The sequence below is a fragment of the Ochlerotatus camptorhynchus genome, unplaced genomic scaffold, assembly GCF_037179485.1.
Source record: "Ochlerotatus camptorhynchus isolate MF236.1 unplaced genomic scaffold, CSIRO-AGI_Acam_v1.1 ptg000434l, whole genome shotgun sequence".
NCBI classification, from domain to species: Eukaryota; Metazoa; Arthropoda; class Insecta; order Diptera; family Culicidae; genus Ochlerotatus; species Ochlerotatus camptorhynchus.
This window is the reverse complement of record NW_027040920.1, coordinates 103,036-225,726: the sequence shown is the minus strand read 5'-3', so window position 1 is coordinate 225,726 and position 122,691 is coordinate 103,036. Positions and strand designations below refer to the sequence as shown.

At 41.7% G+C, this 122,691-nt stretch overlaps 4 protein-coding genes and 1 long non-coding RNA gene across 6 annotated transcripts; 3 read left to right on the top strand and 2 right to left on the bottom strand.

Moving 5' to 3' along the window:
* Nucleotides 1-8,358: 8,358 nt before the first annotated feature.
* Nucleotides 8,359-28,973, top strand: LOC135711737 (uncharacterized). Its single transcript, XR_010518503.1, has 2 exons — nucleotides 8,359-8,685; nucleotides 28,840-28,973. It is a non-coding gene; the product is annotated as an uncharacterized LOC135711737 (long non-coding RNA).
* Nucleotides 28,974-29,070: 97 nt separating this feature from the next.
* On the top strand, nucleotides 29,071-55,566 carry bsd (back seat driver). 2 transcript variants are annotated; one of them, XM_065234583.1, is made up of 6 exons: nucleotides 29,071-29,266; nucleotides 29,333-29,488; nucleotides 29,558-30,512; nucleotides 41,025-42,271; nucleotides 43,366-44,283; nucleotides 55,066-55,566. In XM_065234583.1, the coding sequence occupies exons 1-6, from the start codon at nucleotides 29,071-29,073 to the stop codon at nucleotides 55,197-55,199; spliced, it is 3,606 nt and encodes a 1,201-aa protein (XP_065090655.1). In that variant the 3' UTR covers nucleotides 55,200-55,566. The 2 variants fall into 2 exon arrangements, with proteins under 2 accessions (XP_065090655.1, XP_065090656.1); XM_065234584.1 differs by lacking the exon at nucleotides 55,066-55,566 and adding an exon at nucleotides 44,573-44,607.
* A 6,562-nt stretch (nucleotides 55,567-62,128) lies between these two features.
* Nucleotides 62,129-115,211, top strand: LOC135711726 (ADP-ribose glycohydrolase OARD1-like). The gene is made up of 3 exons (XM_065234695.1): nucleotides 62,129-62,239; nucleotides 114,640-114,942; nucleotides 115,002-115,211. Exons 1-3 carry the CDS (start codon nucleotides 62,165-62,167, stop codon nucleotides 115,149-115,151), a joined length of 528 nt encoding a protein of 175 aa, XP_065090767.1. The 5' UTR covers nucleotides 62,129-62,164; the 3' UTR covers nucleotides 115,152-115,211.
* Nucleotides 62,298-77,249, bottom strand: LOC135711709 (uncharacterized oxidoreductase YjmC). Its single transcript, XM_065234668.1, has 5 exons — nucleotides 76,934-77,249; nucleotides 63,345-63,761; nucleotides 63,069-63,283; nucleotides 62,648-63,004; nucleotides 62,298-62,586 (listed from the first exon to the last, which is right to left on the bottom strand). Exons 1-5 carry the CDS (start codon nucleotides 77,196-77,198, stop codon nucleotides 62,425-62,427), a joined length of 1,416 nt encoding a protein of 471 aa, XP_065090740.1. The 5' UTR covers nucleotides 77,199-77,249; the 3' UTR covers nucleotides 62,298-62,424.
* A 125-nt stretch (nucleotides 115,212-115,336) lies between the features above and the next one.
* Nucleotides 115,337-116,451, bottom strand: LOC135711614 (dnaJ homolog subfamily B member 13-like). Its single transcript, XM_065234482.1, has 4 exons — nucleotides 116,381-116,451; nucleotides 116,193-116,317; nucleotides 116,008-116,131; nucleotides 115,337-115,952 (listed from the first exon to the last, which is right to left on the bottom strand). Exons 1-4 carry the CDS (start codon nucleotides 116,446-116,448, stop codon nucleotides 115,337-115,339), a joined length of 933 nt encoding a protein of 310 aa, XP_065090554.1. The 5' UTR covers nucleotides 116,449-116,451.
* Between the last annotated feature and the right edge of the window lie 6,240 nt (nucleotides 116,452-122,691).

Here is a 122,691-nt window from a genome sequence, read left to right as displayed (position 1 = left end):
GCTCATGAAATAAAGAATGGTGAATTCTGTGATTTTTCATTCAATAACAAAAAAACAGCCAAGGTTGAATAAAATATGATGCCAAAGAACAGCTCATGAAATCAAGAATGGTTAATTCTGTGGTTTTTCATTCAATAACAAAAAAACATACCTGCTGCTTCCAGGATTTTCTGCCATACTTTTCGATACAACGATTCTGATTTTGTTGTCATCAGAAAATAGCAAAAAAATAATTTTGATATCACGTCAAAGTGGATGCACTACAATCATGTCGAAAATATGGTGTAATATTACTTGCTAAAAAGGACAAAATTATCATTAATACAATGCATGAACTAACATTACGCTGCTTTTACTGCATTTGTTTATTTATGTGGTCATAAAAATTACATGAAATTTTCGACATGATTGTAGTGCACTTTGAAGTGATATCAAAATTATTTTTTTGCTGTGAATGAAAACTAGCGGAACAGTGACGAGTTGCCGAAACAAACAAGGAACTGTGGCAAACGTACCATCTGTAACCCAATACTTTGCCTGTCCAAGACGTCGTTCATGAGTTCCAAACATTAAGGCTCTTTCATTATTGTCACCGAAGTCAGCAATCAATAGACGGTCTCCATTATCATCCTTCTGAAATTCATCCGTCCATTATGCCTAACGTCCTTTATGCCCAACGTCCATTATGCCTATCGTACATTATGCCTAACGTCCGTATGCCTAACGACCGTATGCCTAACGTCGTGCACCCGTTCTCTACCCTATTACAGATTCACCAACACTCGTTCTAATCATAAGAATGTGACAGTTGGCATCAGGGCGTCACAATATCAGCTTCAATCGACCAAATCGATGCGACGAAGAGACTGCTGGGTTTCTTTTTTTGTTAAAGTCGAACAGCTTCGCAGCATTCTAGAGCCTCAGTCGGCGTGCACAAACAAATGTTCAATCGCTTGTCTCTCTTTCTCCCGTCGCTCCATTGGTCTTCCTTTCAAGCTTCGTCGAAACGGATGAGCGAAAGAGCGCTCGACTTTGATAGTTTTCTCTTTCATGAAACACATCAACAGAGGTTTCATGACGTATGTGACGGAAAATGAAATAACACATTTAAAGCATTTCTCACGTGAAAACACTTGAAGATTACATGTAATATTTTTAATTTATCTTCCATCCTTATATTTATCTAAAAAAAAAGGTCGAAAACGGGACATAACGCATTTTAAACAAATTGAAAGAGTGGCGATAGAGTGTTCGTGAAAGGGGATTGAAAGCCATAATGAAGTTCGTTTAACTAGAAAATCGACGTTATTTACATTGAAAGCGATGAGCAAAGCAACGACGAGAAGTTCCACAGCCAGCCTTTCCTTCTAAGCGTCCTGCTTTTTTATTTTCGTTTCTTGCTGATAGTCTAGCTAGGCGTTATAGAAATGAAGCGTCGAACACGTATGTACGAGAGCAACAAAACACGAGTTCATTTTAGAGCTTCGAAATTGTAGAGCCCTGGTTGGCATACTGTTACCTTTGAGTGACTTCAGTGGTGAAAAGTGAACATACTAGAGCCGTCCGTCTGAGTGATAGTAGAAGCTGCTTGTATATTATGAACGGGACATTTTGTCCATGCATCCGACATGGCGGCTATCTATGACCATCTGTGACCACCAAACTCTAGTTGATTAAAAGACGCGCAATACTCACTTGCGTTTCAAAAGGGTGTTTACTCAGTGACTGAGGAAGTTCCCTTATGAACTGTAACTGAGTAAAATTTTCGTGAGAGGAAAAGAGTTTTCAGCAATCAACCCAGTACTTTTATATTTAACTGAATTCCCAACTAACAATTTTCAAAATGTAAAAGCTTTACTCATTTCATTTATACAGTCTCAATTGAGCTTTATTCAAATGTTATACCACAGACAAACAAACAACACATTGAATATTTCTCACTGTAAAACATAGTCGCTAAAACATTACCGTCATCTGTTGAGTACACTGTGGTGGGCACTACGCTGAACAGATGGCTGTAGTGTGTAAACGTCAAGCACAAGGGAATTGACTATGCACGCCACAGGTGGTGATATTACCAAACTACGATACTTTTAAATTGTCCGGTAAATGCTTGTTCGATGAACAACTTTCGAGAGCTATATCTGTTTGTCTGTGGTTATACCGAGGGGGACGACTCTATCTACGATGCAGGAAATATTTTGTTTTGCTGTGGCTAGCTGCGCATACGCTGAGTAGATATAAAGAAGATTTATCACGATTTTGAAGATTTCCTGCAAAAAGATGATGCGCGATGCAAGTAAATGCGAGGTAAATGCGAGAAATTAAAGAAGATTTTTCGAAGATTTATTCGCTAGTGTGAGATTTTTTGACCATCTAGAATTGAGATTTAGATGTGTCGCCCCCCTCGGGTTATACTATGTGGGGCAACCTTTGCTCAGTCTCAAAATAAGTAAATCTGGTGAACTTAGGCAGCTTTATGACTGTTGGGATAAGCTCTTATGGCATATATGCATGATATATCCATGTTCGATTCTAAACAGCTGTTATCCTGCTGTTTAGTTGTATGCGAACTTGAAGCGCTTATTCAACCTTATCCCGGTTTTCCATTAGTCACTACACAGTTTTCTCTTGAAGCCGGAGTAAAAGCTGTAAAACTGCATAAGGCTAAAAACAAACCTAGTTGACTGCGGGGCGACACTTCTAAATCTCAATACTAGATGCTCGAAATATCTTACTCTAGCAAATCAATCTACGAAAAATCTTCTTTCTTTTCTCGCATCTACTTGCTTCATGTATCATCGTTCTGTAGGATGTATTCAGAATTTTCATCTGTCTTAACGCATCCAACCACAGCAAAACCATTTTTTCCTGCTTCATTGGTAGAGTCGCCCCCGTTGATTATACCATTGTATTGTAGACGCCCGTGAAGCATCATCCAACAATTGTCAACATATTCCATTGGTTCGAAAACGACAAGTTCTTCCAGGTTGTGATGGAAATCCATGGCTCTGGGATCCCTAATAAAAAATAACCATAAACGAACGATAACCCAAATCATTGAACTATTCCACAAATGGTTTGGATGATACCCAGAACACGTCGTTAAGCAAATTAACCATACAATTTTTATTAGGGATGGATCTGTTCCGAATTTATCGATCGGGTTGTTGGATCTTTCAACAGATTGCTAATGCGGTTGCTTTTCTGCACTCGTTGAACCTTCTGCACCGGGACATCAAAGACGAGAACGTTATCATCGGTAACAATTTCCATATCAAGCTGATTGTCTTCGGATCAGCGACGATCGTACAGGAAGGAAAACTTTTTCTACCTTCTACGGCACGACCGAGTACTGCAGTCCGAAAGTGTTGGTAAGCAACCGCTACTCCATCCCGGAACTGGAAATGTGGGCTCTCGGTGTGACACTGTACGTTAGACTGATGCAAAATTTGACTTTTTCGCTCCACAATACTTAAACGATTCCAAATCGGATCCTGACTAACCTCTCAAAATTTGAACCCATTTGGTGAGAAACTGAGATGGCACAAACCATTTGAAGTTTGTATGGGAATTACTATGGTAAAACCAAGATTTTTGTTCATGTCTATCTAATAATTCACAATATCGGTCTGCTTCCAAAGTTTTCAACTGTAGTTGTAGGAAATTTTCCCAGCTACAACTTTGCTCAATACCACTTTTTGATTAAATGCAAGGATCGAAAGTTATCAATGGTTCAATGCGCTGATGTCTTATGATCATGCAGGCAACATTGGTGTTTCTAAGGCGTTGAATAGTACACAAAAATCATGGCTACTATGTCACACTGCAAAATACAGTGTTGCCTACAGAGCAGCTGCTTGATCATGTCATAAGTTTACCAATCTCTTAAATAATTAATAACTTTTTCCTGTCTTGTTTTACATAGAAACAATCTTGAGCAAAGTTGTAGCTGAGAAAATTTTCTTTAAGAATGGCTATCGAACAGTTTCGCAGCTCAATATGGAAAAAGACTAGAAGGCAATGAACAAAAAGTTGAGATTTCCCATAGTAATTTATATGTAAACTTCAGATGGCTTGTGCGAAGTCTATTTCTAACCAAATGAGTTGTTACTTTGGGAGGTTAATCAGGACCTGATTTGAAACCATTTAAGCACTGTGGAGCAAAAAAGTCAAATTTTGCATCAGTCTACTGTACGTGTTGATGTTCTTCAAGAACCCATTCGTGGACGTTGAGGAAATACTGCAATCCGAACTGATCATTCCGCACGAAATTAGCGAAGAATTGGAGTACGTGTTGCTTTCGCAGTTGGACAAGAATACCAAAACTCGGATCACCATCCAGGAGCTACTGGAGACGGAATAGATGACGCAAGAAATTAATTCGTCACAATCCTGATGAATGTGGGCATCTTAGCGTATCCAGCATTTTACGATCGCTTATGGCCGCCACAATCTGGCTGAGTTTCTGGTAGGGAGCACAAGATTTGAAGTTTGGCTTGTGTCGTTTGACGTGTAAACGATCAAATTTGAACGTTTACCAGTCAAACGACACAACCCAAACGTCAAATCATATGTTCCCTACGAAAAACTTAGCCAGATTGTGGCGGCCATAAGCGCTCGTAAAATGCTGGATAACGAGAGTGAGAGAAGGATTAGTATTTTTTTCATTTAGTTCCACTATCTTATTTGCTTATCCTTGACAGATACGCGTATTTCGTCTACAATGTACAGACTTATTCAATGTCTTGTAGTCGAGTATTAGTACAAAACACTGAAGATGTCTGCACATTGTAGACGAAAAACGCGTATCTGTCAAGGATAAGCAAATAAAGTACAGTTGAAATTTGCTGGTTGGGCCACCACCTCGGCCCAACTAACGAATTCGATTCGTTTGTTGGGCCAACTGACAGAAGGGTGAAATTTCTTGAGGGGTGCACGTGCAGGGGTGCAAATTTATCTGAGGGAAATGTGCTGTGTGGAACGAGTCAGGTATACACCGACGTTGAGATTGTAACTGGTTTCGATGAATCAGTCTGCATGCAAGAAGAGTGGCTAAACGACACCGACGAGAGTGCTTCAGGCAACGTATCTGGATCTGGGCTAATGACAGTCGATGAGGAAACGACATCAAAGCGATGTTTCGGAGGTTACGCGACTCAAATCCTTGAGAACCGAAGCTGAGTGGCATAAGCGAAACCTGTAATGTGTGCAATTTTTATTATTTTTGTATGAATTTCAAATAAACATTCATTAAACACAATACGCAATGTAAAATGCATTTGCTCACCCCTAGAAATAATTGACGTTTGGTTGTCAACTTAAATTTGACAAGAGATTTTGACATCCAGTTGCTTTTTAATTGAGTCACCGCCCAACTAGCGGAGGCCCAACTAAAAAGCAGCCCAAGTATTGAGAAATCCAATTTAAACTCATGCGTGCCTGGTGGCAAGAATAAGCACTAACCGACGGTGATAAAGGGTGATACGGTCAAAATGTGGTCAAGGGAAAACGCGTGTAAATCGGTGAAATCGTTTATTTAAAAAATCAAATTAAATTTCTTTTTCAAGTTCAATTAGTATAAAATTCAGGAAAAATATTCAGTTAGGCTTCCGCTTTTCCAAATCCGAATTGCCGGGCCTTACGCTTGACCCCTGCCATCAGATTTTGTACAGCCACCTTGTCCACCTTCTTCGCCGCAGAAAGCCAGTTTGCCTTGAACTGCTGCTCGCCCTTAGCAGTTTTTTTGGTCTTCTTTAGGTTCCGCTTGACAATAGCCCAGTATTTCTCAATTGGGCGGAGCTCTGGCGTGTTGGGAGGGTTCTTGTCCTTGGGAACCACCTGCTCGTTGTTGGCGGCGTACCACTCCATGGCCTTTTTACCGTAATGGCAAGATGCCAAATCCGGCCAAAACAGTACGGAACAATCGTGTTTCTTCAGGAAAGGCAGCAGACGTTTATTCAAACACTCTTTCACGTAAATTTCTTGGTTGACAGTCCCGGAAGCTATGAAAATGCTGCTTTTCAAGCCACAGGTACAGATGGCTTGCCAAACCAGATATTTTTTTGCGAACTTTGACAGTTTCATGTGCTTAAAAACATCTGCTACCTTTCCCCTTCCTTTTGCCGTATAAAACTCCTGTCCCGGAAGCTGCTTGTAGTCGGCTTTGACGTAGGTTTCGTCGTCCATTACCACACAGTTAAACTTCGTCAGCATCGTCGTGTACAGCCTCCGGGATCGCGCTTTGGCCGTCGTATTTTGTTTATCATCGCGATTTGGAGTCACTACCTTCTTGTAAGTCGATAGTCCGGCTCGTTTTTTGGCTCGATGCACGGTTGTAGACGATACACCCAGCTTATTTGCGGCATCTCGGAGAGAGAGGTTAGGGTTTCGCTTGAAACTACCGGCAACTCTCTTTGTCGTCTCAGCGGCTTCCGGTTTTCGATTTCCCCCCGATCCAGACTTCCTGGCTGTCGACAAACGTTCCCCAAACACTTTAATTACATTTGTAACGGTTGATTTGGCAACTTTTAGCGATTTTGCCAACTTTGCGTGCGAGTAGCTCGGATTTTCGCGATGCGCGAGCAAAATTTTGATACGCTGCTCTTCTTGCTTGGACGGCATTTTGACAACTGAAGATTGAATTCCAAAATCAAAATAGGAGCAACATTCTACACACACACACCTTCAAAATGAGGGGTGTTCAGGTTTTTTAAATGCAAAATTGAAAGAAATACGTCAAGTTGATATTGACCAAATTTTGACCGTATCACCTTTTAAGTCTGTGACAGCCCTTGAAAATTTCATTGATTGTTTGCAAAATTATTTAATTTCAATGTAATTTCATGAAAATTTCTTGTCAGCATGGATGAATCTTGTACAAAATGCATAAAACTATTTTGTAATGCATTGTCCTTAAATAAAAAGCTACTTCAAGACTTATAAATTACTGAAAACATGTTAAGGTTTGAAATCATCTGCCGATTAAACAACAGACAAAGTTGGCCGACTAAATCAATCGACGAAAAACTATTAAATAGGCCGATTGCTCGGTGTAGCACCAGACGAAAAACGATTTAATCTGCTGATTAATACGCCGACTGAAATTAATTACAAGTGGCAATAGATTTAGTCGGTTGACGAATCGGGTGATTTGGATGATGTTTGTTTATTTGGAAGATATTTTCGAAATAAAACACTTTAAAATCCAGCATTTCATACCATTATTAAGAGCACTACTTTTTTGCTCGGATCATGCTTTGACTTCCACAGAAACTCGCTAGAATAAATAGAAAATAATAGTTTTTTGGTTGAAATTTCAAAAATGTATTCAGTTTGACACATTATTTCGAACTTATCACCGCTGCGATTGCAGCGTCACGGTGGTCGATTGAAACATGGATTTGTCAATTAAAAGCCCAGCGAGTGAATTCCGACTGTAGTGCAATTAAATGGAAATTACTAATCCTTCTCTTTCTCTTTATAATTCGTCACAATTCAGTTTTGCCTAAATCCTCGCTGAAATCGTCCCTGCGAACCGTACGAAACCAATCCCTGCTTAGTCAATAATGTCAAACTCGTGCAGCTTCTGGTATTTCTCAACAAATTTCCAACATACGCTTGGTCTTGTATTTTTGCGGTTTAAACTGACAGGTGAGAAAGGTCAGTTTGAAATCTTGTGAGTCTGGACCAATGAGCTGGATTACCGAGGTGAAGCAATCGGTTAAGTTGTGTGAGTAAAACCCCTGTACGATACAAGCAATTAGTGACGTCACTACTTGCGTTTACGTTGATTTTTTGGTTTGCTAAACAACCATATTTCACGATCTGCTTCACCTCTCTCTGTACCTCATTGAGTCTGGACGACAAAGGAACCAGTCAAAACCACAGGAAAGGGGATGAGCCTTCGCTCTACTGACATAACTACTAATTACTGACGAAAATTTTGACTTCCCCTGCCGGTAATGTTTGCATTTTGTATGAGAGACAAATGTCAACATCGCCCGCCAATTTTTTCTTCTTCAGGCAGTGACGTCACCGTGGATTTGTTGTGGGATATTTTTGATATCATTGTCGAAGTCCAAACGTGTCTTTGTACCAACGCTGGGCATCCACTGCAGTCAAACTGCATTTTGAATTCGAAAATTTCCCTTCTCTCGCTTTGAATTCACCACTGCCGGAGAGGTGCCAAACCAGAACCAGGTGAGATCGATAGCAAAACCTCACGGGATAAAAAGAGATGGCAGATTAGTGGTGAATGCCATTTCTGGTTCTCTGCTCACCACCGCCATCGCACGAGAAGAGACGAAAAGGGAACAGAAAAATCCCGTCGATTCGATTCACACCATCCATAATCGTGAAAAAACGAATCACCTTCTCCATCACGGTTCTCGAAGGCAGTGAAATGAAGTGCAATTTTTACGCTGAAAAACGGCGAGAAATTTGTTAAAAGTGTTGTAAGTGTAAAGTTACGGTCGTGCTGAATCGATTGGTGATATTTTTCGGTCCGGTCGCGACGTAATAGCAGTGGAAAAAGTGCTTTGAAAAAAGTGTCCATTCTTGGGTCTGCTGTCTGGTCGTCGTTCGTTCAAAACGAACGGCATGAATGGCTGCTGCTGCTTGCATCGAACCATCGCTACGTTCGAAAAAGAAAATTGACGGAGCATAATCTGAGCGGAAATCAAGGTACGGATCGATGGCACTGGGTGGAATGGGCTGGGAAAATTCTGCTCTTTCGATTGGACCGAATGATTTTCCGTTTCGATAGGGTTATCGGAGATGGTGCTCCTGAAGGAAAATCGAATCTCTCGTACCCAGTCAGGGTACATGGCAGAGGGATTTTAATCGATTTGCGTGAGCAGTGAGAGTGTGAGTGAGTTTGGTGCGGTCAGTCCGGTACGTACACAATCGAAGTGTTTTCATTTTCTGCTTTCCACAGATGGAAGGCTGTTCGATTGTGTGCGTGTGAAATCTTTCGGGAAGCAAAACTGACAGAAGAACCATCGAGCAAAAGAAAAACGGTTTTCGAACCTGATTTGCCGCGCGCGGTAGTGTTGGTGTGGGATTCCATTTTGTAAACAGAACGGTGTATTTGTGAATGAAACACTGTCGCAGACGTCGCAGAGTGCTACTGAACGTCTTGACAGATAGGGCAATGGAGTTTTTTTTTCGTAGTACCTTTCCAAAATATCCGCGAAAACCGTGAGTACACAATCGTAAACAGGCACAAGCAGAAGAGTAGAGTGGTGGGCTGATTGCTGCATACCAAGCAGTCAACGGAAAACGTCAGAGAGCCCACGGATAAGGCAATTTGGTTGGTCGTATACGCAATGTTCGCACGAAAGCAGAAAATGGGGGAGATAGAGCCACTTTACTTCTTGACTGAGCTTACGGTGGTGCTTCTTATATTTTTACTTTATTCCCCTGCTGCATGGCTACCATTTTCCTTCATGCCATCGTGTCGCCACCGTCGTCATCATCATCGTGTGATGGGTCGCGATAATATTTTCAGCGTTTGTGGCAGGTTTGTGGATTTCTAGCAAAAGTAACGGATGTGCGTTGTTTTCGGGAACGACCGTCTTAGCGTGGGACCCACATCAGATGATGTTGTTTACTGCATTTGGTTGGATAAACAATGTACGTACGGACTGACCTTGGCGGTTTTGTGCGTTTCGTTTATCGTGAAAACTAGGTAGGGCCACCAGCCAAGCGAACCCGTTAGATATTGCTTACATTTGGCGCTGATATTGCATCGAAAAGTGAAGTGATGAGATAAGCGAGCACACAAACTTCGGTTTCAACTTTTATACGTTTCGAGATACGAGGTATTCACCTACGGGTTTTAAAGGTTTAATGTCTGTATGGCACTGATAAATGATTAGAGAAAAACAATGCCGTTGTTATTAGTATGTGCAGACGTTGGTAACAGCCGACGGAAATAGGTCATTCAGAATTCGGTTTAAATTACCGAAACGATAAGAACAAAAAAAAAAAAAATATGAGAAAGGAAGAATATTTTCTAGAGCAATTTTGGAATGCGCTGTTCATAAACTACGTAGACACTCCTCTTGCGTAAAGAAGTATACCTTTTTCCGAGACCTAATTTTCCTTGGTTATAATGTACCACTTGCTGAGGACTATGATCCGAAAATTCCACTGTAGTGAAACTTGGCGGTTCAAAGTTGCGACACTGTTATTCAGGGAGAGTTCGTGGAACGGATGCCTGGAAGAAAGGTGATGGCAATCATCAGGCTACGATTGCTCTTCTTGTGAACGATGGCCAAAATCAATTAATTCGATGCTACAAGATGACGAAAGATATGTGGAATGAATTCAAGAATCATCATCAGAAGCTGACGATGACGACCAAGGTATTGCTCTTGAAGAAGTGTATAACGAAAACGGCGACACTGAAGGTCATGTGTTCCAAATGGATGAAAAACTGGATGCAAATCTGAAGGCAAGAATTCAGAAATCATTCGTCAATCTTACAACGACATTGGAGAGCCAGACTTAATGCCCATGGCGAAAGCAGAAGGTGAATTCCTCAGACAGACGAGAGAAAGGGAAGGGTCTCACCGAAACTAAATAAATTCTCCGACATCTCATCACTTAAACCTCGAACTGGAAAGGAAGACAATCAAACTTGGATTTTCACATAAAAGCAGACTGTGCAAATTATACGAAAAACCGTAAGTCCAGATTCGTATACCTTTACCTATTTGGCAGAGGTCCACTATGCTCGGGGGTTCTGTAAGTCCATTCTGGAAGCAATCTGCCAGTTCAGATCGGCCATATCACGTTTTTTGCCCAGGTCTCCAGTCCTCTGAAACTGGCGTCTACGCACATTTCTCAACCGAATCAATAATTGGGTGTCGAACGCATGTCACATCAGCCACGGATATGGCCTGTTGGAGTCCTTCCAACACCCGGTCGATGTCATCTATGGTGTCGAGCAGTGGATTTTCATCGATGTTGCTGTCCACCATTCGTCCGTACTGCACCCAGTTGACATGGTAGTAGTCTTTACGCAGGCAGCTTCTAGCAGGAACCACGTTGACACCGACTTCAGTCATCACCGGTTGATGGTCGGAGCTGAAATCGTTGTGCGCCTCCGGCTTTGATAGTCCGATGTTCGACAGGAAAAAATCCAGGCTGGAGGGATTTCCCGCCGGAGTGATAAAAGTTGGTTCGTCTGGAAACTGCACAGTGTACAGTCCATGTTGTGCGTGGTCGAACAACAGACATCCGTTCCGGTTCCTCTGGTAGTTCCTCCAAGCTGCATGGCGGGCATTCAGGTCGCCCCCAACGATGAATCGGGAGCTAGTACGGGTGATGGCGGTCAGGTCATTTTTGAATTGGATTCCTAGTCCGTTGCTTGCGGTACACTGGCGTGGGCAGTAAACAGCGATAAACCGGACATTGCCAATTGGTGATTCCACCTCCACACTAACGGCCTCGATGATAGAAGTGCGGATGTGGGTCAGAGTGCAGAAATTGATTCCCTTTCTGCCGATACACCCCCCCCTGGAGCTGGTGCGATCAAGCCGGATAATGTTGTGGTCAGGCAACCAGAAGCTGTCACCGGACTTTAGATGGGTCTCGGTTAGAAGACCCACGTCGATGCTGTGCTTGCGGAGGAAGTCGGCAAGCTCAATCTATCTTGCTTTTACAGAGCAAGCGTTCCAGGTAGCGATGGTTAGCGGTTTATACATCATACTGGATGATGAACTTACCGAGCAGTTGGATCTGTTTGGGCTTATTGCGGCACTTACGAAGAGCACCGGTCATGTTGATGAAAATCTCCATCAGTTCATCTGCTGAGAACAGATCGGGATTATTTGTTTGAGCTGTTGCTTGTCCCCAGAATCCAGTAAGGGGGGGGGGGGGGGCGGATAGCACCCATGAATTCGCTTGTCCATAAAGAGACGGAAAGTCCTCCGCCCTGAAAGCTGGGGCCTTATCCATCCTTCGTCCTGATTGATTGTTGGTGGACACCTGTTTTCGGATGCGCTTGAAATCCTCACGTTTAGGGTTAACTTAATCACGCTCCGGCGGGGATTTTTTATAGAACAGCACCGACCGTTTACTCGTTGCTGATAGGTCGACGTTTTCTTCTCCCTTTCGGCGGTAGGCGGAACAGATTCAACAGTGTAAAAGTTTGCTCTCATTTTTGCTGTGTTAACCGTGAGGTCAATCAAAATGAGATCAACTGGAGTATTCAAAATAAGTTACATCATAACAGGAAATTTTGTTTTCAATTTGATCTCCAGCTTTGCTCGGGATTCAGGGTCAGATAGAGAGCTATTGATCCTTCCGACGTTCTGAGAATACAGTAGCAAGTCTGCTGGAGCAGGTACAGTTTCAATTCGCCCTAGAGTCTAAGCAACTTGCGAAGTATGCCTAGATGGTGCAATAGAATATTGGCTGAAAACAATGAACGGATCAGGAGTCCTTGAATCGATAACAGAACTTGATTTGCCTATGGTGTCGAGTTGGAAGACTCCTTTTTCTTATTCTTTCTCGCATAACAAGCTTTTTGCATGCTCTCAACTTAGTGTTCTAGATGCACTTCCACAGTTATTAATTGAGGGCTTTCGATGCCTGTACCATTTTTGCATTAGTATAATTGTGTGGCAAGCACAATTATACTCTATGCCCAGGGAAGTCGAGAAATTTTCCAACCCTAAAAATTCCTAGACCGGACCGGGAATCGAACCCAGTCACCTCCAGCATGGTCTTGCTTTGTAGCTGTGCCTTTACCGACTGAGCTAAAGGAGGTGCAGGGAAGACTCCTGCACTACACCACACGCAAAATGGCTCGACTGCAATGGGAGGCACAAGGGCTTCTATGAGGCCAGTGTCCGGTTGACTTGTGATGGTTGATGAGGTAAGGCTGGCGGGAATTGGTTGCAACGAATCAGGAGTAATCGAGTACACTAAATCATCATACTTGCCTTCGACGTCGAGTTGCAAGACCCCTGTACCACCCCCACTGCGCTGAGAGGTACAAGGCTTCCATGACGGGTCACTGGCAGTTCTACAAAATACTGGTGGAAACAGCAACCAAGGATAGTAATCTTCTCCGATTCCGCCAGTTGCCTTACTTACTTTACTTTTCCTGGTCCGACGTCCATCAGGATTGCCCCTGCGTCACAATGTTACGCCAACTAACTCAGTTCGTGCTCCACTTGGTCTAACCACCTTCCTCGCTGTGTTCCTCTGCGTCTTTTACCGGCCGGATTCGAGGCAGAGACCATTTTTGCGGGATTGTTGTCCGGCAATCTTACAACGTGTCCCGCCCATCGTACCCGTCCAGCCTTCGCGACTTTCTGGATATTGAGTTCGCCATAGAGTTGCGCCAGCTCGTGGTTCATCCTTCTCCTCCATACACCGTTCTCACATACCCCGCCAAAGATGGTCGTCGTTCGAAAACACCCAGTGCTTGCAGGTCCTCCTCGAGCATCGTGCCCGTACATAACTACCGGTCTTATCAGCGTCTTGTACATGGTACATTTTAGTACGGAGGTGAAGTTTACCCGACCTCAGGGTCTTGTGGAGCCCGTAGTAAGCACGACTTCCGGCAATTATGCGTCTACGAATTTTTCGCCAATGATCCGAGGTACACAAATTCATCCACCACCTCGAACTCATCTCCGTCGATTGTCACGCTTCTGCCTATGCGAGCCCTATCGCGCTCGGTTCCTCCAGCTAACAGATACTTTGTCTTCGACGTATTCACCTTTAATTCAACCTTCTCTGCTTCACGTTTCAGCCCGGTGTATTGCTCCGCCACGGCTCGAAACTTCTTCCGACTATGTCCACGACGTCAACGAAGCAAATGAACTGGCTGGACTTATTGAAGATCGTGCCTCGCATGTTAAAGCTCGCACGTTTCATAATACCTTCTAGCGCAATGTTGTTCAGGAGGCAGGAAAGACCATCGCGTTGTTAAAGTCCTTTGCGAGTTTCCATAAATATATCAACGTTTGTCGCGTGAGCGTTTGTTGTTTACACTCTGTTTATTGTGTCTGACAATTGGACAAGTAAAAAAGTTTTAATTTTAAAATTTTCATAGTTTTTCTAATTCTGACATAATCAATGTGCCTTATAGTCACCTCGCCATCAAACATACGAAATCATAAATTGCTGCGAAGAATATATCCTCAACATTCGATTGAATCCCTGATTCCGGTATTTAATGGTATTATTCACCATAACCAATTTAAACACACATCTGAATTGACAGGGTGACTTTATTGTTTATTGTTTATCGTTGTTTTGCATCAACAGGCTGGATGAAGCCCCAATGATGTTAACCTTATCAACTATGGTAAAAAAAAACATTCAAGCATGGCCATAACATAAAAAACATTAAAAACATATATCTTATAGCCAGTTACTCCTGCCGGCGAAAAACAGAAGAAAACTTTCGACGAAGCGCATCACGGAAGAGATGAAAGTCGAAAACAGATGCAACTCTGTTGACCGTATGCTCCATAATTTGTGCGACGTAGAGACAGTCTTAGCATAAAGTTATTACGAAGCGGTCGGGGTTGAACATTCAGGTCAATTTGCCTCAGGATAGCCTCGCAATCTATCCTTCCTTGCAGGATATCGGACACGGTTAGGGCTCTGCTTGTGTCTTTTCTAGTCCGGAGAAGTTCTAGGTCGATAAGTTGACAACGGCTTTCGTAACTGGGTAATCGAAACGGATCATTCCAAGGTAATCTACGCAACGCAGTTGTAGTTTGGGTTCCAAACCGTTGAACAATACTTAAGCGTCGATCGAACAAGCGAACAATAGAGAGATTTTAGACAGTAGATATCAGTGAAGTTTTTACAGGGTGTCGACTACCTGGAAAAACCTGGAAAGTCAGGGAATGTCAGGGAATTCTATTTATGATCTGGAAAGTCAGGGAATGTCAGGGAATTTTAGTGTAGGTCAGGGAAAAAAATTATGTTGATCACATTGCAAAAAATCATGTGTGGAACTCATAAAAACAATCTTTGAAATTTTATCAATGCATGACGTCAATGTCCCGGGCATCAGATATACTCGCTGCGTTTATGGACGCCCTTGCCAGTTACTGCAAGTATCCATGGATGGGCCCAATGTGAATTGAAGCTAGAGGTAAAAAAATGTGGCGAGAAGCTGATAGATCTGAGAAGCTGTGGGCTGTTTATTTTGCATAATGCATTCAAGGATAGTGTTCGCAGTATCAGTTGGGATGTTGTCCAATATTTGCGTGGTATCTACAATATCTTCAAAGCTGTACCAGCAAGACGAGCGTTTATCACGATGTATTCTGGATCTACCATTTTCCAGTTAAAGTTTTGCGGTCACCGATGGTTGGAAAATAGTGCTGCTGTTCAGAGGCAGGGCTGGTAGCGAGTCACTTTTTAGTGACTTGGTCACTTTTTTCAAGACAGTAACTAAAAAGTCTCTTTTTTTAAGGCCAAGTCACTAAAGTCACCTTTTCTTGTAATAAGTAACTATTTTCAACTTTTTTAGCGTTAACGGTGCCGGTGGTGTAGTGGTAAGCGTGATTACGTCTCACCCCAGCAGGCCTGGGTTCAATCCCAGTCGGCGCCGCCGGGATGTTCTGAGGCATAACATCTCTGATCACGCCTTCCTTCGGATGGGAAGTAAAGCCGTTGGTCCCCGGTTCATGAGTTGATGGGTCGATAGGTAGGGTCCAGTTGTGGGAGCTGCCTTCCTGGCACGTCGGTAGCATTGGTGCTCAGCACGGAAAACAAGATCGACGGAAAAAACAAATCAAAGGAAAAAAAAAAATCAAGCTTCGAGAACATCAAGACAGATCAGAGAATCAAAGGGCCGTTCAAATAATTTCAAGGAAATATTAGAAACCTTAAAAAAGTTTCGAGAAGCTCAGTGAATTTCCGAAAACTTCAGCAAGGCTTCGAGAGAATTCCTGGGAATTTTATGAACATCCGGAAAACGTGAGAATATTTTAAGGGTGTTATATCATGGAGATTTCAAGAACTTAAAAAATGTGAAAATTTAGCTTAGTTGGTTAGAGAACATAAACGAAGTTCCATTAATGAAAAAGCGAGAACTTTTAGCAAGCAGTGATATATTCTAGAAATTCCAGAGAACTAAATTTAGATATTTCTAGATATTTAAATGATATTCAGCGAAGTTCCGAGTACTTCGAGGATGATCAGATAGCTTCAGAATAATCCCATTAACTTCAGCAAATTTGCAGCAACTTACAAGGAGTTCCGTGGAATTATAGGGTATTCCAAGAATTCTATGATTGATCCTAAAACGTCAGGGAATTATGAATATGTATCAGAAAATTTGGTGGATTATTAAACGAATTTAGAGAACTTCAGGCAAGCATCGATAAGTTCAGCGAAAAGCGAGTGTTAATAATGGTTATAATACTTAAGGAACATTGTCGAAACTACAAGGCACATTAATTAATTTCAGTAAAGTTGCGGGTTCTTAAAAAATACTGATAAATTCAGGGTAGTCTAGATAACTTTAAAGAAATTCAATAATCGTTTAGACACCAAGAAAGTCTAGACTATTGAAGAAGTTTTAAATTAGTGCCGATAATTTAAGGGAAGTTTTATGAACTTCAGAAAAATCTTGAGAACTTCAGTGAAAATCATAGAAATATATTAATTATTTCGTTCTAATTCCATGAAAATTTCGGGAGCACAAAAGTTCCATAAATTTAGAAAAATTTCGGAAACGTTACAGAAAGACAGTGATCTTCAGAAACCAAAAAAAAAATATATTTATTTTTTTTAATTTATTTTATACTGAAGATTAATCCACTGTGAATCTTAAAAGTTCAAAGTGTGAATGAAAATATCGAGAAAAAATAAATGGTTGTATTTTAAAATTTATTATTTTCATTAAATTTTCCTTAGCAAGAAATTTTTTAAATTCTTTGAGACTTCCAGGTATTTTAGGGAAACAAAAAATGTCTTGAAGATTCCCGGTTTTCCAGATTTTTGAAATTAATAGACACCGTGACTAATACTGTGGGTTTGGTTATAAAGTTTCTATTGAATATGTCGCTTTAAAGGTTCATATCGTACATAAGTGTTTATGAGATAATAATTTAATAAGTCTAAAACATCAAACATTTATTTGATGTATCTTCTCTTAGGTCACTTTTTAGTCACTATTTTTACAACTTTAAGTCACTATTTGGTCACTTATTTATTCGACATGGTTACTAAAATCACTATTTCTGACAGCAGTGATCGCAATCAAAATTACTCCGCAAATACGAAAATTTATTCAAGGCGTCCAGAAAGACAAAACGTCAGCTCCTAACAAGATGTTAAAAACGGTTTGAATGACTCGCTGCTGATGGCTAATAGTAAGTTCAGATTACAGATTTATAACATGTTATAGCACTATCTTGATGGTGGTTTCTGTGTTGCAATTATTTGACAACCGTTATAACATGTTATAACTCTGTAGTTGTCTGAACGTGGTAGGTTTCTTCAAATCAGTTGGTGTCGAAGTTGAGCCATTTCAATGCGAATTTCAGACGGACAACCCTATGGTGTCTTTTTTGTGCAACGCGATGTCTCAAATGGTTAGAGGCATTATGGAAAGGTTCATTAATATTGATCATCTGAACAATATTGCACAGGTAAATGCACATTTGATCAATAAGATCGCAAAAAGCAACGACTGGACGTTTTTTGGCACAGGTTATTGGTCGGCGTATTCAGAACTATTGTTGGTTGTGAAAATGATTTGCTGCTTATCGCATGGCAACGCCAATGCAGAGAGAGGTTTTTCGGTAAATGCAGAATATCTTTTTGAAAACATGAGGGAAGAGTCAAGGCCCAAGCGCAATGACAGCGTAAGCCTATTTGTCGGATTGAAAACTAGTTAGAATCAAATCGAATGCGGTTAGGCAACTTGATGTCATTTGTGACAATTGTCAAACTTTCCGTTTCCGTTCCGCTTCCGCCCACATTGCGTTTGGACCTTCAGTCGTAGCGCGACGTCAGATCTATGATGGTGTTACTCATGCAGGCGGGTTGGAAAACTTACAAATTTTGAGTAAACTTATTCAGCGAGTTCGAAAAATCGCACTCGCTTTCCATGTAGACAAGGATCGTCGTATGAAAGAAGCTCTCGATTCCGAAAACTCAAGATGCTCAAAAAGAAGCCGAGAGTTTGCAGGAGAAAATTGTTCTGCTCAAATGATAAACATTTTTAAAAGTAATCCGACAATGAAAATCAACACATATTCAACTTGCAATTTCTCGTTGTAATGTGAACTCACTGAGAGAAAAAAATGTTAATGATAATTAAACTTAAATTATTTTGCCATGTCTGTGGTTGTCATATGGAGTTCCAGAGAGTACGAAACTGACTAATGCATGAGCAGTGCATCCTCAGGTTCGGTTGCCAAAGCAAGAATAATCACTGCTCTGCTATTTTACTATAATTCATATGTTAAGAGAAAGGATCGTCTACGGGTTGATTTTTATTTGGCTGTGAAATTATGAACACAAATTGAGAGCTTGGTGACATTGATTAAATATTCCTATTATTACTTAGTAATGCATAGTGAGCCTAGTTGTGAGCAGTAGTTATTTATTATTATATTATAATATGTATTTACAGCCCTAGGCCGATTCACATCCTTCGTAGGTAGTCGGTCATATGTTCTGTAAAAATTGTATCAAGTTCTGTAGTACGTGCCATGAGTATGCTATTCTTGATATCTTCGAAAACTTACTTGTAGCTTCTTAGGTTAAAATAACGAAGTTATGATGACTGGAATATTTCTGTAAACCGACTGGAAAGTCAGGGAATGTCAGGGAATTTTATTTTCGACTTTGAGTCGACACCCTGTTTTAGCTATCCTAAAAATGAACCCTAAAGTTCTTGACGCCTTATCAACAACATATGCAATGTTGTGCTTGAATGAAAGCTGCGAATCCAAGATCACACCCAAGTCTTTCACCTGATTTACGCGTTCGATTGTCGAGCCAAGCAGGTCATAGCTAAATGTTATCGGTTGTTGTTTTCGTGAGAACGTAATAGTGGAGCATTTGGCTGGGTTCACTACCATTCTGTTTAACCTGCACCAACTAGCGAATACATTCAGCTGACGTTGAAGAAAGTGACAGTCAGCAATGGAACAGATTCGTAGGAAGATTTTGAGGTCATCTGCATATGATAACCGAGGAGCTTCGATGACCAGATGCACGTCGTTGAAGTATAGTATAAAAATTAACGATCCCCATGTGGCTTCCCTGAGGTATACCTGATGTGGCGAAGAAGCTAGCTGATCTGCAATCTCCTATGGCAACCTTTAGTTGCCGATCGGTAAGATATGATCGAAATCAACTCAGAAGATTACCGCACACACCGAGCCTGCCGAGTTTAGCAATCGCAATACACTGGAGTCGCTTTTTACGCGGTTTTTTTTTACACGGCTTTTTTTACGCGGATTTCGGAATTTACGCGGTTTTTTTTACGCGGATTCCGGAATTTACGCGGTTTTTTTTACGCGGATTCCGGAATTTACGCGGTTTTTTTTTACGCGGATTTTGGTTTTTTTTTTACGCGGATTTCAGAATTTACGCGGTATATCGCTTTTAACGGGGTTTTTTCTTACACGGTTTTTTTTTTACTCGGTTTTTTTTTACGCGGATTTCGGAATTTACTCGGTTTTTTTTTTACGCGGATTCCGGAATTTACGCGGTTTTTTTTTTACGCGGGACGTATCACCCGCGTAAAAAGCGACTCCAGTGTAGTATGGTTCAACTTGTCGAATGCTGCGGATAGGTCTGACTAAATAACGTCCGTTTGAACCCGATCCGACATGCTTTCGGTTATATACGATGTGAGACACAGCAGATTGGTGGTTGTAGAGCGGCCGACAGTAAACCCATGTTGATCAGTACTCAAATACTGCTTGCAATGGGACAGCAACGGTAATTCCTTGAAAGTTATCTACAGCTCATTTCCAGCAAGATGCAAATATGCCACTGGAGACTGGAGAGAGACATTCAGAACAGGCGGAGAAGCGGAGTTAACAATCTAGCAATATGTCTCTTCAAAAATACAGATGGAACTCCATCAGGTCCAGGAATGAAGGATGACTTGAGCAGAGTCGCGGCCTTAGAAATCATCTCAGCATTAACATCAATTGCACCCAGCGTTTGATCATTTACTGGAACGTTCCTGGCAGCCAGGGTAATATGGTCGTTAGTTAGTATCTCATTAGTGAATACACTGGCAAACTTTTCGGAAAAAGGTGGCATATATCCTGAACGGTGGCAGCAACTTCTCCGTTGAATTCCATAGACGACGTAGCTCCAAAAGGATTTCGGGTGTAGCTTAAGTTTGCGCTGGATGCCTCGTTGGAAACTTGAAGAGCATTCACGACTGACTCGCTGGTACATGTGATTCAGGCTCACATAATGTAGTTTCAGAGGAAGCGTGCGATACTTCGTAAATCTTCTCAATGCTGCTCTCTTGATTGACTTCAACCTACGTAGCTCTCTCGTCTGCCAGGGAGGGTGAGACACTTTGTGGTGAGTTCTTTTCGCGCCGTGTCTGTCAATGACATATGCCAAGACATGTGCAAAGGTTTGCACTGCAGCCTCAACGTCATCTGGATCAAGGATGTTCTCCCATACCATGCTAGACAATACATCTATGATGCTACGGTGGTCAGCTTTACGGAAGTCATAAGAAACCGTAGCATGATAGTCGTCGAAATCACGCACGAGTTTGTCCTCAACAGTGACAATTAGAGGAGGGTGATGTGGAACTAACTTAGTTAGTGCACAAGAAACCGAGGAAATTAATGGAGCCCTGTCCTGTGTGCTCACGAAGCAGAGGTCCAAACTACGATCATTTTCGTTAACTACATGGTTAATTTGAGAAAGCGTCGCTGCGCTGTAGTTGTCGAGAAGGCTAATAGCTCCTGCGTGAAATGTAGAGCTATCAGGATCTGGGTACAGGAATCCGCTATGAGATGGACTCCACGAAACGCCTGGCAGATTGAAGTCACCAAAAATGAATATCTCATCAACTGGAGTGGCACTTTCGATAACTGTGAAAACTGACCGACAGTGAGTATTGATGAGTTCATTGTCCCGGACTCGATCAGGTGGAATGTACAGAGCGCATAGAAATAGTGTGCGATCACCCAGATTGATGGCTCTCCAAACCTACTCCACATAGTTCCATGAATCGTTCTCGATGGCCTTTGCCTCCAACCCGCCACGGACAGCTACATCAGAATTCATTCCACCGGCGTTTTGGAAGAAGATCACGACGTCCTGCTTGCGGCAAGGAATCGAACGACTGCTCTCCCTGGAAATCACAGATACATCAGGCAATAACTGACCATCATCAAGTCTCATTGGATACTCGCCATAGTGAGTGGGTTGGAAGACCCCCTCTCCACATCCGACAGCAGGTCCGGAACGACTATGATGAACGAAGGCTGCTGTTGGCAGGACTGAGACGGAGGGATTGGGGGCTTCCATGGGAATTTCTACGGTGCGTTCCGGGTTTCCAGGATTGGGAGTTACAGAGGCATCATCACAAGGACTAACATAGTGCTGAAAATTTGATCGGCATCAGGCAGTGAATAGTCAATATATTGATTGTACTTGCTTGTAGAGGCAAGGTGGAAGACTCCTGATTCATATCCAGCCACAGGTCCAAGACGACTATGCTGAACGCTGGCAGGAATCGGCACGACTGGGCTGGAGGAACCAAGAGCTTCCAAAGAGCGGTCTATTGTGCGTCCCGGAGATGAATTAGGATTGTTCGAACAGTAAAGCGGATGTTGTGAATGAGCAGTATCAGTAGTGCTTCTCAACTGGAAATAGCCGGCACATGCTTGAGGCGTTGCACTGGAACACTGGGAGCAGAGTTGAAAAAATCATGAAAAAATCACCAGCATTCACTATGAAATGATTTTTTCATCCATAGTGAACTTTGATGAATTTTAGTGATTTTTTCAGCCCTGACTGGGAGACTCCACCACCGAGCTCGACCGCAGGTCCAGAACGACGCTGATGGCAGGAAATAGAACGACTTTGATGGCGGGAAACAGCGCCACTGGATCGAGTGGTTCGAGGTCTCCCATAATGCGACAGGCAGTGCGTTCTGGTTTACAGCGTTCTAATTCATAACGCGGCATCCAATTCTGAATCAGCATACTGGGTCTAGTCCGGAGAGTGGAGTTTAGAACTCGGAAGGTCCCGGAACAGGAGAGGTCGTGATGGTTGGCGTGTTCAAACGAGACATCAACATGTTTTTTGAACCGTCTTCAAATTCGCGGAACAAAATTCCTTTCGGCCATGTATCCGATATAAGAGCAACTTCACGTAGTTTGGGAGCTAATCCGACTTTGTACGATATGTAACTCATACGGCTTATGTAGGATCCTTTTTTAACTAGCGGCACAACATTTGACCAGCTTCTCGATTGATCCCGATTTCACGCTAGGATGTATTTGTGTATTTGTTATGTTTGCATCAACAGACTAGAAATAGTCCCAATGATGTGTTGTAAAAAAAGTACAGATTATACAGACTACATATACTACAGTTACAAACGAAAATAACTAGGAAAGCATTGTCAAGTTACTAAAAATGTATAAGTCTTAAATTTTACACTTAGCTGTTGGGCGTCAAGCGTCTTCGGTCAGCAAAAAAGGCAGATAATCTTCGGCGAAGCATATTCAGTATCAAGTGGAAATCGAACATCGACGCTACTCGGTTGAACACTCGATGCAAGCCGTAAATAGCGCTCCCTAAGCTATAATTAGTTCGAAGAAGTGGAAGTCTCAGCATAAGACTGTTGCGTAGTGATGTTGAACATTAATGTTCACTTGTTGCAGAATTGCTTCGCAGTCGATTCTTCCTTGCAGAGTATCGGCGACGGTTAAGGCTCTGAAAAGATCTCTTCGGATACGTAACGGCTCGACATTGATCAATTGGCAGCGATTCTCGTAGCTTGGAAGACGAAGTGGGTATCTCCAAGGCAGCTTACGGTGTGCGAAGCGAAGAAAACGTCGTTGCACAGATTCAATTCGCTCGGCCCCATTATTGTAGTTCGGGCTCCAGACTGCAGAGCAGTATTGCATCGTAGATCGTACGAGAGAACAAAAGAGCGATTTCAAGCAGTAAATGTCTGTGAAGTTCGTAGAAATCTTGAAGACAAAGCCAATGGTTCTGGACGCTTTGTCGACGACATACGATATATGGTGTGAGTATGTCAGCTTTGAGTCCAGAAAAAAGTCTTTCACGCAATGCACCCGTTCGATAGTCGTGCCAAGAAGTTTGTAGTTGAAAATAATTCGGTTGTTTCTTGCGTGAGAAAGTAATGGTTGTACACTTAGCTGGGTTGACCACCAGTCGGTTTAGACTACACCAGTCAGCAAAGATGTCAATCTGATTTTGGAGAGAACGGCAGTCGGCGAGTGAACGGATGCGCAGAAAAACTTTCAGATCGTCTGCAAACGATAATCGTGGCCCTGTGATAACATGGTGAACATCGTCGAAGTAAAGGAGAAATACCAACGGTCCCAGATGGCTACCCTGAGGTATACCGGACTTTACACAGAAGCTTGCTGAGCGACAAGTACCCAAAGTTACTGTCCATCAAGTTACGAAACCATCTCAAAAGATTTTCACCGATCCCTAGCCTATCAAGCTATACGAGAAAGGTACAGCCAAAACAGCTCGGTGGGTTCAGGGACAGTAAGGACCTCGGTAAAGACATTGTCACCCGTTACTACTTTAGTACCACCAACAAGTGGTTTGCTGGTGAGCAAGCCTTCATCGCGGCGCCGTTTTCATGGCGTATGGTTGACGCATACGATCGCCTGATCTCAAGTGTGTTGGAGTTGTCAATGCGATTCGTTTCGATAGTTGAGCGATCTGCTGTCCTTGTTTAGTCATTTCCTTCTCAAGCTCAGCGTGTGCGATTTCCAGTTTCTCGGTGATAGAATTAATCCAGGCCAGTGACAAGGCCTATACCATCAGCAGCGTTTGACAGTAGGCAGCATGTCCCGGGCTCAAATCGTTTATTTTGCAGTTCTGGGCCCGCTGTCACGGTATAACATGTTGCCTACGCGCCTGCCACTGGGCTGAATTAATCGCACTACCAAACGACGAAACAGCAGTTTTGAACCGGGCACATTTCATCAGCTTCGCGCACTCGTTGCACATCCAAAACAAGTTCGGGCTAGTGTGGACAATGTTCAGAAAAGCCTTGTTCAACTTTGTGCCGCCGCATTTCAGGTGAATCATCCAGTCGCAAAAAGCCATGCAGGAGACGGATTCTTCATTGCCCTTAACTGGTTTAGAGCATTGGTCACAGGCGCATGGGTCAGTTTCCAAATCTAATTTAGAAACAGCGGTGAAGATGCTCTAATACGCAAGGAGAAGTTGGATTCTGCAGAGCGTCTGTTATCGACAATAACAATAGTAAACACTTCAAGATGACCGATTAGATAACTTTTTCAATGTTTTCACAACACGGAATATCAAGCTGAACATTGCATTAGGTCCTAAGTAACATTGATCGATTCTCTTCGTCGACTTTCTCTTTCGTTAACTGCCGTTATATGCATAACTGTCCCATGTTCTATGCAATCCTTATGCACCGTGGGACTCTTATGCGTATAACGGCAGTTAATAACATGAACACATAACCGTTTCTTGTTGTTTGTCGTATTAGATGCTAGATGAAAGCTTCTTTTATCGATATGTGTGCTGAAAATACCTGAGAATGACTTAAGATGGCCGTGGGGATACAAAGAGAAAGTCGACGAAGAGAATCGGTCAATGTTACTTAGGACCTAATGCAATGTTCAGCTTGATATGCTCCAAATAGACGATTATCACAACGAACTGCACTTTCCACTAACAACCGGTAAAATTTTGCAAGTGTACAGAACGGGAAAAACAAAGAACGATAGCTTGTGTGATAAAAAAATCATCAAATTTAACAGCGCAAAATCACGACGATGTGAATAACAACTACGATTGTCAACGAGAAAATTGACTTGCAACAGATATGTGATATTCCAAGAATAATGTCTCTTAAGTTTTCAATTGCCATGTCTTCTCTTACAACTGAATTGTTTTCATAATGTTACGAAAAATTGCCATATGCATGTTCATGATTTCTCGCGAAACATTTGAAAAGGGCCTATGTCCAAAATGTAAACAATCCAGAAAATGAATTGTAAATTTTTCCGCCAGTATTTAATTCCTATATAATTAAATTGAAGTATTTTAAACATTTATATTGTTCACAATAACAATAGTAACTATATCTCAGTACACAGCATCCAAAACATGCGAAACGTTTTCAAAAATACATGAAAATCGATAAAAATTTAATATCACAGTAATAAGCCTTTTTGTGGATCTTTAAATGGTTAGGCCCTTTTTGTTAAGCCGTTGTGCTTGTCATCATAAATTGTAGGCCCTTTGCTAAGCCTTTTCTTAACGCCTAGCTTTGATTTGAAATTTTTCAATCATCGGCCCTTCTACGTCGCTAGGCTTATGAATGGAACCTCATCGAACGAAAAAAATATATGTTAGGCCCGAGGTTAGGCCGTTTTAGCATGAATGATTGGAAAAATTTCGTGGATCGGCCGTTTTTAAAATCAAGTTATTTTTAATGATTTTTATTGATAATGCGGAACATTCCTATACGACTGGTAGCTAATTACCAGTGCTACAGAATGGTATCAAAAATCGGTTTGTTTACATTTTGATCATAGGCCCTATTCAAATGTTACGCGAGATTTGTGGTGACCCCTCTCACATCATGGAAAACAATCTGCTTTGATATGGTACAAGGAAGGAATTAAATGGGAAAAGATAGCTACGGCTATGACTACAGCAGCACAATCTCACTTGAGTTGTCCCACATCTCTTATGACTCCAAGGCGTGAGAAAGCTTATAAACGGTACGATCAAATTCATCACAAACTTATTTTGGATCGGTCGAACCCAGTTTTGAAGAAAAGCTGCGCGGAAGCCAGACGCGATAAAGCAAATGCTTTTAAACAACATTTCGAAGACAAAATCAACAGGTTTCTTGAAGAAACAGAACATGATAATGGATTAGATAAAATGGTGAAAACATTCAGGTATATTAGAGACTGGGAGATGAGGCTACGAGAACAAGGAGCGGGGACAGATATTCAGCTAACTGATGAAACTGACGAGCGCTCTCCGGGACCAGACCCTACAAAGGACGAGGTGATAAGAATAATAATAGAAATGCGTAACAATTCCGCACCTGGCCTGGATGGAATAGCAGCTGAATTGCTGAAACACGGATCTGAAAACCTACTGGATCAATTAGTGGAACTACTAGTCGACGTTTTTCGGAGCAACGAAGTCCCGGTGTCATGGGCAACAACAATACAGATACCAATCCCAAAAATACCCAGCCCACAATCGACAAATGACTACAGGCGAATTACATTATGCTCAGTAGCATATAAACTGTATGCAAAAATATTGCTGAACAGAGTACAACAGCAACTTCCGCAGATTCCCGATTACCAGATGGCCTTCATGCGAAAAAGAAGCGCTACGGACCAGATTTTTGTACTTCGACGGATACTGGATGAAAAATGGCGTAAAGGCAAACCCGTCATTATAGTATCTGTGGACCTTCGGCAAGCATTTGATAAAATCGATGTGTCAAAGCTTTCCCCAATATTGCGGGAAATGGGCGTGTCCGAATCATTGGTTAACAGGATTCTTAAGGCGTGTTTGAGTGAAGAGACATCCTTGCAGTGGTATGGCCAACGCACGCAAATAACACGAAAGAAAAGAGGAATCAAACAAGGTTGCCCCATCAGCCCAATCTTGTTTGTTATCATGTTGCATCACGTACTTGTCACGATGAAGGAATTTATTCCAGAACTAAATATGGAGCATATAGAGAGTATCGTACTACCGCTCATTCTGGCATATGCTGTTTTTGTGTGAAAATATTGACGAAGTCGAACATCTGCTATCTGTATTGGAACCATTATTAGCATCGATTGGTTTGGAAATAAATACCTCCAAAACCAAAGTATTTTTTAGGGACCCGTACAATATAAGGAACGTTAACCCAGACCAGACATATGATTTTGGAAAATACAAACTAACCCTAGTAACGAAACTGGCATACCTGGGAGCAACGATTACCAGCAGTCTAACCCGGAAACAGACAACATCAGATCGAATAAAGAAAGCATACAAAGCCTTCCATACACTATGCGGTTTTTTGCGGCAACACCCAGTAAGATGGCCTGTGGTAAAGAAACTGTATCACGCTTTGATAACGCCGGTAGTGACGTATTCAATGGAAGTGGCAACGGTACTCAAAAGTAATAGGAACTCCCTCCGTAGAATGGAGAGCACGATGTTGTCTACACTAAAAAGATTGAGCAGGAGTAATGCAGGGTCTCGTGAAGGAGAAGAATCTGAAAACATGGAACAGTCACAGCAGCAACAACCACAAGAACAACAATTAGTCAATGTAGAGACTTCACCGAACAATGAACAGTCTGATTCACAGTATATAGCTGTACGGGAGTTGGAAGGAAGAACCATAAACAATAAAATCAGGGTTTCTCGTCTAAACTTTTATGGACACGTCGTTAGAAACGCACCTCAGGGGATTATCAGGAAAGCCCTAGAGTATAGGATCCCGGAGAAGAAAAAAGTTGGAAGACCCTGCTTCTCTTGGAAAACCAGCGCAAGGCAGGATGTAGAAAGAAGCGGTCGATCGGTGGATTATTGGCAAGAGGTGGCTAATAACAGAAGTGAGTTCAAATCAGCCACGACAAGATTGTTCACTGAAATGGTGGAATCAGAATACGAAGACTCGGAAGTTACTCTCAGCGATTCAAGTAGCGATGAGCAACTGAACATCCTGGATTTCAGAGGTTTCTCTGAAGACGGGGATGATGGTTTCCAAGGATTCGACTAACTATGTGATGGTAAAATCTACTAACAACTTCCCATACTTTTCACCAACCTCGATCATTATTAACAGGTAAATATTCATTTTATTAAATTACTATATTATACTGTCATTACTGTTAACACTATCATTGCAACTAATTCAATTAGGCATATTCAATTGACCTGCATCGGGTTATTATTTTGCATGTAATGATATGGGAAAAGGGGGGACTCACGATTCAGCATGGAGAGTGTATGGGAGCCGTTCTAGGGGTTGGTTGGGGCATGTGGTTCATTTTAGACATTATAGTCTGACGTGAGAACCATGTTCCACTCAAGTTCTGGAATTTGGCCTTGAGACTTGAGATCTGGCCTTCATAAGACCCCCTTTTGTCTCGCAAAATCAAAATCAAAAATCAAAGATATGGTACAAGGAAGGAATTATGGCGTACAATAAGTTATTAGTTTCTTTGATGTATTCGCAAAATAGTGGAGCTACTTCCACTCGTAATGAATTACTATGGAATTTCTTCTAAATTCCATGAATATTGTTCTGGTTGAAATACAAATATATATGTGTTGATCCTTCACGTGGCATTTCTGCTTTTAAATTTTAAATTATGACGTTATAATTAGAGTTGATACCTAAAATACAATAATCGACGGCTCGAGAATCACTAAGTGATGTTTTCACCACCAACCGTTTCGTCCATTTCTCAAGAGGAGCATGTATATTTCTTTCCACCACAGAGCAAAACTCTTGCCAAGCAGAGTATAAAAACAAAACACACACCGACACCACCCAGCGCATACAACATAGGCAACATGTTTCCTCACTTTTGCATGTTTTTTTCTTTCTTATTTTTACAGCCATCTCCAACGGCAGCAATTCGAACAAAACAAACACACTGACGATCCGACGGTCTGATTTTAAGTGAACGCGTTCCACACCGTTGCTGCTTAGTGCTCATACACACGACTTGCAAAGCCATAAAAAAAACAAATCACGACGACCAAGGGAAAAGATCAAAAACCTCTCTTCTTGGTCGCCAACAGGGCGAAAAACGACAACAGTACACAAATTCGCAATCGCAGAATAATATGGGCAAGCGACATGCTGTGGACAGCGAAACTCACCAGTACGAAACTCCCCAGAAACGGCAGAAGGTGGCCTTCGAAACGCCCACCAGCTGCAGTCCGGCGTTGAATGTTAGCTTCACCCTCACCAGGGAGTTTGTCGATGGCACCATTCTGACGGATTTGACGCTCAAGGACTGGCGCATCGGGAAGCCGATTGGTTAGTAACAACTTCGATTATGTCTATAGAAAAAGCAAGTAAATTTTTCTTCCATTCGAAACATAGGTAAAGGCAGCTTTGGGGAGATCTTTCTCGCGTCGGATGACGTCTTCAAGCCGGTCACTAGTGAAAATGCCAAGTACGTGGTTAAAATCGAACCCCACTCCAATGGGCCACTGTTTGTGGAGATTCACGCGCTGCTCAATACGGCTAAGCGATCAGGTTTGTATGGTTATTCGTCATCTGAAAGTACCGGAAGTAATGAATCTCCTGTCGCTTGTTTCAAACCAGAAACCAATCCCATTCCACCGGGCATGCCGGAGTACATCGCCTCCGGTTCGCACTACTTCAAGAACGAACGCTATCGTTTCCTGATCCTGAAACGCTACCAACGGGATCTGCACTCGCTGATCAAGAACAAACGGGTCGATCCGAAAAGTATTCCCATCGTCGCTTGCCAGATTTTGGATGTCCTGGAGCACCTGCACGACAAGGGCTACGTCCATTCGGACATCAAAGCGGAGAATTTGATGATCGGGAAGGTTCCCGTTTCGGAGCTGGCCAATGTCATGAGTGCAAAGCTGACCAACAGCTACTGTGCAAACAACAGTGAAAAATCGCCAAATAAAAAGAAGACTGCAGCTGCCGGCGCGGATTACTCTGGGTTTCTTTCGACACCGACGGTTATGGTGAAGAAATCTGTAGAATTTAGCGGATCGAATCCGGTTCGATCCTGTCGGGGCAGCGGGGCGGCCGATTCCGAAACCTACCAGAACATGGTCAAGTCCCATTATCTACGACCGTTGAAGAACATTGTCTACCGGGACGATAGCGACGATGAGGATTTGAAGAATAGCAAGAAAAAGCGCAAGTGGAAGACGGATGGGGACAGCAGCAAATCGTTCTTCTATCACATTACGACCAAGAATATGGGCGAAAATTTCAAGCAGATCGATGTGCAGATCAGTCGTAAAGGGACGGCATTTAAGGTGGAAGCCAAGGTGGCGGCGTGCGATAGGGAGGAGGACCACAAGAAGAAACGCAGCAAGCAGGGCGGTGTTGGTCCCTTGGAGGAACGGATCCACCTGATTGATTTTGGCCTGGCGTCGAAGTTCATCGACAGTGCCGGTCAGCATAGGCCGTTCTGCATGGACCAACGTCGGGCCCACGATGGAACACTGGAGTTCACTTCGAGGGATGCGCACATGGGTGCGCATGCGAGGCGAAGTGATTTGGAGTGTTTAGGGTAAGTGCCTGTATTCAAGTATTTCAATGTTAGTTCCGGTGAAAATATTGTTTATTTGGTTGTATATTGAAGAAAGTCAACTCAACTTTCGGTCTTTGGGCTAGCCCCATAGCCCAATTAGTGAAAGGCTTTCGAGCTGTCAAGTTGAAAACTGGTTGAGGGATTCACAATTATTTGTTTCTATTTCCCCAGTGAGCCCCAGGTCTGGCTTCAAGTCTACAGTCGATATCACTATCTGAAGAATATTCAAGATGGATCCAGTTGACTTGGAGGATGAACCTGGTTTACAGGGAACATCAGGGTTAAGTTCAGAGAACTATTGCAAATGACGAAGACTTATTCAAGCTTGGTGTACTTCTGAGATTTCTAGTGCAATTGAATTGTACGCATGTTCAACAAACTTTCGGAATTTGTTTTAGAGACACCACTAAAGTTCCAAGGTGGATCCAAAACGTACTCAAAATGGAACAGTTTGCAGTTCTGTCGTTGAAAATTCATATTTTAACAGGTGAAACAAGTCAGAAGGGCCCATCTTGAAACTGAAACAAATAAAAACTCACCCTCCCAAACTATTGTCGTTTTCGTTTTTGCGGCGTAGGTATTCGGTGCAGCTAAAATTAAGAACCCTACTGAATTTGGAACTCGCTCAATGTCAAACTCAACATGTTTCATGAAATTTAATACCCATGTCAGGTTTCATTAAGTGCCCTCAAAGTGAAAAATGCATACTGTTGTATTTAATGCAATGCACGAGTGAAATGTTACACAAGTTTGCGCGTGCTCTGAAAGGTTAATAAAGAATAATAAAACATTTTCAATTGGGTTCTTTAAGGGTATTGAGGTAAATGAATATTCGTAATTTGCATTAAAAATGGAACCTAAACCCTAAAGTTCATCAATTTTGGTACACTGGAACTATTTTAAATAAGTACGATTACATTTGCAAAAATCACCTTATTAGCACTCCTCGGGGTCACTTTGTATGGGAGCAAGCTGTCAGTTTGTCAGTTTATTATCAAACAGTGAAGTTATTATTTTGCTTTAAATCTTGATTTAAAAATCGAGATGAAAGTGTGTGGGTTCGAAAAAAATATCGCTATGCTCAGAAAACGAAGCTCTTTCAGACCTGTCTGTCTGTCTGTCTGTCTGTCTGTCTGTCTGTCTGTCTGTCTGTCTGTCTGTCTGTCTGTCTGTCTGTCTGTCTGTCTGTCTGTCTGTCTGTCTGTCTGTCTGTCTGTCTGTCTGTCTGTCTGTCTGTCTGTCTGTCTGTCTGTCTGTCTGTCTGTCTGTCTGTCTGTCTGTCTGTCTGTCTGTCTGTCTGTCTGTCTGTCTGTCTGTCTGTCTGTCTGTCTGTCTGTCTGTCTGTCTGTCTGTCTGTCTGTCTGTCTGTCTGTCTGTCTGTCTGTCTGTCTGTCTGTCTGTCTGTCTGTCTGTCTGTCTGTCTGTCTGTCTGTCTGTCTGTCTGTCTGTCTGTCTGTCTGTCTGTCTGTCTGTCTGTCTGTCTGTCTGTCTGTCTGTCTGTCTGTCTGTCTGTCTGTCTGTCTGTCTGTCTGTCTGTCATACAAATGAAACAGAAATTTCTGCATAACTCGAGAACTAATCAAGCAAATGGAACCAAATTAGGCATGTGGGGGCGAGTGTGGGGGTATAAGGAGATAATCATAGGGGGTAGCCCCTTAGATAATAGGGGGGGGGGGCTACGTACAATATAGCATGCTTTTTTTTAAATCGGCGCATAAACTCAAGCTAATATTGAATCCCGAGCAAGACCGGGCACACTCAGCTAGTGATATATAAAAACCGATTTATTTATCAAAATTAAAGAACCCAATAAGTGGAGAATTTACGTATTCTCGTCAATCTAAGCTGCGTCTGCACTTCTATTAGCAATTTTTTAGCACACACACACACACACGCGCACATACACACACGCACACTCACACACACACACACACACACACACACACGCACACACACACACGCGCACATACACACACGCACACACACACACACGCACACACACACACACACACACACGCGCGCGCACACACACACACAATATGATATCAGACTTATGTCGCAACATTTGAAATCAAAATGAGTTTTCATTATGATAGGAACTGCACACTTTAATATCGATTTGCTTTCATTTTGTTAACCACTTTGCTCGGGTTGCTATTCTATTCATTCCAATCACCAACACTGTCCAAAACGGTTTGAAAACGTTTTTACAACGCTCCAAAGGGGCTGTTCATAAACTACGTAGACACATTTTTAGAGGTTTTAGAATTGTTTAGAAATTTGTATGAACCGTAGATATTTGTCAGCCCCCCCTAAAGAGTCTACGTAGTTCATGAACAACCCCAAACTTCTCAAGTGAGTGAGACTATTGTCGGCCGCCTCCTTTTCTTTGGCAACAACCTTTCAATTTAAACTGCGTGTTAACCAGCTATTCTATTATCGGCATCTCGAAATCAGCCGTATTTTACATTGCGTACATTTCAGGTTTGCTCAGTCATGAAAATGTAATCAGATTGAAGTTGAAAGACTGAGTAATCGTTTGAATCCGAACCGTTTGGCAAGGATGCCCAAGTAACCATCAAGCCCGCTAATCGCTCTTTTTGCAATATTAAGCTAATATATGGCTAATAAAAAGTATGGAAGCCCTAATATTAACCTTATATTGCACATAAGGCGATTATCGGGCTATTAGCGGACTTGGTGATTACTTGGGTGGTGACGAACTCATGGAACTTAAATAAGCGAACAGACCAGTTGTTGTGTATGGGGAGATTTTGTAAAAATGACGAATGGGAATACATTTTCGCTAATTCAATCTAATCACCAAAAACTGCGTTTCCCAATTCTAGGGAAACTAGTTCGTTTCCTGCTAGACAGCTTAAAAAGGTATGCTAAATAGACATTTTTTTTAAAGTTAGGCCACACATACTCTGTCAAGAACTATCAATAAATTAAGAAAAATTTCCAGTGGAAGCTGATGGATACTTTTTGGAGATGTTAGAAGAACTTCCAGTGAAGTTAGAGAAAATCCGAGAGAATGTTGGAAGAAACTTCCAGAGGAAGATGACCCACTCTGTCGGAAGATAAACTTCAGGAAAAGTCGGAAGAAATTTCCGGGTCAAGACGGAAGAAACTTTCATGGAAAGTTTAGAGAAAATCCCAGAGGAAGTCGACAGACACTTTCGGGTCAGGTCAGCAGAACTTCTGGGGGAACTCGGAAGGAGCTTCCAGGAGAAATTGAATGAATTGTCAAATGTCAGTCAGAAGAAACTTTCAGAGCAAGTCTGAAAGAGAAAAACTCCCAGATGAAGTCATTAAAAACTACAGGAGGAAGTCAGAACACCTTCTGGGGAAAATCGGAATAAACTTCCAGGAGTAGCAGTAGCATGAATGGAATAATCCGGTGAAAGTCAGAAGAACCTTCCAGAGGAATTCGTAAAATAAAACGCCACCTGGCGGCCTCTGGCAGGCAGGCCACGGCATACACCGATACAGTACTAGCTGCAGACCTGAAAAAGTGGGTCGACAAAGCTTTGAACGACTCGTGGGCCTCCGCATGGAACGACGCTAGGTTAGGTTATCTTTATTAGCGCGACTTTCAGCCAGAGGCTGGTTCATCTCTTAACGAATATTGGGGAATAAAGAAGTGGTCCCCCCTAGTGACAGAGTTTGAAATAGCGGTGGGGAGTCATAAGGGACCGACTAGTTATAGAGTTAATGAGGTGGGGTATCCAGAAGGGACCCACTAATTAAGAGAAGTGGACCGTCCAGAAGAGACCTCCCTAGTAACAGAGTATTTGTTTATCAGAGTTGACTGTCGAGGTGCTGTCGTAGTCAGTAGATGTTCCTGGTTTGGTTAATTGTTATGGTGGTGTATTCAGAGTCCGTTATAGCGGTTGGTCCTGGTTCGATGCAGTGGGTCGGTTATGGTTGGTTCTTGTCAGTGAGGTCAGATGTTCTTATACATGTTGGCGTCCTTGATGAAACATATAACAGCTGCTTCGGTTGAAGGGCCATAGGCCAAGGCGCTTCTAATGTTCGTCGGTATCCCATAACGATCCTTAATTCCCTGGAAAGCTGGGCAATTCTCTAAGAGGTGCTCTACCGTCATCTTTGTGTTGCAAATATCACAGTGTTTTCGGAACGAAGTCGCACTTCCCATATGGTGGGTCGTCCGAGTATGTCCTGAGCGGAGACGAGAAAGAATCAGTTGGTCATGACGGTTCGGGGAATCTTGCCACTTGGTGGTAAGCATTCCGAAGTTTGAACTTCATCCAAGTCTAGATATCAAGTCCTGGAACGGTTTTAGTAGCCAGCCCGCAATGCCCGGGGATCCATAGGAAGGTAGTGTACGACGGAGCTTCCAGTTGGATCCCTTGGATCCAAGGATGTCTGGATGTCTGGGATTCCAAAGCTGTTAGAACACTTGCAGAGTCCGAAAGGATACAGAACGGTTTGCTGGCGTGCATGGTAATGGCGTGGAAGATTGCCGCACTTTCGGCAGAGAACACAGAGCACTGGTCCAGGAGTCGGAAGAAAAAACTGGCAGCGGGATCTGCAATTCCAAGGCCGACTCTTCCCAAGGTCTTAGAGCCATCCGTATATCTGTGGTGGTGGTCGGAGTATTTCGTACGAAGCAGTTCAGTCACGTATGCGTGCATTCATCGCGAGTTGTTACCAGCCTGGAATCGTCTAGCAACCGAGAGGTCAACGTGAAGGCTTGGTTCTGTTCATCCTCTGGTTCCGGTCCAATGTAGTCTCGACACTGGTTCCTTAGAGCTCTGTTCTCCTCTCTGAGGAGACAGACTTCTTCGTTTCCTGCAGTCTTCTCCAAATATCTTATTGTTCTGCTTACCAGGGTCTCGGCAACTTGGTACCGGCAAGGCAGGGCACCGAATTCAACACATGCCGAGTCCGCAGGAGTGGACGGTAGGAGCCCAATTGCAATACGAATTGCTTGATTATAAGTGGGACCTAGCCGCGTAATGTAGAGGTCACTAGCCGTACAGAAAATCTCAATTCCGTAGAAGATTTTACTATTGACGATGGCTGTTGCTATCCTTAGAATAATGTTCCTGTTGTTACTACGATGAGGGCTGGAAAGTGTCCGCAACGAGCTAAGTCTTGTGCGGCAGCTGTTCCGTACATTGTTCAAATGAGGAGCGAAGCTTAACGTCCGGTCCAAGAGCACCCTAAGTATTGTGACTGTCTTCCGGAAAGGTATTGTGGTACCATCACACTTAATGGTTGATTGTAATGGACGGTGTGAGTATCGGCAGATGTGAGAGACTACGCTTTTGTCGGCTGAGAGCACGAATCCCACCTGGGACGCCCACCTTTGTGTGGTTGATACAGCTGCCTGAAGTTTCCTATGTAGGGCTAAGAGGGTACGGCCAATTGCCAAGACAATTACGTCGTCTGCATAAACGAAAATATAAATCTCCTTTGGAAAAGGAGCCTCAAAGATCCCGTTCATTGCGACCAGGAAAATAGTGACCACAATGACGGAACCCTGTGGGACTCCTGTCTCTTCCGCTCGCATTGAGGAGTGGTGGTTGGAACGACGCCAGAAAGTCTTTCATCCGGAAGGTTAAAGAAGACATCGTCCGATGGGAGGATCCTAATAACCATTAAATGCAAGTGAACGGGCCACACCCGCATATCGTACACCGGCCCTTTTCTAAAGATAAGCGAGGCGTGCCAAATATATCACTCCGTCGAACATGCCATCCACTGTCCTCAATACGAGGGCCCACGCATGTAATACGACATTGCTGGAAGCATCCGGGATGACCCGGCCAGAATTGCGGCCCTCGAAGGTTTTCTCCGAGAAGCCGGCCTCTTCGATGCAATTTAATCGGACAGAACACGACACTACTTTCGACAGTGCACCCCTTCACAAAGTCTGCTGTCCACAAACCAGGACCACTTCTACCCCCACAAGGACAACGAACTAAACATTCAAATATATCACGACCAGACAAGAACTCGTTCAACCGACCAACGCAACGAAAACAACACCCCAAGGTAAACGACCCGACAATATCGACAAATACCAAACGACTATCGACAGCAAAGACAGCTTACGGCACTCCCTTCTGAAGGGCCACCAATCCTTGGGGGGAGGCCCCAAATAACAGTGGAAGTCCCTTCCGGGTTCCCAAAATCCCCTTTAATAAAAAAACAAACTCTGCTTCTTGGGGGGTCCTTGAAAGTCTCTGGGTCTGTTCATAAACTACGTAGACAGTTTTTTGGGATTCTTGACCACCCCCCTCCCCCTGCGTAAACAATTGTCCATACAATAATTTTAAAATTTGTATGAGCCGTGGATAATTGTCGACCCCTCCCCCCCCATAAACTGTCTACGTAGTTTATGGACAGCCCCTCTTCAATGAAGAAAACCATCCTAATAAAACAAATTCCAAGAAAAATTAAAGACAGAAAAGGCCGCTATCATAGTTGATTTTACAAGGCAAATCAGCCATAACAACGGGCATTTGTGGATTCTATCAACCTTGTCCTTAAGTTACTTTCAGGGGAATACAGAAAAAATGTTCTAGATAAGTTGAAAGAATATCTTCTTAAACAAAATTTCTGGAGAATAAACCAATGAAGTCAGAGGAAGTTGGAATCATCTTCGGGAACGTCTGATGCCTCCGTCGGCCTTGAAGTCAAAAAACCTGGATTCCAAGTCGAGAACATTTGATATCCTATCTTTAATAAAGAAAGATAAGAAAGATAAGATTTGATATTCTTTTCGGAAACGTCCGGAGCTTCCGTCAGGGTCGTCTGAAATCGTCTTCGGGAACTTCTGGAATCTCCGTCTTGAAAGTCTGAAATCGTCTTCGAGAACATCTGGAATCTCCGTATGGAGCGCCTGGAATCATCTTCGGGAACGTCTGAAATCCAAGTCGCGGACGTCTAGAATTATATTCAGGACCGTCATTCTGAACCACCGAGAACGTTTGGAATCATCTTCACGAGCGTCTTGAATCTCCGTCGGGATCGTCTGGAATCATTTTCTGGATCGTCTGAAGCCTAAGTTGGGAATTTCTCAAATCTAAGTATGGAATGTGTGGAATCTTCTTCGCAAACATCGGAATCATCTCAAGGAACGTCTGGGCCCTTCGTCGGGATCGTTTGGAATCTCCTTCGGGATTGTCTTGAATCACTTTCGAGAACGATATGAAGCCTAAGTCGAGAACGTCTCGAATCTAAGTCTGGAAAGTCGGGAATCATCTTCTGGAGCGTCTAGAATCTCCTTCGGGATCATCTGGAATCATTTTCGGGAACGTCTGGCATCATCTTCGGGAACGTTTCGAATGACGTTCGGGAACGGCTGGAATGATCTTCAGGATCATATGGAATCGCCGGCGGGAACGCCTGGAAACTTCGTCGGGAACATCTCGAATCTAAGTTTGGAACGTCTGGAATCCAAGTCGAGAACGCTTGGAATCATCTTCGGGATCATTTTAAATATCCGCCTGGATCGTTTGGAATCTCCATATGGAGTGTCTGGAATCAACTTCGGGAACGTCTCGAATATTTGTCAAGAACTTCGGGAACGTCTGGTGTCTAAGTAGGGAACGTCTGGCATCTTCGTTGAAAACGTTCGGAATCTTCATTGGGAACGTCTCCAATGATGTTCGGGAATGGCTGGAATCCAAGTTCGGGAAAAGTCAAATTTCCATCGGGAAAGTCGGGATTCTGTCAGAAACGTGTGGAATCATGTTCTGGAACGTCTGGAATCATCAACCGGATCATCTGGAATCGCCGTCGAGAACGTTTCGAATTTAAGGCTGGAACGTCTGGAATCCAAGTGTGCTGGAGTGTCTGGAATCTACTTCGGGAACGTCTGGAAACCTCCGTCGGGAACGTTTGGAATCTGTCGGAAACGTTTTGAATCATGTTCGGGAACGTCTGGAAACCTCCGCCGGGAACGTTTCCAATCGTAGCCTAGAACGTCTGGAGTCGAGAAGGTCTAGAATCATCTTCTGGATCATCTGGAATCTCCATCGGGAACGTTCGGAATTCTCGTCAAGAACGTCTAAAATCATCTTCGGGAACGTCTGGAATCTCCGTAGAAAATGTTTGAAATCTTCTTCGGAAATGTCTGGAATCTCCGTCGTAAAGATCTGTAATCATGTTCGGGAAAGACTGGAGTCCAAATTCGGAAAGTGTCAGAATTTCGTCGCGAAAGTCTGTAATCTGTCGGAAACGTGTGGAATCATGTCCGTCAGGAACGCCTGGAAACTCCGTCGGGAACGTTTCGAATGTAAGTCTGTAACGTCTTGCATCCAAGTCGAGAACGTCTGGAATCTTCTTCGGGAACAGCTGGAATCATTTTAAATCTCCGTCTAGAACGTTTGTAATCTCCATCTGGAGTGTCTGGAATCAAATTCGGGAACATCTGAAACCTCCGTCGGGTGCGTCTTGAATCTTTATCAAGAACTTCGGGATGGTCTAGTATCTAAGTAGCGAACGCCTGGCATCTTCGTTGAAATCGTTCGGAATCTTCATCGGAAATGTCTGGAATTTTCGTCGGGAACGACTTGAATGATGTTCGGGAGCGACTGCAAGCCAAGTTAGGAAAGTTTTAAATTTCTATCGGAAACGTTGTGAATCATGTTCGGGAACGTCTGGAAGCATCTTCTGGAACGTCTCGAATCATAGCCTAGAACGTCTGGAATCCAAGTCGAGAAGGTCTAGGAATATCTGGAATCTCCATTGGGAACCGTCTGGAATCACGGAGATGAACTAGCGAAAGGCTTAAAATCTCCTTAATAAAGATTAAACAAAGAAGTCTGGAATCTCCCTCTGGAGTGTCTGGAATAATCTTCGGAAACGTCTGGAATCTTCGTTGAAATTGTTTGGAAGTTTCGTTGGTTATGTCTGGAATCTCCGTCGTGAACAACTGTAATCATGTATGGGAACGCCTGGAACGCCGTCGGGAAAGTCTGGAATCTTTGTCGGAAACGAGTGGAATCATGATCCGAAACGTCTCGAATCTAGGTTGAGAATTTTTATCCCCGTCTGGAATCTGTCGTGAAGTGCTGGAATTCTGGTCGGAAATATCCGAAATTATCTGATGTTCTGCAAACTTCAGCGTAGTTTTTTTGAAAAATCTGCGAGCTTCAGGGACATCAAGCGAAATTCTAAACTTCAGTTCTAGTTCTGCAAACTTTAGGGCGGTCTACAAACTTCAGGATACGTTTGGCGAATTATAAGTAAATTCTGCGAACTTGAGAGAACGTCTGTGAACACATGTAAGTTCTACAAACTCCAGGAAAGTTCTACGAACTTCAATGAAGATTTCCGAACTCGGGGACAATTTTATGAAATTCAATAAAGTTCTGCGAACATTCTTGCAAACTCTCGAGTAACAGAGATATTCAACCAAATTCAAAGAAGTTGATTGAACTTCAGAGAAAGAAGTTCTACAATCTTCAGAGAAGTTCTACAAACTTCAGGAAAATTCCGCAAATTTCAGGGACGTTTTACGAGCTTTAGGGAAGTTCAATGTCCTTCCGGTATTCTCTACGAACTTTAAGAGAGTTCTGAGAACTCTTAGCCATGATAAGAACTTTATTGTAGCTCTGCAGACTCCATGAAAGCTCTACAGCAATAAAAAAACTTCTTCGAACGTCTTGAAAGTTCTGCAAACTTTGAAGACGTTCTGCGAACCGCAGGGAACATTTAATAACATCTGGAAAGTACTGTGACCTTTAAGAAAAATCTGCTAATTCCAGCAAAATATTGCCAAATTCAGAGACGTTCTGCGAACATCAAAGAAGTTCTAAGAACAGCAGGAAAGTTTCAAGAACCCAGAAAAAATTATGAACTTGGATTTTAAGGTGATTCCTTGTAGAGTCCACAAATGGCCGCCAAATGCACTTCCACTTCGAATTTTCAATTACACAAATCTCGGAAATTAGAGTTCCATTTCACCTGAAATTGCTACTGCATGTATGCTGCAGCGCAGCAAACGTGGAGTAACAATTTAATTATAGTACATGTCGTGGAAGCTAATATTTGTGCACTTTAAGTTTTGAAATGGTAGCGAGAATAAGGATCTCACAGCGAACCACCTCAATTTGAATGTAGCTTCTATGAGTTGTCTTGTCGGGGCGTTGGTGGAACAACTTCTACTCCTTGATAGATAAAACAGGTATTTGTTGCGATATATCTTACTCTATTACGCTACCCTAATGGAATGTGATAAGAGTTCGCCACTTAAATAAATATCCTGAGTACGGCGCTGGCAATACCATGGCGAAAGGTTGAGACGAAGTGAACAACTTCACTTTTCGCATGGTACCTAAATCATTTCCATTTAAACATCAATGCTATTCCAGTGCAATCATAAAATGAGCTAAAATTCTGAGATTATAATCGGGACGTGATTTGGAGTGTGAGCAAAATCGAAAATTTGAAATCACCAACCCGTGTCTTCTGTTTAATCTTATCCAATTTTTCCCGTTTTTCCCCCAGTTACAATCTCATCTTCTGGAGCCGCGGGTTCCTCCCATGGAAGGACGAAAAGATGCTCAACCAACCGGAGCAGGTGCACCGTATGAAGGAGTACTTTATGACCGACGTCCGCGAGATGCTGAAAACCATCTACGGCGAGGACTGTCCCAAATACCTGGGCGAATTCCTGCACTACGTCGGTGGTCTAACGTACGACGAGCGGCCGGACTACGACTACCTTAGGTCGCTCTTCTTCCAGGAACTGCAACGGATCGGCTACAAACCGAAAGCCCATCTCAAGCTGATCGTGGAGGACATCGCCAAACTCAGCCAAAGGTTGACCGGACAGGACGAAGCGGAAATCACCAACAAAATCAATCACGTCAAATCGTTAATGAAGCTGGGCGTCCTCCCGTATCGCGAAAGTACGTTGCACAACAAGACAACTTCGCCGAAAAATCTCCGCTCCAAGCGGGACAGCACCCGAACGCCCGCCAATGGGAAAACGAACGGCACCACGGCGAAGAAGGAGAAGAAGTTTTGCTGGTCCGAGATCCTCAGCACCGACCCGGACCAGATTGCGCGGGAGCGGGCGGAGAAGGAATTCGAGCGGGCTGATCAGATGGAAGAGGTTGTGATTAGGTACAGCGGCAATCCGACGTACGCGATACGGGAGCTGGAGAACAAGAAGGAGAACCCTATGGAATACATGGAGAGCGAAGACTACATCAAAGGGTACACCAAACCGATGATGGATATCCTGAGGAAGCGGCAATCGCAACTCATGAAGGATATCAACGGCGCGAGCGGGTTGACCAACGAAGTGAAGGAACCGCCCGATGACAAAGAGGACGAGGAAGATGAGCAACAGGAAGAAGATGATGAGGAGGAAGTAGAAGAAAATGGTAGTGAGAGTGAAGAAGAAGACGAAGATGAGGAAGAAGTGACATTGCAAGAAGATGAGGATGAGGAAGAAGAAGAAGAAGAAGATGCAGTGGAAGCGGATTCCGGTAACGACGACGTGGATGGCGAAGAAGAAGAGGAAGAAGAGCAGATCCATGATAGGAGAAAATTAACTCAGGGTAAAAAGCAGGTATCACGAAAGTTGGGTCGAACGACCAAAGCCGCCGCGATTAGTAGAAAAGAAGAAAGTGATAGTGATTTTATTAATGATGCCGAAGAGGAAGATGAGGAAACCCTACGTGCGAATGAGCAGGAGCTGAAGGACGACGAGGACGGAGCCGCGTCGGAAGCTTCGGAAGTGATAGGTAAGTGGTGAAGTGCGCTGATAAAGAGCACTGAATTTAACAAACAGGGACAGTTTTGAAGTTTGCTAGGATAACTTTGCCAGTTGGGGATTGCTTGCATTAGTTTCTACCGTTTCGTTGTGTGTGTGTCTTACCCCCATACTTGACCGATCAGTTTTTGTTGTGTTGTTAGGTGTGTCCTTACGCGGTTCCAGGTCCTTTCATATTAAAGAGATTTATGGTAAAAATCGCTTGTGTATCGTGTATTTTGCGTAACTTGTTGTTGTCGAAGGCGCCGGTTTTGAATGGTTACAACAACTTAGAGCAACCGTTTTTGTTTACTGAACAGAACATCATGAGTCTAATCTCAGGCCCATCCATATTCAAGATTCGTCAATCGTTTTATTTAATAATATGACTACATGGTAATAACAGCAACTCGATGATTAAAAAGGTGCTCGTCTGCCTAGTGGCAAACGTTTTTGCTTACTGAGCAGAAGAACGTGGTTTTAATCCCAAGCTCCTTCGCGTTATATGATCGTTAGGACATCAATTCAGCTTATCGTTTACCAAAACGAACCCTGCTGCAAACCCAACCCTCTTATCCAACATCCCAGTGATTCCTCGTGGAAGTGCAGAGGTGTTCTTGGCTTCCATCAAAGCGAGTGTCACGTCAACACATTCCTTCCCATTCCTTTCTTGACCTGTGTTCGGGCGCGGCCGGCGCTGGTATTGTCTAATTTGAGATCACCAGTTTTTACACATTGTGGATGATTGCTAGTCCCATGAATCGTCTATTGGTTCTCTGTGTAATTACAGCTGATCTGGCAATAACAGAGTAGCAACCGTGGGCGGTCAATCAAGCTCAAGCTTTCGTTGTGTGTGTGTCCTACCCACAATCATTTTACGTTCTCGATTTGCTGTTAATATTGGCTTCTGGTGATGACGATCATGAAGCTCAGCATTAGTGAGCCAGTTTACACCGTGGTTGGAATTCATATGAAGTCTCCATGAATTAATAACCGTGGCCTCGGAACCCCAAATATGTGCCTGTTAGTTTAAACCACCACACAACACCACATCTCACTTCCCATTTTATTCAATCTCCTCCTCAGGCAAACCACGCAGCGGTCGCAGACGAACCTTGCCCTCGGAGAGCAGCGACCAGAAGGATAGTGATTTTAACGATCAGGAAAGCTCGGAGTACGAAAGCCGAGAATCGCGTGGTCCACCGAGACCACGCGGTCGACCAAGACTGAACCGGGATCGGCCAAAGGCCGGAAAACTCTACTCAAAAGCCAACGCCGGCAACAACACAAAAGTTCCTGTGATAGCCAGAAATAACAATAATAATAATAACAACCACCACCACCACAAGCCGTATTACGGAGACGTGGATTATTCCTCCCACGAAGCTCCTCTGCAGCAGCAGCAGCAACAGCACCACCAGGATCAGCAGCAGCAATATCGGCTAATGAAGCGTCGTAAGTCCGGCCTTCGGGAACGGATACGACCGACCGCTCGCAGCATTACGTACCAGGATGATCTGCAGCAGAAACGATCCCGCAAATCGTCCCAAAAGCGGTACAGTGACGACGAAGACTACTGCCAAGTGGACGAATCTTCCTGCAGTTCAAGTCATTCGGCAACCTCGGTCGCGTCCGCAAGTACGGTGGTGAGCGTTGCTTCGGATTATTCCGACTGCTCACCTAATGCAACTCCGAAGCGTAAATCATCCCGGAAACGGGTGATACGAACCTTCTCCAACAGCAGCCGCTCGGTCCTGTCCTCCAATTCACGTTCCTCTTCCCTACACAACGGAGCGGCAGCAGTCAATGGCACTGTCGCAGCAACCAACGGCCACGGAATCTACTCCGGTCGGCGAGTATATCCGGACGATGAGGATGACTTCTTCGACGATGATGACACCCGGGACATGGACTACAGTCCGGTGAAATCGAAACGTACGCGGAAGCCAACCAGCTCCCGCAAGACTATCACCTCGATGAAGAAGAGAAACGGCGAAAGCAGAGGTAAGTAACGATTCATATAAAGCCCTCTCCTCCTCAACATGTGTCGGATCTCGCAGCAGCCGCTTCGGTCATCACCATCACGGTCTGGTCCTAACTCCCTGAATTTTCAGCCAATCTACCCAATACTATACTACGCATAGATCATCCGAGACCCGGTTCTAATGAATGTCCACATTTGTTCTTTTTTCTCTTTTTCGTTTTCGGTTTCTCTTTTTTCTTTTTCTCTTTCTCTTTACCATTCGTTTTCCCTCCCCCGGTGGGACAACACTTTTGTTCTTTCCCGTTTTAGGATCGTTTTCGCTCGTCTAAGCCACGTACACAATACAATGGGGGTCTTCTCTTCGGTACTTTCCGCTTCTCTGGTGTGGTGTGACGGGGGGTGGGCGGGGAGCAAGGATGCATGATGAACGGTAGCGTAAGTGGCCTTCCGGGTGAACCGTGGATGAAGTCTGGATTTATTATTTTGCTAACCGATATTTCACTAACTCTTGTTCTTGGCAATGGGATCTTTGAGTACTGCTACACATAAGACTGATATTTTAAAACATAATTTTAGAACAAATTGCGGCTGATTGGTCTCAGAGCACAAGCTGCAGTACAATGATCGTTCTTAGTAAGTTTGATTACTTAAGTTGATATGCTTATTTCAGCAGAATGACGGAGGAGGGCTTACATAATATCGGGTAAGACTGACAGTGAAACTAGAAAAAAGCCATTTCTGATTACAGTTTTAAATTTAGAAATGACCAATTAACCTTTTTGTCGAACCAATTCTTATTTGAACACGATTATTGTCTTTTTGTGAACCAATAGTGTCTTACGTTGTGAAATTTTAGGATCAAAATGTTGACAGGCGGTCAAGACTGAAACCGACGCCAGGCTGCAAAAAACATAAGTTTGGAATGATTACATGGGTAAGTGAACCAATGAAATGTTTGCTCGTCATAACTTGTATTATGCCATCTGAGCTAAACATCTCAAGCAACATTGTAAGTTCTATCAAAGTTTTAAAACATCCGTCAAGAGCTAACCATGATTTACAAGACTAAAACCAAAATCCAACGGGGGGACACCAGTACAAGCCATAAATTTGTCGCAGAATACCCCCATTTGACCTCACTGTCACATGATTGAATTGCTTGATTCCTAATAATTTTACTTTCTTTTTTCAAGTCGCTCATTTCGACTATAGTCCTCCTTCTTCTCTTTCTTTTCGTTTTTCTCTTTTTATATAGTTGCAGGTTTTTTTTTCTCTTCTAGCAGAAATCTATCCGGTATCCAATTTACATATGAAGCACATGTTTTCAATGCCGTCATCAAAGATACTCGGCGTAACTTTTTCGTATTTCCCCAGCATCAACACGATGTCTCAAGATCGAGCTGTTGGCGGAAGATCGAACGGTCGCTCCATTTAGAATTCCAAAGCCATTTTCGGTTTTCTCTGGTTGAAAAGTTTCTGTTCATTAACGTACTGCGGGGGGATTGACAAACTTCAATCCAATCGATAAGTTCCAATAGTTATTTACTTGATGGGCTACTGTAACAATCTATATCTAATAATCATATATATCAACGCCGAACGGAGAATCATTTTCCACTATTTCAGTTTTTCTAATTTTTCACATAGTTCGCAGCACTTAACACTTTAAAATTCCGAAAGCACTACCGCTAGCTTCTTTCAACGCCCACGAGTCATGGCTATCGGAATTATCAATGTGTTACACAAGGTTACGCAATCTGTAATAAGCCCTATTTGCACCTCGCCGGTAACGCCATTGTTGCAGGTCACTAAGATATTGCGGGTGGTCACGCACCAAAAATAATCCCTCAGAAAAAAATCCCTCAGATAGTTTTCAAAGTTCTATCAACACTAGTACATATGTGCAAATTGAGTACCTATTTTAAGCGCAGGAGTCTACTTTGGTGCAAAATGCGCAATACACAAATTCTTCCACTATTTCAAACTTATCATCAAAGCACCACTTTATTTAAATTCCAGATGGTTGAGTCCTCTCTAGAAATACCCATAATTGTGATGTCTTGAAGCTATTTGGAAAGCTAGTCGCATGGGTCGGCCAAGCAGGATTTGAGCAGGTGATTTCCCACCAGGCGCACTACGACAGGGTATAATAGATCTGTAGCAATTTAGGAAGATATCGAGTGCTTCGTCCAGGCCCTTCCCCTCAAGCCTGAATCTACTTGACCCTCCTTTTAAAGGTGTCAACGAAGCGTTCCGCCTGTCCGTTGCCTTGGGGGTGGAACGGTGCCGTTTTGAGATGCATTATCCCGTTTGCCTCACAGAATTCCTCGAAGGTGTCGCTAGTAAGCTGCGGACCGTGGTTGGTCACCAAAACTTCCGGCCACGGCTGTCATCTGATCACTCAATGCGCGAAATGTACTGATGGTTCTGTGTGAGAATCAAGCAAACACAAAGTTTGCTTGTCTTTCACCCTGCGTAAGTGCAAATGGGAAACCCAGCAAAAAGACCAAATTCTTCTTCGTTATGCACTTCTTCATCTCCTATGCATGTAGTAGTGGTAAGCAAAGTCTGCAAAGAACTCAAAGAAGACATGGGCGCTTCTTGTATTATATTCGCTCCCTGCACCGCACTGAGTGTACCGCTCATTGTGTGGATCGCTTTCTCAAAAATTAGTTGGAAAAGAGTGTGCAAAGCAAATGAGAGAACCACACACTCTTTGTCGAGTGTTATGAGATGCATGCACAATGTTGCTATGCAAACGCTCTAAGGCACTTTCCAGCCCTACTTCCGGCATATCAAATGTTCCGAAGAACTTTTGAAGACTCGACACTGAGGCAGCGGTGGTTATGCGTTTGGTCGGAATGATTTCTGGCCATTTGGAGAATGAATTCATCACTAGTAGGAAGTGTGTGTCGTTGATGGGACCAGCGAAATCTGCCAAGGTTTATCTGGGGTCGGCCACGATTCAAGTTTTGTCTTAGTGTCAGCTTTTGCGACCGAAGCGCATTCCTGACAAGCGCGTACTAGCGTGGTGATTTGGTCATCGATATTGGGCCAATAATCGAAATTGCGCGCTAGTGAACGCATGCGATCGATCCCTGGGTGTCCTCTGTGCTGTTGCTGAATTTTCTGGTGCAGCTTCTTCGGAACTACGATCCGGTCACTGTACATCAGGGCTTTGTGGGCCGCATACAGCAAATGTCGACGTGCAAAGAACTGCTGGTCCTCAGGTGTTCTGGAGAGAGACTTGACATCACTTGGCCAGCCCTTGTATACGAAATCCATTACTTTCTGCAATGTCCGAACCTGGGTGGTCTATAGTCGCTATATTCATAGTCTGGCGGATAGAATTTCGATCTATCAAAAAGCGGAACCAATTCATATATTGTAGACCAACAATTGAAAAGGGATTATCAACTTTTATAAATAAAACGTTGATTATTCTTTCGTCGTCAATCCTGGTGCACCACAGGGTTCGGTTATCCGGGTCACCTTTTTCTTAATTTGTATGAATGGAGTTTTCGTTAACCTTCCTAAGGAAATTTACATCTTTGTGTACGCGGACGACATTATCCTTCTGATCAATCACAAAACCATAAAGGCGCTACGTAGAAAGATGGGCGCTGGCACAAGGGCAGTCTCCCTGTGGACATCACTGACTGGCTTCCAACTCTCAGCCGAAAAATGCTCTGCTCTCACCATCATGCCGTCCTTAACACTCCCATCTGTATCAATGGTACAGCTATTCCCATCAGGAGGTCAGCCCGTATCCTCGGAGTTCGAATTGACCGATATTTGACCTTTTCTGCCCACTTCGACGAAGTCAAGAACGCCTGCAAGACACGTCTTAATCTGCTACGATCCATCGCAGGTCGACACCCAGGCAGTAACCGGCCCATTCGTCTTCGAGTTGCTAGAACAATTTTAGAATCACGTCTCCTTTATGGAATCGAAGATACCTGTCTCGCTCGCGAACAACTTATTACGAAACTAGCCTCTGCATACCACCAAGCTATCCGTATCTCATCCGGCCTACTACCATCCACGCCTGCAATTGCAGCTTGCGTGGAAAGTGGAGTACTACCATTCAACCTTCTAGTTACTCAGACCATCTGCAACCGATCAATTAGCTTCGAGGAGAAGACAGCTGGCTCAGATGAAGGAGTTTTCCTCCTTACCGAGGCCAAACAACTCCTTTCAGCCACGGCCAATCTGGAGCTCCCCCCGGTGTCTAGCATACATTGGTGTGGAACCAGAGATTGGAACCTGCCCGGGCCCATTATCGACTTGGTGATAAAGAAGAAGTTCAAGGCAGGATCCAACTCTACGGCACTTGTGAGATCCGTCGCGACTGCAACCACACTATCCGTTACTCCGATGGATCGGTTTCCCGTGAAGGGGTTGGCATCGGCATCACGGGCCCCAAATGTACGTACTTCATCGACTTCCAGACCAGTACACTATATTCTCGGCTTTTATTGCTGCTACCACTCCCTCAAACAAGCCGATTGCCGTATTTACGGACTCCGCAAGTGTAGTTTTAGCCCTCAACTCAGACTCTATTAAGCACTCATGGATCCAAGCCATTCAGCGATATGCCCCCAGAAACACTACTTTTGTATGGATTCCGGGCCACTGCGGCATTCGTGGTAATACGGAGGCGGATCATCTAGCGGCTTCTGGAAGACGAGCCCAACTGTTCACCAAGGAGGTTCCATCGAGGGACCTGGAAAAATTGGGTTGCCAACAAAATCTGGGACTTATGGTGAAATACATGGTCCCAATCAACTAGCATTTTCCTTAGAAAAGTGAAGGCTGACACACGAAGATGGCAAGACCCCCCTGACCACCGAACTCAGGTTGTCCTGGCAAGACTCAGAACAGGCCATACCAGAGTCTCGCATAACTTTTCTGAGAGCGGCCCGTTCCGGAAATTTTGCATCATCGGATAGGGGAAACTTTCCTCAACCCAAAAATGGTGTTAGTTGGCGTAGGCGAGCCTTGAGTCACGAGGGTTTCCGAAGTTTTGTTCGCAATAGCTGAGGTGCTCTTTTCTGTTGTTGGTCATGATTTGCTCGATTGGTTACGCTATTTGACAGCTCAATTGGTTCCCGAGATTCTATCCGCCAGACTATGAATATAGCGACTATAGGCTGGTCTCATTCGCTATCGTCTTGTACAATATGGGAAGATGATCGATGGACTGGCAGACGATGTTGCAGATGACAGTTTCAACCTCAATCAACGCAATGATGAAGTCCTCGTCCGGCTTAATATGTGAGTTGATTAGGCGGGAAAGGATGTCTGCATGTCCGAAATGGTCAGTGGAAATGTACTCGATCCGGATGTCATACAGAAGCATAGTGAAGTCGGTTAGCTGTGAACGGAGGTATTCCAGGCTTTGAACCGAAAATCGCTAGCAGCGGTTTGTGGTCGGTGTGAAATTGGTGTGCAATGCGAGCATCAATGCCCACATTCGACGCATCTGCATACACAACTATTTCAAGGCGAGGATTATAGCAACAATCAATACGAAACTAACGATTTTAAATTGGCTCACCACTTTAGTAGCCTATTGGTCCCAAGCAAACGATTAACGTACCCTATTCTAGTTGAAATTCTATTACTACACTATGTTTGTTTTGATTCGCTATGAAAGTTTGACAGATAACATCAGGGGTGTGTGGATTCATGCAGAACATGCAGGGGTGAGTGAAATAGCTTGGGACTGCTTGGGACCGTTGTTCTGGTACTGAGTGAGCCAAAAATAATAATGATTTTCTTCGGGACCCAGTGGTCTTAGAGTTACCTCTATGATTATAGTGCGTCAGCATGAGCGGTGACTGGAGGATTTCCTTGAAACGATAAAATGAACACTGGCAAGCGTCGGACCACTGGTAGTTGGAACCCTCCTTTAGCAGCTCATTTAGCAGCGGTTGACGTGGTGTACGCATTTCCCGACTGTATTTTCCGTAATAGTTTATCGCACCTAAGTACGAACGAAGCGAAGGAACATCGTGAGGAGGAAGCAATGCCCTCCGTATCCTGAAGCTGGCCCAAGTATTTCACCTGGCGTATGAAGAATCGGCATTTTTCGTATTCTACCGTGAATCCATACTCTTGAAGGCGCTATAGAACACGCTACAGATTCTGTTTGTGTTCCTCGGCGTTGCGGCCACTGTCAAGGATGTCGTCGAGATACGGAGATGTACACGGGAGTCCACCTAGCATGGCATCCATGATCCATGATCTGCTGGAAAGCGCCGGGTGTACACTTGACACCAGCCATGGTAAAAACACTGAACCCTTTTGCACGGGTGGCAGTTTTGCCTACAAACACACCACCAAGAGCATTGAGTTTTACGCTCTGTACCAGTGCTCGATAGAAAACACCAAACGCAGCGAACAAGGCACCGGTACCGGTGCCCGTGCATAATTTGTTTGCACCGGTGTATGGATCTTCGGCAAGCACCAAAGCCGAGTGTTTCTGACTTCGGGAAACACCGCAGCCGTTTTCGATTTCGGAAAACACGCTTGCTGCTTGTAGGAATTTTCTTTGGGCGACTTCAGAAAGATTATCGTAGCTTATATACACCTTTAGCATCTACTGTCTCGACTAAAGCTGATAGACAAGTGGTCAAAGCAACACTTCCATGATGCCAATGTCCATGGTTCGATTCCAGTCTGTGTCCCTACCAATCTTATTTTATTTTCATGAGGTAAATCTATGAAATTCATTTTGATTTCTTTTGGTTAAAAAGCATAACGCAATATTATAAAGCTTATGAGCTCAAGGTATCAACTACCAGGATTATTAAGAATACACAAATCACCCACTTCGGAAGAGCGTGTTGCTGTTGCCGTCCACCCACTGGTATTTCTTGGCTTTATATTAAATAATTTAGCTGATTGATTTAATTTGATTAGAGTCAATATAATAATCATAACTTATCTCCAACCCAACCAAACAGCTCAACTGATTGAATACTAGTGGAGATATATGAGGTGTTTACATAATATGTAATATATTATATGCTGGTTCACTATTAGATAATAAATAATATATGCTGGTTCACTAGCTCAACCAACTCAACTAACTAGCACGAATTTCAGAGGCTCCTGAAATCTCATGCTGGTAGATGCTGACGTCCTGTTTACATTATGCTGACTATTTATAAGTACAGCTTTAGTTCACTAGCATCAGCATACCAGCACAGATGTAAACACCCAAATAGCGGTGGGTGAACAGAACTACTCACCATTCATGTAGAGTAGAACAGCCCGAAATGCACCCCGGGCCAAACGCCCGTTTTGATTTTTCATAGCTATTCCACTCTTAATTTTGCCGAAATGCTAGGTAAAGTACTAAACTAGCACTGTAACTTGTCCAATTTATGAATTAAAAACGGGAATGCTATGAAAAATCGCATCGAGCGATTTGCGCGAGGTGCATTTTGGGCTGTTTACCCCTAAATAAAAACGCGCTCAAGAAGGATCGCATTCTACCTTCTACTAGCTCCATATCAGCCATGGTAGCTGTTTTGTTGTTGTTGGATAGAAGTTATCATTATTAGATTGACTCAAATCGTGTGAAAACAATCAGCTCAATTAGTTAACATAAAGCCAATAAATACCAGTGGGTGGACGGCAACAGAAACACGCTCTTGCGAAGTGGGTGATTTGCGTATTTTTAATAATCCTTGTAGATGATCCTTTGAGTTCATAATATTCATAAGATTGCGTAATGCTTTTTAGCCAAGAAAGAAATCAAAATGAATTTCATAGATTACATTTTGAAAATAATGTTGACAGAAAAAACTAGACAGTGACATATCGAAATCGATCTATTGACATTGGTATTATCAGACCAGTGTTTCGACCACTTGTCTATCAGCTCTAGACGCGTTTAAAAGCTACCTTTTGTAACAAGATAATCTTTCATAAGTCTCCCAAAGAAAATTCCTGCGAGTAGCAAGCGTGTTTTCCGAAATCGAAAACACTCGACTGCGGTGTTTCCCGAAGTCAGAAACACTCGGCTTTGGTGCTTGCCGAAGATCCATACACCGGTGCAAACAATTATGCACGGGCACCGGTACCAGTGCCTTGTTTGCTGCTTTTGGTGTTTTCTATCGAGCACTGGTACGGAGCGTACAACTCAGTGCTCTTGGTGGTGTGTAAAAAAGGCAGTACGCAGTGTAGTGTTGCGTTTAGACATGCCTGCTTGACACCGGGGGAAGGCCGATTGAAACGATAGAGCCCCTTGTGGGTGTTGATGGTAACGAGCTTCCTGCTTTCCTCGTCGATATCATCTTACAGATAAGCATCCGAAAGATCTAAGTAGTTAAACATCGTGCAATTCGCCATCCGAATCAGTGAGCAAAACAGTCAGGTTCAATGAGTTATTTTCATATGAATATGAACTGGCATCTGCCTTGCCTCGTGAGAGTCTGAATGATTGGGAAGCAAACGAGTCACTGACAGCAGAGCACTCAGTTAGTAGCTCAGTCAGCACGTTTATTTTCCGTGGTGCAGTCGAATGTCCCGAAACTTGTTTACGAAGATTGTTGCAGAAATAGAAGCCGCGAATCCTTACTGCTGCGTGCAAAAGCCTGATGTAGCTAGTAAACTAGGATTAACTGGCCTTTAAAAATGCACCGCCGCAATCCGTCAGCTTGCATATGGCATGCATGAATACATCAGGATGACAGAGACAACAGCGCTGAAATCTCTTGTGGAGTTTTGTAAAACCACTGTTCGTATTTACGGCCCCAAGTACCTACGCTATCCGACACCTGACGATGTGGAGAGGTTTTTGCGTAATCGTGGATTTCCTGGAATGCTAGGATCCTTAGACTACTGCTGTTGCGTTTCTGCCTTCTGATTTGTTCCTGTGATGGAGTCCTGGGACACATCCAACCACGCAAGACAAAGCGCCGTATCTTATTCGGATGTCCAGCTTTCACCTCTTGCATTGGTATTCATCCTCACAAAACGCAATCAAATCCACTGAACCACAAAGTGAAACGTAAACTGAACCACAAAATGTAAACGGAAAAAGTGTGAACCAAAGCAGCAGAATCACAAGCAAACAAAATAGCGTTCCAGAGCAGAGTTTTAGTGAGGCGTCAAATATGAAAACTCATGATTTATTTTTTGTTGCGTTCTCATTCCCCAACCCCGTTTAGCTACTTCCGGTGCGGCATAAGTTGCTCTATGGGGCTCGGAAATAGAGATATGGATCCGCCTGCTCTAAGCAAGCAATAATTTTACGCTCTGATCCGATTGAATATGTCTGTTTGTTTGATTCGAGCGCATTGTTTAATCCGGTGGAGAAGTCCGAACAAATGCGCACGGAGCGATCCGGCTTGCGGGCAACTACGATGGGAGCTGCCCAATCTGCATACGTCACTGATGTGATGATACCCAAATCCTCAAGCCGCTTCAGCTCGTCTTCAACTACGGCCTCCATGTTGTACGAAACTGGCCGCTTGGGCTTGAATACTGGCTGAGGTCAGACTTGAAAATCGGGTAAATTGGTCTTCAATTCGACTACCTGCTGATCTGGTTGTTAGCTACCGACAAGCTTGCAGAATGATGTAAATGGTACGTACCAGAGCCCAAACTCATCCATTAGATCTGAGCCTAGAACATTCAGGGAAAGGTCAGCACAACAAACGTAGCAATTACCTTCCTTATGAGCTCCGCCGATAGTTCACGTTGCTCAGAACATGGCCTCGATGTTTAGTCTGTCTCCGGAATCTGTTTGCACGTAACAGTCCGGTGGAGTTCTGCCTGGATATAATGGTTATGTCCGAACCCGAGGCCAGCTGCATTTAAACTGGAACTCCGTTGATCGCCGTCTCCACATAGCGCCGGCTGAGCATCACGTTCTTTACAGTTACAATCCATGGTAGCTTTTGTTTTCCTACTTCCCCTTGAACGATTTAGAACTCGGCTTGGATGCGAAACAGGAACAGTAGCCCTCCTTATGGCCGGTGAGTCTTGAAACTGCATTGGCTAGAGAAGTGCATGTGTCTGATTTGCTACCGCCAAACTTCTTCTTGTGACGGTTGTCGTGGGGAAACTTGCTCGAACGGCTTGCGATGCAACAGTGCAGGCAAACTGATTGCCGATAAGCTGTCTTTCTTCAAATTAATCATCCTTTTAAATTACATTCAACCATTGGTCCACCTTTAAATTTCATTCGGCTTATTATAATCCATTCGTCCTCTTCGACTCTTTGTCGTAGATTCTGTGGGGAGTGCACCAAGAAGTGCAACGTGATATCTTTCTGAAAATCGTGAAAAAGTATTGATTGCAGGTCTGCCAGGGATAAGGAAATCTTAGTGAGGGAAGTTGCAAGGACCCTAGCTATTGACATTGTAATGCTATTTCATGTTTCATTAATCATTAAACTTTTTTTTTTGTTTTATTAAGTAATCTGTTTTTAAAATAACTGCCAAAAAAAAAGTACGATTACACCCACTTGTGCTTTGAGACTGCTTCAGTTCATCTTCCAAAATTCGAGAATGCATCCCAAACAAACTACTCAACCGAACAAGGTGAAATCGTTTTGCAGATTTTCGAAGGACTCTCCCACTCCGGTCACTTTTACCACACTGCGATCGCATCCTCCCCGAGCCAACCGAAACACCCCATCATCAGTCTAGAGATACTTCTCCAAACCCATATATGTCCAGCTGCCCGTTTGCCGTTTTTTTTTTCCGTCGGCTCCTCTCAAAAGCGCTAATCCACACCGGTTGGACCCACACCCACACTCTGTTGTATCTTGTACCCCACAGGAGCAGCAGCAGGAGGTTCAGCGGCAACTTCAGCCACCGCCGCCGGGCCTATTGCCGTCGCCGCCAAAAGGGGTGTCGTTGCTGGCCTACGGGGCAGACGTGATCACGCGATTCGTACCTACAGTCGGGGGTAGTTAGCGGCGACGGATCGTCACCATTGCCAACGCCATCACCACCGCCAGTACCGAAAATCGAAGGAACTTCGTGAGTCACGCAAGACCTGTCATCTGAGGTGCGGCACTGCTGAGCGGCGATCTTCCGACTCGGTCCCGGTTAAGATGGAGCGACGAAACTACTATTGCTTCCGCGGGAAGAAGACCACCAGGTACATGATGTAAGTGTGTATGTATTAGCGATCTTTTTTTTAATTAATTAAAACTCGTGCGCGTATAGGACTACGTTTTTACGTTTTAATCATTAGCAAAATACGCAGAGATTATAACCAAAATGCACACACACGCACTAGCGAAACGTTGTTGGCTAGTGCCAGTTGCTCTGGTATTCGCAATGTTTTTCTTTTCGTTGAGAACTTCCAATCCTCAGCAGAACCGGCAGCAGCGGCATAAATGGAAACAGTTTTGTACATAACCGATATCACCTTAATTTTCATTTTAATCGTTTTCTGTTGCTTTGAATACCCATGACCCATTTCATACTTAAATATGATGTTTGAGTTCTGTTAGAAACATAATTTTAAATTACGGAAAAGTTTGATTTCGGTAACAGTTCCATACGTCAAATTTTGCTTACCACAGTGTTTGGCCCTCCCAAAGATTGTGTATGTTTTTTTTTTAACCGAAATGGTTCCATTTGGAGAACAATTAAGGACAAAAACGAGTTGCGGCATCTTTGTAAGATAAAGTCTGTACTGTTCAATAATATTCCAATATATACCTATATAAATAGAATTTATCAAATTCGTGTATTTGTAGTGAATCATAAACAAATGAAAGAAAGCTAATTTTCCCTCGGGGATCTGCTAGGAATATGAAGCAATTTTAATTCAAACTCTACATTTGTATGAACATAGAATTCTTGAAAGAAAGATCACACTATTCCCTAATAGAAAAATGGGAGAACTTAAGGGTAATTGTTGACCTCTCATATTTCAGCTTGAATGCAATTGAATGAACCCAGTTAGTAATCGAAATAGCTCTTTATATAGGAACAAAGTAAACCTACCGTACGAAGTCAATCATGACCCAAATTGTTAATAATAATAAATAAAATTTGAATCTCCTGTGTAAAAAAAACAACCTCCCTGTTATCATTCACGTTTCGTAGAAAATCAAAACTGGTGTAAGTTTCTGAAGAAAAACAAAAATCCATCTGTAGTAAAAACCATTAATTTTCGTGTTTGAAAATGTTCATCCTCTGACGAATTATGTTGTTGATTGAACCGAAACCCCTTACCGATTCTTCCCTGTTGACTGTGAACCAAGGCAGTTTTTTTTACTTGTATATTAAGAGCCGACGATCTTCATGATGGAAAACAGTAAATACATGTAAAAACTAATACTAAGAACTCGTGCAACTTATTATTCAATGAGCGAATCAGTGCGCAAACAGAAGCATCCTAAGTAGATGTATTAAACTGAAAAGAAAGTATAATTATGTAACTAAAAAAACAAAACAAAAATGCGGAACCCTATGCATTATATACCGTTAAAATCTACTCTGAGATGGAACGAGTAATACACAAAATAGCAAAAGCAAGAACATTTAGTACTACTATATGCAAGTTGGAACGCGCATAAAGGCGGGAAATTAATGAAGAAAAAAAAAGCCTGTATTATAGTTAAGTCTGTTGTAGGAATGTAAGAATAAATAAAGCGAGTTGTTAAATGAAGCAACTTCGAGCAGTGAGTATCGATCAAATACAACCAACACTACTATGACTAATGTGGTAAAACAACTGAAAGTAAATAAATCATTATAATAATCTAAAATAAAAAAAAAAACAAGCAAATGGAACGTTTTCATTATCCTAGAATTGAAAGAATGTTGGTTCCGCGGAAGAACACGACAATACAGAGTTTTGTTGTTGGTAAAACGACTTTTGGTCACTGGGTTAATTTGGTATTACTTCTGTAGTACCAAAATAGACCTGGACTCGACTTACATACAGGGTGACCAAATGTCTATATTAATCGAATGCCAGTCTGGAATTCTTATCATTTTCACAGTACGAAATACCAACAATTTGGTCAGAGCGATGTCCCATAGTATTGAACATTTATTGATTTCAAGATCGTGACATTTCCTAAATGATTCCAATGATAATCCTAAACAATTTATAAGTCTACCTTATTACGTTGTTTTTCCTTTTAATTCTGCTACTATTGTATAGCTTAAAAAAACTTTGGGAATCTACTTCTCTGACGTTTCCACCCTTCAGAAAACCGACAAATACGAGTCGAGTTATACCACACACTTCCAACCATTCTCATGAACATAAAGCAGCTGCTTTTCAGCACATGATCCATGGACTAGAGACTTTGCCACTTACATTGTACCAAACCACCGTCCTCTGTTGGAATGAAACCTCAGACAATTCAAATCTTTTTCTTTTTCTTCATTCCTTTATTTAACGTCGACGTCGGTCTCTGTTCCGCAATCTATTGCCAATCACCGACGGACATCGATTGCCATCCATTAACGCCAATCGAATGTGCAGGAAGGCAGCTTCCACACCTGCGTAGGATATCGCACCCATTCAACACACATGGGCCGGGACCAACGACTTTACTTCCCTTCCGAAGACGTGACCAGAGATTTTTATGCCCCGACCTCGGCTGGGATTGAACCCATACCCAAACCCATTGGGGTTTGAGAAAGCAGTCACGCTTACCCACTACCCCACCGGCGCCGGTCAACCCTAATAAATTTGAAATGGTTATTTTGCTTAACAACGTGTTTGGGGTATCATCCAAACCATTTGTGGAAAAGTTCAACTATTTGGGTTATTGTTCGTTTATGGTATTTGTTTATTAGGGAATTCAAATCTAAACATCGAAATCGCCTTTTTGAATGATAGCTGCAGGAAGCATAGCCATCGCTATCAGAGGTGGTACGAACATTGCGAAATAAAGGAAACCGTAAGTTGTCTATTTTGACATTCGTTGCTAGACCGTCTAGCAAGGGTATTCTGTAAATTAGCGCTAAACGCAATCATCAAATTAGAATAAGAAGAAGAAGATGAAGAGCCAAAGGCTAATCAATTGAAATGTTAAACCAAATGTTGAAACATAAAAAAAAAAAAAAAACAGAAAATAAACGTTAATTTTGCTACTAGACCGTCTAGCAGTAAAGTTCGTTCGTATGTTCGCTTCGCTATCGAAATTTTTTTTCTAGTTAGTTTCATTGGGCCTTATTACGGGTGTCACTACACGGTGATAATGAAGTGATACTCAGAATAAGAGCCGTGATTACCGTACACATCAAATGGGAATCACTTCACCGTGACGACAAGTGACATGTTTTCACCGTGAATTACGGATGTCATAATAAGCCCCATTGCTACGTTCGCGTCGTGGAAGTGCGTCATCGACAGGCGCATTGGCAAGTCTAATTGCACTTGCCACCAAACAAAGCATGGTACGCAAGCGTACTACCAACAATCAATACGAAACAAACGATTTTAAATTGGCTCACTACTTGACTAGCCTATTGGTCCCAAGCAAATCGATTAACGTACCCCATTCTAGTCGAAATTCTAGCACTACACTATGTTTGTTTTGATTCGCTATGAAAGTTTGGCAGATAAAATGAGGGGTTCGTGGATTTTCCTTTATTCGAGGGGACCGAAGAGAGTACCAGAGCTGTGCCAAAAAGTTGAGCACGTTTCTTCGGGACCTTCTAGTCTTAAAGTTACCTCTATGGTACTACTGCTCCTGTATCGGAGGGTCCTAGTAAGAAGGCCCAAACGGATGCCAGCACTGCTTCATGGTCCACCACCCTTGCTGCGCTGAAGAGCAACATACGTGACCTGATTCAGGTTATTATCGACTGGGAATACTACAAACCGCAACACCGTGATTTGACCCAATGCACAAGCTGCCTCTCCTTCGGCCATGACACGAAGAACTGTCGTATGAAACCACGCTGCGACAAGTGTGCTATGGCCCTTTCGACAGCGACCTGTGTTCAAGCTGATGACACCGAGCCAAAGTGCGTGAATTGCGGCGGTACTCACCGTGCCACTACTCGGGACTGCCCCAAGCGAACGGAATTCATCAACATCAGGAAGAAGGTGGCAACTAGCAACCAGCCAGGCCGACATCGAAACAAACATACACCACCAGCTATCACGGATGAACAATACCGGGCAATCCAGCCTCGCCGCCTGGTCCCAAATCTCGCACCGCTATCCACCAACAATCAACGAGCCGCTCCCTCAGCTCAGCATCGCCTCACTGCCGTAGCGGCCCTGCCAAATCATGTTTCTACCTCGGCGCCTGGACTATCGTATTCCCGTGTTGGCTCAGTTGACGAATCTCCTTTCACATCGGAAGAACTAGTAACGCTGGTTGCAGAGGTGATCGTCATTCTACGAACCTGCAAAACAGCTGGAACAGCTTCATGCTGCCTTTTCACTCGTCACCAAGAATGGACCGTGAAGCTATAATAATTGCACATTAGAACGCTTGCTCACTGACAAACAAGCATAGAGAGCTACTCGATTTCCTCAACACCAAGAAAATCGACATTGCTGTTATTAGCAAGACGCACTCGTCAGACTTGAGCGCCCCTGCTCCGGGGTCACCTGCTCTGGGGGTGGGGGAGTGGTCATCACTGCAAGACGGAACATCAGTTACCGACTACTACTAAGCTTCCAGCTGAAAACAATTGAAGTCATCGAAGTTGAGGTAAGCCATCATCGTGGTCTACTGCCCCAAGCAAACCAACACCAGGGACGGGTCGTCAGCGGCCCTCCGGAAAGACATCATCAAACTCACCCGGAGGAGCGGGAGCTTTATCATCGCTGGCGACCTAAACGCAAAACACCAAGCTTGGGGCAATGGTCGGAGCAATCGAAACGGCACCATCCTGAATGAAGACCTGCAATAGAGCCACTATCCCATCTTGGCCCCGGACACTCCCACCCGGTCGAGTCGGTCTGGGGTCCATGCCACCATCGGCATCTTCGTAAGCAACAACTTTCCTACGAAATCCGAGATTACGGCTGACGAACTGCTGGCCTATACCAAATCATCTAAAAATATGAAGGCCCCAGGTTTCGACCAAATCCTGAATCTGGAACTCAAACTCCTGAGTTCCAGATTCTTCAACCATCTGGCACTGATTTTTAATCAGTGTCTAAGGCTTGGTTACTTCCCGTCGTGCTGGAAGTCAGCTAAAGTCATCACCATTCGGAAACCTGGGAATGTTACCTACTTCAAGCTATCGACTCATCAGCCTTCTCTCAGGGTTATCCAAGCTGTTCGAAAGAGCAGTCTACCATCGACTCCTGGCATATGCCGAGGAAAACAACATATTGCTCGAGGAGCAGTTTGGCTTCCGTAAAGCTGGGTTTAAACAGGGCAAGTCAATTGATCAACTCAGTTGAATTCAACTGACTTGAACACGAATTGAACGTGTAAACCATGCCATTCAACTGACTTGATCAACTCACTTGAATTGAAAAAAGTTGAACCAGGCTCAACTTTTCAAGCCAATTGAATTCAACTGAGTTGATCATTTGACTTGCCTAGTCTAAACCCAGCATAAAGGTCGCTCGACTGTTCACCAGCTCACTCGAGTAACAAACATTCTCAGACGGAACAAGTCTGTATCTAAAACATCTGCCATGGCATTGTTGGACATTAAAAAAGCATTCGACAATGTTTGGCATGATGGCCTGGTCTACAAATTGCAGCAATAATGTCACTCATGTGCAGGGATGGAACATCATTTACATTCATTTCGTGCATTCATTTACATTCATTTGTCTCTAACTTTTTTCATCAACAGAATTCCGTAAAATAGTGTCTGAAGCTTTCATAGGCTTTTATATTAGCTACATCTTTTGTAAACATTTCAAATCTGTATCTCTTATGCATGATGAATCAGAACGATAAGAACCTACCATTGTTTTTCAGTGAATGTAAATTGCATTCACTGAAAAACAATAACATGTTCTGCCAGCTCTATCTCATCATGCATATTGCGCATTTTGCACCAAATTAGACTACTGTGCAAAAAATAATTGCACAGAAATATTTTCGCACATGCCAGAAAATTCAAAAATCGACTTATTTGACAGCAGAAACAGCTTTAGAACATTACTAGCAAGCTACACTGTTGAATTAAAGCTCTAGAAAGCATTAAGAAGCTCCATATTTAACTTTTATGACCAGTGCGAAAATATTACTGTGTACTTATTTTTAGCGCAGGAGTCTAATTAGGTGTGAAATCCGCAATAAGAGATTCAGATTTTAGTTATTAACAAAAGTTAATATTAAAAGCTACAAAAGCTTCATACATCATTTATCGGTATTCTGTTGGTAAAAAAAGTTAGAGGCAAATTAATGTAAATGATTTTCCATCCCTGCTCATGTGTGATATTCACTCATATTTAAGTGAACGTGACTCAAATACGGGTTAAAGTCATTTGCCGTGTATCAATTGACACTATACGGCCACTGAGAATAACTCAGAAAGAGATAGAAAGAGTCACTATTCTACTCAGAGGTATTGATAAATTTCTAAAAACTGCAGGAACCTGCAGTTTTTTTTTTAATATCTCATGCAACTGAGTAGAAGTAACTCTCTCTCTCTCTCTGAGTTATTGGCAGTGACCATGCTCATATTCGAAAAATGTTTCATGGAAAAGCCCGGAAAATTCAACTCACAGTCGACTAGACTCAATTTGGAGTTGATCTGACCGATCGTGTGTTGACTGCTTGACTGAGAGCTTTTGTTGCTCAAATTGTATTCTGTTTCTCTCATCCCTCTCGTATGGCGAGAGCCGAGCTGAGACGAGAGCGTGAGTGATTCTCTTATCTCCGATTGCACTCTTGACAAACAGCTGTTTTGTTTGTGAAAGTTTGACGACGCCGGTCAGTTTTGTCAATATTTAGTGGCCATTAAAATCCGGATGCTTATTTCAAGGATTTCGAGTACCAGTATTAACATTTTTCGGAAACTACACATCTCAGGATTAACATATCAGGTGGGTGACAATCTTAAGATGCTATTTATTTATTTTTAACACAATTACGCATCCGATCATTAGAGAAAATAAAATCGATTGAATAACGCCGTTCGGTTCCTCTTTTGAGTAGAGGAAAGTGCCTTACAAGATAAATGTAAATAATAGGTTAAATGCATAACAATCAACGCCGGATGTATCTTTTGTTAAGCAACAAAAGAGATCGGTTTCACGCCCAGCCGTTCCGACAGCTGGGTGCAAGTCTTGATCTGGTTCTCGTGGTAGGCTAATCCTCCTTCCTGGTCTACTTTCGACATGTGATTACGCTCTGGATCACCGGGTGCCAGAACCGGCTTCGATTCATCAGTCTGTAATTGGATTGTAATTAGTTATCTACTTCTATCCTTCGTAAAAAAATACCCTCCATACCCTTGGCATATTTCTCAGAATACTGTTCAAATCGGACAACCTTCCCTCGAACCCGGGAGCGAAACAGGCCGGGTTGATGGCGACAAAGCACTGACCAAGATCGGCTTCCGTATCGGCTCCGGCGTGGGTCCACTTGCGAACCTTGGTAGAGTAGTTCGAACCCGCCATGATACCGCAGAATACTTCCACCATTGCGGCCAAGCCGTATCCCTTGTAACCGGAAGTGAGCTCGGTACCGCCGAGAGGCATTAGGCAACCGGTGTCGAATGCCAAATTGGCATCCGTTGTGGGATGACCCGTTGGATCCTGAGCCCACCCGAGGGGAATCGGTTCACCCTTGCGCCGTTGAATTTCGATCTGTCGGAAGAATGGGTGGCATGAGATTTATAGTTTGCTTATGCTCACACGGCTAAACTCTTACTTTTCCAACTGCCACTGCCGTGGTGGCCATATCGAGCACAAAGCCATCGCCATTTTCAGCTGGAGCACCAACCGAAATGGGGTTCGTTCCAAGGGCGGCTTCCTTACTCCTGGTCGGACTGGCCAGTGGAGATGTGTTGGTCATTGACATACCGATGCAACCAGATTTCATGGCCCGAAGGGTGTACCATCCGGCGATGCCATAATGGTTGGAACCTGAAAGGAATGAGATTATTAATTTTCCAATACATATATTGAACCCCACCCAACAACTCACGTTTCGCACAAACCCACCCGACACCAACTTCCTTGGCTTTCTTGATCGCCAAATCCATGCAGAAATTTCCAACGACTGCGCCGAGACCGTTGTTGCCATCGACCCATGCCGCGGCTGGCGTTTCGTTCAAAATCGTCGGCTCGGCTGCTCCACTGCATGCGTTCTTGTGCAGATCGTTGATGTACATCTCCAGGCGATTCATGCCATGGCTAAAGTGCCCCCGGTAGTCGGCCTCCACCAGCAGATCGGCCATCTGCTTTGCGTGTGACTCGGGCGTTTTGGACTTGAGAAAACAGTCCACCATGAAGCGGCGCGATTCCTCGACACCAACCAGGCGGGGTTTTACTACGGCGGTCATGATGGTTCTTCTAAGATGGTTGCGTGCAGCTGTTGCCTGCGGAGATCTATTAAATGAGACTGATGGAAAGGAATTGTTACTTTATTTCGGAAACGGTCAGTGTTATTCCACTGCATACTGTGTCTATAATCAGGTGAGCAAACACAAATTCGGGTTAGTGATAGCAAGAAAGTGTCATTGATAAGGGCTATCGGGAGCGTTGTTTGAGTTGCATAATTGTTTTTTTTTTGGATATGGTGTGTTTGTGTCTGGCAATTTGGCTTAGAAATATCATTTAATTACTAGTTTAATGCTATTTTCTACTGATAAATTGGTATTGGGTTGATTGAGTGTATCGGTTGAATCACGATTAAAAATTCATCCAAAAATGCGGATTTGAATATTTTGCTTGAATATTTGATGAGTCTATTGAGCCCTATGCTGCGCCGCGAGTGATGTGAGGTGACAATCAGGGTTGCTTCCACTCACTTGCTATAAAAAGATGATTTTCTGAATTTTGAAGTCATTACTTGTTATAATGATATTTTGGCCTTGTTAGATACAGGAAGAGGTTGAAAGGCAAGTGTTTGACACATACTACCTTTTCGATTCCAGAGTGTTACAATCGGCGATTTTATGATTCGTGAGCGTTCACTCAGAGTGAGCGTTCGCGAGTCGTAAAATCGCTGATTGTGACTATCTGAAAGCGAATTTGACAGCTTTTATGTGTCAAATACTTGCCTTTCAGCCTCTTCTTGTGTCTGACAATGACAAAATATCATTATAACATCTAATGATTTCAAAATTCAGAAAATATATTTTTTTTATAGCAAGTGAGTGGAAGCAAGCCTGGTGACAATCCCCTTTATTCTGCGAGTCACGTGACTCTCTGTCACCGGTGAGGGGGGAATAGTCATCGCGAGTGAGGTGACTCTCCATTTGATTTGCGCGGAGAGTTTTGTCACCTCACTAGTGACAGCGAGTCACCTCACCTCACTCGCTGCGCAGAATAAGGGGGAGTATCCCAAACTCAATTCCCCCTATTCTGCGAGTCACGTGACCCTCTAACAGAGAGTAACAGGTAACAGAGAGTGACATGACTCGCAGAATATTACCCGTACAGACTATGGCTTATATCATGTAATATAGGCTGTCTTGCAATGAGCACTCATACATCTAGTTTTCACTGGAAATTCTATGTATGAGTGCTCATTGCAAGACAGCATATATTACATGATATAATCCATAGTCTGTACGAGGTATAAGGGGGAATATAACCGTCAAAAGTTCTAAACATGAAACAGGAAGTTTTGACGGTTCCCTTGCAAATTTTTAGAGATTAGAGTTATTGATTTAAATTATCCAAGAATTTTAGAACGAAGAACAAGTGGGCTGATTTCAGTGATAATTGCTCTCCTTCGTTGATCGCAGAACTGAGGAGAAACTATCAGATTAACAGATAGACTAAAAGTGCTTAAATCAGGGTTTATTAGCCTGAAAAACCCTAGAAAACCGGGAATCCTCTTGGATTTTTCCTGAAAAAAAAAACTGGAATTCTCATTGAATTTCATCATTTCAAATTCTTTTTCCAATCAAATAAAACAAACGTTTTGAAGTTCGTCAAACAATCATCTTGCAACAGTTTCAGTGCTTTGACGAATGCATTTGTTGAGAATTTCTAAGGGATAATATCAAGGGAATTCGGAGGAGAATTCCAAGGGAGTTCTGGAAAGAATTGTGAAGAAATCTTCAAATCAAATTTAAGGATTATTGTCAAGGTAGTTCTGAGGAACTTCAGATTCCAGACCTAAGGAGAATTCCAATATAAGTCTAACCAGAATAGGGAGCTGCAAGGGGACGTCACGAATAAATGCGATGAACTCCCGTTAATCGGTGCCAGCAGTGGTTTGTTATCCTTTATCTGTTAGTTCAAGTGGATTCAAGTTTTATAATTTTAATAACTATTAGATTTGTTATTTGACGATGCTGTTTTCAAAAATTTTCCTTTCTAAAAAATGTTAAACATATTTTCAACATTTTTCTAAATTATATTTTAAGTTCATGTAAACAAACGATTGCCAGATGTCAACAAAAGTGAGGTTAATTCGACGCTACAGCTCATTATTATGATTTTGCAGCTTGAGACAATTCTGCACACTTTGTTTCGAAATGGAGGCCTTTCCAATAAAGGTGTCAATCGCCCCTATTATGTATTCCATTCGAAACGAATTTCGCATACATAAAAATGGATCAATGAAAATGCTGAGGTTTTGACAGAACTATGCTGTGGCTGCCACAGTATTTTGCATTTGATCGTCCAAAAGCATGCTGTGGTGATTTCAAAACTTGATCATCTAAATTGATCAATTGTTTTTGGATGGGGAATCCGTTTTGAACGGAATAGAGAATAGTGGTGAATACACGCTCAATTTTGTTTGCCGAATGTCGGTCATTTTGCCGAGATTTGCACAGCCGAGCTCCCGACAAACATATTGTGCCGAGATCTCAGCAAAAGCGACATTTGGTTGTTGAGTCTCGGAAAATTTTTTCCTGAGATCTTAGTAAAATTTTATGCCGAGCACTCGAAAACTAATACCCCGTTCACATTACAGCCTATATCACTTAATATAGGCTGTCTTGCAATGAGCACTCATACATAGGATTTCCAGTGAAAACTAGATGTATGAGTGCTCAGTGCAAGACAGCGTATATCACGTGATATACGCTGTAATGTGAACGGAGTATAAGTGTGATGAAAACAACGCTGGTGTGCATGTTATCATTCAAAGGGTGTTATATCTCGAGACCCTGACTATCTGGGAAGTGGTTTTCTTAGGAAAAGTTGTTCAGATAACCAAAACCTTTCGTATGATAAACAAATTAGTTCTTCAGTATTCTGTCATTATGCAGCGCTAGTGTACATGTGAAATTTCAAAGTGTGCTACAGCTCGTGATCCTCCCTAATTCAATTTTGTTTTGCTTAACCACGTGATCCGGTTATCATCCAAACAATTTGTGGAATACTTCTATCATTTGGGTTATCGTTCGAGGCGAGAATTATGTAGAAGACATATTATTTTGAGGGAACTTGGTTTCTCCATTTCCTTCATATTGTGTTCACTTGACTTCACCATCGGTTATACGATATCGTCATTCGGATGAAATATATACCTATACCTACAGAAAAAAATTGTCAGACTTCAGATATTAACGTCACATGGTTGTGGCCTCTGACGATAGTCACATGTGTATAACATTAATCCTATCAAAACATTATACCTTGCAGTGGCTATTCCGACCGAAGATGACTTTGGTTTCGTTTTCGTTAGACTGTATTTATGATCGTATGCTATAAACATAAAATCTCACAAAAAGATACCGTCCCATCAACAACGAATATAAGGCTATTAAAAAGACAATTTCCTTCGCATGTTCGTGCAATACTACCACCTACCTATTCTTATTATAAAATCTGAACACATCTAAACCGACGGAGCCAAATAATCAACAGTTGTTTCTTTATTTATACTCTATGTTATCACTCAGTGTGAAGAAGATTACGAATGGAGGCGATAATACAAATAGCAGGTCCAAAATGTAGAGTCGTGCCCACTAGGGTGGGTCAAGTTTGAGAGGTGGATTGCAACCAACTGCTCCTCCCCCCACTCGTTGACACTATTGAAGTGACTATTGTCACGTCTGGTGAGGGTACTATCCATTTGATTTGCACGGAGACTCACCTCAGTCGAGCTGACAATTTGTCACTTCACCATAACTGTACTGTCAGCTCACCTCGCGCCGCGCAGAATAGGCCTAATTGAGAAACCCCAACAACTGTGCCAAATTTCAACGAATTTGGTTACGATCTGGATGTGCGGAAGAACTTTAAAATTTGTATGGTAGAATGTATGGGAAACGGAACGAAAATATTAATTTGCTTGTCAAAAATTTACAAGTTGCTTCTCTCATCATGACCAACGTAGTCATCTCAGAGAGAAAGCAGTACACGGTAATCACAACAAACTCTCTTATGACTATAAAGTACGCTCTTTCTTTGGAAAATGGGACTACCCAATAAAGGAGTATACTGTTTTTACTCTATTTTGCGTAAATTGAATGTACGTCAGAATCTGCATACTTTTTACACCACATAGTAAACTTAAAAATGCGTAGTTTTGACACCCGAACAAAGTATAAATGCGTAATTTATACTCCCACATGCATAGTTAAATGCATAGTTTTTACATTGAAAAAAAAATATACCTACGATAAAACAAATTTTGTATTTCAAGTTCGTTTCAAATATTGAATGAAAATGCATAAGAATTTTAACAGTAATATTTATTTATTTATTTATTTAATTAAATGGAATAAATCCTTTCTAGATTTTATTCGAATCAATCGTCAAAACACTTACACCAATCCATCGAATCAGCGGTGCTGCCAACTCCTCCTCGACTCCCAATGGCATCACATTTGGCGGTTTTTTAACGCCTTTTCTGGACAGTTGTCCCATGATTCGGAGGCATCCGCGGACATGATCTACATTTAGATGAAAATTTAATTTAACACGTAATGAATACTCGATGTCCTTTTTTATTCGGTTAAAAAATTTTATTTGGTTAACAATAAAAGTAAATGTTTTAATTACCTGCCAGTGTCGTGAATACGTCCTGTTCCAAAGTGGACAATTCCTCCATTTTCCGCTGACCCACCGCAGAAATAATCCGGGACCGGGAACTGAATTAAAACGCTGCTTTTCCAATGAACGCTTCTTTTCTCAGCGGGGACTACTTCTTACACATTTTTGTTCGTCGTTGACATACTCGGAAATGCATAAAAAGTACTCTTCATTTATAACTAAAATCTAAACATTTTTTGACGTATAAACCGTATTCTCGAAAATGTGTAAAACATAGTCATAAATGGAGTATTCTAGAATTACCGTGTAGGGTAGTTGTTGCGTGGTGTACCATCATCAGCATTGTTGACGGTTACTCCTGGGCTTTAGGTAGTGATGAAACGTCAAACGCGCACTTTTCTGCTTATAGATATTTCAAGTCTCCGCATCCATTCATGTATGAGTTCGGTAAAGAAGTGTGCGTTTGAAGCCCCCAAATTACGCACTACTGTTGGGGTCCTCAAAACAGATTGAAAGATCAGTGAGGAGTAAGGTTGACCCACCCTGTTGATGTTGTGATCGTTGTATTTATTCACAACAAGTTTATCTGCAGGGTTTGATTCTTGTTTACATGTGAATGTTTATCTCTTTTTTGTCTGCATGGTGCTGAATGCAGACTGTTGCATGATGGGGAGAATACAATTATGTTCAAGGTCATTCGAAACCTTCGGCTTTTGTATTTGATCTTCAGTTATGTTTCTTCCGAATCATCTATGAATTTGAATTTTTTACCCTTCTTATAGAGAAGGGCATAGTAATCGCTTAAAAAATCGACTTTCGATCCGTGGCCCGGAGAACCGTGTGTGGTGTACAAATCGGGAATACATATATTTCGTCCTCTATTCAAAACAACAAGTAAGATTTTGATCTGGAAATAATTTCAATACTCTTGAACTTGAGTTTATTTCCAGGATAAAGTCGTTTAGAAAAACTTATAAGAGAATTAAAGCAATTTTGATGGCATTTAAGATTGCATTCTAGAGATAACACACTACAAGTCAATTGTAAGAGTTCAGAGAAAAAAAAAATAAGGAGCTGTGTGAAAAATTTCATGACGATTGCAAAGAGAATTCCAGGATCTGTGAAAAAAACGAATGAATTTTAATTTTTAGGCTGCAATTGTAAAGGAATTCGGCAAAGACTTTTAATGGTAGTGCGAGTATAATTCCAAGGACATCTAGAAAAGAGTTTTGAAGAGAATTTTAAGGAGGATTTCTTGTAAATTTTCACAATGATTGAAAGCCTGACTAAAAGTAAATTGGTACGATCAAAAATTCATGTAATTCGTGATTCAAAAAGTTTAAAAAAGTCCATTAATGGTTGCTTTACAGTACTTTTATTAAAACTTCAAAGTTACAGCGTTAGATGGTGACATTTCTCCAGTTGGAACGAAATCTCGAACCTTGCTCTTGATGGATCCCATCAGCGCCCGCACAATGAAAACGGACACGGAATCAGCGCATTTCTTCCATTTTGCCCGCATTTGCTGGATGTCCTTGACTGCCCCGCCGCTTCGTCGAAGTAGTTGCTTTGATATTGTCCGATATTTTTCGATTGGTTAAAATTCCGGGCAATTTGAAGGATTCATTAGCTTGAGGACAAAATCGATCTTGTTGGCCACCTTGAAGTAGTGGCAGCTGGCCAAATCGGGCCAAAAGATGACTTTGCCCCTATGCTTGCGGATGAACGGCAATACACGTTTTTTCAGGCATTCTACGATGTAAACGTGAGATGTCATCGTCGAGGATGTGACGAATGGTTCCGTTTTAAGGCCACAACTGCAAATCGCCTGCCAAATCATGGCCTTCTTCGCAAACTTGTCGGCAAACACGAACTTGAATCTTCCCGGCACATCCCCACGTCCAGTCGCGATGTAAAACTTTTGACCGGGAAGCTGCTTAAAATCGAGTTTGACGTATGTTTCGTCATCGATCAAAGTGCAGCCCTTGTGTTTCGTCAAAACACGGTCTGCTTCATGTGCCGGTTCGGATGTTTACTGGCTTTTTACGGCTTGTATCCTTCCCTGGCAAGGATGTTCCGCACCGTTTGTAAGTTGGCGTTGTAACTTCTGACCACATCCTGAATCGAAAGACCAGGGTTGGCTTTAACGCACCTCAACATCTTGCTGCGCAGCTTACGTAAGTCCGCTGATTCCTTTCCTTACTCAGGGTTTCCTTGTAGGTTTTGAGCACTCGACTAACTGTTGTTTTCGGCATCTTCAGCACTTTAGCCAGCTTGGAACCGGGCCACTCCGGATTTTCCAGGTGTTTGTGCACAATATTTCTTCTTCTTTCGAGTTCAACTTGAAGTTATTTTTGAACGCGATCGACTACTTTGATCAAACTTGTACCAGTTGTTCTCTATAGAAGTGTAAACAAATCACTGTCAAAGATTTTCGATTCCCAACACTAGAGGCGCAAGGGGCGTACCAATTTACTTTTAGTCAGCCTTTAGAGGACTAAAATTTAACTCCAAGATAATTCTGAGTAAAATTTTAGGACAATTATCTGAGGTGAATTGCGGAAATTTTAAGGAGATTTCTAGCGAAATCGAAAAAAATGGAGAGAAGCTTCAGTGAATTCTTATGAAAAAAGGCTGGGTCATTAGGCCGAATTTTCATTTTCATTTCACTTGTATGAGTTATTGTAAATTCATTACTGAGAGTTCTACTCTGCTTTGAATCAAATTTAAGCTTCTTAAAACTGACAATACTTCACTTAGCGTGCTTGTCTAGATTCTAAACACCGAATACAAAAAAAAACCTTCCATAATTTATAACCCCTTGTATCTAGAAATTTGAAAAAAAAATGCTTCAATTATATAGCATTATCATGTCCCGGAGCGGTTCTATTGAATATCAAACTCCACACAAATAAGATTATACAAAATTAGATTGGTTTCACCCGATATTCTTGAAATACTTGAAGTTTTGAATAAAACATTGCCATTTCGTCTTTCGCTTCGTATTTCTTCGAATCGACTCTATCGCTTCTCGCCAAAAAACTCTATTCAAATCAAATTCAATAAAGGACTAAACCCAGTGTTACTGATTTTTTGTACGATCCCTTTTTCTCATGAGCCAAACATGGATGGCTGGACGCAAGGAAGTTATGAGGCAGAGAAACAGAGTCAAGAAAACCGAGCCGTCACCGGTAGGACGACTTCCGCTTTTCATTAACTTGATGTTATTATTATTATTATAGATAAATACACGAATCGAAGAGCACGTTTTTTCGCTAGTCATTAATTTTGAAAGTTAAGTTTTTAAAGATTTTATTCCGTGGCTTTTTTCAATCACTGTTTTCGTTCACTCTCGCGTGTTGTCCCGTCATTTAACATTTGGTCCTTCGAGCCGGAGGTAAAGAATTCGCGATAATGGAAGTGCAGTTGAAAAGGCGAATTGTTTCTATCGAGCGGCTGAAACGGGAACATGCAAGTGCGAAGCAAGTGACTGAACAGGAAACACCAATCTTCGAGGTGAATGATCGGTTGCAGAAACTGGTCGAGATGCAGGAGAATTTCGATAAAATCCAATGCGAAATCGAGGACGCAGCAACGGAGGAGGAATTGCCGTCGGTGCTCAATGTGCGAGTGGATTACGAAAAACTGTATTACGCAACCAAACGGTTGTACACCAGCTGGTTGCAAGAAAAGCGGCAGGAGGAGAGATCGAATTTCGGCGGCAGTGACGCGACGTTCATTGAACCGGAAAGTGACCTCAAGGAAGCCGTTCGTTTGCTGTTGGATACACAAAGGACGTTGTTGACCAGACAAGCTGCAGCTTCAACTACCGTGGAGGAGTTAGCTGGCCAGTTTCATGGAATGCACGCAGCCCCAATCGACATGCAGCTACCATCGTTCAGTCTTCCAACATTCAAGGGCGATAGGAAGCAGTGGGCATCGTTCAAGGACATCTTCACCAGCAGTGTGGACATGAAGAACCTTACGAATGCGCTTAAGCTTCAGTTTCTTATGTCTCACTTGGAAGGAGAAGCGAAAAGCCTGGTGAGTAGCTATGCAATCACAGATGTTAACTACAAGCAGGTGTGGGACACTCTGGTCGAACACTATGACAAGCCGAAGTTTGCTGTTTCGGCGCTTGTCCATGAGTTTTGTGACCAGCCAGTGATAAAAGCAATGAACCTCACGAACTTGCGGAAGCTCGTATCGACATCCGACGAGGTGATACGCCAGCTAAAGGCCATGGGCAATGCGTACGAGACCAGGGATCCATGGCTCATTCATCTAGTTTTGAAGAAGCTGGATGACAATGTGCGTTCTCAGTGGGCAACACACATCGTTGACATCGACAATCCTACATTCGATGAACTACTGAAATTCCTCAAGCGGAAGTGTGATGCATTCGAAACTTGTGCTGCGTTCGGCGGTAAACACTTGGATCATGTCAAGAAGGAAATCTACAAGGAAGAAAAGAAGCCGATCAAGAAGGAAATCAACAGTTTCTATGTCGTAGAGCAGCATTCATGTCCGATGTGTTCGGGAGACCATGGAATCTACAAGTGTTCAACATTCAAGGAGGCTTCGGTGAAGGCAAGGCGTGAATTTGTACAGCAAGCAAGACTCTGCTTCAATTGTTTGCGTTCGAACCACTGTGCAAAATCGTGCCCGTCGAAGTCTGTATGCCGTACACCAGATTGTTACCAAAAGCATCACACCTTATTGTGCCAATTGACGAAATCTGAGTTTTCGTCAACTCTACACAACTCGATGGATTCTGCGGTCCTTTCATTTTCCCATGTATCGTACTCTTCATAAGTCGATATTTCTACAAGTCGATGCCTCCTTAGGTCGCTAATCTATGTAGTGTTATTTTGATTCTATAACTCGATATGTGAAAGGTAGAGCTTCTTAATTCTGTAATTGATGTTAAAATCAAAGGAACTTTAAAAAAATTATAACTGGTGATTACCCCGGATCCATCGACCACATCCATGTTCCTGGTGTTTCGGGGGAAATGGTCCATACCTTTAATTTATGCCAGGACCTATCATGAGATATATAAAAAAGTTATATTGAATACTCAGGGTGGATGCTGGGCTATTAAAGGCTGACTAAAAGTAAATTGGTACGCCCCTCGCGTGCCACTAGCAAGCCTCTATAGTCTTGGGAATTGAAAATCTTTGACAGTGGTTTGTTTACACTTCTATAGAGAACAACTGGTGCAAGTTTGATCAAAGTAGTCGATCGCGTTCAGAAATAACGTCAAATGGAACTCGAAAGAAGAAGAAATATTGTGCACAAACCCCTGGAAAATCCGAAGTGGTCCAGTTCCAAGCTGGCTAAAGTGCTGAAAATGCCGAAATCAACAGTTTGTCTAGTGCTCAAAACCTACAAGGAAACCCTGAGTGGGGAAAGTAATCAGCGGACCTACGAAAAAACTGGAACCAGCGATCGTCAGCTGCGCAGCAAGATGTTGAGGTGCATTAAAGCCAAACCCGGTCTTTCGATCTGAGATGTAGTCAGAAGGTACAACGCCAACTTTCAAACGGTGCGGAACAGCCTTGCCAGGGAAGAATACAAGTCGTACAAAGCCAATAAACATCCGAACCGGCATATTCCGTGGCCAAAAAGCGTGCAAGACTCTTGCACGACCGTGTTTTGACGAAACACAAGAGCTGCACTTTGATCGATGACGAAATATACGTCAAACTCGATTTTAAGCAGCTTCCCGGACAAAAGTTTTACATCGCGACTGGACGTGGGGATGTGTCGGGCTCGGGAAGATTCAAGTTCGTGTTTGCCGACAAGTTGGCGAAGAAGGCCATGATTTGGCAAGCGATTTGCAGTTGTGACCTGAAAACGGAACCATTCGTCACATACTCGACGATAACATCCCAAGTTTACATCGAAGAATGCCTGAAAAAGCGTGTATTGCCGTTCATCCGGAAGCATAAGGGCAAAGTCATGTTTTGGCCCGATTTGGCCACCTGCCACTACTCCAAGGTGCTGTCAACAAGATCGATTTTATCCCCAAGCTAATGAATCCTCCGAATTACCCGGAATTTCAACCAATCGAAAATACTGGGCAATTTCAAAGCAGCGACTTTGACAAAGCGGAGGGGCAGTCAAGAACATCCAGCAAATGCGGGCAAAATGGAAGAAATGCGCCATTTTGTCCGTTTTCACTGTGCGGGTGCTGATGGGCTCCATTCGAGATTTCGTTCGAACTGGAGAAATGTAACCATCTAATGCTGTAACTTTGAAGTTTTAATAAAAGTACTGTAAAGCAACCTATCTGTAACTTTTTAAACTTATTGAATCACGAATTACAGGTGTTTTTGTGCGTACCAATTTACTTTTAGTCAGTAGGCTAGGTCGAATGGTCGTTAGGCCGAACGGTTATTAGGCCAAACGGTCATTAAGCTGAACGGTTCTTATACCGAATGGTCACTATGCTAAATTCGGGAAAATTATTACTTAACACTTGCGGCGAAAATTTGCTGGTTGTTGTAAAAGGTTTCCCAATAGAGCTTTTTGACGTTTAATCGGCGCACACTACTGTACCATTTAAAACGAACGAGTGCGAGCAAGAGGGAAACAGATTAGTGGGAAAACAAACCGTCCATTCGTCCATGTGTGCTAGATAGAGAAAGATGATTAAATGTCAAACAGGTCTATAGGGATTTACTAACTTTGACAGTTCATTGCGGCCATATTGTTGAAGCTACAAGTGTCGTATTAGCTGTCATTTATTCAATGTGTCTTGCCAAATTACAATTGAGAGTTATAGCGTTCAACAGCACCTGCAAATGATACTATTATTTTATCAAAGTAACTGTTCTTTGCGAGCAACGTTCCGAGCGCTTCGCCCATTTTACGGTCGCAATAATCGTCCTACCGTGAGGACTATTCGCAATGTGGTGAACGGTAGTTTGGTGAACACTCAACCACCATCCGTACGTGAATGGAACGCAAGGTCTGCCGAGAATATCACCGCTGTACGCGAAAGTTTTGAGTGCGCTCAAAAACTGGACCTCTCGCAGGCTTCAACTTGACGAATTCTGCGTCGAGACTTGGGTCTGAACCCATACAAGATCCAATTGACCCAGGAGCTCAAGCTTAACGATCATAGACAGGACCGTGTGTTCGCTGATTGGGTTTTGGAGCAGTTGGAAACCGACCCCGATTTTGAACGAAAAATCTTCTTCAGCGACGAGGCCCATTTCCGAATGAACGGGTATGTGAACAAGCAGAATTGTCGAATTTGGGACAAGGACAATCCGCACGAGGTCCACCAAGCGGCAATGCATCTCCAGAAAGTCACTGTTTGGTGTGTGCATTTTGGGCTGCTGAATGCAATTGAAAAATTAAAATTTTTGTAAAGAGAAACTCGTCAAAGCTACCATCTCATATTGAAATGCTACAAAGATTTATCTTGATATCTATCACCAACCAACCAATTTTACCCCAGTATTCAATTTTCCCCAGGATCCTAGTAACGGGTGTTCAATAAAAAATGAGAATGATTTCAGTGCCGTCCAGCGCTCTTGTGAGAGCATCGCGACTAAGTTACGTCGTACGGATGACCAGCGCCCCTTCTCCAATATTCATTGACGTTTTTTTGAAAAATAAACATTATGTTTTTAATAAAAAATACTGAATTGGTTGAAAAAATTTTTTTTACTAGCTTTATGATTGAAAAAATGTTCATTTTTTATTGAACATCCGTTAGTTAAATGTTTTGTACATTCTGTATTTTTTTTTTTGATTTTCTTCTGATTAAAAACAAACTTCGAAAGTACATAATATGGGGGTCCCCTGAGGATAGATACTATTTACGGAACTGAATACATATTGGTCGGTCGCTGTAATCAACACGTAGCAATCCGATCTACAGATATCCTACTGAAAATCGTAGCTTTTTCGTCATATGGTATCGTAAAAATCGTCACAAGACAGCCAATTATCCGTAATATCAGCTGTAGTCTGAACGTAGTATTGGGGACAATATCGACTGTCGAGTAAAGGAGGGTTTACTGTATAACTGACAAATAACCAAACCCTAGACAAAAAAACTTTCTCCAGAAGTTCACTCCAACTGAATTCTAGCATTAGATACACTTATCAGATAGGCCCAACTGTCCAACCTAACACACGTGTTTTGTTTACCGATTGAATTTCGATGTTGTGTATATAGTATCGCTTACTCGGCAATGTGACCGCTCGAATTCCTATTTGAAGGCCACCCGAATCTGACCTTGACGTAAAAATATATGCTTCCAATAATTTGTTCAGCAGTATGATATCATAATATTTACACAGACCCGAAATTCCGTTTCACGTACATAATTTACACACACTCTAATCGTTTGAATCATGTACCGCAACGCCTCTGTTGTTTGCATTACGCAGTGATAGTTTGTTTTATTCATTTTATTTACTCGTTCACTCATTCGCGCTTCTTCCACCGATTAATCGGAAACACCTAGATATTAACGACAACCAGCGGAATCTGGTGCACTTGAAAAACACTTGTCATCCTTTATCAGCCCATTTATCAACGACACATGCATTGTACTAACAACGAAGCTCAACCTTTGCGCCACTTACCTCTACTAAGTACGGATCTCGAATCGGAACTGTGTGCTTCCTGCTTCAACCGACTATCACCGATGAATGATGATGGTGTCCTCCAAGTCCAACTGCTGCTGGCAAATCCTCGTGCTACCCCAACCGCCACGATGGCATGGGTTTGTAGTTGTTGTGCGGTGGCCATCACTACGAGACCACGCCGTAGCAAAGGGTTGGAAGGGGCTAATGGCTTTGCGCAAGACGCCATCGTTGCGTAAACCACGTGTTGGGTCGTCGAGAGCATTGTTTTTGTTTACTATTTGATGCTCTTCGGCGCCGATGCTGACTTGATGAACTAGAAGGGAAGAGGATTTTTTATTGGTTAGTTGATATCTATTTACAAATTTCTTTAGTAATTTGGTTCTTCATTTCAATCGTACGATAATTTATCTTTTATCATCACGGAAAATGCCATGCTTTTCAAACCTACAACTTTGTTAAGAATGGGAGTTTTATATCAAATTTAACTACCTACTAGTTTAAAGCTGATTTCTATATATAATAATTCGACCAGATCTCTATTCCAGTAATTGCAATACATTGCAATCATAAAAGAAGCAATCTACCTTCACAGCATTCTTCCAGACGTTTGTAAGCAAGGTGCTTGTTTTGTATAGGCCAAATTAGCATACATTTTTTGTCCCGAGGTAAAATCATTTCGCGTCTTCCGTTCATATTAACATGCTTCCCTTATTCATTCCCCAGTCACACTAACTAGCGAACGTTTTAGCCAGAAGGGCAACTTTTGTGCGTCTTTAGATTATTTTTTCCTTGCAGGTGCGATTTATGTAGGTAAGGGTGGTTCAAAATATCGACTTTGCTCCACCAAGTTCTGAGCATTCTCTCAAAATTTGAGCTTATTTGGATGCGAACTCATACTGCACTGGCGCTACGAAGTTTATATGGGAATTACTATGAGAAATGGGGAACTTTTTTTGAGGTAGAACTACGCCTTTGGGAACTATACCGGGGTGCAAAAAAAAGTGTGACGAAATAGTGTTATTCTTTGAATGCTTGTAACTTTGTCATTTATGGATGAAATTAAAATCCAAATACACCAATCGATAGGAAATAATCAAATCTGCCTAAATAATTTTTTTTTTTAAATGTCCAAATGATAATTTTATTACTGTTTTAATGAAATAAACGTTTTCCCCAAACCCAGTCGTCACAATCGAGTACCAGTAAGTTGCACTTCGTTCTGCTTGAACCTGAAACGTTATGAAACAGCGCTGCTGTCGTGCCTCTGCTCGTTTTCGCATCGGACGGTGTGGTAACAGCAGCAAGTCAGCGGTAAAAGATGGTATTTTTACCTTTGCCGTCGTGCATAGAGTACGGGTTGCCAATCTGCCAAGATCCTGAGGATGATCCTCAACAGTTCACCGCGGACTAAAGATTCTTAGGTCCACCGGCTGGCTGGTCCTCAAACCTTAGCGTTATGGAAAACTGCTACCATCGAAAGGTTCAGAGTGGCCATCGCTGCGAGACGGAACATCAGCTGCCGGCTACTACCAAGCTTCCAGCTGAAAACTATCGAAGCCACCGGAGTTGAGGTGAGCACATCGCTTGGTCCAATCGCGGTCTACTGCCCCACGCAAACCAACATTATGGACGGCTCGGCCGCAGACTTCCGAAGAGACATCATCAAGCTGACACGACGGTGTCAAAATTTCAATCGGCGGGGCAATAGTCGGTGCAATCAGAATGGCACAATCTTGTACAATGATCTACAGAAAGCCCACCACAACATCCTGTGTCCGGACACTCCCACCCGGTTGAGTCGATCCGGGGCTCATGCCACTATCGACATCTTCATCAGCAACATTGGCGATAACATCTCTCAATCTGTCACCTATCAGGAACTAAGCTCGGACCACTATCCGGTGGTGGCCGAAGTAGGTTCCTCGATCAATAGGTTTCAAGTTTCCCGGCGAAATTACCATTGTGTCAACTGGTAGCAGTACCAGCACTGTGTGGACACAGCAATCGACTACGACGTCCTACCGGAGTCGTTCGAAGAAGTCGATCGGTGCATGCAAACTATTGAAGAGGCGATATCCCGTGCCAGGGAGCAACACGTATCAGCATCCCTACATGTGAGTCATACTCTCAACCTTGACAGTCCAACCAAAGATCTTATCAGGCTCCGTAACACCATTCGCAGGCAGTTCCAGCGTTCTGAGCTGCCCCACTTGAAGACCAATGTCAATAAGCTAACCAAAATTATCCGACCAGGATGGTGCAACTCAGAAATAACGATTCTCAACAAGATACGCTCTCTCCCAGATTGTGGAAAGCCATTTTGGTAGATGACCAAAATTTTTAAAAATAAGTCGAGACTGATCCCTCCGTTTTCCTCTGTTGACCAGAACTCGGACCCATCCCTACTCATAACCCCAGTTAAAAAGGCCAACATATTGTGATTTCACATAATCTTGGCCAAACCATGGTGAGCCCCGTACTGGAGGCAATGGCTAGAGCCGCGTCGAGTCGAGTAGAATATCGGTTGATGAGGTGATAGCAGCTGTTAGAAGCGCTAAAAACATGAAGGCCGCGCTTATGGATCGTGTAGTCAACCTCGAGTTGAAAAACTCAAGTATGTATTTACTTCTTCAACCATCTTACCGTTATCTTCAACAAATGTTTGGAGCTTGGCTACTTCGCTGCATGCTGGAAGTTAGCCAAAGTGATTCCAATACACAATCCTACGTGAACGTGTACGTGAACACAATTCTCCGAAAACACAAACGGAAGAAGCACCGACAAAATATAACCACACTAGAACCGGTGGGAGTCTGCCGTTCTATCCCAAAATCACAAACCCGATCAAATCCACACTCAAGCGACAAGGACTTCAGGTAGTACACAAGAGCGACGAAACTTTGCGTGACCTGTTGTGTAACCTGAAGGATAAGGTTCCGCCGGATGAACAGTCTGCAATTTATCAAATTCCCTGCAAGGACTGTCCTTCGGTCTATATCGGACAAACGCGCCGCAAATTAAAAAGTCCGCCTAAAAGAACATAAACATGCTGTAGCCAACAAAAAACCCAATGAATCAGCCGTTGCGGTACACACAATTAGCTTAGATCATAACATTGACTGGAAAGGTGCAAAAATCATCAAAACTCAGAACTCAGAAAAGCTTCAAATCTAAGCGCATGGGAATCATCATTTATCACCAATACTGCTGATCCATTGATGAATGAAGATGGACCCTCTTCTCTTCTCTTCTTATTGGACGTGTACAAAACAACGTATGAACATCCTGAGTAATCAGTCGGACATTGTCCCGTTGATGGGCAACATCACGCCCGAAACCCGTCGACAGGAAGGTAAATTTTAATTTATTTTAACGTTGTAAGAACTATACTGCCGTTCTACGCATAAGAGTCCCACAGTGCATAAGGATTACATAGAACATGGGACAGTTATGCGTATAACGGCAGTATAAGTGTTGTGTCTTGTCTCGCGTCGCGTCTTGTGAGTGTCGTGTAGTTCTTACGTTAGCACAAAACATAAAAAAATAAGACAGACAGCAAACTTTTCCGTATATCATTACGATGAAAGACTAGAACAAAATGTTCACTTTTCCCATAGTAATTCCCATATAAACTTCAAGGGGTCAGCGCAGAATGAGTTCGCATCCAAATGAGCTCAAATTTTGGAAGAGTTATCAGGACCTGATTTGAAATCAATTGAGCTTGGTGGTGCAAAATCGATGTTTTGAACCACCCTAATGTAGGTATGCAACCGCATAAATCCGAATGTTGTCGTAAAAGGGGGGAACAGAATTGCGACGTTTTTATTTGTCTAAATTCGATGGAAGAAACGACAAGCAAGCAGGGTGAATAAAGAAATTTAAAGTCCGATTTCGCTGTATGTATGCGTAGTATAGGCACATAATTGGGGAAGAAGGGATTGTCTTCGCAGTTCAATGGATCACTCGAAAGCGTTAACAATATCGTAAAGTTAAATCAGTACTTCATCTGCTGTGGCTATCCAGCAGATGTGAATTCATTGTAAAATTCAGTAGTACTTGTTTATCAGTAGGTAACTGCGTGCCAACTTAAAATCTGACGTAAGTAACTATTTTTTGAGCGAATGGAATTTACTGGCTTGCCTTGATTTCCAAGACTCAAAAGTGCTTTGGTGCTGTAAAATTATTCCTCGTTTAGAGAAGATTGAAAACTTAGTTAGATCCAAGTTTTTCGATCGACAATTATGAGTATCTTGAAAACTTATGCCCCTGCTCCAGAATAGAGCCCTCACAACACGTTATAATAATTGTTGACATGTTATCAAGATAGCCTTTAAAAACGTTTTAAGCGCTTATTCTGCATATATTTTAACACAGCGTTTCTCAAACTTTTGTCGATTGCGACCCACGTTGAAAATTTTTGTAATACCGCGATCCACCAATATTCAGGGTGACCACTCAACCGGGAAAATCGGGAACCAACCGGTTATCGAAATCATTCGGGAAAAACCGGGAGTTAGATTAGAACTTTAACATAAATATATTTTAAATAAATATTAATAATCCGATATCACTTATAATATTGAATCTAGTCCCATAATCTTGATTGGTTTTCTAGTATCAGGCAGGGTTGCTTCCACTCACTTGCTATAAAAAATGTTTTTTTTTTAATTATGAAATTATTGGATCATTGGATGATATTTTGTACTTGTTAGTTTAAAGAAGAGGTTGTAAAGTATGTGTTTGGCTCATGAAACCTGTCAATTTCGCTTTCAGAGTTTCACAATCAGCGATTTTATGATTCATGAGCGTTCAGTCAGAGTGAGCGCTCGCGAGTCGTTAAATCGCTGATTGTGACTACCTCAAAGCGACACACACTTTACACCCTCTCCTTGTTACTTACAAGTACAACATATCATTATATCATTATATCATCTAATGATTTTATAATTCCGAAAAACATTTTTTTATAGTAAGTGAGTGGAAGCAACCCTCCCAAGTAACATTGCAAGCTTTATAGAGGTTTTATAGCATTCTAACAGTCCAAATCATGATCTACAGAACCCTCATAAAACCAAAATTGTTACTTGGGCTGGTATCAGGATATTGAAATTTGTTCTCATCCGTAGTAATTTATGTTAAACCTGGATCTTGAATTTCAGTACACGGAATCTTTTACTAATACTAACTAATTTATTTCTTTGGAACTTATCTCAGGATATGTTTTGCAAATTTCTCAAAGATGTTCTTAGGAATTATCGTAGTGTGCAAAACACTTTAGGAATTCCCTCCAGAAAAAAAATCTTGAAATTCACTCAACATTTATATTAGCATTCTTAAAAGTTCTCGCGAAAATGGGCTATTATTTCTCTCCATTTTCTGGATGAAGTTCTACTAAATAATTTGCATTCATACGATGTTCACTGAAGTTTTACGAAGTTCACTGGATTTATATGAAGTTCGTTGATCTTTTACACTAGTAGCTGAACTCCTATAAACATTGTTCCACTTCTAAAAATTCTCCAGTTCTTCTACACAGTTCTAAACAATTTCTAAGATGCAATGAAATTTCTGGAGATTTATGAAGTTACATAACATTCCCTAAACTTAAAAAAAATCCCTAAAATCTCTGATCACTCCTATCTTCGGAAGGGAAGTAAATCCGTTGGTCTCCGGTCCATGAGTTGATGGGTCGATAAGTAGGGTACAGTTGTGGAAGCTGCCTACGGCAACGGTAGCATTGGTACTCAGCACGGAAAACAAGATCGACGGAAAAAAAACCATCTACGAAGTTCCCTGAAATCAATCTCTTAAGTAATAGCTCCTACGAGTTTCATTGATTTCTATGAAGGTCCCTCTTTCAAATTTTTAAACAATCATTTAAACAATCACAATTTTAAACAATCATTCACCATTGAGCATTTCCAGCCCAAAACGCAAACCGGTTGGACATGAGTGTTTTTGATTGAATGAAAAATTACTCATATGTTCGCTTCTACGCTAGAATCAGACGTAAAATGAGCTACTTATCGAATTCCACACTATCCTAAGTATACATGCTCCAATCAATTGGATGGACTTTTTCACTCACGAAATTATGTGTTCCATTTTTGAAATCTAGCGGTAGTTTTTAAAACTGTTAATAATTACTCATAAATAACGAGTTTTAGGGAAAATGGGGTTAAATGAGCTACTTTCCGAAATAAACACTATCCGATACATGCTCCAATCGATTAGATGGATATTTTTTTTCTTAAGAAATGATGTGTGATGTCTGAAATCACAGTGTTCACTCGGCTGTCGACAGAAGCAGGCCACTCTGGATCTGTGTCACGCGATCGTCTGTTTACTCGGCAGCAACCATTGTGTGGTCCTCCTCATTATTCTTCATCAGCCGTTCTTTCGGTCGATGCTTCGTCGACTTTGGAATGCAACCGTTTCGTGATGAGTGTGTGAGTGATGACCACGTTTTGCGTCCATTGCTGCAATGGAAGCGCTCTGCCCCCTGTTGGCGATACTGCCATACAATTAAACCACTGGAAGCGGATCCTGTTCTGATGGAGGAAGATTATTGGATAGCGGAAGATAAAGTGTGTAGTGCATAGGAATCCTCGGATCTGTAAAAATAATTCGATTGAGTCTTATCAAATAAATTGATAAAAAAGTATTGCCTTGACAGCATAGAGTGGTTTTATTGAGTAATCTAGGTCTTCATTGGAAACCTGGTTAACTCATAAAAATAGCTTCTCAGTGAAGTTTTAGTTTTTGTAATGTTTTTTTTTGTTAATTCATTTATTTGTACAGGCTCAGTCGAATAAACTTTACAGAGCCGATATATATTTTGTTTCTACTATAAGAATCTTAAAACTTGTTATTCACTAGCCAGAAGGGCTAGTCTAAAGGTTCCCCTAACCTCTGGTCTAGCCACGGAGGTCGTCTGGGGTGGGCTACATCCGCCTCTTTTTACTGGCTAGCTCGAGCTTGAGGCCTCTCACTCTCAGGGTCGGCTTTTGTCATGGAATCGCTATCCAAGAGTCCAATCTTTCATAGATTAAACGACACCCAAATTCACTTTAATCCTTTTTATTTCTTAACTAACACTTACAGTGGGTTGGGTGTGTAATGGTTGGCCGGCCGGCTGCTGAGGGGACACGTGGTCGCGGGCGAGTGGTCGGGGGGGACCGTGATGATACTTGGCGCCGTCGTCTGGTTGGGTGCGCTCAGGGAACCAGTCCGTGTGATTGACCGTGGTTCGGGCTACGGCCAGGGTTACCGTCGGGCGTGGCTCACACAGGGAAACAGCACGCGATGTCGAGATGAGCGTCGTCGGTTTAACCTCAAAACTCGAGGGCCGGCTTGGATTGCCGAGATTTGGTCCACAAGGGAGTAACACTGGGAGCTAGCGTGGGTCTTCGCGTCCTGATTGGCAACAAAACACAAGCCGATAAACTTCAGGATACGCACCCCTTTGGTTCCGTGGGTGTCTGGGGAAAAACGGACACAATCGCTCACGAGGTTCTAGCTTCGTCTTTTTAATGTTGCACTATGATCCGTTCACTTCCGTGGTACTTTGGAAAAAGCCTCGATTGTTGCTCCAGTCCCAGTAGCTAGCCCTTCATTTCTTCTTCTCCTTTTTCTGTTCCTTCCTTTTTATTCGTCCTATATCCACCCGCGACAATCCAATAACCGTCCCCTGCAGCAATTTTAACGTGTTGTTGTGTGTACTAAATGTGTATTTTAACAAACTTTGTTCTTGCTTTTATTATGCATGTATATATATAACATTTTAACTTGTAGAGTGTGCAGGTAACTTGTATATTCCTAACAAGAAGTTTATATTAACTATCATATTTATTTTTAGACATATACACATAAAAATTAGACATTTAACAATTAATAATTGAAATTTTAATACGAATAGTTTTTTATTCGGCAAGCAAGTTGGGATATTACGTCGCAACGGTAACACTACCATCTCCTCCCTCTCTAAAATTAATCAAAACAAAGTTTTCGATTAATTTTACAAATGTTAAATTTATTTAAACCAACCCAGGTTTGAGTCACAACATTCATGCTCTCGATTTCATACAAAAATCTACATTATTTGCGTCAAAACAACAAATAAGAGTCTCAAACAGGCTTTGAGAACCATTTGTTAACGCAATCAACTCCGCGAAATGGTTACTAAATCTTCAACCCTACCAATATCCAAAACAAGGTATTGTTTTGAGGAAGAGTAAGATTGCTCTTCTTTATCAAAACGAATTTATTCTGATGACTTATTCTTCGAATGTTGTTTTTGTGGAATCGATTCTAGGTTTGTTAAGGTGAGATCTAGAGAAAATGCTTTAAATTTATGGATTTTTGTGGGTCATAAGAGGTATAACTTAATCAGAATCTGAAAATGTAGGGCTGAAACTTGGTACCGTAGCTTCTGCTCATTGCAACCTGGAAATGTTTGCTGAACACTCTCAAATCATCAGATTCGTTATTCTACTCTCACATTATTTGCTCTACAAAACACAAAAGTGGATAATCATCCTATATACAAAAGACGCGTACTCAACAAAGGCTCTGCAAAATCGGACGAATTTCATCGTTTTCTGGAAAATTTCATCGTTAATATTGTAATTTATCAACTGATAAGCTGGACGGAGATCAGTTTTCACCAAGATTTTTACCTTGCTCATCAACAAGCTCATAGGAGCTAGTTCCTCGACGTGAAACAATAGTGGACGGTGTATAGGCTGGACCTAATTTTGCGTTATAGGATTCCCCAGCCGAAGATAGCGTAAAATTTCGCTTATAAACGTTCTGTCCCACCTGGTACCTTGGCGCAGGTTTCCGAAACCGAAGATTATAAGCATTGGTGCTTCTTTCGTGTGCCTTAGCTAATTGCTGACAATTTGGTGTATTTTCTGGTCAATTTTTAATTTTCGATCCACTCTTTCAGATTCGGAGACATCAGAAGTGTCGGGATCACGACGATGCTCTTCACCGGTGGCAATAATTTCATGGCCAAACAAAATCATATATGGTGTTAGGCCAGTAGATGAATGCGACGTATTGTTCAGAGTATATTCTACCTCTGAGATCCTCAAATCCCATGCACGCTGGTCAGTTTTAACATACGTTCGGATACATGAGTTTATGCTCCGGTTTAAACGCTCGACCGGATTAGCCTGGCTATGGTGTCGGGAATTAGCCCAGTGTTTCACCTGATACCGGCTCAAGAAATCCTTGAAAACTTTACTCATAAAGCTCGTCGCATTGTCGCTAATCAAGATCTCAGGAACGGAAAAGCGACGAAACCATTGTTCCTGGAGGATCTTGATAATAAGAACCGTCGAGATCTTCCTCACTGGAACTAAAACGGTCCATTTGGAATAGACGTCCAGGAGTACCAGCAGGTGTGCATGACCAGATTTTGATCGAGGCAACGATTGAATGAAATCGATCGCCAGAATTTGGAAAGGTTTCGTGGCTACTCGTGGGTTATCCATGGTTGGATGTTGTGAGATGGTTGTTGGCTTACACTCTTTGCAGATTCGGCACCGTTCGACATATCTCCGTATTGAGGTGGCCATCTTCGGCCAGAAGTACCTTGTTCGGATTTTATCCAGCAGCTTATCGTATCCAACGTGGAACGATTCATCGTGCTCTTTTCGGAGAACCTCATCCCGAGAATTCTTCGGAACACAAAGCTTCCATTCAAAGCGAAAGTCGAGTATTTCGGTTTTACTCGGTACGAATTTATACAATTTACCCTCTTCCACTTTATAATCTACACAGTCGTCTGGTGTCGAAAGGACTTTATTGTACTGAATGGAGTACCATGCATCTCCCTCATCTAGTGCTGCTGTCTCCATCGAACGCGATCGTGCATACGGGATTATATTATCCCTCCCTCTTCGGTGTCGAATCTCAAAGTCATAACCTTGCAATTCTATACTCCATCGACTGAGTCTAGACGAAGTGCGTCACTTTCCCTTCATTATATGGGTGAGTGCAGAGGCATCGGTTATGACCATAAACTTTGTGCCTTCTATGTATGGACGGTATTTGTCTATGGCAGTCAGCACGGCTAATCCTTCCTTTTCGGATGCTGCATAAGCTTGTTGGGCTGGAGAGAGCTTTTGTGAGAAGTATGCCACAACTTTCTCTCCATTCTCGTGCTGCTGCGTGAGGATTGCGGCGATGGCACTATCGCTCGCATCAGTTTGAATTGTAAAAGGTAATTGAAAGTTCGGATTTGCGAGGACTGGAGCTGCGATCAAACTCTCTTTCAGCTCTATAAAAGCTTTCTCGGCAGCCGGATTCCAGACGATCGTTTTAGGTTTCTTCTTCAAGAGATTTGTCAGAGGTACAGAAATCTCGCTGAAACGGGGAATGAAACGTCGATAATAATTCGACATTCCCAAAAACCGACGTAAGGAACGAAGTGATGTTGGCCGTTCATAATTGATTATGGCCTCAACTCGTTCGGGATTTGGTCGTAGACCATCGGATCCGATAATATACCCAAGGTATGGTAATTCGCTCAGGCAAAATTTTGATTTGTCAAGATTAATGGAGAGATTTGCGGACCTCAGTCGTCGGGCAACTTCTGCCAGTGTTTGAAGGTGTGCTTCGAATGTGCTGCTTACAACGACGATATCGTCGAGGTAGACGAACACATTCGGTTCCAGTTCACCGTAGCCCAAGACTTTATCCATTAGCCGGGCCAACGTGGCGGGGCTGTTGACTAGTCCGAAGGGCAGTCGGGTGAACTGAAACAATCCTCTACCAAACACCGAAAATGCCGTATATTTTCGAGAACTGAAGTCAAGCGGAATTTGTAAAAAAGCTTTAGTCAAATCAATGGTTGTAAGAAACCGACTTGGCCCTAGTCTACTCAATATACGATCCTGGTGTGGGAGAGGATAAGCATCCCTTCTAGTCCGATCGTTTAGTCGTCTAGCATCTAGACAAAGGCGAACTTCACCGGTGGGCTTAATGACTGGGACTGTGCTAAGAGCCCAATCACTTTTACTGGGTTCAATCACCTGCTGACAAAGCATTTTATCCAACTCACGGTTAATGCGTTTCTGCATTACGGGGGACGTTGGATAGGGGTTGATCCTGACGGGTGGTGTATTTTGAAACTCTTCTTTGAGTTCAATTTTGTGAGTGAGGAGAGGAGTGACGTCAAGAACTTCTCCTTCTATTGCTATTTTGAAGAGCTTTTTCACCTCTTCAAGCTTAGTTTTCTGTTCTCCTGTGATAATCTCTACGTCACCATCCCCCTCTCCTCCTCTAATTTCCTCATCCCCTGTTCCTTCGTTTTGCATCGCCTCTATCAATTCACTGTGCTCGAATTGCACCAGTGGGTTGAATTTTAAATGTTCTCCAAAAATCGTACCCTAAAATTAATCTTCGTTTCAGATTCGGAGCAACCAGAGCCGGGATGATCTTATTTTCATTATTGAAGGTCACTGGTAGGTGAACGTAGCCTTCAACTTCCACAGGTGTTCCCGAAGCTGTTTTCAGGGAAACGTCTGTAGGAAAAATTTTCAATTTCTGTGATTTCAGCAATTGTTTGCATCCGATCGCAAGAACGGTCCTCTGAGCACCACTGTCCAATAAACCCATTATTGCTGTTCCCATTATATAAACTTTTGCGAACGGTCGGTTATCTCCTTCGATCTTCACAAAAAGCTCATCGACTTCCATATCGGAGACATAATCGTCATCCGAAAATGGCTCGAAACCATTCGTCAAAAGATCGGTGTGTAATCGATCGTCTGAGAGAGGATTTGTAGGTGACGATTCAGCTTGCCTCCTCAGGCTGAATTCTGCTCGTTTTTTTTGGCAGATAGGGCATTCAGGAGTAATGACGTCTGAAAAGCCACACAGTCTACAGAACTTTCGCCTCCTATCTGAACAATCAGCGTAATGGTGCCCCCTTTTCCTGCAGTTATAGCAAAGTGCCAATCGGTGGGCGCTCATACTGCTGAGCTAAAGTTTTCAAAGTGCCCTTTGCTGAACCTTCCATCGGTCCTCCATCCTTTTTTCCCTCCTTTCCCCATTTTTGATCCTCATTTCGCTTGTTTTGATCATTTTCATTTTTATTTTTAAGTTGGCTCTTGGAGAAAGTTCGCGAATTCTCGCAACTTGTTTTTGATTTCGAATCATTGACAGCCGAAATTTCATTAATCTGGTGGGTTCTCAAACGGTTCGTGCCTTCGTTAGGCTTTTGGAATAAATTCCAGTTATTTTCATCGATGATTCGACCATACTTCTTTAGCTTGGACAGAGATTTAATCCCCGCCCCAGTCAAAGCGTTTTTATAGTCAAACCTCATGTTTCGCCAGATGATTTCAAATTTTCGATGCTCCGAAATTGGTTTAGTCATCTTCTCGAACTTCTCTCCGTCCGGTGGCTTGAATTTCAATCTGAAAATCTAGATCAGGTGGAAGAAATTTGCGCTTGAGTTCCCTTTTTAATTCCGACCAGCTACGGAAGTCTCGATTTTCAAAACCTTCCATAAACCAGTCTTTCGCACGCCCGTAAAATAAATGGATCGCACTACGAAAAAGTTCTCTGTCGGAAATATCTTCCGATTTACACCGCATCTTGACTTCTTTAAGAAATTCCGCCAACCGTCGTCCCTGATCTTTACCGTCATATTTTAATCTCCACTCAGAAACTGGAATTCTTTTCAAACTGCTCCTAGTTTTCCTTTCCCTTCCATGTTTTCTCCTACTCCGTTTTTCATATTCACACGAACTCGAAGAGCTTTCCGACTTCGAAAAGCTTGAGCTTTCGGAACTACTACTTGTGATGCTTTTCCCCATGTTTTTTTGACGATGAACGTCGGAATTTCTCCCTTTTCTCCACCGTCTTTTTCTTATTTTCCATCTTTTTCAAAAAACTTCGCTTCTCTGACTCGTCCTCTATACTCTCAGTAGAGCTTTCCTCTGACAACTGATTTTTCGGTTTACCCCTTTGTGAATCTTCGTTCTCTGAATTTGAATCTATTTTCCCGTCATCTTTCTTAACTGGGTTGGATATACCTACTCCTGTCCCTTGTTCCAGTTTATATTTTTGCTCCCGCTCGGCTTCAATTCTTTCCTGATTTGCCTTTAATTGATCATTCAGGGTGGTCAAAAGTTTCTCCAATTTCCTTTTTCGCTCAATGTTTTCCTCTGCTTCTCTTATCTTCTTCTCCTTCATAGCTATTTCTTTTTCTCTCATCAATTTTTGTTGTGCTGAAGATTGCAGCACAAACGTCTTGAAATGTTTGATTACCTCCTTTACATTTTCTTGTTTCCCTTCCTCATATCCTGTTAAAACTTCCAATATTTCATCATTTCGCTTCATTGATGCTTCCAAGTCCTGCTTTTTGGATGTCAATGACTTCCTTTTTACACCACCACTTGTTTCATCTGATAAGGTTGCCTCGTTAAGCTCATTCTCTATAGCTGTTACATTTAGGATTTCAATCTCACTTCTAACTTCCTCCAAAATCTTATCAATTTCCGATCCTAGTTGTGTGGGTTCCTTTGGGAGCTCATTGTTTGTCTCCATTTCAGGAAAATAAATTTGAGACAGCTGACTGGCATGCTTTCCTAGATCTGAAATTTCACCTAAATGTTTTTCTGAACCTTTAGCTTTCAAGAGCATGAAAATTCGCACACGATAATGCACTAGTCGAGTACAAAGCTTTTCTCTCTGACGATCATCAGCTTTCGGATTGTTGAGCAATCCACTGATAATTTTGAGCTTGGCACCAATGATGTCAGTCTCTTCGGAAACAGCTCTCCAACTGGGTGAAGCAACAAACGCGTTGGTTTCCCGCTCAATTTTCATCTGATCCTTCAACTTTCTCCGCTTAATGCTTTCGTGTTCGTCTTGTCCAAACAGAATGTTTCTGATGAGAAGCTCGTGTTCAACCTCATCAATGGATAGATGAGACACGTTCATCCCTCTGTAGAGCGTTTGTAAATCCATTACGAATGCAATTGAAAAAAAGACTATGTTGAACTATCACGAAGAAGTTATTTGAAAATCCTAATAAAGAAAACAAAATCCGAAATTTGACTTTTGACGAAAACCATTCATCAAATCAAACACAATAAATCTTTTGATCCGAAACAAAACCCTGCTCAGAACTATTAGTCGAATCAAAACTCAATAACCATCAAATTCACTCAATTTAACGCAAAATTACTCCCGCTATTTGGTGTAGAAACGACAAAAAATGCAGACTTTCGTAAGGGTACGCGCACTAGTAAGATGATTCAATGAATTTCAGAACACAATAGTGGAGGAATTCAACGATCGCGTTACCATCGAAACACTCTATCCTGTTTGCTTGCCAAAACCTAACCTCCCTAGCTTCCCTTGCACACTCTTGGATTGGCTGATCTAACGAAATCTTGAACACTTGAATTGCTTTGATTTTTTTAGTTGGGCGCCAATTGTTACTGCCTAGCCAGAAGGGCTAGTCTAAAGGTTCCCCTAACCTCTGGTCTAGCCACGGAGGTCGTCTGGGGTGGGCTACATCCGCCTCTTTTTACTGGCTAGCTCGAGCTTGAGGCCTCTCACTCTCAGGGTCGGCTTTTGTCATGGAATCGCTATCCAAGAGTCCAATCTTTCATAGATTAAACGACACCCAAATTCACTTTAATCCTTTTTATTTCTTAACTAACACTTACAGTGGGTTGGGTGTGTAATGGTTGGCCGGCCGGCTGCTGAGGGAACACGTGGTCGCGGGCGAGTGGTCGGGGGGGGACCGTGATGATACTTGGCGCCGTCGTCTGGTTGGGTGCGCTCAGGGAACCAGTCCGTGTGATTGACCGTGGTTCGGGCTACGGCCAGGGTTACCGTCGGGCGTGGCTCACACAGGGAAACAGCACGCGATGTCGGGATGAGCGTCGTCGGTTTAACCTCAAAACTCGAGGGCCGGCTTGGATTGCCGAGATTTGGTCCACAAGGGAGTAACACTGGGAGCTAGCGTGGGTCTTCGCGTCCTGATTGGCAACAAAACACAAGCCGATAAACTTCAGGATACGCACGGTACAGACTAACCCCTTTGGTTCCGTGGGTGTCTGGGGAAAAACGGACACAATCGCTCACGAGGTTCTAGCTTCGTCTTTTTAATGTTGCACGATGATCCGTTCACTTCCGTGGTACTTTGGAAAAAGCCTCGATTGTTGCTCCAGTCCCAGTAGCTAGCCCTTCATTTCTTCTTCTCCTTTTTCTGTTCCTTCCTTTTTATTCGTCCTATATCCACCCGCGACAATCCAATAACCGTCCCCTGCAGCAATTTTAACGTGTTGTTGTGTGTACTAAATGTGTATTTTAACAAACTTTGTTCTTGCTTTTATTATGCATGTATATATATAACATTTTAACTTGTAGAGTGTGCAGGTAACTTGTATATTCCTAACAAGAAGTTTATATTAACTATCATATTTATTTTTAGACATATACACATAAAAATTAGACATTTAGCAATTAATAATTGAAATTTTAATACGAATAGTTTTTTATTTGGCAAGCAAGTTGGGATATTACGTCGCAACGGTAACAAACTAGAGTTAAGGGGGTTTAACCGATTACTCGCGGTCGTCTCGAGGTTAGGGAGTTTTACAATTTAAGGGTGGGGAAAGGTTGAGAGGCTTACGAATGAGGGTGCCTTCCATTCATTTTGGATAAAAAAAACGTTTTATTAAGTTATGGAATAACAAGATATTATATAATATAGTAATATTTTGTTTGTGTAAGCAACTAGAAAAGATTGTGAATTTTGTGTTTGACACATAATACCTGCCAATTTTGCTACACGAGCGTCGCAATAAGCGATTTTGTCATTTATATCACCCACTCTTCGCTCTTCACTCTTCGCGAAGAGGTGATCAGAAAATCGCTCAATGTGACTCCGTCAAAGCTAAATTTGCAGGTTTTATGTGTCAAACACAAACATTACAATCTTTTCTTGTTACTAACACATATGAAATATCATTATGATATCTTATTATTCTATAATTTTATAAAACATTTTTTAGCCAAAATGAATGGAAGGCACCCTGTTACGAATTTCATTTGTTTTAATATGGTAACTATTTCTAAAACACTTACTTAAATCTAAAGAACTGATGATTTCAACATGAGATGAACATGAATACTACAGAAGAAACACACACACACTCTTTCTCGCAAAGACATTCATCCTGACAAACATACCAAATTAATTAAGAAAACAAACTATCTACAACCTAAGGTTAATGAATTTCAAAAATTTATATATGAGTTTCATATATTCCATATCGCGCCCAGCCAAGATATCTCGAACCGGAACATTGGGTTGTCTACCTCGAGCCCGAAGCAAATCATACAAATGTGATCTGACTCTACGATACTCCGCACAAGACCAAAGGATGTGAGCAGCGTCTTGGTAACCTTTTCCACATTCACAGAGAGTATTGTAATGTTGCTGCTATTGCAATTTAGAGGGAATTAACTTACAGCGTCGTTTTTACGATTTCCAAGAGGAGGAATCCGCCGCGAATTAGCTTTTAGTTAAGCGTATTATCCGGGATAATTTTTCTTGTGGAGCTGGATCTCAATATGTGGTCAAGGAAAAACAAATGTAGTGGGATTAAAAACAAGTGTTTCATACGTAAAATGCAGAGTTAACCGGGAAACCCGAAAAACCTGGGAATTTGAAGTTACCGGAAAAAAAACGAAAGATTACAAATCTGGAAAACATTCCTCGTCTTTTCTTTGAAAACAATAAGATTTCAAGACTCTTGGACTAGACTAGATTTTCAGGATGCAATCACTTTGAAGAAATATTAAGAGAATTTTGGATTTTTTTTTTCCAAAACGAATTTGAGCAGATTTTAGAATGAATTCTAGAGATAACACCAGAGAATATTTCTAGGGACCTTTAGGAAAATCTCTAAGAGAGTTTTTAGTAGAACTCTGAAGAGCGACGAGGATTCCAGGATTCATGAAAAATACCAAGGGAAGCGATTTTTGAGGGTAAAATTCCAAAATAATTCCGCGAAGATCCATAAGAAAATTCCGAGGATAATCCCAAGCGAATTTCAAATGAAATTTCTAGAGGGTTTTATTGAGATTTCCATGCAATTTACAGAAGAATTTAGAGAACTCCAAGGTAATTCTGAGCAAAATTTGAACACAATTCTCGGCGGGAGAATTTCGCCTGCCCGATGGTGTTGGTAGGGAAGGCGATTATTTGATTATAAAAGCTATAAGGCCCTTTTCAATTGTTGGTCGAGAATCTGAGGTTAATTGCATGAAAACTGTACGGAGAATTTCAAGCAAAAATAGAAGCTCCAGTAAATTCTTAGAAAGAGTTTAAAATTCAAAAAATAATTTAAGGTGAATTTTAAGATTTTTTTGAGTGTTCTACAGATAATTTCTCGACTGTTATAAAGACATTTTCAATTTCAAATTTATTTCAGAAGAATTTTGAAAAGGACTCTCAATCAAATAAAAGCCTGTGAAGTTTTGAGCGAAGACTTCAAACGTGTCGCAGAACCAAATTCAAGATCAGACAAAGGGGCTGCTGTCTTAGGAATGACCCAGTTAACCTTCGGCTCAATCGCATTCAATTTTATACTTAATTCATAGGTATGTATATTGCTAAACAGGGAAAAACCCGGAAAATTGCTAATCAAGATTTACTGGTCACCATGAAGATGGAGGAGATCTGTATGAATTTATGCCCCTAGGGTTGAGTTCGGAAGCAGTCAGAAAAGAACTTCTATGGATGAGAAAATTGCCATGCGAAGGACCTCTTCATCAGTGAGTAAATCTAGGTAAGAAACGGATCATGAACTTGTTGAAAACTTTAAGCGATTAAGATTTATATCGAGATGGCTGCAGTTTCCTCCACCCCTCACTTTCAATCATAGTAACATTCCGGTTATTGCTTGAACTGCATAGGGGAAGGAGGGGCATAGTGATTCGACACATCATTACAATGGTGATATTGAACCTACTACCAATTACACTAAAGTCTTTTTTACACGGTTTTTTTTACGCGGTTTTTTTTACACGGTTTTCCACGATTTACACGGTACGTTTTTAACGATTTCTCGACAACGATACAACCTATCGACTTGATTCCAATCACATTATCCGTTTTAAGCTATTTGTAATCGAATGGCATACTTAAAAAAAAAATCACAATTTTTGGTGTAAATACAGAAATTTTTTAAATATGTCTATATGGACCATATCATGCTTTAATTACAAATGGCATCAAAATCCGATTTTTTAAAAACATTTAAGCATGCGAAAAATCAAAATATCGTAGGTTTTTTTTACACGGTTTTTTTTTACACGGACCGTATCCCCCGTGTAAAAAAAGACCTGAGTGTAATTTGTTTCGAATAGGTGGAGGCGAACCAGCCCCAGGCTGAAAGCCTCCCTAATAAAGATAAATGAATTAATTGTTTCGAATAATTAGAGGCTTGTGACTAGAGGGCGGGATGTTCATTATGCCCCTCTTACCCCTACGTGGAATTTACTACGTTTGAAAAGTTTGAATTTAAAAGAATGCGGTTCCTCCCCGTTTTTGGCAACACACGATTTCTGCCTTTTTTGTTTCTATAAAATGTATCGAATGCTTGATGAATTTTGTATGGAAATAAGTTTCAAATCTGCAAGTTTATTGAAATTGTTAGGACTTTTTAATAATCTATAGAACTTGATCCATCTTCTTAGCCTAATATGATGTTCGAATTGAAACAGGTACCTTCTCTCAACTACTCAACCCAACTGTTCTTTTAGAGCACTCTCATTCAATAATTAATATTTAAAGCTTTCTTAGCTTGAATTTTTCCAATCCAATAAAAAAATCCTAGTCCTACAGTTATAACAGTTGAACATATAAGTTAATTTAACATAAGTTGCACAGCAGCAAGCTCCAGCATTCATTGAGGTATCTGGTGAACATCTGCTGCCCGTCCGTTTTGATTATGGTGACAACAATTTCTCAATTACACCCTAATTGTTTACACGTTTTCTATGTATGCCAGTCCGTTTCCATGCATTACACGTTATCAAACAAGCGCTGCACTACATCTTGTAAGCTAGTAGTTGTTATCACCAGTTTACATCGTTCCTAATTTCAACTCGAATCACTTCTTTCCCATGTCATATCATCACAGAGCACTTCCAAAGTTGCTGCACATCCTGCATTATGTAATTTATCACTCTAATCAAAGCGAATTCATTCGATTTGTACACTCTATAATTTAGTAACGATTTTCTTACACTCACAGTGTGATCACAAACACCGCCGGGCAGAGATTGTCTCTTTTCCTGAATCTACTGCAGAGTCACTTTCAATAACAACCTCTACTAGAGGTGACCTGACCGAATAATAGAATAACTAACGCACCCGAAGTTCCCCGTTTCTATGGTTATGAAAAGCTGTCGCCACTCCGGTGGTTGTTATGGGGTGTACGAAAAATCCAAAAATAAAACTTTATTGGCATTCGTTTACACCGTTTTTCAGCTGAGTAGAACCGACAATACGTCAGTGGGTACGTTCTCGTCGTTGGCGAATGCTCTTGCCGAGGAAAGCGACCCAACTGGGAAGTTAATCAAGAAATCGATCGAGCCAGACTGAATGTAGGTCATGTGCAGTGGTGCAATTTTTGCCACTTTCCTGTTAAACTGGTGAAAGTATGCCCAAAATTAGAAATTAGTCACAATAACAGGTTCTCTATACCCGGCGCAAGATGGTACTTGAATGTCATGGACAACCTAATGGAATCGAATAGCGCGTATGGTAGGCATGTAATTTGAACAGTTTACCTTTACAAGGCTAATCAAGACGTTATGGTGTGAAGATGGGGAAATGATGTCAAATGGGCCAGTGGAGTCCAAATGTCCAACAGCAATTTTTCATGGACTTTCCAAACAAAATTAAATGGGTTTTCATCCAAAGTAGGTGGGCTTCTGATCTATCATTTGGTAAATTATTAATATAAATTGTTGCTTTAAAAGTACTTAAAAAAGGTCGCTGGCGCTTTTACACCCAGTTCCCCTACATATGTATGCCAACAGGTTGTGATCGGTCGATGCGGTAGCATTATTCTAACCAGCAGAGCCATGTATCACAACTACTCGTAGACGTTTGTTTACATGTTTGGTTTATTTTATTACCACCAACTAGTAGCTGCAGCTGTTTGGATATGTTGTTATTCGGATAAACGTGGATAACACGCTGGCTGCTTATCCATGAATGGACGGCTAGCAATCGCGACTGCGCATGTACCAACTTCAGAATGAATCTACCATATGATGGCCACTTTCGGTGAAGATGCAAGAACTACACGCAAAGTGTTTCCATTAGCCGAGTTTATTGGTTCAATTAATCTACAGCGCACATTACGTCCAACAATTGTACGGTTCCACACACTGTCCATCCGCGTTTCGGATGTACTCCGGTAGACAGACGCATCCGGGAATGCACCACTGCGAGCACAGCCGGGATTGATCCGTGTAGTTTTCGCACGTATCCGGACATGCGGAGCCACAATCCGAGTAGGCTTCGTTCGGACCACACACAGCTAAAAGAAATCGAAGTTAAGTAATTCGGACGCTTATCGAAACAACTAGAAAATTGCTTACATTCCGTGGGTGTCCCAACACCTAACGTGGCGATACAGATAACAGTGAGAATTGGAATCACTGTGGATCGCATCTTGAACACGAATGAATCAATGCTTGTAAGAAATATGCTGGAAAAGTTGAAGATATTTAAAATACCAGTGGAGAATAACTGGTTCTTATTAATCGTCGAACTTTTATAAACTGCCACTTGGGGAAGATAAGCGGGAGTGTGTTAACAGTGAAACAGGTGGGTCGAAATCTTTCAGTGATATCGGGGATTTATTGAGGGGTGTCTACATTGAAGGACTTCTATTGAAGAGGATTTCAAATCGTGAGTGGTCGGACCACTTTGTGAAGAATAACCAAGCCTCTCCTAGTGATCCATGATGCTTCTGTGGAACCAAATTAATATTCGGTAATGGGAATAAAAATTGCATTTATCATTTAATAAAAGATAAAATATTTAATTTAATGAATTGAATGATTTAAACGGAAATGAAACCTTGAAGTCAAATGAATGAAACTTCAGAGCAGATTTCATGGTTCTTGCAAATCGAATGGAAATGCAGAATTTATTAAGTTCTTGCAAATCGAATGGAAATGCAGAATTATAGATATTTATGATCGACAAATTTGTAAAAAATAATGAATATTCTAAAAAGTCTCAGACAAAATCTCTTCTATTGTAACGAGATCTTATTACATACTAGACATGGGTTTGCTCACTGGTCAATGCCAACAAAACTCTAGACTAGCTTCCCTTGCCAAGCATCAGTTGCTACTTTTGGATGTGCACCAGTCACCAGACAAAATGATTATAGAAAATGAACTCTCTGCAGAATCACTTCACTTCGAGCAACATCATTTTCGTGTAAGTCATTGTGTTTCTTGTCATCGAGTCACGATGAACATTCCTCCTGTCAAACATGAGTTGACTATCGCTTGTTTCGTTCGTCAAGTGCATCAATTCATTTGTTTCAATTGACGCAATGAATGACTCAAAAACTACTTCCTTCGTTTTTTGCACTTTCACTTCAATTCGGGGTTAAACGAAAATTAAATTAAGCCCGGAAAAGTCTCAAATGCCCTACAATATGGGTATTTTCGGAACGTGGACGACGCGTAGATGCCGAAAATCGATATTCGACGCCAGTTGCAGAAAAAGTGTCAAATATCCTACTATATATATCCGACGCCATTTTGGAATCCAAGATGGCAGCCATCGGATTCCCGAGAAAGTGTCAAATACCCTAAGATCTGGGTATTTTCGGAATGAAGACGACGTGTGGATGCTGAAAATCGATATTCGACGCTATCTTGAATTTCATCGGCATCGAACATCGGTTTCTGGTCTCTAGATGTCACTATTTTTCAAAAATACTCACATTTATCAGAATTTGGACAGTGTTTCACACTTTTTCTGACCCAAAGCCGCCATTTTACACACTTAGAAAAAAATCATGTAAATTTAGGTGCTCTGAGAGTGACATATATGAGCGTCAATTTTGACATAAATTTGAGTCATAACAGACGCGAAATATAGCTCAATCAAACGTACTTTTCGTCGAGCAATGAACTTTTCAGTCTCGGAACACTTACATTAATATTACATGACATGTTTGTTTACGTCTCATCTTTTATGTCAAACATGGATTCCGTCACGTGTAAAATTAGTTATTTCTAAGTGTGTAGATTTTAAAATGGCATCAAACATCGGTTTCTGGTAGCGGTGGTAGCGTGATTACCTCTCATCCCAGGAGGCCTGGGTTCAATCCCAGTCGGTGCCGCGTTGATGTTCTGAGGCATAACATCTCTGATCACGGAAGTAAAGCCATTGGTCCGCGGTTCATGAGTTGACGGATCGATAGGTAGGGTACAGGTGTGGGAGCTGCCTCCCCGCATAGAAAAATACCATTTCTAGAACAGTTCAAACTTCACTGACACCTTACTAGCTATGTTAACTTTTCACAAAATAGTTTTGTTATGGTTTATGGAATGTAATAAACATTAAAGAAACACTACTTTCAACTGTTACAGTTTCTGGTATGTTTCAGCTAAATTTTGTTACGGTTGATCAACTATACTGAACTGTTACAAAACATTACGAATAAAAGTTGTAAACAACTTGTACAACGCTTACGTGTTTCGATTATGGTTGCTTTATGTTTTTACAATTTGTACAAACAGAAGAAAACGCTTTTGATTGAAACGGTGCTCGTGAGTTCATTGTGTTGTTTTGTTCGTTATTTTATTTTTAAAACCCTTGGTAATATTAGCTTAAAGCATAAAATATTTCTTAAAAGCGCATGCATTTTCTACACAAATATTCAGGGCTAACAGCGGTTTACATGTGAAGGAGATTTCGATGTTGGTGGCTCACATCATCCAAAAAGGAAATCGAAGCAGGTACGTTATGTCGGGGCCTTTTTATCTTCCAGAAATGGAATGGAGTTTGTTTTGCAGGGCAAATTCATTTATCTATTCATTTTATATTAGATCAATAAACATGTTACCAAGAGCAAGGGAGGTGTCCACAAAAAGAAATCTTGTAAATCACATTAAAATTAAAGAACAACCCATGATGGCTGTATTCCGGATAAGCTACGACAGTATTTATTATAACGTCAATAAGTATAGTAATTTATACCATTTCATAGTATATCATGAAGTTAACAACAATGGTTGGTTCTAAACCGTACTACCTTATTCGAATGTTAATGGAAATAGTTTCACATATCCAACTAGAACCTTTTCTGATGTGGTAAGGCTATAGTTGTTTTGCTAAAAATGTATGAGGAAAAGCGAGATTTCGTATGGTGAACGTTCTTAACCACCCATTGTTCATATGGTTGGGTCTTCGAAAACCTTAATCAATATGGTCAAAACTTTATCTAGGTATGGTTTGATTAAAGTTGACTGAACCTTTCTCATTATGGTTTTCAGAGGAAGATAAACCATTTTTAATGTGGTAATCGTATGGTTGTGATTTATGCGGGTCCCTGGCGACGGTAGCATTGGTGCTCAGCACGGAAAACAAGATCGACGGAAAACAAATCAAGGAAATATAAATTGGCTTCTGGTCTCTAGACGTTACTGGGATTTTGAAAATACCCACATTGATACCACATGACATATTCCTAAAAAAAACATATGATTCTAAAAAAAACCTTATGTATGGATATTTGATAGATTTTCCCACTTTTTCTTAAACCGGAAGCCTCCATCATGGATTTCAAAATGGCGTTTGATATCGATTTTCATTCTCCAGACATCATACCGATTCCAAAAAATACCCATATTGAGGGTATTTTACAGTATTTCCCAATTTTCTGAAATGGAGACCACCATCTTGGATTTAAGAATGGCGTCGCATATCTATTTCCAATCCCTAGACGTCACCCCAATTCCACATTGATGGGTCGGCATCAGTGTTTCCCACTTTTTCTCAGGAAATCGGAAGCTGCCATCCGGCCTCTAGACGTCACCCCGACTCCCAAAATACCCATATTGATGGGTAAACAAACCATCGGACAGTGATAAATTTGACAACCACGTGCACAGATCTATGCGCATGTGCTTAAATCAACCGAGAGAACAATCAACAAAAGTTAGAAAAACTGCGCGAATTTGGATCGAACAGCTTCGCTTCAATGCGAAAGTAAGTTCATTGGACAATGAAAGACGAAATGAACACTAGTCAAGCCAAAACAAACAGGACGAAAACTGATCGAAAGTGGTTCTGTTGATGTTGAAGGGGATCTGCTCGAAGAATGGCATTCAATTGAAAGTTATGGTTGACAGTTTCGTCGTCGCTCGACGATTCTCGATTGAAAGTGACTTTGTTGGGTCCTGTATGGTGATAGACAAATATTAAAATACGACTCTTCTAGAGTGAAGCGAAAGTGACTGTGCGCCATTAAAAAACGTATCATTGTCGGATCGTGCTCTGTCCGTGTGTTCAACAATTTATCGCCCTCTGTGCTGTGCACCATGCCCATTACACTAGTTTACAGCATTTTTGAACTCGGTAAGGTGATGATCATTTCCAATGCAAAATCCTACGCTGAATTCAATGCCGTGGTCAGAAAAAATTAAAGTAGAGCCATTTTTGAGATATACAAAAATTTTGATTTTTTGAATTTTGGACAAAAGTACGATTACTAAAATGTCAATATCTTTGGAACTAGTGCACCAATTTTAAATCTTTTTTTATGAAAGAGAAGCTAAATAAATTTGCTATCGTTCACTTGAATACTATGTCTTAATTAAAAATTTAATTTTGAAGTCATTTAAAAATTTACAGCATTTTTTTTTATTTTTCCTGCGAATTTTCCATAAAATTCTTGTTTTAATCAACGATTTTAATGGGATAAAAAGATTCAAAAAATCATTCCATAATTTATTCTTAAAGTCCATTAAAAACTGGAGAAAATGAGCCTTTAATGGATGAAATCGGTTGGAAATTGTCGAAGTTATGAATTTTTTTTGTAAAATCATGGAAATTGAATGTTCCAAGATTGGCCGTTGTCCCGCTCCTAGGTTCATGCACCACTTCCAGTAAGCCTTTCTGTGGACGTGTACGCATACGGTGCATTTCACTAACACTACCAGCTGTCACGCAAAATTAAATGGGATATTTTCAACAATATAATTTACGCTAGTGTTTGTGAGACCGCTCGGCGAGAACCTAACGTAACCAAATCAATTTGACAGCTTTCTTTCTTTAACATTGCTTAACGATCTATACGACAAAACGTGAATTCAAGTGTAAAAATGATCGTCAAAAGTTTTGTTACGCGTGTGGCAACTATATATTTACAAAATCGGTCAATTTCACTGCTTCGTTGCAAACTGCATACAGGCTTTATTTTAAAATTGATCCTGGAGACTTTAACGAACCGTGGATTCCAAAAGTATTATGTAGTTCGTGCAAAACGTGCTGGGCTAGGTGGATGTCAGGCGCAAGGTAAATTGATTTTTTGAATAACTTTCATATAAACAATTTATGTACAGCATGGTAGTGCTTTGTTCTTTCCTGATCGACATTATCTAACTTCATCTATTTTTGATAAGTGTTAATGTCTTACTTACTAACTCACTTATTTGTTATCTGTCATTCGCTATTTGTCCTTTGACATGCCCACCATATGGCGTCGACCGTTTTGTCATGCAACGGATTGTTATTTCTGCTTGACAAAAGTTAAGCAACAAGGACGTCACAAAACAGTTGAGTATCCACAAGTGGCTTCTATGACAAAACCTGTTCCACATTCAAGTTCGGTCCCGTATCCTGTTTATCCAAAGCGGAAACGAGCGCCCTCTGTTGAATCGACCGTTACAAAAAGTGAGGAGGAATTCAAGGAGGAATGCGAGGAAGACTTCGAGGTGGAATTGGAAAGAAACCCAAAACTGTTTACACAATCCGAATTTAATGATTTGGTGCGAGATCTCGACTTATCGAAGGAGAAATCCGAATTGCTGGCATCACGCTTGAAAGAACACAACATGCTGAGCAAGGAGGTCAAAATTTCCTGTCACAGGAATCGTCACAAGAAATTTGACAAATATTATTCTACAAAGGACAAGGCATGCTTTTGCCATGACGTAAACGGCTTGTTTGAAGAGTTTGGTGAGCCATATGATCCAGTTGAATGGCGTTTATTCATCGATAGCAGCAAGTTGAGCTTGAAAGCCGTTTTACTGCATCAAGGGAATGAGAAACCTTCTATTCCATTAGCTCATGCCGTTAATATGAAGGAAACGTAGAGCCATTATTGCTCAATTTGATAAATTACAATCAACACAATTGGAAAATTTGTTCCGATCTTAAAGTGGTTACCATGTTGACTGGATTGCAACAGGGATACACAAAATATATGTGTTTTTTGTGTAAATGGGACAGTCGAGCTCGTAAGGAACACTACGTCCGAAAAGATTGGCCAAAACGGGATAATTTCACAATTGGTAAAGACAACGTTAAAAATGATCCTCTTGTGGTAAAAGAACGCATAATACTTCCACCACTACACATAAAACTTGGGCTATTCAAAAATTTCGTCAAAGCGTTGCAAAAAGAAGGGCCGGCATTCCAGTACTTGAAATCAGTATTTCCAAATTTATCTGACGCAAAGATAAAGGAAGGTGTATTTGTTGGCCCACAGATCAAAAAACTGCTCAATGATTCCGCATTCAATACAGTTTTGACACCAGATGAGGAAGAAGCGTGGAAATCGTTCCAGCGTGTTGTCACAACCTTTTTAGGAAATTTCAGAAGCCCAGATTATGAGGAAGCCGTCGATGAAATGAGAAAATAGGTATAAATCAAAAATATTGTGTTTGTTACATATAATTAATTTCAAATCCTTATATTTCACTGAACACAGGTGTGAATATGTCTTTGAAGATACATTTCCTACATTCTCACATGGATTTTTTCCCGGAAAATTTTGGTGACGAGAGTGATGAGCACGGCGAACGTTTTCACCAACAAATGAAGATGATGGAACGTCGTTACCAAGGGTTTTGGGATGAAGCAATGATGGGTGACTATTGTTGGTTTCTGATTCGAGAAACAAGTTCAAAACACCGAAGACAAAGTCATTCGATTCTCAATCATTTTTAATAAAACCTAAATAAATTTCTTTTGTATCAACTCGGTTTTAAATCCTGATATGCCTTAATCAAATTGATATGTAGAGAAAAGAATCTCCCATGAAAACTTTACACCTAGACACCTAGAAAAGGAACTCTAAAGCTGTTGTATTTCAGCAACATTTTTAAGTGTTTTACAAAAATGCTCATAACGTCGACAATTTCCAACCGATTTCATCCATTAAAGGCTCATTTTCTTTAGTTTTTAATGGACTTTAAGAATAAATTATGGAATGATTTTTTGAATCTTTTTATCCCATTAAAAATGTTGATTAAAACAAGATTTTTATGGAAAATTCGCAGAAAAAAAAATGCTGTAAATTTTTAAATGACTTCAAAATTTTTAATTAGGACATAATATTCTAGTGAACGATAGCAAATTTATTTAGCTTCACTTTCATAAAAAAAAAGATTTAAAATTGGTGCACTAGTTCCAAAGATATTGACATTTTAGTAATCGTACTTTTGTCCAAAATTCAAAAAATCAAATTTTTTGTATATCTCAAAAATGGCTCTACTTTAATTTTTTCTGACCACGGCATTGAATTCAGCGTAGGATTGTGCATTAGAAACGTTGGTCAACCACTAAAGTTCACACTTTTTATGTTTTTTTGTAAACTAGTGTAATTTTGCCGGAGCCTCCAACTCACCTTTACTGCTATGGTCCACAACCGGAGCAACGGAAGATGCCAACATCACGACGTAAAAGTACAGAAACTGCAACGGAATTGGGCAATTTATGCACTCCTGCATTGACTTCCAGATGTTTCACTGATTTTGAAGCACAAACATTCTGTAACATTGCCTGTTGTAGAGCTCCATGCATGGATATGCTATCCGGCGCACCAACGGAACCACCAACCGGCAGGATCACCCGGAAGCATTTGGCGCTCAAACTGGACTAGTTCAGGATTGATTAAAATAGAATCACTGGTAATCCGTCTCTAGACATTTTAACCTCAGTCCCCGAAAAAAATCTTTAAAAATGAATCCAAAAATATAATAATTAAATAGCAGCAAATCATTTTATTTTATAAATTAACTGACTTATTCGATAAAAAATGTGAACAAATAAATTACTGAAAAAGGCAGCAATTATTTTGCTGACTTAAAGACTGACTAAAATTAAATTTGTACGCACCTCGTGCGCCGCTAGAACGCCTCTAGTGTTGGGAATCGAAAATCTTTGATAGAGGTTTGTTTACACATCTATAGAAAAAAAACTGGTGCAAGTTTGATCAAAGCAGTCGATCGCGTTCCGTAATAATGTCAAATGGAACTCGAAAGAAGAAAACACATTGTGCACAAACACCTGGAAAATCCGGAGTGGTCCGGTTCCAAGCTGGATAAAATGCTAAAGATGCCGAAAACAACAGTTTGTGAGTGCTCAAAACCTACAAGGAAACCCTGAGTGTGGAAAGGAATCAGCATAGGGGTAAGACAGTTTTTGATAATGAGTAAAACTGGAGTAAAATTTGAGTAACTTTGAGTAACTTGAGTTGCTCAATATTCAATGTCAAGGTGACATTGCAACCTGTTTGTTTTGTGTGCATTCTAGGAATGGGCGTTTTGAAACAAAAAATCGATGTTGTCGAATCGATTCTAAAACTGACTATAAAATCGATCCTCTAAAATATCGAAAGAAAAAAAATCGATTCGAGTAAAATCGATTTTTTTTTTAATATTTGAATTATGCTTTATAATCTTCTATTAGACGAAATATTCCTTTTCCTGTTGTTTTAGTGTATGTGTGTGAGCATTTATTTGTATAAAATCAATTCACAAAAGCAATTGCACTCTATTTAAATATTGAAACCGAATTATTAAGAAATATTGCGAATATTTAGCTTCACAGTTAGAAATTATTTAGCTTCACAGTCAGAAATTAGTTCCTAGCATTATCTCTTGTAATCTCTTATAAATTACTCTCAGATTCAACAATTCCCTCAAACTGGTAATATTTTTTTCTATATGAACTAGTCTTTCTGTATGAAATTCCCTTAGAATATTCTTAATAATTTCCTTGATACAATCTTCAGAATGACCGTCACACTCTTCTCAGACTTATCCGATAATTACATTTGAACTGCTTTATAGGTAAGGTCAGAATTGTTTTGAAATCCACCTCAGTTTCTATGTATTCAAGTACTTTGTCAAAATGGACTTGAAACTCTCCCAGAAATTGCCTGATGTTCTTTTCGCATAATTCGGTTTAAATTTTTTTATGATTTGATGAATATGAACCTCCATAGCAATGTTGGATAGAATTCCATTGGAATTATTCTCACGATTCGTATAAGCATACTCCTTAAATTTCATCTTAAGAATTTTCTATGATTTCTCTTCCGAATTCTAACTATTTCCTTTATTCACAAAATTTCCATGCAATTGTCATCAGAGCTTTTAAAAGACAATTGACACCGTTTTCAACCAGAGGTTGCACAGACTGCATACCTAACAGTAGACAACTGACTGAAACTGAAATTTTCAGGTTGCAAAAAGTTACACCGGCTGGAGCGGAAATCACAATAAGCCTGAACGACGGGTGACGCCGCACGACCACGAAGATCTTTTTCAGCCAATAATCTTTAGAAAATGTTTCAATTTTCATGGTTCTGCAACCTATTGCAAACCTGTTGTAACAATTCCATGTACGATGTTGCAATAATGTCCAACGTTGATGGCCTTTAATAAATAAAGTTAAACTTTTTACTTTCTTTTATTTCTTGGTTAGACGGTCTTTCAATTGCAATGATATTTTTAAAGCAACATATTTTTAAAAATCTGGGAAAATCTGGAAAATATTTAAAAAATCTGGAAATATACGTGATATGTCTGTGTATCTGGCAAGATGACTGAAAATCTGGAAAATCCAGATAAATCTGGAATACTGGCAACGCTGATTATGACACACCTAAATTTACATGATTTTTTCTAAGTGTGTTATTCAACTTCAACTTTATATCTGAGCTTTCAAAATCTTCTGTACACACTTAGAAATTTTTAAAGAAATCTAAAATTTTACCGAAATCTCAACAGCTGAACGTTCGGTAAACTGTTTCGCAGATTTCCTGTAATGTTTCACAATTATCTGTGAATTTTTCACAGATATCTGTTAATAATTACAGGAAAACTGTAAAATTGTTTACCGAACGTTCAGCTGTTGAGATTTCGGTAAAATTTTACAGAAATCTGTTAAATAATCTTAGTGTGTAGGTATTAAAACTCACCTTTCCAATGTTTTTTTGCATCAAGGAGTGTGTGTTTTTTTTTGCAAACAAAATCAGCTGGATGAATTAGAAAGAATGGGTCCAAAGTACACACAACATAAAAAGTAACAAATAAATAAAGCCCAAGATTGAAAGGGTGTTTAGCAAAATTTGAGGACGAAGAAATTAAAATCGCTTGATTTTAAATAAAAAAATATTTTTGGGATAGTGAAATACCATTTTGTTTATAATTTTTTTTTTTCAAGAATTCAATGATAACATTTGATTCAACATAATCAACAACAACATAAAAAGAGTTCGGCGATTTTATTTTTTCTTTGGTAATTTAGGCGTTTTGTTTTTTTTTTTAATGCTTTATAAAAAAGTTTAAATGAGTAAAAAATCGATATCAACTTTGAAAAATCGATTCTGTCAAACATCGAACAGAAAAAGATCGGATGAAAAAAATCGATTTTTCGAGGCAAAAAAATCGATTCTGTAAAAATCGCATCGACATCGCCCATTCCTTGCATTCCACAATTGTAAAGCAAAGATGATTGACGAGGAAAATCCTATCATTGGATGGCGATTATAATAGTAGGATTTTCTAGTTAACATGGAGTAGTGACACTATTTATCATAGTGATGATAAAAACGGTTATTGAACACAGTTATTTAGCACTCCATTGCGAACATTTTGGCAGATTGCATAGACAAAAAGATTATAGATGTTCCTTTTGTCACTGGTGAAGTGATTAAAGTCACGTCGTGGTGACGCGATTCTCCATTTGATTTACACAGAGAGTCACATCACCACGACATGACTTTTCTCGCTTCGCTAGTGACAAAAGTCACTTTGACTCTCGGAATAACATTCGAAGACTACGGCTTTATGATTCAAAGACCGCATTGTCCGTACGACTGAAAACTGATCGAAGACTTTACTGATGGTACTTTTTCTCTTCTTTCGCAAATGTGCCGTACCATCCCAATTCACTCGCGATTTCGGAGGGTAATATCAAGGAAATTTATTTAAAATAAAACCTTTCCTCTTAGTTTATACCGGGATTGATAGGATAAATGGCTCTCATGTTGGCCTAGGGATCTAAGATTGGGCCCATCGCTAAAAATCTGCTATTTATCAATTTTATCTTGATGGACGCGTCATTGGGACGGTACTAATGGATATTTTTGGTCGCTATTGAAAATTTAGCCGATTGCTGAATTTATGTATGGACATTTAGGCCGACATTACACCCATTTCCCCTATATTTGTTCACTTCGAATCGCAGCTCACTCACGACTTCGGATTAGTGGTGTGAAGGCATTAAGATGTTGAAATTTGCAATTTAAAGAACACACCCTTTGCCGAAAACTTAGGCGACTCGTCATAAAGCAAGTCATAAAGCACACCAAATACGAACTCATTTTTCATACCAGGCCTTCTCCCCTTCTCCGGATCATTTCGGAAAAAAACTTTTCCTGATTTTTCACCTTTGTTGTCCTACTAATGTTCTGGGACTACGCTTATAAGAGTAATTCATGCTGAAAAGAAATACACATGGATTATTGAGTAGGGGAAAAGTTGGCTTCGGCAATACCTTAACCTATTATCGTCGGGGGGTAAACAAAGTCCTAGAGCACTCAAATTTGGCCAATAGTTGCTCTGAAACACAATGTATCCACATGCCAAAATTGAGCTCTCAAGGACGTTGTTTACCCCCCTGACGATAATAGGTTAAGGTATTGCCGAAGAGAACTTTTCCCCTATTTGTTGCAAGAATACAAAACCAAAATAAATGATTACTCTGACAGCTTATCTTCGTTTATACTGATTTAATTTTTTTTTTGGCGGATGTGAGACTACTCTGATCACTTTTGAGTGATTATGAGTTACTCAAATTTACTGGCTGTGAAAATATTAACTCTGGGTGCAGCCGTCTTGCCCTAGGAATCAGCGGACCAACGAAAAAACTGGAACCAGGGATCGTAAGCTGCGCAGCAAGGTGTTGAGGTGCGCTAAGGCCAACCCCGGTCTTTCGATCCGAGATGTGGCCAAAAGGTACAACGCCAACTTTCAAACGGTGCGGAACATCCTCGCCAGGGAAGAATACAAGTCGTATAAAGCCAGTAAACATCCGAACCGGCACATGATGCAGAATTTCGAGGCCAAAACGGGTGCAAGACTCTTGTACGACCGTGTTTTGACGAAAGAAACACAAGGGCTGCACTTTGATCGATGACGAAACATACGTCAAACTCGTTTTTAAGCAGCTTCGCGGTCAAAAGTTTTACATCGCGACTGGACGTGGGGATGTGCCGGGAAGATTGAAGTTCGTGTTTGCCGACAAGTTCGCGAAGAAGGCCATGATTTGGCAAGCGATTTGCAGTTGTGGGCGTTGTGGCCTTAAAACGGAACCATTCGTCACATTCTCAACGATGACATCCCAAATTTACATCGAAGAATGCCTGAAAAAGCGTGTATTGCCGTTCATCCACAAGCATAGGGGCAAAGTCATCTTTTGGCCCGATTTGTCCAGCTGCCACTACTCCAAGGTGGTTCTGGAGTGGTATGCTGCCAACCAGATTGATTTTGTCCCCAAGCTAATGAATCCTCTAAATTGCCCGGAATTTCGACCAATCGAAAAATATTGGGCAATTTCAAATCAGCGACATCGACGAAACGGCGGGGCAGTCAAGGACGTTCAGCAAATGCTGGATCACGTCGCTGAGTGCTGTATCAAAACGTTTTGAATTGGCTGTCATAGAGTCCCTAAATGCGCATTGCAAGCAATATCTAAGTATAGATCAACACGGACTCATAACTGGGCGAGCCACAACTACGAACCTACTTTGCCTAACGTCTTACATCACAGACAGTTTGATTGCTTGGACCCATACGGACGTTATTTACACAGATCTTACGGCAGCCTTCGATAAGCTGAACCACGAAATTGCGATCGCTAAGCTTGATAGGCTAGAGATCGATGGAAATATTTTAAGGTGGTTTCATTCATACCTCACGGAGCTCTAACTGACAGTAACTTAGGGTACTTGTCGCTCAGCAAGCTTCTGCGCAAAGTCCGGAATACCTCAGGGTAGCCATCTGGGACCATTGGTATTTCTCTTTTACTTCGACGACGTTCACCATGTTATCACAGGGCCACGATTATCGTTTGCAGACGACCTGAAAGTTTTTCTGCGCATCCGTTCACTCGCCTACTGCCGTTCTCTCCAAAATCAGATTGACATCTTTGCTGATTGGTGTAGTCTAAGGTGGTCAACCCAGCTAAGTGTACAATCATTACTTTCTCACGCAAGAAACAACCGCATTATTTTCAACTACAAACTACTTGGCACGACTATCGAACGGGTACATTGCGTGAAAGGCTTTTTTTCTGGACTCAAAGCTGACATACTCACACCATATATCGTATGTCGTTGACAAAGCGTCCAGAACTCTACTGCTTGAAATCGCTCTATTGCTCTCTCGTACGATCTACGTTGGAATACTACTCTGTAGTCTGGAGCCCGAACTACAATAATGGGGACGAGCGAATTGAATCTGTGCAACGACGTTTTCTTCGCTTCGCGCTCCGTAAGCTGCCTTGGAGATACACACTTCGTCTTCCAAGCTACGAGAATCGCTGCCAATTGATCAATATCGAGCCCTTACGTATCCGAAGAGATCTTTTCAGAGCCTTAACCGTCGCCGATACTCTGCAAGGGAGAATCGACTGCGAAGCAATTCTGCAACAAGTGAACATTAATGTTCAACCTCGAACACTACGCAACAGTCTTATGCTAAGACTTCCACTTCTTCCAACTAATTATAGCTTAGGGAGCGCTATTTACGGCTTGCAGCGAGCGTTCAACCGAGTAGCGTGGATGTTCGATTTCACGGAATATGCTTCGCCGAAGATTTTCTGCCTTTTTTACTGACCGAAGACGCTTGACGCCCAACAGCTAAGTGTAAAATTTAAGACATATGCATTTTTAGTAACTTGACAATGCTTTCCTAGTTATTTTCGTTTGTAACTGTAGTATAAGTAGTCTGTATAATCTGTACTTTTTTTAACAACACATATTGGGACTATTTCAAGTCAAATAAAGGGTGATACGGTCAAAATTTGGTCAATATCAACTTGACGTATTTCTTTCAATTTTGCATTTAAAAAACCTGAACACCCCTCATTTTGAAGGTGTGTGTGTGTAGAATGTTGCTCCTATTTTGATTTTGGAATTCACTCTTCAGTTGTCAAAATGCCGTCCAAGCAAGAAGAGCAGCGTATCAAAATTTTGCTCGCGCATCGCGAAAATCCGAGCTAATCGCACGCAAAGTTGGCAAAATCGCTAAAAGTTGCCAAATCAACCGTTACAAATGTAATTGAAGTGTTTGGGGAACGTTTTTCGACAGCCAGGAAGTCTGGATCGGGGGGAAATCGAAAACCGGAAGCCGCTGAGACGACAAAGAGAGTTGCCGGTAGTTTCAAGCGAAACCCTAACCTCTCTCTCCGAGATGCCGCAAATAAGCTGGGTGTATCGTCTACAACCGTGCATCGAGCCAAAAAACGAGCCGGACTATCGACTTACAAGAAGGTAGTGACTCCAAATCGCGACGATAAACAAAATACGACGGCCAAAGCGCGATCCCGGAGGCTGTACACGACGATGCTGACGAAGTTTGACTGCGTGGTAATGGACGACGAAACCTACGTCAAAGCCGACTACAAGCAGCTTCCGGGACAGGAGTTTTATACGGCAAAAGGAAGGGGAAAGGTAGCAGATGTTTTCAAGCACATGAAACTGTCAAAGTTCGCAAAGAAATATCTGGTTTGGCAAGCCATCTGTACCTGTGGCTTGAAAAGCAGCATTTTCATAGCTTCCGGGACTGTCAACCAAGAAATTTACGTGAAAGAGTGTTTGAATAAACGTCTGCTGCCTTTCCTGAAGAAACACGGTTGTTCCGTACTGTTTTGGCCGGATTTGGCATCTTGCCATTACGGTAAAAAGGCCATGGAGTGGTACGCCGCCAACAACGTGCAGGTGGTTCCCAAGGACAAGAACCCTCCCAACACGCCAGAGCTCCGCCCAATTGAGAAATACTGGGCTATTGTCAAGCGGAACCTAAAGAAGACCAAAAAAACTGCTAAGGGCGAGCAGCAGTTCAAGGCAAACTGGCTTTCTGCGGTGAAGAAGGTGGACAAGGTGGCTGTACAAAATCTGATGGCAGGGGTCAAGCGTCAGGCCCGGCAATTCGGATTTGGAAAAGCGGAAGCCTAACTGAATATTTTTCCTGAATTTTATACTAATTGAACTTGAAAAAGAAATTTAATTTGATTTTTTAAATAAAGGATTTCACCGATTTACACGCGTTTTCCCTTGACCAAATTTTGACCGTATCACCCTTTAAACAGATAGTATGCACACAACCGCTGCATAGTGAACTAGCTCAGAACTAAATTGTCTAGCATACTGAGGGCCTTTATCGCCTGAACAACTTACTCGAAGATAGCATCTTCTTACACAGTCAGGATGTTAAGATATACAGCATACACGCTAACTTGAAAGTACTCATTAATGAGTAAAAAAGACCCATTTTGAAGAAAAGTGGCTTAACTCATTAATGATTAAACAATTTTACCCATTAATGAGTATCTGTTACCCATTAATGATTAACAATTACTCATTAATGGGTAACAGATACTCATTAATGGGTAAAAAATTTACTCATTTAATGAGTTAAGCCACTTTTCTTCAAAATGGGTCTTTTTCAACCATTAATGGGTACTTTCAAGTTAGCGTGTATGCAGGAAGATCATATGGACGCTAGCGGGACTTAGGGATATAATTCTGAACTAATCTGTATAACATCCGGAAGACCTTGGTCACCTGAATTTTTTTGCTGAAGGCGGTAACATTCCATATGGCAAAGTTCACGAGATGTCCCGTACTGGAAATATCGTGAACATGTACCACTTCCGCTCGCAACGTTTTCTTCTCCTTATTCTTCACATTCCAAACTTATTGCTTATTGTGTGCTCTTAACATAGTGTTCTACATTGCACTACTTTCACAGTTCAGTGTCAACATTTCAAAGGGGCGGAATTGCTTTTGTAAACATTGGCTTTAACCGTCGATTTCTCGCGAATTAAAGTTCACCCCTCCAAATTAACAATGCTAGCTGGTAGAGGAATCACTCCTCTACTTGTTGGTTTCATTAATTTTCATGTGTGAGCTTTTATTCGCGAGAAATCGACGGCTAAAGCCATTGTTTACAAAAGCAATTACGCCCCTTTGAAATGTTGACACTGAGTTATTAATTGGGAGCAACGTTTAATGGTTTGCGGTTCGCATTAAAAATGCTTCGGTTTGTTCGCATTAAAAATGCTACATGTTCATCAGGCAGACATTTTGACGTAGGATTACGTCTTTCAGCAACATATTGGGGGTGCAATTAAAAAAAAAACCAAAATCGACCGCGTCACAAAAAGTGGTCAGCTTTTGACTACTTATAACTATGTCAATAGCGGATGGATTTTACTTTTAAACAAGTCAATCGACTGGAAATTTTTCTACGAATCTGTTTAAATGAACACTTGTCCAACAACACAAATGTCCAACTGTTACAATGGTAATAAAAAACGAGGCGTTTCCGTGATGGAAAAAAGTGATTTCCCTAACACAGTCGCCAAATATTGATACCGAGCACGTAATCCTACGTGAAATCTACGGTCGTGTCTTCGATACAACTTCTTACTTTTTTTTTCAGTTTTTCCGTCAAATTTCGTTATTATTTTGTATGATCACGGCCCTTATAACGGGTGTCACTTTGCGGTGAAAACGAAGTGAAGTGACCACATGTCACTCACGGTGAAGTGATTGCCGTGTAGATCAAATGGAAATCACTTCATCGTGCGTGATAAGTTGTCACTTCACCGTGAAGTGACATCGGTAATAAGGGCCCACATTTATTCCACTCCTCTGCAACACATTAGTGCAATTTAGTTGAAAAAAAAATGATGAATAGATTTCATTATTAGAGTATTTTCAATACGAGCATCCTGTCAAATTTAGTCTAGTGGATATGCTTCTATCTTATCTTTTCTATCTACAAATCATCATAACATATAGATTCGAAACATTCAGAAGTCGATTTTCCAAATAGGAATAACCTGATCATCGGTCCCATATTCGTTGCAGGTTTCCAAGATGGCGGAATGTGTTCGTGAAATCGAAGGTGATTTGTTTGCCGCTCCAAAGGACCACTCGTTGGCGCACTGCGTCGCCGCTGACCTGAAGATGGGTGGCGGAATTGCGGTCAAGTTCAAGCAAGTTTTCAAACAAGTCGACGAACTGAAGGCACAGAAAGCTGGAGTCGGCGGTGTAGCCGTGCTGAAGGACGGCCAACGGTTTGTGTACTATTTGGTCACCAAGAAAGGATCGATGGACAAACCGACGTACGATGATCTGACCAAATCGCTGGAGGCTATGAGAAAGCATATGGTAAGAGTTAATTGGTTTACTTTCCCGGCGTTTTGTAATTCAATTTTGATCAATTTTAGTCTGAAAATGGTGCCAAGAAGGTGGCAATTCCCCGTATTGGCTGTGGCATCGATGGATTGGAGTGGAATAAGGTAAAAGGTATTCTCAATTCTACTTTCGGGCAAGAAAAAGACGTTGAAATTGTTGTGTACAATTTTGTTCCAAAGTAGAGAGCTGCGTAGATTTATGGCCAAAAATTCCAATTTAGTGGTTGTGTTCCTTTATAGTGAATAAAATCATCCTTTTAACTATTGGTCGAGTAAAGTTCCTCGAACAGAAGCCGAAACTTATTCCTGAGCTCTTTTGGGATGAAATCTGGAAAATTTACTGCAACGAAAAATATTCTTGAACTGTTCTAAATCGCAGATTCGAATTCATACTTACTTTTGAATGTCACGTACAAATCACCTCGTTTATTATCTTCTTCTGCGTTCGGAAAAGGCAGACCTTCCCCTTTCAGTACTTTAACGTACTCCGGATGAACTACATCCACAATCTGCAGCACCAACTGTCGTCCATCGACGCCATCTATCTCCAGTGGAAATCCTACCATCGCTTCTTGCAGGGAAATCGGCACCAGCGTATGCAAATCCGCTCCATTCCGTTGAAATTTCGGGTGTGCTTTTTCACGCACCACAAAAACAATATCCGAGGGTATTATCTTCGGACTGCAGTCTCCGGCTTCTTCGAAACGAATTTTCGTCCCCGTGGAAACTCCCGGTAGGGTATGAACGGTAAGCGTATCCTCGACCACGGTCGTTTGAACTCGAGCTTCACCGATGAATTCCTCGCGGGTAATTCGCATCTTTTTGACGGCCCCTTGGAAAATTTCCTCCAGCTCCAGATCGACGAAGTGCTCAATGTCGGGACCTTTCACTCGAACGATCCGGCTGTCGTCCTGGCAAAGTGGTGGGGGGCTTGTAACGGAATCGATTAGATTTCCGTACGGCGAGTAGGTGGCGAAGAATTCCCTGCAAATAGTGAAACATTGAAATAATGTGTTACGATTGTAGTTGGTTTCTCAACTTGTAAATTTTCATGCAATCGTTCGTGAAAACGTAGGGTTCAACGAATCCAGTTGGTGTGACGACACCTAATTTCAAACCTTCCTCTCCGTAAACGTCGTAAATCTGTTTCCGAAGGGGATTGGCTGTTGAAAGCAAATCATATTTTTAATATCTTTAAGTATTTTAATCGCATAGTTAGCTAACAAAGTACATCGAATGCTTCATTCAGAAGTTCCCAATAGTGTTCCAGTGGCATCGATGGGAAAGGAATCTCCGGTGGATCGTGGAAGTCGTTTTTCGGATGGCAGCGAACGGCCCATTTTCGGTATCTGGTGAAGTGAATTAACAATTTTATGCTTGAAAAGGTTGATTTTTAAGGCCTTGGGACTCACGCCAATCGGATCTCAACATCGGATGCCTTTCGGGGGATGTTCAAAATAGCGTAGTAATCGAAACCCATTTTGCTGAGAGATTTGTTCGTTTTACGAATAGTATCTACCCTGCAGGTTGCTGTGATTGCTTGATTTGGGTCCTACTCGTGTTTAAAATTTTACAATGAAAAGATTGTGGTGATTGCGGTTTCTAGACCCTCATGTATTGGGAAATGTATGGCATGACAAAGGGTAAAACAGAACAGTTTCGCTACTTGAATAATTTTCGTAGGATTGAAAACTACCCATAATCGCATAACTGTATATTCATTACGTCTATGTTCATCATTTCGAATCCATTCTCATGTATGTCAGCTATTCTAGGTTCTCCAAATCGTCTTGGAGATCAAATTCGTTGTTCGAAATACAAGGAACATCCCTAAAAATAATGAAACTGCTTGAAAACCATTAAACTTTTTTTTTTTGTTTAGGAGATTTTAGTTGTAAGCTGGTTCATCTCCGAAAGCCCCTGAAGGGGACTTCCCTTCGTAACGTAGTTTTGTATTTTTGGTGAACGCTGATTAAATTTTATCGAACAATCCAGCATCTTTATTAAAGACTATTAGAGCAGCTTCCGTGGATTGGTCGTTAGACAGGGCATTGTGTATGCTGTCCGGGATTCTGTTGTGAACCCGGATGTTCTGGAAGCAGGGGCAGTTGACGATCAGGTGTTCGACTGCCATTATAGTATTGCAGACGTCGCACCACTTCTGAAAAGTGGTAGCGCGGCCCATATTATGGGTTACTTGGGTGCATAGATCGGAGCCGAGACCTGTTGTTCCCGCCGACTCGTAGTGTCCTTCTATTTGAAGATGTCACCCTTTAAAACGGTCCCTTTTTTGTTACACACTCTAGGTTTCAGGCGTCTCGAAAGGTTGTTTTCACCCATGTTTTAATGTCTGAACTGGGAACAGATATGGTAATCATCCGGCCGGTGCGCCCGCTTCGCTTACCTCGTATACCACAATGGCCGGGTACACAGACATATGAGGTGTTCGGTGCTGCTGTCGTTTGTATTCCTTGGATCCAGGGATGTTTTGATGTTGCTGAGTTCAAGGCATATAAAACGCTAGCAGAATCTGTTAGGACTCAGATGGGTGTATCGGAGGGTGTAGTGGTGGTTAATTAGATGGCCGCCGCCTCCACCGAGTAGACGGAGCATTGATCGGGAAATCGCTTGGTGGCTGTGCATAGCGCGAGAGTTGTTCCCTGCCTTAAAGTGCTCCGCAATCGAAAGGCCAACGTGAAGGATTGGCCTGACTCCGATCCAGTGGAACCTCGACACGGGTGGGAGCTCCTGATGGACCAGGCTTACTAGGGCTCTATTCTCCTCTCGTGAAAGACCTCGTGGTTCCCAGTGGTCTTTTCTAGGTAACTGGATGTTCTGGAGCTCAGAGTTTCGGTAATTTTATATTGGAAAGGCAGTTCAACACATGCCGATTCAGCGGCTGTTTAAGGCAGGTGTCCTGGTTGTATATTGGGGCTAGACCTCTCCGTTTCCGTTTTTCAATTAACCCTACATAAGAGCTTGAAATTGTAAACAAACAATCTCAAAAGTCATAAATGCAGGATTGCCAAACTCATGGGATACTGAGACTCACACCTTGATTGCGGCATGTTCGGCACGTTCGGCACAACGCTTGGCACAGCTTTTGGCACAGATAAAGTAGTCGGCATAGATTGAGATGTGCAGAGTTGATGATGATGATGATGATGATGATGATGGTCCCACCTCTTACCCCTACAAAGGTTTGAGCTGGACGATTTATCTTTAAGATAATTAAATATGACATTTTAACCAGGTTGGCAAACAAAATCGAACTGGTTTCAGTTACAGATATAAATTCCCTCTATAGTTTACAGCTGCTTCACAGTGATATAAATGTGGAAAAGCTCAGGCGTCCACCTCTTAGTTCGCCTTTTTGTCCACCTAAAATATTCATAAGTATTACAAGCAATCAAGAGTTAATGAACACTCAACAAAGCATCCTATTACACTAGCAACCCCGCAATCGATTGCCATCCATTGACGGCAACCGAATGTGCAGGAAGGCAGCTTCCACACCTGCGTAGGATATCGCACCCATTAAAAACACACACATGGGCCGGGACCAACGGCTTTACTTCCTTTCCGAAGGAAGACGTGACCAGAGATTTTTATGCCTCAGAAAAATCCCACCGACCTCGGCTGGGATTGAACCCAGATCCATTGGGGTGTTAGAAAGCAGTCACGCTTACCACTACACCACCGGCGCCGGCAATATCAATGATTTCACCGTGCACAAATCAATAATAGGTTTGTTCCGATGCGTTAGTTCATTAGCTACAACATAAATCCTGTTAGAGCGCATTGTATGAATATTTACGCTCATTGTTCTCAAAACAAAAGAGGCGCTCCTAGCGAATCCCCTTTTTCTACGTTTATCCGTAGGACGAAGAAAATCTAATGGCCTTTCAATGCGTTAGGACGGAATTTAAACTCGTAGAACGAATTTAGAATCAAGAAGCAGTGTTAGATTTTAGACAATATCTCAACAATTTGTGACTCTTTTTCAAATCCAACGAAACGTATGGAAAGGTGAATAAATTCGCAAGTCATCTTTGACATAAATATTCCATTTTTTGTTTAAATTCGTTCAGAAAAGAGAGGTAAAGCGCGGGTTGTGCTTAGTAGGACGGAAAAACCCTAATGGATTTACAAACGCACTACAGGGGGATGAACGTGTCTCATCTATCTATTGATGAGGTTGAACACGAACTTCTCATCAGGAATATTCTGTTCGGATCAGATGAAGTTTGAGTGGGAAACCAACAGTTTTGTTGCTTCTCCCAGTTGGAGAGCAGTTGCCGAAGAGATTGACATCATAGGTGCCAAGCTCAAAGTTATCAGTGGATTGCTCGACAATCCGAAAGCGGATGCTCGTCAGAGAGAGAAGCTCAGTACTCGACTAGTATACTGTCGTGTGCGAACGTTCATGCTCGTGAAAGCTATAAATTCGGAAAAACATTTGGGTGAAATTTCAGATCTAGGAAAGCAGGCTAGTCAGCTGTTTCAAATTATTTTTTTCCTGAAATGAAGACAAACAATGAGCTTTCAACGGAACAAACACAATTATAATCGGAAATTGATCAGGTTTTGGAGGAAGTTAGAAGTGAGATTGAAATCCTCAATGTAACAGCTGCGGGTAATGAGCTAGATGAGGCAATCTAACTGGATAAAGCGAGTGTTGGGTTGGCGCAAGGAAAAAGTCATTGACATCCAAAAAGCAGGAATTGGAAGCATCAATGATCCGGAATGAAGATATTTTGGAAATTTTAACAGGGTATGAGGAAGGGAAACAGGAAAATGTGAAGGAGGCAATCAAACATTTCAAAACGTTTGTTTTGTAAACTTCTGAACAACAACAAAAAAAAAAAGATGAGGGAAAAAGAAATGGCTATAGAAGAGAAAAGGATAAAAGAGGCAGAGGAAAATATTGAGCGAAAAAGAAGTTGGAGAAACTATTGACCACCCTGAACAGTGTTGGAAAAATATCAAAAAATCAAATCTCACCAATGTCCAAGATCACGCTTGATTTTCGTAGACAAAAATCAACAAGTAAACAACTGTGGTTGATTTTGCAAGCTGTGATATCGCAGCTCGGAAAATCAAGCTAACAAAACTCATCAGCTGCAAATCTCAACAAAATGTGGTGAGATCAAGGGGTTGGTCACTCTACACAGTGTGCCGAAATCAAACTTGGGCACACCTGGGCGTCGTGATTGACGCTGTTTGGCACCCATGGTTACAATTTTTATGATCTTTAAAGTTACTAGCAACACTGAACTTTTTCTGCGCTTATGCAGTGTGCATGTGTCAAAATTTGTAATTGATGTTGCCACAATATGGTTATCAAATTATTTTCAAAACAACCGTGAATCTCCACCAAGTCTCGCAATGGATTCTCAAAATCGATACACCCGTGACGGCAGTCGCATCCACATTTTCTCCCAGACGAAGAACAGCTGACAGCGGTATCTTGACCTGACCGAGGTTTCCGGCCATAGCTATACGCAGCTGCTTCCAATGCTGCTGCGGGTCCGTCTTTTTTATGAATTTTAGAGGAGACGGACCAGCAGAAGGAGCAGCAGAAGCAGCAGCATTGGAAGCAGCCGAAGCCGTGGGAGCTGCATCGCTAATTCGTGTAGCCGTGGCCGACGCTGGAAATCTCGGGTCGATCACGACAAGCAGTGCTTGAGTTTTAATCGGAAAGTCAACAACCAAACAAAAACTATACCATCCGACCATTCGAACTGCTCGAATACATCCATGGCGGTGACTGCTACACCAACCGTTCCGTCGTCCAACATTTAATATTGGAGGACCATCTTGGTAAAATCTCACATATTTTAACAAATTATTTGTACTCTCCTGCCCTTTTGAACTTCCAACTAACACAATAAGAAATTATAATTACGAATCATAACATTCCCAACAAACAATTTTAGCTGCAGATTAGCTTATACAGCCAAAATTTGCCTTATGCAGCTAATTTTGGCCTGTATAAGCTAAGCTGCAGCTAAAATTGTTTGTTGGGTTAACTACACAAAAAAGGAAAATCCTTTCTTTTCTCAGAAAAAGAAAGCTAACGTGTTTTCGATGTTCCACGCACCGATCATCTTCTTGGAGGAGGAGAAGCACAGCTTCATAATGAACGAAAATTTTGTGCATTTGTGATCGACCGCACTGTGGTTGCACTTCATGATGGCGTTCACCGCTCGGGAACTCGAGCGGAGGAGGAAATATCCTATTTCAGCGGGAACATTCGCACTTGCGACGGGTGGCAGTCCTTGGTGGTGAATGCAGTCAGCAGCAGATCCTCGGACGGCATACGGATGGGGTATTGAATAAGTGGAGAATGCGATTTTTGCTGGCCTGGGAAGTGACTGTCCGGCAGGGTGTACGTTCGTTTGCGATGGCGTCTTCCATCTAGACTATGGCGGTACCCTCTTTGGTCTTCAGGTACTTTATTCTGACATTTCCATACAGGCAGAACAGATAGAACAGCTTAACGGTGTTGGCTGTGTTGTTATCGAGTCCGTAGACTATCATCACTTCGCCCTGTTGCTGTGCCGGTTGTATGAAGTTGGCTGGTCCTTTTTGGGTCAGCGGTGCGTCCTTCATGAGTCCGACGTGTGTTCCGGCCGGTGTTGGTTTCCAGTTTTCCGACGGATGATACTCGGGCGGTGACAAATTCGGTGCAAATCCGTTTCCTGCGCCAGCTCCCACACGGAAATAGAAAACTACCTAATATTAAGTTCAATCTACCTAACTACCTATTTCCGTGCGGGAAGTTAAAATTGAGTTCTACCCATTGAACCCAAAAATAAGGTCCTGCACCTAAAGTATTGGATGGGTAGTTTTTACCTAACGTTGAAAATAATAAAATTAGGTTAAAAAAACTTAAAATTAGGTAGTTTCCAAAAAAATAGAATACAGGAAATTTTGATGACTGCAACTTAAACTAGGCTACCCCAAAAAGTGCGATAAAAATGCAAGTTGTCGCCAAATCGTTTTGGCAAGCACTTATTGCTTGCATCATAAGGAATAAGTACACTGAAGACACCAAGAAGATTTGACGGAAACTGGCACTTTTACTTAAATTTTTAATAGGGTAAGTGTTCCAGTTTTGGCACAATCCCATAACCGTAATGGTTCCTATTTTGGCCCTACTTCATACAAATTATACGGGCTAATGCCAAAACTGGTACATATTTTAAGTAGTGCCAAAACTGGTTCACTCACCCTAAATGAAAACGCATACATTTACCCAGTTTGGAATGAAGTGTGCATAAGGGGGAAACAAAATGAAACAAAAACCCGCTGTTAATCTTTTTTATTTATCTTGCTTATTTAGTTATACAGGCATACGTTTAGCAAACAATTATTTTTCCTAATTAACATTTTCATAAGTTCATCAAAACCAGCACTTTTAAAATACTAATGAGCTTTTAAGATCTTGATAAATTTTAGGAATCTGATTGGTATTTTATGCAATGCAAGTATCCAAGATTCCTTAACTTTTTCAAGTCTAAGATCTCATAATCAAAACTCACCTGTTAGTTTGGCGTAAACATCGCCGTCCAATTTCCGTCCAAGTCCTTCCATTTTCCCGGTTCTGGTCGGAAAACAGCACCTGCAAGGAACTACGCACTCGGGACACTCGACGGATACACTAGACAAGTCCAATAAGCTGTACAAGGTTGTACAAATCGGATCCTCTCGGAGCTTC

Excerpts from the sequence above, each read along its gene's own strand:
- bsd (XM_065234583.1), top strand. The coding sequence starts at position 29,071 with ATGGGCAAGCGACATGCTGTGGACAGCGAAACTCACCAGTACGAAACT. Across the intron at positions 42,272-43,365 it reads GGAAGCTTCGGAAGTGATAG|GCAAACCACGCAGCGGTCGC; the intron begins GTAAGTGGTGAA and ends TCTCCTCCTCAG. Across the intron at positions 44,284-55,065 it reads GAGAAACGGCGAAAGCAGAG|GAGCAGCAGCAGGAGGTTCA; the intron begins GTAAGTAACGAT and ends TGTACCCCACAG.
- LOC135711726 (XM_065234695.1), top strand. The coding sequence starts at position 62,165 with ATGCTTATTTCAAGGATTTCGAGTACCAGTATTAACATTTTTCGGAAA. Across the intron at positions 62,240-114,639 it reads TCTCAGGATTAACATATCAG|GTTTCCAAGATGGCGGAATG; the intron begins GTGGGTGACAAT and ends TATTCGTTGCAG. Across the intron at positions 114,943-115,001 it reads AGGCTATGAGAAAGCATATG|TCTGAAAATGGTGCCAAGAA; the intron begins GTAAGAGTTAAT and ends GATCAATTTTAG.
- LOC135711709 (XM_065234668.1), bottom strand. The coding sequence starts at position 77,198 with ATGCTCTCGACGACCCAACACGTGGTTTACGCAACGATGGCGTCTTGC. Across the intron at positions 63,762-76,933 it reads GAGATCCGTACTTAGTAGAG|TCTCATTTAATAGATCTCCG; the intron begins GTAAGTGGCGCA and ends CCTTTCCATCAG. Across the intron at positions 63,005-63,068 it reads CGGCAGTGGCAGTTGGAAAA|ATCGAAATTCAACGGCGCAA; the intron begins GTAAGAGTTTAG and ends TTCTTCCGACAG.
- LOC135711614 (XM_065234482.1), bottom strand. The coding sequence starts at position 116,448 with ATGGGTTTCGATTACTACGCTATTTTGAACATCCCCCGAAAGGCATCC. Across the intron at positions 116,132-116,192 it reads TGAAGCATTCGATGTACTTT|CCAATCCCCTTCGGAAACAG; the intron begins GTTAGCTAACTA and ends TGCTTTCAACAG. Across the intron at positions 115,953-116,007 it reads GATTGCATGAAAATTTACAA|GGAATTCTTCGCCACCTACT; the intron begins GTTGAGAAACCA and ends CACTATTTGCAG.